Source organism: Cinclus cinclus, chromosome 6, assembly GCF_963662255.1.
Source record: "Cinclus cinclus chromosome 6, bCinCin1.1, whole genome shotgun sequence".
In the NCBI taxonomy this organism is placed as follows: Eukaryota; Metazoa; Chordata; class Aves; order Passeriformes; family Cinclidae; genus Cinclus; species Cinclus cinclus.
The window spans coordinates 54267297-54396002 of NC_085051.1; the positions used below are offsets into that span (position 1 = coordinate 54267297).

Here is a 128706-nt window from a genome sequence, read left to right on the forward strand (position 1 = left end):
AGTTTCTAAAGGAAATTATTGGAAAAGGGGACATCGAACCCATTTCCTGAGTATTTAGTCCACTGATTTTTAGTACTGTATGATCTCCAGAAAAGATAACATGCCTTCAGTGATCTCTACTTGCTTATATTAGGCACTGGAATAAGTAACATCTCCAACTTTGCCAGAAGAACTGAAGTTGGAATAAAATGGCAGGAAGCTCCTGTGCTGGGTGCTGGACCTGGCCTGAAGAACAACTCATGCCTGGGACAAACTGGGTGGGGGCTTTGAATTTTGAAGGGCTAGGAGGAAGGTCAGGCTACTCTTCTTCATTAGTCAATCAGTTATTCAATGTCAGTATCTAAGTTTTATATCGGAACCAGTTACAGTGGTGATACATTTGTATTTAGGTAGCCCCTCCTACAGCTTTGACAGTGATAATGGATCAGTGTTAGATACAGAGGAAATACTGTATACCTTCACCGACAATCTGGGGATCTTCTAAATCTTGCAAACAGGAAAAAAAAAAAGAAGGACAAAATTGTGTCATACCAATGTCTCCTCTGAAATCCTCATGCAGAGAAAAACCCCAAAATATATTAAGGTATATACATTATAAGAAGCTACTGAGCATAAATACATAGAATAAGTAATAATAGATTCTAATATACATGGAAAAGAAGTCAAGTGAAATAAATAGAAGTTAGCTAGTTAAGGCATTACAAATAGGATAAGGCATTTTGTCTATGAGAGATTGATTTGCTCCACGCTGTGTAATTAAAACACTAAAGCTGGTACTGATGAAAGTCTGAGCCCTATCCAAAATGCACTGATGATTTCCATACAGACGAAAAATGCCAGCAGCACAAAAACGTCACATTCTATTAATTGGCACCCTGTATGGTAGGCCTAGGATTGAGCATTACTTTTACAGCTTATACCACACCACTCCTGCAAACTGCTCAGCAGAGAGCAAAAAGAATGAGTGTCTTCAAGACTTCCCTGCATAAATGGATTTCATCTGCAAAAGCTGTGCCCAGGAAATTTCCACATTAGTGCTTGTGATGTTCTCTGTAGCTGTGGCATGTTATCCTGGCAATGTTCAGGGAATTGCCTTGACTCCGTGCAGCTTCTTTTCTCTGCACAGACATCTTCTCTATGCAGGGTTGACAACACAGCCACACATATTTAAAATAAGCACACTTTGTGAGCTGCTGCTGGGGATGGTTTGTTAGACATGGTGAGTGCAGAGCAGGGTTCTCGGCCAGCCTGCACTGACACAGCCCCTTTGAGCTGAGCAGATGCACTGAGTTATTCCAGATGAGTGGCTGCTCTGGGGAACGCAGAGAGGAGAGCATACAAGGAACAACATATAAAGCTGTCTCAAAGCAAGGATTCACTTCCACAACAAAATAATAAGAGCAGGGCTGGATGCAGCTGCAACATGGAGGGAGGAAGGTATTGCCCATCCCTTCCCAAGCCATGTGTGGGAGAGGATGTTTGTACTGCGCAGCAATAGTGGAAGGACAGAGCCTCAGAGCCTCTCCCACGTAAATCCACACTGAATAGTGCATAGCACTATTTGGACAAAGATTTAAAGAATTCTTAGGACAACCACCTAGTATTAAATCAAAAACATTGTTGCCTGCAGAGAGAGAAAACAGAACACTTGGCACGATGTTAGGTCAGTGACAGCCGTTCTCACTGTCAGAGTTCATATTCCTTTTTTCATGACAGGTTAAAATAATCTGGAAGGAAGCAAACTGAACAAAAACAGTGCAACAGAAATAAAAGCAGATTATGGAACAGCCAGGAACAACAACCATAAAAAAAACAGGTAAAGCAGCCCTTTTGTAAACCCCTGTCGGCAGAACAATAACGTCTTTGTAACAGCAAAAATAATTTATAGTTTTGAGGGTGCCCTCTAGTGAGTGGGACCCTCAGGTGCTCTGATCTGCCGAGCAGCACTAGTGCATCTCAGGGGTGGCAGGAATGAAACTCAGCCATGCTGTGCTAATTTAAGAGCAAGCACTGGCTGGGATGACAAGATGGCAGAGCCTTCTCTTTACAGCAGCATGTCTCAAAAACCAGCCCTTAATCCCATATATCACCATCTTATCAAATATGTTTTGGATGCATGAACCTCATCAAGAGCACATCAAGATGAGGGCACAAACCCTGTGCTAGCAAGTTCTCATGAAACAATATGCTCTTGTGAACAGAGAACAGATAATGTCTGAACCAGGTGCAGCCCTCTGATCCCAGCTCTAAAGATGTTGTCTGTTAAGACTGATGTACTAAGAAAAGTACACAGAAGAAAGAAAACGTCCCCTAGACCTTTCAGTAAAAGCAGTTTTATGCAAGGAGGGGGGTTTTTTATCTTCAGATCCATATTGCAGAGCAGAGAAAGGACAGTGCAGTGGGACTAAGCACGTGGGGCGTGGTGCTTTACCCTAGGCCCAGCAGGGCATGTGTGCCCATCCCGATAGTCCATCCCACATAACACAGACTGCATGCTGGCACATGGCCAACTGTATCAGCTGCTATCACATAATCTCCATTCAAAAGAACTTCCAGATTATTTCTTTAACTGTATCAGCATGACAACATTAAAGAAGAACCAGTGAGCTGGCCAAAAGCCACTCATTTTATACCAATTCAACTAAGGAAACTCCCTATTTAAAGAGGTGTAGGAGGCAGAGTCCCACCTCTGTGATGTGCTTTGATATCTTTCTAAATGGCCTAGTAATGATACCAAAAAAACCCAAAAAACCAAAAAAAACCTGGGAAGTTTTACTACAAGCACATGGAGAGGAGGGGTTTGGGATAAGTGAAGCTGAAGGAATAGATAAAATATTTTAAGGCCTGGATCACTATTTATCTGCCACCTATTTCTGAAATGGAACACTTTGACATTTTGCAGTAAGTTTCCTGCAAAACATGGCATATTCAGTAAGGCTGATAAATATTTAGATTCACAAAGCCAAATCAGCTATCCTGTGTATTTTCCCTGAACTTGCTGAAAACAGAAGGCAGAATTTTCCTCAGTTTGCTGAGCTTGTAAGTTCTTTTCCTTTTAAGAAAGCTTTCAGTATTGAAAATTGCAATGTCTGTGACTTACACTGTGATTTTTATCTGGCTGCTTATTTCTAATTATATTTTGGGGTAATTGGAAGCATTGAGTGACAGGTAAACATTTGTTATGATTTTCTCACAGATGGATCAGATGAATCAGAAACAACAAAAAAAATCTTTAAATCTGTAATTGCTTACTGGAGTATACAAATCTAAATCTATATGTTTTGTGGGTAGTCTACGGTAGCTCAGGTCAGAATGTGATATACAGGTCAGAATGTGATATACTTAATTAAACTGGTCCCAGTGCAAAATGAATGTGAAGACAACTGCTACAAAGGGATAACTGTGATACCAAGGACAGTATATCAGTAAAACTGAGAAAGCTTCTGCCCATTCAGTGTATTCCTAAGTACTCTGAAGAAAGGACACAAGCAGTGATGTATCAGAGAGGTGTCTGTGCAGAGCTCTTGGGGTACCCAGGGCTTTCTCCTTTCCCAAACAGTTTTCCATGCCATGAACTTGGATGTGGTACAGGACACATTGCAGAGGAGTGCTTCAATATGAACAAAATATTTCAGCTTGAATAAAAAGTGAAGAAGGATGATAGACATCTTTATATTTACTGATGTTATTCAGAGAATCAATAGGGAATAGTTATTCACAGTTTTTTGTAAAATCTGACATAGGGGACACCCAGAGTTCTGTGTCTGACCTGAACTTCTTGAAGCACTGGTAGAAATAGAATACAGAAAAGACAGGCTTAACAACAACAGTTCATTTTGTGCCTTAAACTACCTTACTGGAAATGGAAACTGCTGAAAATACATGAAGTGCCATTTTTCTTTGTGCTGTAAGTGACCAAACTATCAACCAGGTAATTTGCCTGCAATATTCACACAGGCACAGGAGAAGCAAAGTAGCAAGAAAAGGACTGTCATTTTTATTCTCTGTTTTTTGTTTTTGTGGGATTTTTTTGTTTTGTTTTGTTTTTGTTTGTTTGCTTTTGTTAGTTAGTTTGTTTGTTTGTTTTGTATTTTGGGGGGAGGAGAGGATATTTCACAAAAAGGTTTTCAAGGATAAACCAAAATCATGGTATTTCACAGTTACCTTCACTGATTTGGGATGTGCTTTGGTTGCTCTTCCACATTCAGAATCTCATTAATTAACCTGAAAAATCTCCAGCATTAATTTTCAGGAGCACTCAATGCCAACAAGCTTTGCCAGGTCAGGTCTCATCTTTTCTGCTACTTCTAAATCACCAGTGGATCTTCTTCAAGGCTCACTACTCTGCAACTAATAAAACACTCAGCACCATTCTGCTGGGTAAGAATTCAGAAGACAGGCAGGTGAACCAATTCCCTCCCTGCAGGGTGCTCAGGCCTGCTGGTACAGAGCAGACAGAATTATTTTGCCTTCATAGTTTGTAAAGAGAGGAGAGATGGTCAGTAGCAGATGTTGGTGAAGGTGAGTCTTACAAAGCAATTAAGAGATGTCATCACCTGAGTCTGACTCAGAGCGCTGCAACAGAAGATTCCTGCAGTGGGGTAGTGGTGGCAATGTGTCAAATGTAAGCAGCCCTCAGTAAAAGCTGGACTAGTTGATCCTTGTGATTCCCTTCCAACTCAGAATATCCTGTGAATCTGCAAAAGTAAATTTAAATTTAAATTTAAATTTACTCTTCAGTGACAGCACCAGCAGAACTGTTCCAGCATGAGCTGCTCCCCTTCAAATCTACTTCATATTTGAGATCAGTGTTTTAGAGCACTCTTTCTCCAAAATTGGATTAGTGTTTTTAGTTCTTTCTTTGTGTTTCATCCAGTTCTCAGACAGCCAACTTCCATCCATGTTTATCCCATGCCACATTAATGAAACATGCATGATCAACTCTCCTCTATCCTGACAGAGCTCTTTCCAACTGGAATTCATTCAAATTAACCAATATTCCCCAGAGAACTTCAGGAACATCAGAGTGTCTCGCTAGTGAATATTTACAAAGTATTTCCTTAAACAGAAAGAAAAGGCCCTGGCTATTCAATATGCAGTTGCAAAAGTCTTCTGAACATCCTTAAGAATGCATTTGCAAGTATGTGCAGAAAAAGCCAAAGTAGAAGTCCTTATAGATAAAGAAAGGGTGTCAGGAGTAAGATTTTGGAGGTCAGAAGGAATTTTTGGGAATTGCTGCGAATTACAACCATGGCTTCTCCTGTGAAACCACAGTGATTGTACCTGCAAACTATTAGCAGTTCAACAACTCACTCCCATCATTTGGGAGTTTGAACAATGCTCTCAGGCATTGGTGTGATTTTTAGGGCTGTCCTGGGCAGAGCTAGGATGCAGAGCTTGATGGTCCTTGTGGGTCCCTTCCAAGTCAGGATAGCCTGTGATTGTACAGCCATAGTTAGGCACTGCGTTCAGTACGACTGGTCTTGGGGTTTCAGTAATTTTGGAAGAACTCGAGTAATGAAACCAGAGCAAAGTTAGTCCATTAGGTATTGTGGCCCATTTTCAGCACACTATGTTGCTGTATGTCTCGCATAATTGCGTTTTCATATAAGTGCCATTCTAAATCTTGTGCTAGTATTGAAAATGTACACTGATGTTTTTATGAGCTTCTGAATGGAAGAAAGCCGTTTAAAACCACTGATTTTGTCACTACTTTTTGAGGGGGTTGTTATTGTTTGGTTTTGGTGTTTAGAGTTTTTGTTTGTTTCTTTTTTTTTTTTTTTTTTTTTTTTTGAGGAAGAAACTTAAGTCTTTATTTGATAACTTGTTTTTTGACCAGAACAAAAAGAAACCAGGAACAAGTCCTTCACTCTTAGCAGACTGAAAGTTCATTCATGGAAAAATTGCTTCTGTACTTGGTTGTGATTCTCTCCACAGTACATACAGGGGAAGTTTTGAATTCAGAGACCTCTGGAAGAAATAAAACTGTCTGGAAGAAATACAACTGTCTTGACAGATCACCTTCAAGTGACACAAAAGGTAGCACCTAAACTCTCACACCAGTTTTAAACTTGTTTGCCATGAGGAAAACAATGTATTTTCAAAATATACATAGTACCCAGATTGGCTGCTGATTGGAATGGCATCTGAGACTTTTAACCCATGAAACCACACCTGGGGTGCTATGAAGGCAATCTGTAAATAGCAAATCTCAGTAATTCCCTTTCATAGCAGAAGGTCTTGGAAAACTCCAGATTTAGCTGAAACTGGGTGTCAGTCCCCAAAAATTCATTTTGCCCACAAGTGGCCAACCCATTCCTGATGTTGGCTGTTGCTGAGGAGCCCACCAGAGCCCCCTAGCCAAACAGGGATATTCCAGCCTCCTTTATGGTTTCAAAAAGGAAATTCTCAGGCTTGTACACACTTTTGTTGGTTCCACAGCATTCAGGCAGCCCAAACCTGGGCAGGGAGTTTTAGGCTGCTCAACGAGCTCCATGGACCCAGCATAATGTGAGGGCCCGCCAAGAAGGGAAAAGAGGGTTCATAAACAAGTGGATGAAGGACTGGAAAGGATACTGAGTAAGTTAACAGATAAAACAGAACTGGGAGGAGCTGTTGATTCCCTGGAAGGCAGAGACCTTCCAGACAGACCTCAACAAATTAGAGGGCTGGGCAATCAACTGCATGAAGTTTGAAAAGGACAAGTTCCAGTTTCTGCATCTGGAACAGGGTAACCCTGAATGTAGAGACAGACTGGGGCACTAGGAAAGGGACCTGGGGATCCTGGCTGATGGGAAGTTGGATATGAGCCAGCCGTGCCCTGGCAGCCAGGAGGGATAATCCTGTCCTGGGGGGCATCAGGAACAGCATCGCCAGCCGGGGAAGGGAGGGATTGTCCTGCTCTGCTCTGCTCTGCTCTGCTCTGCTCTGCTCTGCTCTTCTCTGCTCTGGGACAGCCTCACCTCGAGTGCTGGGGGCAGTTCTGGGTGCCACAAAAAAAAAAAAAAAAAAAAAAAAAAAAAAAAAAAAAAAAAAAAAAAAAAAAAAATTAAAGCTATGAGAGACCTTCCAAAGGAGGGCCACGAGAATGGTGAAGGATCTGGTGGGGAAGGTGTAAGAGGAGTAGATGAGGGCCCTCGGTCTGTTCAGCCTGGAGGATACTGAGGGGAGAGCTCCCTGCAGTTACAACTTGGTGAGGGGCAGAGGAGGGGCAGACATTGATCTCTTCTCCCGGTGACCAGCGACAGGACGTGAGGGACGAGGCGGAAGCTGTGTCAGGATAGGTTTAGAAAAGGTTCTGCACCCAGAGGTGGTCGGGTAGTGGAACAGGCTCCCCAGGGAAGCGGTCACAACCCCAACCCCGACAGAGCTCAAGAAGCGCTTGGACGATGCTCTCAGGCGCACAGTGCGAGTCTTAGGGTGTCCTGTGCAGGGCTAAGAGTTGGACTCGATGATCCTCGTGGGTCCTTTCCAACTCCGCATATTCCATGAGTCTGAGTTTATTGACAAACGCGAGTCCAGAGCTGGTTTGGCCTCGCCGCTCCGGGCGCACGGAGGTGACGCCTGAGGGGCGATGGCAGCGGGCGGGGCCGGGCCGGTGCCTCTGCCGGCCCCGCCGGGCGCTCGGGAAGTGGCGGGAGGAGAAATTTTGCGCTGGGGACGAAGCTTTCGCTTTCCCCCGCGGAAAGAACGGAGCGGGCGCGGTTCCCGAGCGCCCGGGCCGCGGCGTGAGGGAGGCGGTGGCGCGGCCGTGACGCGGCGCGGGGCGGGGCGGGTCGGTCCGGCCATGCCGAAGCGCTCCTGCCCCTTCGGGGACGCGGCCCCGCTCCAGCTGAAGACCCGCGTGGGGCTGCGGGAGCTGAGCCGCGGCGTGCGGGGCGAGGAATACCGGCGGGAGGTGTTCGGTGAGCGGGGCGAGGAGAGGGGAGCGCCGGGCCGGCCGCCCCGGGCAGGGGGATGTGCCGGCTCGCCGCTCCCCTGGCCCGCGGCCATGCGTGGGGAGCCCGCCGCTAACTCTGCTCTCCTCTCCCGCCGGCAGAGAGGACCCGGCGGCTGCTTTTCAGGGGTGCCCAGGCGTACATGGAGGGCTCGGCAGCCGCCGCCCGTCCGGCGGAGCCGGGGCCGGCCGGGGAGGCGCAGGGCGAGGGGCCCCGCTGGAGCGGGCAGCTCCTCATCGGCCACGACGGGAAACTGCGGCGGCGGCCCGCGGAGAGGGGTGAGTGCCCGGGGCGTGCCACAGACCCGCGCGGTACCCTGAGCTGGAAGGGACCCACCGGAGCGCAGCTCCTGTCCCGCCCGTCGGGAACCCCCCGACCTTCCCACCGGGAGCGTGAGAGAGATGCCGGAATGATCCTTAGACTCTGGCAGGTTTGGGGCCGCGACCGCTTCTCTGGGGAGCCTGTTGCAGTGCCAGACCACCCTCTAATTTTCCTAGTACCCAGCCTAACCCTGACACAGCTTGAGGCCATTCCCTCTGTTCCTGTCCCTGCCCACTACAGAGACCAGTGCTGCCCCTTGGCTTCGCCTCCCAAGGAGGTCTGTACTTTGACGAGTGCTTCGTGTTGTGTAGTTCCTTCTTTATTGACTTTCCTTAAAGGAAATGTTCGACTTGAGCTGACGGATTTCGGCTCTGCCGCGTGTATGTTCTGCTGTAGCATCCCTTAGCGCTGAGCTTGCCACTGAGCGTCGAAATGCCCGAGAAAGTTCCGAGCGGCGCTGCCTGTCCCTTGGAATGCCCGAGCGTCCCGCGAGGTGCTGCCGCCTGTAGCTCTGCAGCTCCTGCGACTTCCAGCTGCTTTCTCTGCCTTACCTGTAAAGCTCATCTTGCCTTACCTGTCTTTGCCAAGCAGTTCCGCCGGTGGGAGCGTCCAGAGCCTGCTCGTCGTGTGTGAGAACGGCCGATGTGAAGGACGCGTGTGCTCACTGTGACCGGTTCGTCTGCCAGAGCTGCAGCAGGCTCTGCAGCTGCTGTAACACGGTTACCTGCTCTTTGTGCTCCGCTGTTAAGTAAGTACCTTTCGAGTTCAGAAGCTTATTTTAATTACATATGCCCTAATAGTTGTATGCTGCAGATATCTAGCTCATACGCATAAAGGAGTTAAACTCTTTCCATGCTTAAGCAGCAGTAAAAATGAAACATGCAAACCAAGATGCCTGCGTGAAGCACTCTAATCGACCGTAGTGCAAGTCTAGTTCAGCTTCTTATTTAACTGTTATAACAGGCAAAAATTTCTCTTACTTTCCCACCAGCAATATAGCATGCTGACCAGAGCTGAATGTATGCACTTCCAATGAATAATCTTATTTTTTTTTCCTCATTGTTAACAGTTCTGTGTCATAAAGAAATACTGAGTGTGCTGTGTGGGAGTCCCGTGGTCGCAGTTGATAATGGAATAGTATTCCATTGTTATGTTCCAGAAACAGGCTGACTGTTGTTTATTCTGGCTTTTTTTTGTTGTTTTTTTTCCCCTAGTTATGGTGATATGGGAGAGCAAGTTCTCTGCAATGGTTGTTCAGTATTTCAAGTCTGAAACTCGATGAAATAACCCTTGTGGCTAAAACGTCCATGAATTTCATGAAGTCTTCTTACAGCTGACCAACTAATCCTTTTAGCATGTGAATTAGTTATGGAGTTTCTAAGTTTTATATCTTTATATTGTACTTTTAAATACTGTAGCTGAATAAACATTTATATTTTAAAGCTTTTTAGATTATTTTGAGTCGGCTTTCTCCTTTTCCCTAGTTGTGATATGCCTGTCTGGAAGGGACCACTGTGCTCTCACCTGGTGTTCCTGATGTGATGCAGGATTCAGAATATTCTCTCCACATGTTGGTCATGTTAGGACACGCTTTTGTGGGATCAGAATAGAAATCAGTTGCTCCTTCTGTTCTTTCAGGTGAGTGTGAGTCCATTCTGGACACACAATATTTTCTTTGTGAGCTAACTAGGAAAATCAGCCAAGCCTGAAGGCTTTTCCAAATGAGAGAATTTGCTGATTCTGGTTAAGTTTTTTTAAGCTATCACAGACAGCTTGTAATTATTGACAGCTTGAATGGTTTTAATCTTTCTGTGATAACTTTGATAGAAAGAGCAATAGCACACCCTTTGATAGAAGGAGCAATAGCACACCAGGCTTGGAGCAGAAAATTTTTTATCATTAGTAAATTTTCCTGTACCTTCACTGAGAAGTCTTTCTTGGAAAGCAACTTATCTGTATGAGTTGATCACCTACACTGTAAACTTCATATTGTCCTGAATACCCACTCAGAAATAGCTCATGAAGTGGTCTGAAAAGTGGTCAGCACTCAGGGTTACCTCTCCATAAAACAGCTCATTCCTCATTTTCTTTTCAAATCACTGCAGAGGCTTATTATTGTTTGTGCTGTAAGAGTGAAGTAAAGTACTACTGGACAACCCCTCAAAGTAGTTTTCTTTTACTGATTTTGCTATGTTTCATTCAAAAAAGGCTTTTCATCTGGCAAACCGACTGTGTCTAAGAGAAAACTACAGTGGTCTTTACCTCAGGAAAATGTTGATTTGAGTGGCTGATTTCAGATTAAAAAAAGGAACAGATTTTGACACACACAAGGAAAGAAATCCTTGTGGTACAGCTAATGGTCTGTTTCTTTTTTTTTTTTTGCCCCGAATTCCTGAAATAAAGCCTGCCAGTCATACTTCCCAGTCTTCTGAGCTGTGATTAGTATGTTTTGGGTGGAGTAACCTTGTTTTACCTGTTTCACTCCACTTCAGCCATTTCTGTTTGAAGAGGTGGAAAGGCCATTGCAATGCAATTTGAGAGCATGACTTCTCCCTCGTGGGGACCCCTTTATCTGACATTCTGTTGGAGGCATTCTGGGTATTTGCCTGTCACAATACTGCAGCTACCCCAAAAGAATGCAAAGGGTGGGGGTGGCTGTTGCTAGAGAGCAGCTCTTCCTCACAGCTGCACTGGCATGGCTTTGGGTGTATTAGCCACAGTGAGGTGCAGGATGACATCCTCTAGCCTGTGTAGCACTTTGTGTAACTATGCAGACACACTTTAAAAACATTTGTACCCTTTAGGGTTTCCTGGGGGGTGTCACTTCACTCTCAACCATCCATGCCAGCCTAGACATGCTGATGGGTCTGGTTAGTTTTCCTGTTCTGCATGTTTTAGAACCAGTTAAAATGGGAGACTTTATTGGTTCTTACTCCAGTAAGTTACACCACTTCATTTTTAGCAACTTGTGAAATGTGTCTTATCTTCATTCCTGTAACAAAAAAAAGAAAAGTCTCAAGTCAGGTGACTTAGTAGTGAAAGAATTAGCTGGAATTCCACAGCATTATTTGTCTTTTCAAAGCACTAATAAATGAAGCAGGATGATGACAGATCTCTGCTGCAGTTCCCAGCTGATATCATGGCAGATAAGAATGTTGCTCCTGTGGCAATCATTTTAAACCACAAAGGTAAGTTTTATGGATGGGAATAACCTGTGATTTACTGTGTTTAGATGTTAGTTTTAGGAAAGAGTTTTAAAACTTGGCTTTGTTTCATTTGAAGCTTTAAGGAGTGAATCAAAGTGGTTTTCAGTCAAGCATATTTTTCAAAATGAAACCTTTAAGGATGTGTCTGCTTTTTCCTACTCTCTCCTGAGGGTGAGAGACTGAAAATAATGTTTTGCTTCTAGTCTCTGGGAGAGATGAGACATGTTGTTTACAAATGATTTGTGTTTCAAACTAGTGATAGAAATGTTTTTTTGGCTCATTTACTCACTACTGTATTTCATAGAAAGCTGTCCTCTGTAAACAATGACATGGATTTCATGGCTTAATGTTCTTATTTGTTATCTTCTAGCTGCTTGAAAGATGGTTGTGCATTAGGATAGATACCCAATGCAGCATGAAGAGCTGAGAGAAGAAAAGCAGGAGGGCTGGAAGAAGGTTAGAGGCTGGGAGGAGAAGGGCAGGAGGAGCACAGAACAGCATGACCAACTCTTGCATAGGGGCGGTGCTCCATACATGTGAGAAATGGGGTTTAGTGGTTACATCTGCTTCTCTGACTTCAGAAGGTGAGAAAACTGCCTGTATCTACCAAAAGACTCGAATATTGTTCAGGAAAGTTCTTTCTGTAGTCCTACAGTTTTCAGATAAACAATAGGAGGTAAGACTTGAGACTGTTTGTAAATCTTTATAATGCCTACAGAAAAAAACCAAACCCTGTGTGAAGGGAAAAACCTTTGTGTGAGAGGACAAAGATTTTTCTCTCTAATTAACTCCTCCTCACAAGGGCTCCGTCGTTGCCACTGATCATTGAGCTGTAAGAGAGTTACAGTGCAACACTTAGAGTACCCCTAGGACTGTGAAGGAGAGCTAGAGAAATTGTCTGGTTTATTAACTGAGCAGGAAATTGGGTTTAATACTGTGCTTTTTTGTTATTATTGTATGTTCTTCCCCTCCTACTCACTGCAAAGTGTCAAAAATCAAAGTTTGCCTGCTGTTCCAAGGGAAGGAGATCCCCTGAGGAGCCAGCATATTGATGGGTAAAAATACCCTGCAGTAATGATTTTACAGATGGGTGAGAAACTTCTGAGGCCTGTGGCATATGTCTCAAAGAGAAGACCTTTATGTCTAAAAGGAAGTAAGCTGATCTGATCAGGAGAAAACTATTTCTTTCAAGACTAATAACTGAGTAAATTCTAGAAATGTGTGGTTTCACAGACACCATATATTTAAGGACAGTCTAAGGTGGTAAATGACTGCAGTAGTCTCCAGTATTTCCAGGCTGTATTAGAACAAACCCACAACACTGTAAAAAAACTCATTGAAAAGAACAAAGACACCTGAGTTGTCTCCTTCAATAGCATTTGTCCTGTGCACATAGTAATTCCCAAATATTTTACCGTTCAGTCCAGAAGTCTGCTTTCTTTCCAAGAGAAACATGAACCATTCTACAGGTGATCAGACAACATGAAAATTTAAAATAAATAAATTTTAACTCTCTAGTCTGTGAGTGATGCGTCTTTGGTTTAATACAGCCGGCACCTCAGCCTCTTCCCCTCCTTTTTGTTTTAATGTCCTACACATTTGGGCCCTGACTTGTAGCCAGTGCATAGGCTTTTTTTGGTATTCCTTTTTGAACAGGCGATAACTAGGTACAGTTGTATTTTATCTCAGGACAGGGCATAAACCCCAAGCAATGAGACAATGTCCTCTGTTTTCTTACAAATACAGATAAGGCATTCATGCTTTGCTTCTGTGCTGTATTTGCTGCCATCAGCTGTGACACTCAGAAGTGACAGAAATAAGCAAATAAATTTTCGGAATCTTACTTTGAAAAGGTGCAGCCAAGAAGAAATGGAAACAGTATCTTTGTCCCCAGGTTTGTTGGGCCTGTTTTCTTTTGAAAACATTCAACTGGCCTCTGGCTGGATTGGCTAGACAAGAGCAAATGCCAGCACCATGCAAGGAGTAAATACTTCTCTCTTTCACTGTGCTTCCTACCAGTCATTGTGTGATGGCTTTGGGTTTTGACAGGATCAAACTGGATTAAAAAATTGAATCCTAGCAAAATTTGCCTGTCATTAAGCTCCCAGGTATGGAGTATGTGTACAAACTTGCATCTACTGCTGCACTGTAACTTTTTGGTTAGGTGTGTTACTGTTTCATCATGGCAAATTCTGCAACTGAAAGCTCTTTGTGCTGCCTCTGCTGTCCGTTTGGATTCCAAGAGCAGTGACTACCCGGACATGGAGCCCTCTGTGCTTGGAGAAGCTCCAGCTGGGACAGAGCATGACAGAGTATCTCCACAGTTTGTTCTGTGTCTGTCAAGCTTTGTCCTCTGCTCCTTGCAGTGGTTTACCATCGATTGTCAGGCTAATCTTAGATCCCAGGCTACTGCAGGAACACGTGGGGTTGCCCAAGCAGAGAAGGGAAAACCTCGACCCACCCAAGAGCAGCACTCAGACATGTGCAGAACAAAACTGCTGCAGCAGCACAAGAACTCCAGAGTCCAACCTTACAGCACAGCCCAGGGCGTGGCAGCTTGGAAAAGGAGAGAGATGTGGGGGGCTCTTCCCAGAGGGCATCCTTCTCCCAGCAGGCTTTGAAATGAGGACAGGTAGGGCTGAAGACACCACCTGTGCCCCCGTGTTGAGTTACCTGGTGCTTTTTCCTCCACTCTCCATAGGGCTTTTCACTACTGAGAAGGGGAAGGTAGCAAGGCTTTGAATGTTTTTAGTGAGGTAAATTGGTTAACCTATTAAAAATAGCCAAGAGGCCTCAGAAAATGTTAACGATTCTTGAACAAATAAGTAGGAGCTATATCATTTAAAGACAAATACTTCTTGTGAGTAGAAAATTGGAAGAAAATTCTTCTAAATTACTTTTTATTTTACATTATTAAAATTGCAATAGGGTGAAAGTGATCACACAGTCTGTTGTATACTTTAAGGCTAATACACATGCACACACATATGTAGTATTTTGGTATAGATATTTTATATTGACAGCCATTGAAATACCATACCTTTTACACCCGATTGTATCTTCAACTGCTACAATTGTAATACAAGCTTTAATATTTGCTGGTGGTGTGTATTTTGGGCTTTTGTTATTTTGTTTTCTTCCTCTGGGAAAAAGCTCAGCTGGAATCAAATTATTATTTCTTTCACTTGTAATTTATTAAAGTTTTTAGTTCTCATGGCTGTGATTTACAATAAAACCCTGTGATAGATGTTAAGTTACTTATCTCTTGCAGAGCTTATTATTGATTGAGTATTTTGTGATTATAGGATTTACTTTAAATTTTAGGATTTATTTAATTGTATTTTCTTACATTGTTTTGCTCAAGTGTAATAGTTTAAATCATGATCCCCTTCTCATTTATTTGTTCTGTAAGATGCAGATGTTCTTCTATTTATTCTTTCCCAGTTGAAGGTTTTGAGGGTAGGTTCTCCTAAGTTCCCCTGGATAAGCTGCACAGCCATGTCAGAACCCCAGTGGTGTCATCAGGTACTGTCCTGATCTGTTCCGTACAATTTCTCTTAAACTTGCACTGAATTCCAACAGCTGCCAGTGGCTCCTTGTGTAGAAGTGCTCTTTAATCTGATTAGAGGTTTAAGATAAAACATAATAATCCCTCCTCCAACCTTTGCAGTACAAGTTTCATGTTCAAGCCACAGGGTGGCAGCACGATGTTGGGTTTATGTTTGTTGTTACCCAAATTCTTGGGTTTTTTTCTCAAGTCCTCACTGCTCAATTGATACTGTAATAATTGGACTGCTAATTTGGGGAGGAAGTGTGTTTTAAAATATTCCCCTAGGAAATCTATTGGTCAAATGTTCCCCCCTTTAAAAAAAAAAATTAGTTTAATCTTAATACAGATATTTTTTTGTATAATTCATAAATTATGGCCTGAAATTCAGAACAGACCATTTTGCTGCCTGCAAAGACAAGAGCAAAACATAAATCAAATGCAAAATCATAGATTGGTCCCATTTTTTTTCTTTGAATTCTAGTGTATCAGTATGACAAATAAGGGGGTTGTTATGCCAACATGTACATTATGTCACACTTTTCTGAAAAAAAAGCCCAACAAGAATGAAAAACACCCCCACCAAAAAAAAAAATCCAAATATTCTCAGTATGCATTTCTTTGCATTTAATTAACATATCCTACTCAAGTTGCTTCTCATAAATATGTGAAGGAGTACAGTGGTGTCCATGCCAAGAGTAGGACTGTGAATCTGGAGCAGGAAATGGACAGTAGGGTGCTAACTGGAAGTGGCATCTGAGGAATGGCCCTGATGGTGTTGGGAAAAAGGTGAGAGTTGTGCCATTCTTTGAGGAGAACAGTTTGGGGAATGGTGGGCTGCTCAGTCTGACCTAAGTCCACAGGAATGTTATGGTGTGGATCATCACAAACGCTGTGTCCAGCCCTACACCCAGGCACAGGAAGGGTGGGAACATAATTGGGAACAGTCACAGATTTATCAGGGGCCTATTACATCTGACCAGCCTCACTGGCTTTTCTGATGAGATGAGCAGCACTGGATAAGAGGAGAGAAATGAAGGTGTCCTTGCCAGAGGAAAGTCAAACCTTGTTGGGCTGCAGGAGCAGGGACAGCACAGACCCCCTGTGCGAAGATCCAGAGCTGCTGCTGCTGCACATGAGGCTTCAGTGGCCCTGGAGACGCTGCAGTGCAGAGAAACAACACGGGAACAAGAAGCCTTTCCAGGTCACACATGGGGCACATCTGTGCTCTTCAGTCTACCAAAGGCTCAAGGATTTAATGAGTTTTTGAGTACTGCAAGGCTGTATATTGAGGTGTGGTGCTTTTGGATACACTTAGGAGTTTATAGTACTGTTGAAACTGTTCAGCACTCTGAGATCTGCTGCTTTCTTCTGTTCTCCTGGGCATTGATTGCTGCTGCCAGAAATGAGGAACTGGTAAAAGGCTATGTGGTCTGAGTATGTCCACTCTTACATCCTGTTTACTCTGCTAGAACTACTGATATGATCAAACTTACTCATATCCTTAGGTGTTTTGGTGGGATGTGCTGTACGAATGCAGCACTTTGCTGAATATTGATTTCTGAACTTAAAGAAATGATTCAACTTTCAACCAAGTAGTTTACATACAGAATTTAATGTACTTTCATGTATTTCATCCCAGCGAATTTCATTTCATTCATTGGAGCTTGATTCTCCCACGCTTTCTTGCACTGAGTAATACCTCCCCAAATGAGTAATCTGATTCTTCTGATTTTGCTTTCCATGATAGCAAGATTATTTACTGCCACAAAATAGATTTTGAAGTATTTTTAAATGCAGTAAAAGCAAGTTTAGAAACCTGCACTGTGATGATTTGGGATGACCAGTATAAGGAGTTAAAGTACAGTAAAATGTAACGTTGAAAATATGTAGTCAATGTGCAGATTTTCATGGTCTCCTCCCAAAAATGTTAAAAGAAGAAAGCCAGCTTGAATATTTCCTTCATAAATTGTTTCCTCTTCTTTTGAGTGGTTTCACTCTAGGTTGTTCTGGAAGTCCTTACTTCTCTAAAAATGAGAACATGTTCTCAATTGGGTGTAGTTGCCTTTACTGCTGCCTTACAGAGCTGGTTTGAAGAAATTGTGTGCTTAGATGGGTCACAGGAATGCAGGAGCTTTCTTGCTCAGCCAGGGCATGGAGTAAAGAAGTATTATAGGAAACCACTTTATTTCTGTGACTTTGGTCAGCCCTGCTGAACACAAACTTCTGTAATACCTCTTGTTCCTCACCTAACTGATAGTGGAGTGTGCTGTCTTGGTGAGACCAAGAACTAGAAGTTATTGAGTTAGAGGGACTTCCTTTCTTCACTGGTACAAGACCTCACTCCATTTACACTGTGTACTCTCCTGTACCCCTATCGTGTTTGGGAACATTGCTAGGACAGCTTTTCTTACATCTTGCACTGACTTTGTCCCTTCTGTGCTGATGCTGCTGATAAGGACACAGTGAGAGCCTGTGCAGTTCTGTTCCTGTTAGCACTAACAAATTTCCCGTTTGCGAACTGCAGTGCTGTCCTTGTTCTGCTGAAGAAATTATCAGTGCTTGTGATGCTGTCCCTTCATTACTGCTGCTGCTTGTAATCTACTGTAAAACAACATGACTTGGGGTTCTTTCATCTTTTCCTTAGTGCCAGGCATTGTGGCAAGTGCAGCTTCATGTGCAGGAGTTGTGTCTCTGAGCTGTACCTAAAATGTCTGTGATATTAATTCCATATGTGGCTGCTTCTGTCAAGTTAAATGAAGACTTCCACCATAACAAGTGCTCCCTTTAAAGTTTAGTGGCATACATCACTTGGACATGAAAACTAGTTCAAACCTCAACACTTGTTCTCTGTATTTTCTCAAGTATTTCACTTCTTGTGAGGCCTTTAACTTAGAATATTTTCTTAGTTTGCTTAACTCCTGCTACCATCTGTTGTTCAGTAACAACTCGGAGCCAAGGCGGCTGATGGAGATCTGAGTTCTCCTAGATCAGCACTTGGCACCACAAGCTTTTTCACAGCCCAACAAGCAGTTCCAACAGCTGCATGCATGAATCACTTAAGTTATAGTACCCTGCAGCACCTTGTAAGAATGGGTTTTGACAATCTGGTCAGATGCCACACAAGCAAAAGTGCGATGAACTGAGCTCCTTGGAAGGTGTAAAATAAATGTAAGATGATTATTTTGATACATATTTTAATGTAACATGCTCCACAGTTTCATTACTGTTCAGAAAGTTTCAGGACTACCTAGATTGCATGTAAGAGTTTATAATTACTGAAAAAATTCAGTGGGCTGGGGTGTGTGTGTGTGTGTGTGTGTGTGTGTGTTTATTTGTTGAAGCAAACTATTCTGACACATTCCCTGTGGCATTTCATATTACTGAGAGACAGTTTGCCCCAGCAGTAGAACAGCTCCTCACGTGCTTTCGAGTCAGTCTATATTTAAACCTGTCCTCAGCAGTATTTTATTTCAGTTGTTTTACTCTGGTTTGCCTAGCTGTGGATGCATTCTTGATTATGATCTGTGTTCATTGAAAATTTGCTGTCAGAGAACCACAGAATCATTTAGGTTGTAAAAATCATCAAATCCAACAATTAACCCAGCACTGCCAAGCCCAGCACTAACTAAACCCTGTTCCCAAGTGCCACATCTACACAGCTTTTAAAAACCCCCAGGATGATGAGTGACTCCTCCATTCCCTGGGCAGCCTGTCCCAGTGTTCACATCCTGCTCTTCCACAACTGCAGAACATCCTTTCATTCAGACTCTGGCACTATAAGGGCACCTCTTAAACCTTTGCAGGAGGATTGTGTGGATTCCTGGTTGGTTTCATAGCAGGCAGCTGACTGCACCAACACTGAGCCCAAGGGACCAGTGCCGATGAGCCTGGTGTCACTGGGCAAACTGGGCTGCACAGCTGAGGCTCTGCCCCTGTGTCTAATTTGTGCTCTGCTCTAGTGGTGTAGATGATAACCATTGTTTAATGATAACCATTGCTTTGGCTGAGTGTTTAACACGAGGCCATTTACAAAGAATTTATGGAGTCCATATGTTTGGATTTCACTTAGCTGCCCAAATAAGCGGGGAGGGAGCAGAATGGAGGTTGATTTTATTTTGGACCTGCATCTGCAGACTGGCTGGAGCCAAGCAGGGTAACTATAGGATGGGATAGTATCATCCAGGAATAGGGTGTTAAAACTTCTTGGGCAACTTCCACAGAGCTGCCTGGCAGGAATCCCCCCTCAGTTCCTCTTAGAAAATGAGATCAGTGGGTACCCAGGGGATAATGTAGGCTGAGTGCCAGAGAGGGGAAGCTTTCTGTGGTTCTGCAGTAGGATGGGAAAAGACATGATTAAGTCTTGAGTTCCAGGAGTTTTATCAACATTGTTAAGTTGGACTGCAGGCCTTTCACATCACTAGATAAGTGAGTAAATTGGTCTCAGGATGTACAGGCAGCAGACTGATGCAGTGAACTTGAGGATGCTGAAGTAGCTTGGGTTTAGTTTCCCACATTTTGAAGAGTTCTTAAGTGTTTGTAAGAGTTTTAAAGAGAAGATGTAAATATTTTCCATCAGCGATTTCCAGTTAGTGTCTTATCAGGTACTTAACTCTACATTTTTAGAGAACTCTAGATAGGTTGAACTTGATAGTTCATACCACAAAGCAAAGCAAAGAGAGATAAAGGGCAGATAATTTTTTTGCTTTGTTTCCCCCAGGTTTTATACATTTATCAGCTAGAAATCCACACAAATTTAGGTATGTCCTGTAAGAGAAATGGATGCCAGACAGTAAGGGGTAACCAAATATTTTTTCAAAGCAATCAATTCTCATCTAACTCTACTAAAGGAGCAAGAGTGTGTGACAAAAGGCACTGGGCACTTACCTCCTCCTCTTATCTGTAGCAGAATTGATATTAAAAATATCAATAGGAATAGGAAATCACTTTAACATTCAGAGGGAGACTTGCTCTTTTCTTTGTTTAGGCCAGTATTTCATGCCAAAATACACCAGTCAAGAGTCTACATTAAACTTGAAGACAGGGGTCTGTACAGACAGTGTAAGTGTTCGTATGGATTGGGGTCAGATGAAGTCTCCACAGTGACTCCAGGAGCATCCAGCATGTGGAAAATAATTATTTAAAATTATATTCTGTTAGTTGATAATACACCCTCTAGAAGGGACTGAAGAAGATGAGAGACAGAGTAAGGCACAAAAAAAGAATGAAAGTGAGGGAGAAGAGGAAGAAGGAATCAGTTGTTTCTTGTCTGCTGGGAATAGATGGGAGAACAATGTCATAAGGCAAAAGGCAAATAAAGAGAACTGGAATTCTGGAAAAAAAAAAAAACTGAAAAAAGGGAAAAGGAACTCAGTAGTGCAGACTGGTCTCTACAGGTACCACCCAGCAATCTGTATCCAACCTCCATGCAGCAGGGAACTGAAAGCCCACCTCCGTGTGCCAGCTTTTTTCCTGCTCCCAGGAGAGGAGATCTGCTCAGTAGAAGACAGATGGCATTGCCATTGCCTGTGCTCCTGTGGGGGCTTTTTCCAGATGGGGAGTTGGAAGCTTCTTTGTGCTGCTCCAGCCTTCTTGTGCAGCAGCCCTCGGGTGCTGGGGGCTCCACCAGCCTGCATGCCCGGATCCAGTGCTGCTCAGAGAAAATTGCAGCTGAACCTGTTAGGAAAAGAAATGGATTTATATCCAGGGTTTTCTTCCTGTTTGAGGTGTCCTCGTTGACTTCTCCTTTCTTGTAAGGAGAGATTATTGAGCGATCTGAAAAGAAAGTTGACACAACTGTTGTGTACAGGGGAACCCCAGACAGCCACTCACACACTGACCTCCAGCCAGACTTTCCTGCATTGCTGGGATGCCTCTCCTACCTCAAGCAAAACACAGCTATGACAGGTTTCTTTCTTAAACTTACCTGAAAAACCACTGGGCAATCCAGGAAACATTGTCCTCATTACAGCTCCCTTTGCTGCTTATGGGAATGAAAAAAAAAATCATTTTAAATACCAAACAGCCACCCCCGATCTCCACTTCCTTCATGCTGAGCAAATCACCACAGAAAGTAAAATTTTGGAGAAGTAACCTGATTCTAAGTTTTACAATCAAGTAAAGGGAGATACTGAGTTTAATCCCTTTATCTTAGTTAAACATTAAATTTATGACCTCACCTGCGTAAAGAAGTACATTTTGTTCTGCTTTCTTCTACTTCCTTTCCTCTACAACTTCCCAGTCTTCAGCTGCTCCAAGAGACTTTGTTGTCTCTGCTTTTTACTCAGTTTCATTCTACACTCATTACTGGATGGGCACCACATATTCCTGTCTTCCTGTTTAGTTTCATTTCTCCCAGTAATATCAGAATAAGGAACAGTCACAGGAGCTAAACACATCATATGGAAAACTTACTATGTGCTGCAACCATCCTGGTAATATCACTCCTTTTTTTGTTCTTGAAGTTCATTGAAGGGCTTATGTTTTGATCTTTCTGCATATCCATGAAGCCTTTAAAAGTCACTGCAGCAATTTATAGACCATGTGAGAAAAGTTCATTAGCTATTTAGAAAAAAAAAATCACTCAAATGCTGTATGAACTCCAGCCTTGTGTGTGGGAGAAGGTGTTATGTTAGAATTGTTCTCTGAAGTCAGATCTGTGCCCCAGTAAATTAAAATAAAATGCCAGTTTCAGAGTAAGGAGCCTCTAAAGTGCAGCAAGTCCTAATGCAGAGCAGGATCACAGAATCACAGAAACAACTGAGTTGGAAAGGGACCCACAAGGACCATCGAGTCCAGCATCAAGTCCGGGAATCCATTTAAGAATGGATTTCACAATCATTTTAATCCAATTTCGATGAAGTCTCAGGCACTCTGCTGAAGATCACAATCACTTTTTTATTTCTTGTTCTAATATAGATTTTTTTCAGTACTACACAGTTTCCTGGCTAGCAGCATCGGTACTGTAAGGACACAGACACTTTATAAAGAACTAGATACAGGGAGTTTACCAATAACTAAAGATCACAGTGTTTGGGGAAGGGCTTGTGTGTCCTCTGTGAGGACTTTTCACTCCAGCATAAAAATAATTCTATCTTCTGAAGGGTTAGTGTATTAATATGTAGAGAATTTCAGAGACCTTCAGAATCCAGAAAATACAGCAAATGTCTGTGTTGCCATTTATCTTCTTGAAACAAACTCAAAGCCCTGATGAAATGCAACATACAAGCAGTTAGAGTAGCATGACAGAAGACATGAAGAAAGTGTGGAAAACATGGTTACATTTAACACAAAAACATTGACCCCCATCTCTGAGGGGAGGCAAAAAAAAACCAGTTACAGACAAAAAAAAACCCCAAAAAACAAAAAACAAAACAAAAAAAAAAATCCAAAACAACAACAACAACAACAAAACAAACATGTGAAGCAGCACTTCAGCAAAGGGGAAACAAAACTGAGCTATGTGCAGGCTGAAAAACCACAGAGGGAAGTAGAATTTTTACATATGAAGACCTTGATTTGGTCCCTAAGAACCCACCACACTCACAAAACCAGGGTGGTGGCCATCAGTTACAGAAATTTTAAGAAGTGTCAAGCAGGAACCACTGTAACAAATTGCATTTGTTTAAATGATTTTGGACAGAGAGCAAGCAGTCATCACCTGATTAGAATGCAGCATATGCTGCAGCAGACAGCGGGCACACGTCTGCACACTCAGCTGCAGGGGGATAATAAGCTCCCACTTGCTATAGGCACCGTGTGTTCCGTGTGTGTTACTCCTCGTGGCAATTAACCTCCCTGTTATTAAAAAAATTGAACTCAAAGTGAAAGACAAACACTCATTTGCAACGCTGAAGAAACAAGATCCTTTGCCTGTTTCTTCAACTGTATTTGTACCTCTGAACTTCTTCTAGATATAGAGAAATAAACCAGACCTGCTAAATTATCATTTCCCAAACTTCTCAGGCAGAAAATCTCTACAACTTGCACAGGCACTTTCCATGTGTGGGCTCCTCTTCTGCACCTCTGTCCCCTTGGAGTGTGCACTCCCACTGTGGGCTGTGACCTCTGATCTGAGACCACCATCCTACAGACAACTACTGGAGATAAAAATCTGGTTTGACATGTGCTCTCTAAGAAGCAAAGGGTATTTTTCTCTGACAAAGATTTGAGAAGGCCCCACAAACATTCAGGAACGTGAGAACACAGTGCTGGTGTACTGAGCACATCAACACATGGGCATAATTCAAAGCAGCAGACAAAATTTCCCACTATTTAAAGCAATAATGAGCCAATTCAAACAATCCAGGCAAGATTTTGCCCTCAAACCTCCAAAAACTATCAAAATTTGTTTCTCAAGTGGAAAACTGAATGAATTAAAAAAGCAGCTAGGACTCAAGGCCAGTATGAGAGCTGGAGAGCAGGTGGAAGAGTGAAGGTGCAGCAAGAAAAATGAAGAAAAAGCTGCCTATTGTACTGGAGGGCGGCGGGGGGGGGAGGGAAGAGATCACAGTTTGTGCAAAGTTTGGAATGCTATGAACCAGAGTTATCCTTGTTCACTTTAAAGGGAGAACAGCCTGTCATACCCTAATGGGACTGTACTGGATGTTTTAGCTACACCAGGGAATATGAAATGGAATTTGCAGAATTACCTGGCTCCAGCCCATGTCTCAGCCCCAAGCAGCACTCAGAGCAATGTATCTGTTTCAACCACTGCCTAGCTGACCTCAATTCCAGACTGCAGTCACAGGCACACAGAGAAGAACTTACTCATGTGCTCTTGCCAAGGGTTTTTTTTCCCCTGTTTTTCTCCAAGTCCAAATTTACAATGAAGTTCCTGGGCTGTAACACAGGTGTTCAGAACCTGGGATGCACAATCTTTGCTGCAATGTGCAACACCAGACAGAGCAAGATAACATTTTTCAGTGCTAGAAGGAAGAATGGGGAAGTTTTGGGTGTAGAGATTGTTAGAAAAGTTCTGAGGTTTCAAATCAAAGAACTAAAGAAACATGCAGGATTTAAGCAGTTTCTGCACATATGGTACAAAAAGAATATGAGGTGAATGACACTCCAGTCATAGGTTTTTGCAATAGGATTTTCGGTGCTTAATCAAAATGTAAAGAACACATTTTGTGTTTGCAGACAGACAGCTGTAGCATAACCATTCAATTATGGACAAGTAAGGTATTTAGGACAATCACTGGCAAAATGAGGGAATGTGTCCTGAAGACCCAGCATTCAGGTGTGAGCCTCAGCTCTTAGTTGCTAACAATACTAAGATTCAGAGATTTTTGGCAGCTTTTTTTTTTTTAATTCCATTTTATATAAGAGAATTAAAACAATCCATTAGGAACAACTGGCAGAAAAATACTGAGACATAATCAGCCTCAACAAAACAACCTGATCCACGCCTGCTCCTGCATTTGACAGAGCAGATTTTCCTGGGGCAGATTATGGTAACCTTTGCTCACTCGTGCTGCCTATACTTGGATGCAAGAAGCTGTTAGTTCAGGACTTGTCAAGACTTGTGAACTTGGAGAAGAGTTTCCTTGAACTTAGTCCCTGGACTGGCTGGAGACACAGATGAAGCTTGGAAGCAAAGGAGAGCAGTTAGATCAGACTTGCTGAATGGGACAGGCTGTCCAGCATCAGTCTCTACAGAGACACAGATCTCCTCTTCCTTCTTCCCTCCTTGCACAAACATGCAGTATATTGTACCGGGAATTACAGTTTCTTCTTTGAACCAAAAAACGTGCTGCATGTTTAATGGCTTACCACGGCTGCAACTCCTGGTGCTTAGCCTGAAGCACACTGTGGTTGTTCCTGGATGTTTGTATCTTGTTCTTTGTATTCTTGCTTGTAAAAATGAAGTTCCAGCCTTCTGTAACCACCTCCCAGCTGTGATGAACATTAGTGCCTGGAGAGTGTAAGAGATTGTGCAGCACATCCTGGCCCCAGTGGTGGAACAGAAATACCTTTGCAGATCAGGGCCTTTTGCTGGCACCAGGAGGGCAGCAAAACAAGGCCAGTCCTCATTCACCTCAAGACAATTTATTCCTGGAAAAGGGTGCATTTCTCTGAACAAGCATTTTCTAAAATTGTCTTTGCATAATGATCAGCACAGTGATGAAACAACTGAGGAGGAACAGAACAACCTGAATCCCTCAGTGATACACATATCAAACTTGAGAAACTGGAGCAGTTGCTGCATTTCTACAAATTCAGAAGGCTCCTACCACAAGAAATAAGAACCTAACTTGTTAAAGCAATTTTATTTAAGTATTTGGAGGGAAACTTTCATATCATGAGTAAAAATACTGTAGTTGAATGTTGTTAAAAAACGTCAAGATGATGGGCTCTCTGTGCAAGCACAGCAGTGTCTGATGGAGAGGGGAAGAGAGGGTTTTCATAATATAAACTTCCTTTCAAATAAAAATATTAAATGCTACTTAACTGGAATACATGTCATCATTTTTTATACAGTTAAGAGAATAAAAAAAGAAAAAAATGAACAATTTAAAGAACGCAACCTACAATGGAATAACTTTATTTGCAGCAGAGACAGAATAAGACTGCTTTTATGAAAATTACAAAGAAACATGATACAACAAAAATAGGGTGTGGGGAATGTCCCACTAAGATTAAAAATGAAAAACAAAAAAAAAAGAAGTTCACTTTTTGAACACCATTATTATTCAAACACATATGAAGTTTCAACCTAGTTTTTTTTATACATGGGAAACACTGTTAAACTGAATCTTCAAGAGTGAGAAGGCACCATGAACTGTTGGTTGATACCTTTAATGCACACTCAAGAAAGAAGAAATGATCTGGCATGATGCAAAAATTCATTAAGTGTTTATATATATTCATATATCTTTTCATAAGAAAAAAAAAAAAGCGGCAACAAGTCATTACTTCAGTGCCAAATGTACTTGTGGCTGGCTGACTCGCTCATGAGGATGATTTCTCACTTAGACCTGCGTGGTATTTCTGTACAGTGGTGGAAGTGGGTGATTTTGTGTTGTTGCCTTTCATATTAGATTGGTAAATCAAGCATTTTCTAGGTTCTGAGAAGCCAATCCTATGAAGTATTCCTAAATTCTATGCAAATGGAATAATTAAAATGCACTGTCTAGAACGAAATACTTATCTGTACGGCGTGGCAATCCCACCGGATTCAGTTTGATATGTAATGTCTTGTAGCAGATGTTATAACAAAAATAACTTTTGCTTTTTGATTTACCTCACTGAGGCCATTAATGCTGTTCCTATAGTTGGTTTTCTGGAGTTGGATGACACTTCACTGCTGTCCAAAATGAGTTTGAACCTTAACCCTCCAGAGTTTGTTCACTTTGTTGCTTATATTATTGCACTAGCTACTAAAGTCTTATATCTTCCTATATAAATCTAATTGTTCAGAGTGCAGATTCTGTATTTAGATAATGAACTGTATGAAATAAATAAAATAAGGGGATTTTCTGGTCAGAGTTGCTGATATGTTGAATACCTTAATTATTTCTAAAGTAAACAGTTTTGGTGTATATTCTTAAAAACCTATGGTCATTCAGCATAAAAGCCTTGACATAATACTTAAAGAATGGATTTGTTCTCCTTCTCAAAAACGCATCAAAGAATTGTTTTAAATACAGAATCTGTGAGGCTTCCTACAAATTCATCTAAGTTGTAATACAAACACAGTTTGTAACTTGATAATATAGAAAGTTCTCTAGTGTCCATTGAAGAAAGGTCCCCAAAATGCAGTCTGTTTTGTTTCTGAATGGCAAAACATTAAGCGGTTCCACTGGCTGAGTAGGAGAACTGAGGAAAATGAGGTCTTCTCTCGTTATCTACACAATCCATGCTGTCATCTGAAAGAGGAAAAAAAAGGACATTAGGTAACGTTTGCTACCTTTTTTTATTTTCAGCAAATCAACAGTAAGATAATGCATGGTGAAGTTATTTCAGAAAAGGGATGTTCAGATGTCCATGTAAATTTGCTAGATGTGCTGCTTAAATCCAAATTCACTGTTCTGAATTTCTGGCAATTGGTATTTGAGAGTATCAAACATGCTCAGTTACCACAAAAATACAGTATTTTGATTGAATATGGACATTAGCCCATGATCAACTGACTGCTTGCATACACACAGTGCATGTGGATATGGACATGAGCAAAACTCATTATTATAACTGACTTCCAGTGGGAATGTACAGATTTGGAAAAGACAACAGTACAAATAATTTCACTCTTTATTAAACAGGTTTTTCATTTCCAAAACTGGAAAGATGTAAGTTTCACATTAATTTACCAACTTCTTGGTCAAAAACATATGGAAAACCCTCCAGTTTTAACTGATGCTTTTTCATATGAGCTGAAGAGACCCATCATAGCAAATTATTTCTGGTGGTGTGGAGAACACAGTGGGAAACATTTGGGAAAACTTTACCTTGGTCAGGAGGAGTGATTGTTATCATCTGTGCTGTAAATTCTTCATCAAAGTATCTTGTATCTGTTTCAGATGTAACTTGTGGCTTGAATGGAGGTACAAGCTAAGGAAAGAAAAAAAACCATGTCCATTTACAGGTTCTTGCAGTGCTGTTTGAAGTAAGTAGAATTTTACGTAGTTATAAGCTACACTGCCTTTTTCTATGTTCCTAAAATGTCTAAAAAATACCAGTTCACAAAGAAGGAAGCATATATAGTAAAAAATACTTACTTAGGTGTGCACTTCCTATTTATGGGGCATTTAAGGCATTTTTTCCCCGAGGATTTAACTGCACAAAGAAAACTTCGAATCCTAAAAGTTCGTCAAGTAATAACATGCTGACCAATGCTTAAAAATAACAACACATACCAGTTCCCCTCAAAATTATATAGGAATTGTCAACCTCATCTAGTCAGATTTATGCTTGAGGAGGATGAAAGTAAGAAAGATGCTTAGTGATAGTGCAAGTTATCAGCTAACCCTGTCTATCACCATAAGGGCTGTAACACTCATCAGGAAGTTTCAGCTACAGCGCTCCTGTGCCCATGAAGCTCACTCTGAAGGTCTGACCAACCCAGCAGAATCTAGGCCAAGGCAGCAGCAACACTAAGCTTTAGTACTCCTGGTCCCCAAAAGCAGTTTGATGTCAACTCCGAACTCGGAAAACCTGGAGTGCTTACAAAAACCTGAGCCCAGTCAGCAGTGAACATCCTCCTCTTGCTACATCAGGAGCTGCACTCGTTGGGGTTTATTCCTGAGACTCGCTTGGGCAGACAGGCTGGAAATCATCCATGAGTACCTAGGCAAGCTCTGGCAAGAGCAGCTCCAGATGGAGCGGAGCTGCCTGGCTGGGGCTGGAGGAGGAGCGCGCCTGGGAAGCGGGATGGGGAGCTGGCCGCGTACAGACGCACACACTTGGAACACGGACAGCTCTGCAGGGACACGGCCGGGATTCAGACCTCGCTCGCCTTCCCCTGCACGGGGCGGCAGACCCGGGATGAGAACAGCGCTCTGAGCCCTGCCGAGCGCAGGGAGCGGCGCCGGGCTCCCGCTCGCCCACCGCTGGGGTGACGCGTGGCCATCTTTTAACAGCACACAGCAGCACCAGGCAGCAATTCAGGAGCGTGACTGAGGAAGTGTCGAGCATCCAATCCAAAGCTGCAGGGAGAGGTTTAGCAAGGTGGATGGGAAAACTGCTCCGACTGGAATTATACAGTGACCCCAAGACATGCACTTCTGCACTTGTACAAACAAGAACGACACTGACACAAATCTCTACCTGGAAAACATCAGCAAATCTCGAATGCGCAAAACACCTCTTCCCCACCCCTGACTTTGCCTCCTGCTTGGATGTGAAGAATCATTTTGTCAAGTTGGCAAAGAAGAAAAACACTGATTTCAAGCTCCCTACGACCAGGATGGTCATTTCTGATCTGTTCTGAGAGCACCTAACCATGTCCAGGTCTTACAAATATCAATCCAATCAAATGTGTTCATTTTCAAGGTAAAGACTGTAAGAAACAATGTATACATATGGAAGCATTCCAACATACAAAGAAGCCTTTACTCTTTAAAATAAATCTTTAAAAATGTAGGGGCATAAAAGCTCTGTTTATTGTAAGAGAGAACAATTCTAGTATATATTCATCATCTTTTTTTCCCAATTACTCACAATTCTCCATGCCCAAGAATGTCTTAAAGGAGCTGGGTACATTACCCTTACCTAGAAAAAATATTAGGTCCTTGGAAACAGTCTTTATGTCCTGAATTTAAGAAGGAAAAGGAAATAGGATTTCCCAAAGTTAGGAGTCACTCTGAGCCTTGCAGTCCCCTGAAGCTAATGAAGAGGGAATGCTTCACATTATAATATTAATAACACTTCTCAATCAAATCACACCAACATATTACATATAAAAGCCCTGTGGAGCATGAAGATCCTTCCTCATGTAACTCCATTCTGTCTCTCCTTGTAGCAGTTTCTGCCTACTTCCCAAAGTAGGTTTGTTTTTGACAGGCTGTGCATGTGTGTCTATCTGTCCTTTTAAGCTAATGGTGGTTTTGGCACTCACAGTGCCCCCAGTTGCTCTGCTTGCTGCGCAGAGCACGGAGTGATTTAGGACTTGGGCACTGCAGCAGACACCTGAACTGAGCATGTTGGAGCCACTTGGAGCAGCAAGCCCAAGCACACATGTGGAATGGGCCAGCGCTGCCTGTATCATTTTCTTTTTTATTTTAGTATCTCTTAAAAGCAATTTGAGACAGATTATGATGCACCCACAAGACATCTTTTCCCCCTAGCTGTCAAATTCTGAGCGCTAAGCTGGAAACAGAGGGGAAGCCGCAGAAAGCTCCAACACTGGCTTTAACAAGCAAATATGTCACTTTACTGAAAAGCTGTCACTGCAATAGCTCTGCAGTTCAACTGGCAGGGAGGTGCCACCTGTAGCCTCCCACGGCTGCAGACCAGCATTGGTACCCACAGCCTCATGCTGGTTTAAGAGGGAACAAGGGCCAGAAAAAAACCCCATGTGATTAAAATCTCTTTGCATATGATTTGCTTGTGAGTGGGCAAAATACTGCAAATTAAGCCGCACCTTTCTCTGCACCAGAGGCAGACTCTTCCAAGTGAGCCTAATAAATACTTTTAAATTTGGGGGACAACCCCAGTTATTCAAAGCTCCTTATAATTTAAAGCAAAGCTATGTTTCCAAAAAGCTTAATTACAAAGCACATGTTCTGGATAACCCAAGCCCATATTCATACACATATCCAGCATTACTGGAGATGATGGGGAAACAGGCTTAGCACACAAACACCTCTTGGCAGCTGACAAAATTCCGCTTTAATCCATGGGACTGCACTTCAGGTAAATGCTGGAGGACCCTCTCTGGACCACCCAGAATGTAGGCAGCAATTACTCACAGGCTCTCCATTTGCACAGCGTGCCTACCTCACATGTAAACACTAATGGGGCAAGAGCAAAGCCAGAATCTAGACTCCTTGGATAGGTCAAGGTCAGGAATAGTCTACATTAGCACATAGTTTTCTCTAAAAGATTGGAATATTTGGAATTTCCTGATAGTTTTCAGAATAATCTGAATCAGTACCACTGTGGGACAATTTATGAAGGCTTTCTCAGTCCTATGGATAAATAAAACATTGTCTTCAGTTTGTGTGATTTCTCTTCTGTTCAGAGAACTGGGACTCCTACCAAATGACAAATAACTTTACTCAAAACATTTGAGCCCCATTGTCAGCTTTTTAGCTTAAAGTGCATAAAACCAGCAAACCCTCAAGCATTCAGCTTGTCAGCTGGGTGAAAATGAAGACAACTTCCTGTTTAGAATACGAATTCAGATCTACTTTTCAAATTATACTGAATAAACTCCATGGAACTCTCTCCTGTCCTCATGACTGCATGCAGTTCTCCCTCAAGGGATACTCTGAAAGGGCTGAGGTCTAACATCTCATCCACACTTTCAAGGCACAAAACCTTGTTTTATCATTTTTCAGTTCCTTTAGCCTCGCAGATCTGTGAGGAAGTGAAAGAAGAGAAGGAAACAGAGCCCTCTCTGTGGCTGCATACAGGCACTGGACAACGCTCCCCCTACAATGTGGGAACTCAGTTTCTGTGAAGTTTCTTACCTGCTCCCACCAACTGGAGGGACAACCACACTGTATTTAGAGATCAAATGAGATCTGATACCACAAGGGACTGCTGAGGGAAGGAGGGAAATCAGGAAAGGCTGAGATTGTGTGAAATCATGTGGCACCAGTAGATGGGAGCCTTAAATCAGCAGACCCACGTTTTAGTTGGCTGCATTTCATGAGTGTTGTGAAAATGTGACTGTTAAGAATTGAACATGAGAGGACAAGAGCACACCACACTTAGAACACAAGGCAGGGCATCTTGGAGGATGTGCTCTGAGAAGGAAGGGGCAGTGAGGCACAGACAAAAGATGAAACACATTCTTACAGGAAGGGCTGGGCTCTTTGACTTCAGTGGCTCCCACTGAAAAGCCAACAAATTCAGTGGGTCTCAAGGAAAACCCATGAGAAATACCATGAAATGCAGACACTTCATAGCAGTCCTTTGCCACACACAAAAAATACTATTGGGCTTGGATTGATGTAAGGGCCTACACTTGTCTGGACTTGTCTTGAATGCTGACATTACACTGAAAGGGAAGGAAAAATGCAATGGAAAAGAAGAGCCCATCTTCTACTGCTTCTAGGAAATTTGGCTTCAGATGCTCAGGAGCCAGCAGTATCTCTAGGCTTGCAATGGACACATCAGTCAACAGAAAGAAATGGCAGCAAGAGTTCAAAGGAAAAGCCATTTTAAAAGCTTATATACTCTCTAAATTTGGAAGCTATTTTGATTACATCCTATTTTCTCAGCCATAAAACCATGTATCTCATTAAGAGATACTCCTATCATTGCAAAATAAAAATCCAGAAGTAATCTGATTACAGTATTTTAAGTTGTTGCTAAAAACAACTACAAATCTTTTCTGTGGAGGGTTTCTGTGTACCTTTAGAGAGCAACAAAATTTGAAACATTTGATTTATCCACAGCTACAGTTCACCTTGGGAGAACAGTTGTATAAATACCTTTTTCTCGTATACATCTTGCCAAACTATGCCAGCAAAGAATTTGTGCTGCATAATCTCCTTGGCATCATCAGGACCACCACCTAACCTGTAGGAGGCAAAATAAGTAATTAAATGTTTGAGTACAGTTATTTTTTTCTAATACAATTTTTACTGCAGTGTACTGAAGAAATTTTGAGTGTATATAATGCATTTGGGAGCAGTTCTAGCATTTACTGTGTGTTTGGTGTTTTGTGCAAGGCTTATTTTAGGCTTCAACACAGTTCCACTAAAAGATTTAAAAACAGGCTAACAAACAGAATTAGAAAAAATGTCTCTCTTAGACAAAGAAAAAAAATAATAACCACAATTCAAAAGACTTGCCCTTCAGAAAAGATGCTGTCCTGGGGACCACAGCAGATCCTGTAAAGTAAAAGGTCTGAGCCACAGATCCTTCTCTCTATATTAACATGCAACTACTCCTTAGAGTTTTCTAGAGCACAGGGATGCCAGCAGTAAAACTGAATTTATAGTGAAAGAGAGACAAGGCTTTTTAAGGCAAACTGATTTATGCAACCTGATTCAAATTTCCATTAAAGAAAACAGTTGACAACTGCAGTGATAATATCACAGCATATGCAAATCTTTCCTCCTCTTTGGCTTCAGGAAAGCACAAAGGGTGTTTTATTGACTTGAGGTATATCAAGATAAAGCACTTTTATTCCAAAATAAAACTGTCCACACAGCTTATAGATGCAATCAGTTTAGCTGCAGTGTTTAGCTAACTGATGCTTAAATTTTGCTGTGGAGGTTAAAATGTTCTCTAAAAGACTGAACCACATCTGCAAGCAAAGGCAGGCATCGAGAAAAGAAAACAGATATTGGGTAATCAGCAGGAGACTCAGGTAACAAGGTTAAAACAATGCTCAGGTGTTACCATGTTCACCCAGGCTGATCTCTAGGATCTGCCTGTTCTCCCATGCCTGGTGCCACTGGCAAACTGAGATACTGAGCCCATTTAAAGAGCGAGAAACAATTCCTCTACCAGACCCAGGCCAGAGTTATACTGCTACAGACATCAGGGACAAGGCCTGTTCTCTGGGCCTGAAGCCAAGACCTGGCCAGGCCTCACCCATTGCTGCACAACATCTGGCCCTGAATGTCCTCTGGGCCATGTATGGTAACCCCATGCCTCACTTCATGATTATCAGGGGATAGAGGGGAGGGGCTTGGTTCAAAATATTAGAGAAAAGATGAAGGCTGTGCTAAAACCCATTGAAGTGGTATTTTTACAGCTTCAGACTGCATGCTCTGGAATGCAGCATGAAAGCACAGTGCTGTTGGGACAGCACTGAATGACAGTTCAGCATGGAAAAGTCAAATACGGCAACACTTTGTTCTCAGTGCTGACTGGGAATGGATCCTGATGCATTCGACCCCTCAGCCATGCCTGAGCACCATCTGCAGAGGAGGCAAACTGGCAGAAGCCACAGCTGTACCAGAGACACCCAGCAGCAGAGGTGCCTGACAGTCCAGAGGCTGTGCTTGCTTCCTTGCCCTCTTCCATCACAGTGCCACAGCCACCTTATCATCCTTTAGGAAATGTGCAGTGGAACAGCCCCCCAGCCTTCCAGTATCTGGGTGACTCTGTCATCCCCAGGTGAGCTCTAAGATCAACCCAAGTCCACCCTAGAGCCCCAGGGGCCAAACCAAGCTGGATGAGGGTTCTCCCATCTGCCTGGCAGCATTTTCTACCGCTGCCGAGCAGACTGGAACAGAGGCAAACTCCAGGGCAGCCTGGGAACAGAAACAAACTCTGTGAGTAATCATTTCTCGGCTGGTTCCTCCCAGGTCTAGTCGCTTTGCCAAGTCTCTACCAGAGTCCTTGTTGCTTCCACACCACAATGATGATGGCTGATGAGGAGGGGGGAGTCAATCCTCCATCCACAGATAGATGGATGTGGAGTCCAACAGACTGCACGGGAGTTCAGCAGTGACTCTGAGCTAAGAAGCACCTGAATGGTGTTCTGCAGAAGCAGGCAGGAAGGCTGGCTGGCTGCAGCCATGTACAAATGCTTTGCAGAATATGTTATCTAATACGAGCCTGTGTTCCATGAAGGGCAAACACATACTCAGGGAAATGCCAAGAAAGACTCCAGATGTTTTACTTACCTTTGAAAAATTACACAAATCCAATCAAACTGAATGGCGAAACAACAGAAACTTCGTATTTTAGATATGGATTTATTCCAAAATACAGTTTTGTTTTCCAGAACTATTATGAAAGGTCCCTCTCAAGGAGAACAAAATTAAATTGGCAACTAACTCAAAAATCATGGTTAAGTAGCAGTGCGAATGTAAAGAGCAGGAGGTTTGTCTTTCACAGAGACATGCAATAAAGAAAAATATAGCAGAAATGAGCTGTGAAGAGATTCCTGGATAATAAAGTTAAATTCTGCACATTTAAATCCTCAGACAGAATCAAAAATAGTATATATATGACCTGAAAAGCAAAAGCTACAGAAATTTACAGTATTCAAAGAAATATAATAGAGAGTACAGAGGCCAAAAACCAATTTAAAGAAGAGAAAACATCCCTCGAACCCTAACCAAACAACTGTGGTTACTCATTCAATTTCTATCTACACTTGAGAGACTTTCTTATTTTACTTAAATCCAAAAGTGAAAATTATTAATAAAGTGCAACATCAATATTAAAATGAAATTATTTTCACATTTTAAATTTTTATGAAACTGTATATTGCTTTTAATGGTGAATGTCTGTGCTCCATAAACTGAGGGCAATCAACCATCATTCCACAGATATATAATGTAGAAATATTTTTTTTAGAATTGCTGTACTGTATTTTTCAACATATGTATATAGTCTATAAACACATAAGATTGCAATTAGTGGATCACATGAAAAATAATGGGTCTCTATTTGCCCATGTAGAAGTAAACAGTGCTCAGCTCCCAGGTCCATTCCCAGCTCTTTGAAAAGAAACCTGCATACTTGCAGTTTTCCAGCCCTGTCTTCACATGATTTCTCTGAATCACCCCTGTCCCCAAAACCTGGCTCTACAATGGCACAAACACCCCCACCAGGCTCAAGAACAACAGCCCAGCAAACACTGTCATTGTTCACCAGCTCCAAGCACAGACTCCCATTTCTCCTTCTCTGATACAGTCAAGATGAACATCAGTAACTTATTTTACTATGGACCTTACTTTCAGAGGCTTCTAATAGCCACAGGAAGGATTTGAGAGCTGTATCCACATCAGGTTCCTGTGATGGGCACTATCAGCACAGTGAAGCTCTGTCTGGCTTTGAGCACAGCATGATCTGAAGACTCTAGATTTGGAAGGAAAAGGCCACATTCTTCCCAAAGCCCTGTACACAGAGTCTTTGGGTGCTTTCCTCCTCAGAGATTAAAACATTTGGAAAGCCTAATGCAGCTAACTCCCAGCTCTTTGCTGAGCTCCCTCACTTCTTCATTAACCACATGCATGTGACACAAACATGGTAGGTCGAAAAAGCACTGAAAAAGCTCCCACTTCACAACACAACTAATCAAGAGGAGTCATGTTTGCGGTTGCTGAAGCTTGTGAAGTCTCTAAAGTAGTGGTTTCTAGAAAGCTGGGAGAAAAAATTATTTAAACTTGCATTTTATGTTTTTCTCAGCTTCAATTTAGATCTCTGTGGGTGAACTGTTTAAGTTTTAGACTGATTTGTCAAAATTGCTGTGGACAGAACTTAGAACAGATTTAGACTAAAATTATCATACACAACAGCTAAATCTCAGCCTGCCTCAAAGCACCTGTGGTGAAACATGAAGACTTAAGCATTTTGCACTTCAGCTGATACACAGGACACCGGAACTGTCTGGAGACAGAAGCACTTTCCTGCTCAAGGCACACACATTTCGGAACAAACACCAGTCACATGTCATGTGTGGCTCCAAAACTGTTCGTGTCCATAAGGCATCCAAGTGTGCTGTCCAAGAGGACCAGCTCTTCAAGGTTATCTCCTCCCACTGGCCACCAGCCAGCTGGGACCACCTCCAGGCCCCTGAAGTTCCCACAAGTGTCATCCATAACTCTCCCGACACCTGCAGTGGCTGTGAGGGCTGCAGACCTCCCTGTGCCTGAGAGCCAAGGGGCTCAAGAGCCATCTGACCTTCCTGTAGCAGAGCAGCATGAGGGACAGACACACAGCTTAAATACAAATCTCTTCCTCTCACTAGGGAAAAAACCAAGGAGTTTGGTTTTCATACATGTAAGGGCTTGATTGACTCTGACATTCCTGAACATCTGTGACCGACGTTTCATGTGGATATGGAAAGAACCATCATGGCTAGTGAAGAATGAAGTACCAGATCTCCATGTGACTGCAAGAACTGACCACTAGGTCCCAGGGAGCATCTTCAGCTCTCCAAAGCCACAACCACAACTCTGTGAAGTCATCAGACCTTTGAACAGGTGTTTTTGAAATTCTGCATCATCTTCCTCTCGCTCTTGCTGAATGGCAAGGTCCAAGAGGCCCACAGAGGCAGGTGAAGCAGCCTGTGACAAATCCCATCTGAGAGAGGCTGAGCAACCCTGGCAGGTTTTATGTTCAGTACGACAGGGACTAAGGCACTAGTGAAATCCCACTATCAAAATTCAGATTAAACCATCCTGAAGTTCTCTCAAGTTAAAAACCTGCCAAGATTCAGAGCTTGCAAGGTACTGATTGCAAACCTACCCACCCATCTAAATTTAGCCCATTTACATGGCACGCTCTGATCCATGCCCACCTTCACAGGCTGCAGGTTCCACAGCCAGAGGAAGAACAACAAAACGTAAAAAAAAGTTGTTTTAGCTATGAAAAAATGCTCAGATTATCCTCTTTCATTCGATTCATGTCACAAAGAAGCAAAGGGGAATTTCAGGTCACATTAACAGGAAATATTTACAGAATAGATTTTTTCCTTCTTAAGAAAATTAGGGCTCACATTACAAGATTAATAAACTTCTATCAATCCCACAAGAAACTTCAAAATTCCTTTTCTATTACAAAATGGATTTCATATGACCAAATCTAGAAAATAACCATGATTAAAACCAGAATGTGATTTATTGTTCTTCACGTTTTCTCCATATGCCTGGGAGCTTGAGACTGAACTGGTATTACTGAACACAGAATGCTAACACTGCTTCTCTAAATCCAGCTCAGGTAACACAGGTCATTTTTCAGATTTAATTCACTGACACAGATCACCATTCCCTAGCTCCTTGATATTTAACTTAAACTATCCTTGGCACTGAGCTTCATTATATGCACCAGTATTGTGGGGTTGGTTGTTTTTTTTTTAATTTTAGGGGAAGTGACAACATCTCCCAGTTTCCTTTTTCTCATGGTTTTGGCTGCCTCCTCCATGTGATCCTCTGAAGTTCATCCAAAGTTATGCTGCCAATTCCGATGCTTTCTGCCACAAACATTACAGTGATACCAACTTCTGTCCACCAGTGGGCTTTTTGAAGAGGGGATTTCTGCTGAAATACACAGTGGCTCCCCAAAGCACCAGACTATCACATATTATATAATTTTTCAGTGAATGTATTTCAGTAGCTCTCTGGCTGTCTTTTTGTCCATATGGCTCCATGAGCTCACTGTGAGTCAACTACTAAGTATGCCAGGCGCCCACCCCAGCACCCAGACCACCCAGAAAAAAGGATATAACACTACAAGGGCAGGATGCAGGACTTCTACCTCTAGTGCTTCCAGATCAGTTCTCCATGCTGCCTGAAATGTCACAAAGTACAGGGGATTTGCTGAACCACAACTTCAGTTAGAAGCTATGGGAACCAGTGACTGGGAAGAAACCAGTATTTAAGAACAGTCCGTGATCCAAAAAAGCTTGGGAAGCACCAGTGTAATTAGGCATAATTACAGTAAGGCATGTGTGCAAGCTTGTCTAGTCAACAGTTATTTCTATCAGCAGCATGAAAATCATCTGTCCACCAGATCAGGGCAGTGCTGCTTCCAAGCCTGCAGAAGATACATGTGAAGAAGTGGCTATCTGTATAAAGTGAGCATATTGTGAAGTAATTATTGGCATTGGGAAAATCTCGTAATTAGAAATGAGTGGGTGTTCTTTATTTGTAAACAAATTGCATTTTGGTTCATCAGAGATGCTCCTTTAAGAACAAACTGCAGCAGATGCTGCTTGCGTTCCCAGTGATTGAAAGGCCCCACCTGAATAAGCCATGAAAGGGTCACAATTGCATTTAACCCAGCACTTTACTGGACAGGAATGCTGTTGGCAGGGGCTGCAGCCGGGCTCCAAGAGCAGAGAGCCTGGGGGCTGCTCATCAATTACAGAGCCTCCTCCTGGAGGTCCTCTCACAGGCGCCGGCTTCAGGAGGGGCTGCAGCTGTTGCCACCTTGCACGGGGCTGGCCACGCTCCGGGCTGCAGCCGTGCCCCGCTCCCCGCAGCACCACCAAGGTGAATCCTCCAATATTACAAACTGTGGATTTGCATTACGAGACCTCCCAGCTGGACTTTCCATCAAAAAATAGTGATGGAAATAGCCTACAGTGATGACAGAAATCCTTGCTACAAGTATCCAGGTAGTGGCAAACCCCCTTTTCCTGCTATGTGCACACACATGCACGGAGACTAAACAAACCAGAAAGCAAACCGGAATTCTCTGCTTGCACCTCACATGAAAGGTTTCCTCTTTGGGGCCCATTAACAGTGGAAAGTTCAGGACAGGAGATCAGGGAAGGAGTCACAATATTATTTGTTTTAAAAATGTCTGGGTTGACAAGATGGCAGATTTTTAAACTGATATTTATCTATGTGTGAAGGTCAACATCCTTTTTGGATCTTGTTCTATCTTCTGTTTGTTAGCTATTAGGGGCTCTTTTTGTTTTGTTTGTGTTTTTTTTTTTTTTTGTTTGTTTTGGTTTGTTTTTTTCAATCAAGGGGGTTTTTTAAAAAATATGGTAACAAAAGAAAAACAAAAACAGAAGAAGGAAATAGGAAAAGTCAATTCAGCATGGTATAAACTCCACCACGAAGATGGTACAAACACCACCCCCTACTGTCCAAAATAGGATGCTAAATCACTGGCACAGATCTAGACAAAAATTCAGGAAAGGGACAGCAGTCTCAACTGCAACAGAAGGTAAAAGCATTTGGTGTAGAGCATCTTACAACTCACAGCAGCCACTGTGATTCATTAATGGATTCATTACGGCCCAAGGTGGGGTTAACGTGCTTTTTCCCAGGCTATAGTTTTGCTTTAATGGCAGCCACCATACTCTGAAGTTCAGCACCAAAGTTGCTTCATGTCACTATTTACACTGTCAGCTTATACAAAAAGTTAAAAACAAATGACTAGATCCACTTGCTGCATCTTGTTGGATAATCGATTTGAATGGATTAAAAATTAAATGACCATTTTCTCTCAAATACCTTAAAAAAATAACAACTATTAAGCAACAGCCTCACCTTTGCTTAGGATCTTTCTTCAGCAAACCTGACAAGAGGGATTTTGCTTCAGGTGACAATGTGCGTGGAAATCTGATCTCCTCCATAAGAATGAGTTCAAAAAGCTTTTCATGGTCCTGATTGTAGAAAGGGAGACGGCCACACATCATTTCATACATCACAACTCCTAAACCCCACCAGTCCACTGCACGGCCGTAGTCGTTATCCTCCAGAACCTGCAGAATGTAAGGAAAAGGAAAACAATCTTTAGAACACACTCCAAAACCAGGCATCAACACACAACTCAAGAAGCAAAATTTACCCCAGCAAGTCCATCTTTCTCAACACAGCCAAATCTACCAGCAGAGTATTTGCAGAAGAACCATGTGAAAAGAACTGGTTCCATCCATGCTCACCATCCTAGGTGACTGGAGGGGAGAAAAGGAGGCAGCACATTTGTTACAGCAGCCTCCTTGTCTTCCTTCTCCCACCCTCCCTCACATTATGGTCATGATAAGCACAACCTTTCAAAGTCCAAAGGCCAAGAACTGATCTCACATTACAGAGCCAGCTGTTAAACTCTCACTTATTTATCACAAACCCTTCCAAATGGGATCCAAGTTTTTAGAAAAACCCCAACCCACCAAGGAGCCAGTACAGAGAGAAAAGGTCATCAACCTGTTCCTTCACATGCAAAAAGCCAAACATATCCATCATCATCTTATCAACCTGCATCCCAGAGGGGTGGCTCTGCACATCTTAAAAGACCACCCACAAGTACTCAATGACTAATCTACATTAAACACTAAGAGCCAAAACACTACTCCTAACATTTGACAGGCTCCAAGGCTCTAAAACAGCAGCCAAATTGTCCGGAAATGTTTCTCCTCCAACCCACTGCCCTGCTCCAAAGGCACTCCTGCCTCTGCTTGGAGGGCTGCAAACACAGGAACAGTCAGTGGGGTTGATTTCTGCCAGGTCTCACAGCAAAAGGAGCCCAGCAGCGCTCTCCACCTCTCCTGCTTGCTCCAGAGAAGCCCTGCCACAGTGCACTTCAGATCTTCTGCACAGTGGGTTGTTGAAGGGAGCAGGAAGAGTTTTGTGGCTTGTGCAGTGGATGTTACAAGGACTTCTCTAGACTTTGTGTCTCCTGTGCAGTTGTCTGCAGCTGACACCAACATCTCATGTTCCAGACCCTGTCCTCAGGTTTTAGTTATCATCTTTACTCCTTGCGCGGGCCTGCACTGAGCTGCTTACTCTTGCTAGGAGCACAAACCACATCTGCACCATCATCTTGTTTTCTTGTTGCACAGTGTCCGTGTGTGAGCCTTCTATTCCTGCGATTCAGAATACTTAACACTCACAATTAAAAAGGTGAAAGAGCCAAAGTCAGCGCAAGTTTAACAAAAGCAAGATCTTAACCTCTTACAAATCTTGATACAAAGGTTTTGCACATAAAACAGAAGAACTGAAGCACAACTGTTTGCACTCTACCTCTCTTTATTCACTAATTATTCCCCTTAATTATCTGAACGAGGGAGAGGGCATGCAGTAAAAATCAAAGGGCTGCCAGGTATCAGATTACCCCACGTCGGTCTATTTACAGCATCCCCGGCCGTGTATGATTCACACCAAACGACAGCTGGCTGTGCAGCTGCCCCCTCCATGCACTCGGCCGGCACAGCTGCCGGCCGGCCGGCATTCCAGGGGCCGGCCCGTCCTTCGTCCTTCCCGAGGCTCCGCAGCCCTGGGCTCACCGAGGTTGTGTGACAATGCAGTTCCCGCTCTGAGTCACCCTGCTCAACCAGCGCTTCCTGTTCACACTCCCCTACACTTGGCTTACCTAAAATAAAACACTCACACGGCCTCCGATCTGTATTTTTATTTTTTAAAACGCTGCAAGAGATGCAATAGGAAAGATTGAAAGAAAAAGAAAACCACAGAGGCCTCTGCTGTGCACGTAGTTAATGTTACAGGTGCTTTTGAAATGCAGTGAACACTTCAGATGCTACTTGAAAAAGTGCATTAGTACTCTGTATTACAAGATAGATTACTAACTACAACGATCTCCTCCACCTCCATTGATTTAAAACAGAAAATAAAATGCTTATTTCTTCAAAGTTATTTAGTACAATGAGCATATCATCATATTAGTGACTGCACAGAAGGGAGCAATGGTATGAGTATCAAAACTGCACCTTAAAAAAATAGATATTGCACCCATCCATGATTTATTGCAACACACGGGATAGCCGGGGGGAGCAGTAAAGGAACAAGGTCATTTCATTCAAATTAAGGGATCATCACTTTCTAAGGAGCAGCTCTAGACTGTTGTGAGATGGAATTCGAAAGAGAAGGCAGAACAGCTGTAAACATCACAGCCATTGATGAATCTGACACATCAAAGTTGACATGGTTCAGTCACTGTCATCCATGCATGAGATTCCAGTATGAACCTAAAAACAACGATGCAACAACTGTACAGACACACTGTGTGCTGGACTCGAGTTACAAACAGGAGCAGACAGGAGCATCGACACCCCTGCTTCTAAGGATGTATGACCTTAAACCCATGGAAGATCACTTGCACACAATTTCCAGATTTTTTTTATGCTATCAGCCAGATGACAACCAAAATTTAACACTCCAACTCACAGATGGGATTTGCAAGTAAGGGAGAGCACTAAGTTAATCAAAAGGATTTGTCCTTCAGGGTTTCTGGATGAGCCAACTCATCATAAATATTAAAAAATAAAAATAAAAAAAGATAACAGCAAGTAACAGAACAAAAAGAGCAGCCCAACTGCCTGCCCAGGGAATCCCCACATTCCAAGTTAGGAAAAACCAAAACAATAAATATTTTCAGTGTCCTCATAAAATCCTTGATGAGAAACTGAAGTTCAGCAATTGATTTTAAGAGAGAAGCTAAAATAAAAGCCATGTTTATGAATAATAAACACTCCAGCATACTGCTAATTACTCTCTGCATCAGTAAATCTCAAATTGTGGTGCATGGACCCCCATTTAGATTCACTGAAGACTTCTGGTGATCCATGGAAAAGCTGGCAGGCATCATGAGACGGGCTCCGCCTCTTTGCTGCAAGCTACTTCGACAGGTGCCCATGTTCTTCATTATTACAAAGGACTGGAGGCCCTTGAAAGCAGCTGGGAGTTTAAAAAAAAACAACCAAACAAAAACCAAACAAAACCCAAGAGCATGCTGTCACCACTATGAAAGCAGGGAGCACAAAAGCGCTGATCAGCAAAGACATCAGCTCCCAGCAGAAATATTCCTCCTCCACACTGGTTTCCCATCCTTTGTTACTTTTGCACAGTTCAATTCAAGGCAGGTTTGCAATACTCAAGTCTCCCAACTCAAAGGAAAGCTGTGCCAACAATCTATAACCTACCAGCAGCCCAAGGCCTGCTTCTGCTTGAGCTATGAGCTGATGGAAATGTGTAAATGCCATGGGAAGCAAGCCCCACTACAAGGGAAGCAGCCCTTGTGCAAGGCACACCACACTGGCTCAGGCTCCATGCCCTGGAGTCCAGGAGTTTGCTTCCACTCAGCTCGGAGTGTGGGCAGAGCAACCAGGGCCTGCCTGTGGAGCACCAAGTGAACATGCATCCCCTACAACCTGACTCCACTTCTCATCTGCCTCTAACTCACTCCCAGCTGTAACATCACTTCTGTTGCACAACTCACAGTGTTTCCAGGGAACAAACCTGCAAACGCACATTCGCATTTTGCACTCACAAAGGGAAAAAGAAAAATTTTGCACAAAAAAAATTCCCCTAAACATACTATTTGGGAACTAAGATCCCTGCCTGGAGTTACTTCCTCCAAAACTGGAGTGCTCAAATCAACACTGAGAAACATCTTGTGCTTTTATAGTCATAAAACAGTCAGCATTTTTAATGCATGCCATGCTAAATAATAAGCTTGGTCTGTCCTGTTTCTGAAAGCATGTCACCTTTTACAGTCTTCAAATAGTAAAAGAATTGGACAATACTTTTGGTTCTTAAATGAAGTCCTATTGATACCTTTCAAATAGGATAACACATAACAAGCTGAAAAAAATCAACTATCATTGAATACTTTAAGTGATTAAAAAAGGTTTGTTTTTTTTAATTATCCAGCTGATACAAGAAACAAGCACTGCTCCAGTAAAATGTATATATTCTGTCAAGTGGAAGAAAGTACCCTGCCAAAAAATTATCACGTATCATTATGCTAAAGATGTGTTCCAGATCATGATGAATAAAGGAGTCTCAGGATGTGTAATTATATAACAGCAGTTAGTGCATGAGCACATCATGGCACAGGAATTATTCTGTACTCCTACTGCTACCATGGGAAGCACGTAAGAAGGCAATTTAACACAACAGCCAACATAAACATACCTCTGGTGCAAGATACTCTGGAGTGCCACAGAAAGTCTTCATTGTTGCTCCATCCTTGATGCCTTCTTTACAAAGTCCAAAGTCTGTTATTTTTATGTGTCCATCTTTATCCAGCATAAGATTTTCCAACTGGGAAGAAAAGCCAAATTAAAAGACACAATTAACTGTAACATACACTGGCTCTGAGCAGGATAATCAAAGACATGAATTTTGCAGAACAGTTTTGAACCTCATCCTCACTGGGGTCAGAGCCACAGCAACTGCCAGAGCATGTAAAATGTAAATACACACTTGCAACATTTTCCTCAATTCTTTAGGGAACATTAAGTAACTAATTTGTAGTCTTGGGGTAACCAACCATAAATACAGAAAGAACGCTGAACATGAACATTGTATTTATGCTTCTACAACACCATCACCAATAGAACACCAGTTCTTTAGAAAGTATATTATGTATTCCCCCTTACACAACTTCATCCCTGCTCTTACTCTTGATTTCATGAAATAATCAGAAATAGCTTATATAATAGAAATCAATCAGTAATATCATAAAGTAAATAAACCAGAAATCGTATGCATTAAGATTAAGGAACCACTTCCAAAGAGACCCTTTAAGTGAGATCCCTTCTATACACTTACTCAGCACATGGTATTCATCCCACCCTGAGCCCCTAATTTTTGAGAAAGTCACCCAGGTTTTAGGACATTTTTGTTAGTGTATCAATAAAGTGTGTTACAGGGGAATCACTGTGATATGAGAGAGAAAATCCCAGCAGGGATCCCAAAATCACTCTGACATAGTCTGAAAACATTACAGAGCATGCCTCATTCCAGACTGCCGCTAAATAAACCACCAGGATCCCTTCATCCTGTCTTGAAAACTCTTCTCAGGAAGAAAGAATGCTATTGTTGCATTTTCCTCAAGAATTTCTCAAGTTTGTTTGCCCTGAGATACCTTGTTTGGGTGGGGTTTCTCTTCCCTTTCTGTGCTCCCCAAATAAATTAATAACTTGAAGCTTAGGGAGTTTTCTAACAGCAAGCTGCTACTATGAAGATGATGTGAGCACACTGCTAGGAAGCACAACATCCATGCAGAGTTGATTTCCATCCCTCTGTTAAGACCAGAATAATGTTCCACCGTGCAGAAGCACCAGCAAAGTTTCTCCCAGAACACAAGCAGACAAGTGAAAATGAAACCCCTGCAGCCCAGTAACCCTTCACGTTCACTGAAATGCTGCCAGAGTCACAATAAATGCCTTTTACAGCTTCTTGGACTATCAAAGGGTTTAGACATCCTGTAAAGTCTAGCCCAACAGCTGCAACAACAGTTTGGATAAAGTTCAGTCAGGAAAGGATTTCTTAATAGTTCAGGATCATTTGCTTTTTTTAACAACAAACAAAAAGCCAAACCCCAAAAGCCTGACAGCTATTTTTCTACATACCTTCAAATCTCTATAAACCACATTCTTCTCTGAATGCAGGTAATCCAGCGCTGAAACAATCTCAGCCCCATAAAACCGAGCTCGGTCTTCAGAGAAGACACGCTCTCTTGATAGATGGAAAAACAACTACAAGAACAATAATTTGTTAACTTCCAATGCCTCTGAACTACGTCTTGCAGTTCACAAGCCATCCTGTTCAGAAGGTGCTATTACCTAAGAGAAAACCCCTTCCCACCTTCACCCAGCTGTGTTCCCAAATGTGTTAAAAAGCATCATAAATTAAATTATTAGATAATTATGTCTCATATTCACAGATGCATACTGATAACCAGTCTTACAGGTTCAGAAAATTATGAAACTATTTCTGACTGAACTACAATTACAATTATTAAAACTACAGCCTAATGCATGATTTAGAGAAATGTTAATATTTCAACTTTTCCTTCCTGACTCTAATAGTAGTTTGCAGTTTCTAGTTCTCCCTCCAAATATGCTCACAGTATTAATTTAAGTGTTAAAACTTGTCTGGCAACTAGAGCAACTAGAAAGCAACCTTGCCTTCTTGAACTTCTAAATGTCAGATCACAATATACTGCTGTCATGTAAAATATGAAACTATGCCCAAAACCTCTGTATTCTAAAAACGGAGTTGAAAGAATTAAGAGTCTTACTTCTTCATGTTAGTTAAATCTGTGAACAGCTCTGTTTAATTGGGACAACCTGGATTAATTACAATTGCAAAAATGGACCTTAGCTAAATAATGTCAAGCAAAATTAGCAGTAGAACAGGAAAATCCTAAAGTATTAAACATGATTGTATTTCCCTTACCTCCCCTCCATTAGCATACTCCATAACAAAACACAAGCGATCATGTGTCTGAAAAGAATACTTTAAAGCCTGAAACAGATTTAAACCAAAACTTAGAAGACAGATCATAGTGACAGTTACAAAAGCATTTTTAATAGATTTTTAGAAGCAGAGATGAAATTTTCTATTTTAGTGATGTTTTTGTCCTTAAATCTTATATAATACTTGTATTTTCCTGTTGCAGCTGAGGACTGATTCACTGCCAACTTATTTAATTAAATAATTTTAATAAAACATTAAACAAATTCCTTGCAGAAGCTATTATCACCTAAAATGCTGTGAAACAAAGTCCTGGCCCATTAACAGGGACTCAAGGTGTACTGACAGTGACTGTGAAGTTTCCTCCTCTAGCCACAGGTTCAACTGCCAGGTAAGAGGCCACAGCCAAACCCTGGAACACAATGTTTCACCACATTGGCTACAAGGCCTCTTATACAAAACACACAAGTATTTTCACACACCAGCCCCCTGGCTTCTGCCCTGCTCCCTGCTGACAGCCTGCCAGGGGACTGGACAACCAACTGGCAACACCAATTTGTGAGCAATTCACAAAAAACCAGACCAGATGGGGGCTGTGATGGAGAGTCAGTCACAAGGTGCCTGTGCATAGTCTTGTCACATGTATTCCTGTGGCAAGAGTAACATCAACTTGTTCGCCACAGTATTAAGATTTTTCATCAAAGAATATGCTGAGCTGGAAGGGACCCACAAGGATCATCAAGTCCAACTTCTGGCCCTGCACAAGACCATCCCAAGAATGCCACCATGGGCCTCAGAGTGCTGCCCAAATGCTTCTTGAACTCTGTCAGGCTGGTGCTGCAACCACTTCCCTGGGGAGCCTATTCCAGAGCCCCACTACTCTCTGGGTAAGAATCTTTTCCTAGTGCCCAAGCTAAAGCCAGTCTTGTAACTAACATCTCAAGACAGCCTTTGTTCTGGATATCTGGGTTTATAAAAGCATTAAAAAAAAATACTGCATATGATACTGCTGTCTTCATTACAAAGGGTGACACTTTTAAATCAATCATATTTTTTCCAGAAAAATGAAGGACCAGGTTTTAGACAGGACCAGGTTTTAGACATGTCAGCATTATTGACTTAACTTAATACAGGCAATATTTACCTCCAGAGGTCATGCTTAAAAGGTCTGAGTTCCAGCTAAGCCCTTGTACCTGGCCAAATGAAACAACCAGGACACTACACAGTCTCTCAGAGGCTTTAAGCAGTTGTAAACAATTCTGAGACAACTTGTAATAAATATTAGAAACAAAATCTTGATATAGAGCTTGGATATCTGAACTCAGCCCAGAGAGACTGCTGGCACTGGAGGTATAAAATGAGAGTATGGATTGACTTCACAATTCAAAAGGAAAGCAGCAGATAAAGCACAGTCCTGCTCTTCCCTCATTCCTCATGCTCCCACCACTATCCTTTGGCTGGCATTACCAGTGCTCTGGTTCCACAGTGAGCTGTTTCTGGGAGCTTAAAAAAACAACAAAGGAAAAAAATCAAATATTTTTCTCCCTCGTGTATCTTCCTGAATTTGTTTGTCACAAGATCAGAGTCACCCTGATCTCCGCTACAATGAGGAGACCAAACATTTGAAGGGTGAGGAAAGCAGATACTTCTCTCAGAGACAGCAAGTCATTAAATGGGAGAACCCTAATGTCAAACCACACCCTGAAACACGTCTTCAAGAGGTGCTGAGGGGACCTCCCCTGCAAGAATCAGAAAACTTGAAAAAGTATTTGTGCATCCCTAAAATGGAAGGGTACAAAACTACACAGCCACTCTGTAAATACAGATCTCAGATGCATTTTGGAAGCAACAAAAAATAAGGAAAGCCTTGGTGGTGGTGATGTCAAGTTACACTGTGTAGAGGCAGAAATGCTTACTGTTAGGAATGGGTGCCGAGAGTTCTGTAAAACCCGGTTTTCTGTCAGCGTGTGCGCTACTTCATCCTGAAACACAAGCAGAAGGAAATCAGCAAAGTGACTCCCCAGATCAGGGGTCCATTTCAAACACTAACAGAGCAATCATATACAACTACTCTGAGAATCCTTCCCATGATTTTGTCAAAGACTGTAGCAAGGGTGAACCACAACCTTAAGTTTCCCATCCACTCACCTTTGCTACAATAACTTCCTTCTTCAGAATTTTCATAGCGTAATACCGTCCAGTCGCTTTTTCTTTAACTAAAATGACCTTTCCAAAAGTGCCTTTTCCCAGTAGCTTAAGGTATTCAAACTCATTCATGGTCTGTTAACGATACAGATAAAAAAAGAACTGAATTACATGATCTAACAAGAAGCGCATTATTCTCAGACCAGAATTACTCATTCACGTGAGAACACATCGCGTATGTTGCACGTGTGGCCTTTTTAATCCTTTTGTTTAGTAGAATTCAGGAGCAGAAATTATTCTTCCACAAAAATGAATGCCAGTGCACTCCCAAAGATAATCAATCAAACTATTCACAGAAAACCATAAGCTTTGAATTAACTCAACGCTCTTTTGCATGACTCAACACTCAACTGTACAAGTAACACGGAACATATTAATCCATAGCCATTCCGACCTCTTGGCCAGGGCATATATTCATTAAAGAACAGAGAGAATTACAAGAAAAAGAAAGACAGAAAATATATAGAAAAGCACATGCACAGCTATCAGCTACCGGAGTGCAGCTGTGTTCAGACAAAAACTCCAAGAAGTGGGTCCAGACAAGGTGATGACCTCGTGTTTGGCCCTAAATATCCCTTGGCCTTCATGGGCCCTTGCCCCAGGTGGGACTTGTGGTCATTTGGCTGCTCAGGGTTAGGGGAGAATGGAGCACTGGCAGCTCTGCCAGGCTGGGATACAGGCTCTAAGGGGCTCTGGGGCAGTTCACTGTCTCACCACAGCAAGGCCTGACTGTCCCCTTTCCCCCCCACACACATGCATCCCAAAATTTCTTCAAAAAGAGGAAGCATGTACTTTTGTGTAGTGCTTTTGGCAATCTTTTTGTCTTTTCTCTCTGCTAGAGAAAGTTCCACTGAATAATTAACATTGAACAATTTCATTGTTTCATTGAATAATTTCATAAGTTTCATTGAATAATTAACCTTAGAACATATCAAAAATGCAACCATCACTAATAAAAGTTAAGTTATCTAGTACCTTAACAATAATGATGAGCCTTCTTAGCACCATGTAGGCCAACTTGAGTTAAGAGTAGCAAGACTTCCTTTTGACACCTTTTCACTTTAGACAGAACAGTTTTCATTGGGTCTACATATTCTGTTACAAGCAATTTTGCAGATTTGGACTGCAGTCCAAAAGCTAACCCATAATATATATTTATTCCATATGTATGATGTTAAAGTGGTCCCTAGGGAAAAGGACTCCACTCCTTTCTTTCTTGCTCACCCCTTTGAAACCATACTTGCTACTACAACTGTTAGGATGGTTGACTAATCCAGGAGCAAAAAACTGTGCTGGCATACTGGGGACACTGTTCTGAAAATACAAAATTATAAACCATTTAACATATTTCATTTTAGATTTCAGATTTAATTGCAGCTGTATCTCCAACAGATTTACTGTTTACTATATTGTCCAATACAGTCTCTCTGTGCTCCTCTTTGTCCAGAGCTGACTTTATTCACATAATTTAGATGTCTCCAGCTGCAGATCTCACAGCTGTGTGTACACTTAAAGTCCTTTCCACTTCTGCTTAACCAGCTCTTTATTCCACTTCCAGACGTACACCCAGCCTTCTGGCTGGTCAGGATATACTTGAACATTCAGACTTATTACCAAGACTAAAATAACAAACTTGCACAATGATAAAATTATTTTTTCCCCAAGAGGTTTTGGATTCTGCAGCAGTTCCACCTCTGGCTTCCAGTGGCAGGCAAGGCTCAATACCAACTGCTGCCAGGAGGAGATAGAGTAGGAGGAGTTTGCAAAGCTTCATAGCAAATAACAGGGAAACTTTGAGGATATTTGAATTCACCACCTACTCCCATATTTGGAGCTGGCGCAGAGAGTTTTTTGTCTTGGTCTCCATCCTTAAATTTTGCAATAAATAACAGTAACATTGGAGAAGGTCAACAGGGCACACCAGTTGTTTCCCATGCATGGGTTGGAAGCCCACTGCCTGCCACACTCTCCCAGTAATTCTACCACACGCTGGAGTGGGGAGAGGGATGAGTTCTTTCCCCCTCCAACAGGTTTAAACTTCTCACACAATAGGTCGCTCCCTCCTCAGAAAGCTTTGCTTCACTCCCCATCAGTGACATTTTCAAAACATTCTCAATTTTATTTTCTTCAGGGCGATTGCTAATTTTCCCTTGCAAACTGACCAATTCTGTTGCAGACTGTGGTATCACCATCAGCTCTGCTTCTTGACAGAAGGGCTTGGGTTGGGGGGCAGTGGGTATTGGCTTTGCTGAGTCAAACTCCTCCTCCAAGGAGTGGAGGGAGGTAACACCATGCTCAGGGAGTCCCACCTCCTCATTTTCTACCGATGGGCGGAATTTATGGTTTGGGGAGGGGCTTGGCTTTGTTGCATCAAACTCCTCCGAAGAGCTGAGATAGTTGAAACCTCCTCCAGGGAGGCCCAACTCCTCCCCCAGGCTGGAAGACCCTGGTTCATCCTCCACACCTTCCTCAACGGTGTTAATTTGCAACTCTAAAGCTCTTAGGTTCTGCACAAAGTTGTTTAACAGGTTTCTCAGGTTTGGAACTAGTTGCTTTTGGGCTGTTAATTCTCACTCCATCCTGAGGCTAGCTATTGTTTCAGCCTTCAAGGCAACTTGCAACCTCATCAGCTCTTTCTCTGGCCCTTCCAACACATGCTTCTTTATCTTTCTGGACAACCATTAAAGACTTGGAAGTGGAACCCTTACCAGGTGGTTTTTTCCCCTTCTTTTGACAAAGTTCCAATATTCTCTGCAAGTACCTGTGTTTTCTGCCAGTTTTTCTCTGACCACATGTCTGTATATGATCAAGCTTCTATACCCAGGATTCCATGACCTTTTTGCCAGAAAACACTGGTTTTGACTGAAAAGTACTTTCTCCTTATTCTGAGTTGGACACATGGGAGAAATACCAACCAGATATTCTCATGAGATCAAAAAAACACATAAGTTGACTGGCAAACTTTAGAAAAAAATCAGGAAACTCTGGCTAAAGGTATACTACAACATCCAGTCAACATAAAATACTTCTCACAGCATTAACTTGGACTATTCACCTTAGCAAACTTTAAATCCATTCAATGGTAAATTACTCAAAATATTCCAACGAGAGAATTACAAGAAAAAGAAAGACAGAAAATATATAGAAAAGCACATGCACAGCTATCAGCTACCGGAGTGCAGCTGTGTTCAGACAAAAACTCCAAGAAGTGGGTCCAGACAAGGTGATGACCTCGTGTTTGGCCCTAAATATCCCTTGGCCTTCATGGGCCCTTGCCCCAGGTGGGACTTGTGGTCATTTGGCTGCTCAGGGTTAGGGGAGAATGGAGCACTGCCTCTGGTGTGTCAGTGACTGGCAGCTCTGCCAGGCTGGGATACAGGCTCTAAGGGGCTCTGGGGCAGTTCACTGTCTCACCACAGCAAGGTCTGACCTGTCCTTTACCCCAGACACATGCACCCCAAAATGTCTCAGGACATCACATCTTTCCATTCCCTGACACTGCCTCACAGATCAGCCATTCACTTACTTGTTTCACTGTGAGGAAAAGCACTGGAGGAATCAGAATGTGTTGGAGGCTGAGCAGAGCCTCTGTACCATCAGATCAATGACCACTGTCAACGTGGCCACAATAAGACACATACAAAAAAAGGCTGCTGCAGCCTTTGCTGGAAAAAATTTTAAGATGCCCCCAACACTAGATATTCTTCCACATTCTTCCCTGGAGCTGTCTGAGGAGATTTTCTGCTAAACTGCTCAATACAGTTGATGCCAGGACCCCAGTAATCATTTTGGTTATCCTCATTAACCTGTCCAGGAAGAGCAGTCACTGTTTCAGGAGACTGTATCCATTTGATGAATGAGCTGATTCTTGCATTTCTATGACAGACTGCTCAGCAAGAGCAGGATCTGTTCAGCCAAAAACCCAGAAACCTACTGGCAAGCTCTGACTTAGTGGCATGGAAGTAGCCACCCACATCACTCTGAAAGCACTGACATGACACAAGGGTAACACACAAGCTTGAAGTGAAGGCGCTGGTGGATGGCTATCTTTTTATAGAAAAACTTCATCAGCTTTCCCAAAACTGAAACGAACTTATAGAACTGGGTGAGGATGACAGTGGTGAGATGAAGACACAAGGAAGTGCCCACCTAAAATCTACAGATAATGTATTCACATGGGGAAAGGTTCTATCAATTCCCTCCTGCAGGAACAGGTGGGAACTTTTGAAAACAGAAATACGAAGAGAAGGACAACAGAGTAAAAAGAAATAAAAGGGAAGTTGAAGACAGATGCCTAAAAAAGCTCAACAGGGCAAAGATCTCCTCTGGCACATACTCATGTCATGGAAAGCCATTCCTTAGCTGGTCCCCTTCAGACTGTGTAGTGCCTAATGCAAAACCCCAAACTGTAGGAGCACTAAGGACAGACACTGCAGCAGCTGGCTGGAGTTAGCCTAAACCCCTAATCCAGAGCGATTAAATCCACAGATCCATCCCAAATCCTGCAAATCCACCAGAGCACCTTTGCACCAGCCTGCAAGTTTACAGAGTCACAAGGTCCAGCAGGTGCTTTGGTTTCAGGCTCTGTAACACAGAAAAATAGGCAAACCAAACCCAGACCTGAGCTGGCCTTGAAAGCCATCCAACATGTGAACTCAGAACTCTGGCAGACCCAGACAGGCTCTGCTCATATATGAAACCACTGTTTCCTCCAGAGGCTGGATCTATAGACAGTCATGTAATTGGCAGGGGAACAGACATGGCTTGATGGCCATTTCTTGTCTATATTTGAGGAGACCTAAAAAAGTCACTCCTGCTATACCCACTTACCACTTTGTGTTTTGGCTTTGTCATAGAAACTTCCATTTCTTCAGCACCTGAATTATCACTGGGAGAGCCAGATCTAAAATCCATCATCTCTTCCTCCTGTTTCTTGAGGCTGTCTGCTACTGTTTGGATGGCTTTTGTCCATTCTTCCCTGGCAAAATATAGGCAAAGACATTAATTACTTGTGGCTTTAGACTACCATCTGCCATGGCAAGGGTCACCAAGGAATACAGAGCCACTAATACTCTAATGAATCAGTGGAAGATACAATGAATTATGTGCATTTTCAAGCACTTTTAAAATTAGTTTTTAAAATCTTTATTATTCGTACTAGAAACAAGAGACAACTGAAGTCCTCCCAGTCTGGACATAATACAAGGCTTTTCAGATAACAGAATTTCTAATGGACATTCAGTCAACACCTCAGGATATGACCTGGTGAATTATATAACCAAGACTTGCCAAAACCAAAAAGCAAAAGGCTTACATGAAGCACAAAACAGTTAAAGACAGCTTCTACATTTCTATGGTGCACTGAAACACACATTCAACTCCTGGGAACACTATATCACCTCTTCACACATGTATCCCAAATTTTAGTGGCTGTAGTGGCAAGGGATGTTCTTGGAGAAGGTATTAAAGCTCAGGACATTTAGGTTATTCTTCTGTTGTAAAGATGATGACATTATTACAGCAATTGCTGTGTAAACTTTAGCAGAATGTCAGCAAAAGCAGTGACATTTCATCTTAGGCACAGGTCTTGGTTATGATAAAGTTTCCACAGCTGTTTCAGCAACCAATGCTCTAACAGTGACCCCTTCAACTCCCATGGAGACCACTTCCACTCCAGTGTCCTTTGGGAGATTTCACACCTTTGGAAGCTACTGAAGTGAAAGTTCTTGGCCTTTACTTGATTTCACTGCAAATTTATTGAACATAAAGAATACAACGCACAAGGGTGTCCAGGATCTCAGGACAGGCTTTAAAGATACACACAGGGACTGAAGCCACATCCAGTGGACTATCTGAACTTAATATATTTACTGTCTTTTGTATATGCAGGGAACAGGATGTGGTGGTTTAGTTGGTGTTTTTTAGGGACTAGTTAAATTCTTCTCCTAAGGACATCCCAGATAAAGTATTTTGTTACTACAGCAGGATCAGCAGCAGCCAATGCTGAACAACTCTGTGCACAATCTGCAGTGCAGCTGTGCCATCCTCTTCAATGTCCAATTCTTCACTGGTCCTATGAAGTTGTTTTTTTTTTTAATCATAACTGAACATGTGAGTTTCTGTTTATAATGGATGCAACAGGCAGATCATTCCCCAGAGGAAGCAAAGTCCATGGGAAAAAGTATCCAATAGAAGATTTTAATAACAAGTGCACCATGGAAGGTGTTTCCTGCCTTGTATATTTTTTATTTTGTATTTTGCCTGAATTGTGCACCATTCATCCAGCCCTGTCTGGGGCAGCAAGGTAATGTCAAACATTCAGAACATTCTCCCTGTACTCCCAGCACAGACTTCTCTATTCATCATCACTAACACATTCCCTTAGTTACTAGTCATATTTTTATATTCAAAATTATTACAAAAAGAACTACTTCTTCTGCACTTTTCTCTCTCCATTTCTCTCAAAAAAGCAAACATCAGTTCTAAAGGCATATAGAAAGCTAAAGGCATATTGACCTTCATATCTCTCTTGTTACTAACTTGGTTGAGATCTCAGCACTCCTGAAGTGAGTATCTTTGATTTCTGGGAGAACAGAATTTCACCCTCGGCTTTTACGTCTCAAGAGTACACAACAGAGGTGACTAATACTCTGAGCCCTGAAGTGTCACAAAGCTGACTTAATTGGCTAGGAGGGAACAAAACAAGACTGAAACACAATCTTCCCCTAAGTGGAAACTGCTATTCACTCCCTTTAGGGTCACTGACCACGAAGTTCCTAAAAGAAACAAGGACCAGTTTCTTTTTCTTTGCTTTTAATTTGACTTAACCTTCTTCTGATCATTGTAACAGAATCAAAAGCAATAATAATGAGCATGCGAAGTGCATGCAAAGGCTATGAAAGAAATAAGTGAGTAATACTGTGTAGAATTTGCTGGTCTTCAAAATAAACATGTGCTAGTACCATATCTAAGGAGGACCAGGATTTTAAGATATCCACCCCCTTAGGGCAATGCCACTGGAATAATTTACATTCAGTTTCTGAAGAGCAAGTAAATATTTAAATACTCAGTAGCTGTATTATAGCTGTGCTGGAAAACTGTTCTCTCTGGAGGTAAGAGATCAATTCTCCAACGATGAGAGCACAGGATGTAGCTCTTAGCTTTGGTTCCTAAAAGATGAAACAGAAATCTGCACCTGCAGCAGATAACTATCACCTTTATTATCTAATTTGCATAAAACATTAGCAATCAGCAATGATACAACTAACTTTTCCTTTAGAAATACCATGTCTAAATAGACTTTAAGAGGTCACTATTTGGATACAATTTAACTCTACTTCAATCTCTGTTTCACTTGTGTTCATCCTTGCAGAAACTCCCAGGTCAGAAACCCTCCATTTTACATACCACAACATTTCCAGTGAGAAATGAACCTTACATTTCCAGAAATAACTACCTGTGTGCTGGTACACACCTGCACCTCTCCATTTTGGATACTCAACCTAGCAACAATTCACATACAAACACTGCTCAAAATCCATTCTCTGAAACCTGCCTTTAGGGCTGCTTTTATACTGGAAAACACACTAAAACTGAGGCACTCAAAATTATTTGTCACTTTTCAGTCCAGACGTACATCATCTGATAAATAAGAGCTTCAGCAGAGGATCCACTATTAATGCTGAACACTTGCATCTGCTTTTGCAAGGAGTTTATGCATTAAATATGAATGAAACATACCGCTCCTCTGGAGTCTCCACATGAAATGTTCTTTCAATTACTGTGGTCCACTGGAGGCATCTAATGATAAATGTGTTTGGTTTAGGTCGCTCTGTCTTCATCAGCTGGCACTCTACCACAATCAAGGAAGAAAGAGTCATGGTACATAAGCAGGTTTAAATAATCATTTGTCTTTATTCTTATCTAGCAAACTGTTGCAATTAATCAGCCATAGAAATCTCCGTAAGTACTTCTTTAGGAGACTTGAGACAATTTACTGTGTTGATGAAACCAATAAATACCTTGGGAGATAGCCATCTAAGCAGCTCTGAAATCAAATTCTGCTTTGAAAGGATCCACATTTGGTGTGCCCACAGAGGTAAGCAGAAATGTGATGTGATAACACAGAAGCCATTCAGACTCAGGTCCTATACTCTAAAGGTCATCCAGAGCACAGCACATGGCCAAAGTCATTTGATAATGCAGCAATTACATATACTGAAACTAAAGTCAAGCCCCCACCTTTCCTCCTATTGGCTTTCCCACATCAAAGCCCATCCAGGGGTTCCAGGGAGCTGCAAGAGAACATCTGATCATTTTGCAGTGACCTGATGAAGATCAGACTCAGCATTTCCAGTTCTCAAACACTAGAGGGAACATCAAACTGCAAAGGCACCCCCTGAGAGGACCCCGTTCCAAAAGCCTTCAGGAGAGCTGCTGCAGTCGGATGCTGCACGGACACGCAGCGAGCAGCTTCCATCACTGCTAGGGTTTCAGCACAGCCTAAAAAGGCTACAAAAGTACAGCTACATGCTAAGCCACCACTTCCTTCATCAAAATATTCTGTTGAGAGCTGAGTGTAATTTTTTTACATTTTTAAATCACATCTACTACTTTAAGCTTCTTAGAATACAAGTGTTTTTCAAGTTACAAATCTTTATCCTTCAAATTTGGGCCAGAAAATGTTCCTGATAAAGGGTACACTTCAGCTATGCTAACAAACATCTGAAAAATGAAAGAAAATCAATGAAATATCAACAGGAGCCAAACCACCATATTTTTTAGATAAAGATTAATAGAAAAGCTAATTAATTTAACAGATCCTGCTAGAGGAAAGTCGTATTAAGAAACCATGTGAGCAGGGGGAAAAGTATAGTTGTGGGAGTTTTTTTCTTGCATTGAACTATTTTCCTTGCAGTTAATGAAACCACAAGCTTGCTTTTATTTGGCCTCCAGTTCCTAAATCGACTTCTAAATAAATAAAAAGGCACTATGAAGAGAGGAAGAAATTTCTGTTTACTGCTAGAGCTATCAACTTCCTCCACCATCAGCAATGTGCAAGTGGAGGACAGAATCCACCAGAATAACATTATGCATTACTAAGGCTACACTGGTACCATTAGGTTAATTTTATTATTGTGTAAATTTAGAATGCTCAGTTTTAAGTTCAAGCTCTTAATTAGCACCAAGATAAAATATTTACTGCCAGTGTTTTCGGGCGCTGTATTTTTGGCAATATATTTCATGCCTCATTTGCTGTTGGAATTATAAGCTTTTCAATTAGTATCTCTGCATTTTTCATGACAAGAAAATATAATTTTTCTTTAATAGCACGCTGAGGTTATACTGCATCCTGCTAAAGCACTTCAATTAGATAAGAGAAAGTTTATTAATGAGTCACGCAAAGGGTTTAGTGCAATAAAGGGCACTCCTTCATTCAAATTAAACAACTTCCACGCAGCGCTGCAGCCGCACTGGACCTGGCCTTCCAGCCACCTCCAACCTCTCACAGAACAGCAACAAAAGCCAAACACAGCTGCCCAGGCTGGTGCAGCCCCGTGAGCCTGGTGCTGATAAATTCTGCTCCAAAGGTGGCACTCCTGCTCCCAGACCTCCCACCTCCCTTTAGCTGCCCGTCTTTTTTTGTTGTTTGTTTGTTCTGCCTCCCATTTTTATCTGCTTAACGTGATTAGATTAAGGCTGGGGTTGTCCCCTAGGAGGCTGCACAATGCAGCCCTAAGACACTGAATGTGGCTGAAGACTTGAAGAACAACATCAGGCTATTTCCTAACCTTGCACTAATCCAGAGCTGTTCTCCCATACTTTTCCTGAAGTACAACATAATAAAGAAATAAACAGAGACGTCTTGCTTAGATTTGAAAACCACTTTAGATTCATATTCTGAAGTAGCTGCAGAGATATTTAAACTAGCCATGAGCTCTTGATTTAACCATTTGATTTCAGCACAATAAACCACAAACACAAGGTTTTTTCTGTCACAGATAGGGACCAATTACATATCACTCTTCCCCTAAATCAGCACTGTCCATTGATATTTGTTAAGCTTGCTGATCCAGCAATCTTTAAGGCATACAGCAAGATGAATAATAGAGATTTGTCAGTTAATAACCACTATAATTCAAGAATGTCACCCAGAATTGTTTTGTTTAGTGAACAATATGCTGTCTAATTACGCTGCTCAATCATAACAGCACATATCAAGAAATACAGAAGGGTTTATTTTTAAATTGCTTTACCAAAGTGCTGTACCACACAGGTTCTACAAATTTTGAAACTACCACTTATTTCTCACCATATATGATAATCACATGAATTTTATCAATTAAATTAATAAAGTGTAGTTTTTTATTACTTTTAAACACAACTGTGTGCTCTTCACTGTAGTTAAAGTTAGAGAGGCACCAAGTCCACCTTCTCTAATCATCAATATAATACTGCAACGTGCACCACTCCAGCAGAGCATGGACAGATGCTGTGTAGTGTTAGGTCTGATTTACAGCATTTTTGAGGATTCTGCTATAAAACTTTCAATTTCAAATAGGGGCTGAGGGTCACTACCCACCTTCAAGGAAGTTTTTCCTGTGAAACAGGCACATGTAAGTATTCCCCGTTTGCAACAGGGTCAGTACTATAAACAGCAGCCTGTTAAAAAATATTTAAATTTCTCTAAAGAACCTTTTGATTCTTTCCTGGCGTTTGGTCTTTTAAAGTAAGTAGGACAGATAAATTGTTCCTAACAGGAATAGACACCAAGGCATTCAAATGTAAATTACCATTTTGTATTTGAAAGACACTTAGTATTATCCCAGTGACTTTCTAAAATGTCATAATATTTGCTTTCCCAGCACTTAAGCTAAAAGGCAGACTACTTTCGATGAAAGTGTCAAACTCCGCTCCCTATATAATGACATCACACTTAAAAAAATAATGTCAAGGAAGAATCCTAATACTACTTTGGCTTCTTTAAATAAGGGTATAAAGAAACAAAAAAAAAAAAGAAGACAGAAAAAAAATAGGGAAAAGACAAATTAGGAAAGGAGAATGATGAAGAAATAAAACATTTTGAAGAGAAATGAGAATATTATGTTGAAGTGTTTGTTTCCTGCTAGCACCACCAGATAGATTCAACTCTGTTGAACTGCTCAGCATAGCAAAAGTGAGGGGCCAGGAGCACCAAGCTGCAGACCCACACAAAGGTGGCTCTTAGTAACAGCAAACAAAAAATCCAACCACTAATGTGGCCATCCTGTGCCCTCTGAAAAATGCTTGACTGCAGACACACAGTCCTGTCCCAAAAGGAGCTCTCGTATTGTTGAGCAATTATGTTTTCAGCAGCACAACAAAACCACCACAGTCCGTCTTCCTTTTTGACAGCCGGGAGAAATAATCCCTTTCTAACAGGAACAGCCTCTCTCTCCATGTGGTTTTTCACAATATACTGCTTTTCTCAGCTATATGGTTTTAAAGGCTTATAACCTAATAGGGAGACATACATGATAATCCGAGATTACAATTGGTATGAAGGCTACTTATCTCACAGATTTACAACTCAGGCTCTACTGGTTATTCATCTGCAGGAGCTCTGGAGCAGAACTTTTAGGTACAGACTTTTTATTCCTTCTACCCTATTAGTAATAAAGTACAGAACACAAATACAAATAAGATTCAAAAAGCTCAGTTAAACACTCAGGCACCATGTTTCACAAGTGTTACTTTGGGTTCTTTCGTATTTATTTTTTGTTTGGTTATTGCTATTGTTTGGGTGTTTTTAAGAAATAATCAATAGGTTAATTCCAGAGAAAATAAACTCCTTAAACACAGCAAACATTGGTATATGGCTATTTTAAAAGGAAAATTAGATGGAGAAAAAGTTGTTTAAAATAAATAGTAAGCCTCTCTTTAGCTAGAGGGGCTTAGAAACAAGATTTCAAAAATGTATGATCAAAGCCCACACAGACCAAAAGGAAAAGGCTAGTGTAGGAGAAGGAAGAGACTGTCAAGCACGTGGAAATCACACACTATTTATTGCTAAAACTTTCTTCATACCTGTTAAATGAAAAGACAGGTGACCATTAGTTATCTTCTGTCACAGCTGTCTCATGAATTATTTCCCACTTCTCATGTGCTGACAAAATCACTCATGAATTTTACACTGTAAGTAATAAAATTCCCCTTTAAAAATACTCCTCCTTTTACTTGCAAAGATAAAAAAGCCTACATTTTTGTACAGCAGAAGAGGGTAACGATTTTAATCAGAAACATGGGACCACTTCCAAAGAACAGACTGACAGAGACAGCCTGCCATCTCATTAAAAAAAAAAAAATCTGGTTCACTAATTAACAAAAAAAGTCAGGGCTATCACTGTCTCTTGGAGGAAAAGAAACCGAAGGATTAATTTTTACAAAATATTTAATCTAAATTCTCCCCACTTTTCAATGGCAGGAAGCTTCTACAGGCCTGTGCTCTGGCCTGAGCCTTCCTCCAGAGACAGCTCGAATTCATTCACACTAACACGACACATTAACCTAAATGAAAGGATCAGGCAAGCAGGCTCAAAGGGAAAGTCTGCGGTGCAAAACACATCCAAACAGTGAACCCTGAGATGAGCTCAGCTGGTTAGAGCCTGGTGCTAGTAACACCAAGTTTTTGGGTTCAATCCCCATATGGGCCATTTCTTTGAAGAGCTGGACTCGATGATCCTTGTGAGTCCTGTCCAACTCAGAATATTCTGTCAAGCTGTGAAAGTGTAGAGAGCACCCAGAAGGGACAGAAGTGCTGGCAGCACTGCCTGCTACTGCCTACGTGAGAAATTAAATCCTGGTGGGGAAACTGGCTTCTGTGGACCCAAATCCACAATAATGACTTCTAGCAAGGAAGCCCCACTCCACTCATCAACGCCTTCCTGACCTGCCACCAGGGAAGAGCCTGGCAAGAGCCTGCCTGCTCACCAGGCAAGAGCCACTGCTAGAAACATCCTCCCACCCACCGCCCAGCCCACGATGCCTCTTACAGGGACTACAGGCATGTGCTGTGTCTTCTCTGACAATGTTCTGATGCCATGGTAACAAACCAGTTTATCTATAAATGCTGAGACTGATGGGCTCAATCTGCCAAAAAAGCACCATATTCCTGTTGTGAAAACTGATTTAAGTTAACCCATTTTAAAGGCAACTCAGACAAAGAAAAGGCAATGAGCACCATTTTTACTCCTTAGCACTGAGCTGCCCAAGTAATGCAGTTAGCAGCAAGAGGATGGAAGTGTCCCCCAGAAAGTGCATTTGTTAAAAGCCTCTGGCTATACACCAACTACTGAATTAATTTATGAATTAATGGCTTTCTGCTGCTTTGCTTTACCTTCTTGATCTGTAAGAAGATACCAGTCTAAAGAGGAAAGTACTATGTCATTACCGGAATGAAAATACTACGACAATTTTGCCTCTCAGTCAAAGACAAAAAGCCCCAGAGCACTCTTATAATCCTGCACAGAGGTACCAGGCAACAGCATGTCCATTATTTATTCCCATCATCACTCAGAACAGGTATATGCTGCTACTGGAAGAAAAATAATGAACAATCCCATTAATTCCTACTGCTGCCCAGCCCTCTTCCAGAAGCAGGGTGTTTTAAAATAAATACCTGCTTAATGATCAGCTTTGAAGATGAACCCCCTGTATTTTGAGCTACCTTGTAATGAAGAGGGAAAGCCCCTATCCTTCTCTCTGCAGAGCTTTGCTTTCAGAAGTCACCAGGAACATGGAACACATCATTGTTACTAACAGGTGCCACAACGATCTATTTTTAAGTGGTGGAACGAGACACAGGCAGATCATGACACAGGAAAGATTAAGAACAGGAGAAAATAAAAGCTGGAAGTATACAGCGCAAGGTTTAAAAACATGAGCAAGAAAAGGAAATTATCTTCAGAGTCTTCTATCACATCCTGTGCTGCAGCACCTGAGCAAAGTCGGAAATGTTTGCATAGTAGAGAGCACAGAGGTTAGGAGATGTCATTATTTCCAAACCCTATTGTTGGCTTTGACAGAAGAACTATGGGTATGTGTTCAAAATTAAGAAAATCCAAGGGTGCTACATTAAAACGTGTGCCCACTCTGCATTCTCTTATGCTAACAATTAAATAACTCTGACCTACATCAATACTGCTGGAATTCTGATCTGGTGGCAGAAATGCTTCTGCTGTATCTACCTGCCAACTACATGCACCTGGGTGAATTTTCACTTTAAAGCAATTTGCCGACTAACATACATACAAAATATTAACAAATAGACCCATTTTACTCAATAACCAGAAATAGTAAATTACTAGAACACCTTAAAAAATAAAAATAAGCATAGAATCAAACCTCCACATTACAATAATTCCTGAGAAACACAGTGGGATTTATCAGCTCAAATAAACACAGTTATTGTGCAGGTACATTGCTCTGGGCAGATCTGAATGTAATGTTACTGATGTAGCTTACCAGCTATGTTACAAGAAGACATCAACCCCCAAACTGGACGAGGGAACAGCTACAAAAACTTACGAGCTACTGAGAAGTTATTTAAGGGTGATTCCCGCTGGTCAACATCCTGTGGCCGCTCCTTGTAGCCGATGAAAGTGCCATCGTTCTTCAACAGAAAATACCGTGGCCTCCATGTTTTGATGTATTCTCCTGGAAAGAGAGGATGGGCAAAGGGAAACAACATCAGAAAACACCCCAAAATTCTGACACACCAATAATTTCTGTTAATATTGGGACTATATGTCATCCTGACAGCAGCAGTTTTAAGAACACTTAATTCAGTCTGATACAAACAGTGGAAAAATACAGGCACTGAGTCACATACTGATAGCAATGTTAGCCATAAAAATGGGACTTCATGAAAGGTAAACAGCTATGTTTTGTTCTTCCATCTACTTTGATTTTCATTCAAATTCTGTAACATCTGCCTTAATGCATTTTAAATTTTAAAAAAATCAGAGCAGATGTCCTATGTATTATTTTTGCTATTGTCATTTTTCATACTGACAAGTGGAGAAATTTTTTTCATTTACATTTTGCAGCGCAAGTATTTTAAACAACAATGGGTAATTTACTAATTAGTCAACTGCTTTATCAAACCAACAGTCACTTTCAGACCATAAGAAGATAATTCTCTGCTTATGTTACGTAACATCACTCACTTCTCTCACAACATCTCAAGCATGAAACACATGATATATCACAATATGAAGGGGAAAACACTGGTTGATGTATAGTCACCACAAAGTCGAAAATAAACATCTACTCTGAAAGATATGCCACCTCTCTTTGTCTGAGGAAACACCCATTGCTCACACCATGCTACTGCTCATCTGAGTAACTTGCACAGGTGACACTTGTGTGACTGTGTTGCAACCACATTCAAAATGTTCAGCAGCAGAATAAGAAGAAAAGAGTTAATCAAAACCTCAGTTATTTACTAGATTTATTAAGCTGGTCTTCAGGGAAGGAAAACAAAAGTCTCACCAGTGGCTCTCCTGGATGACTGCCAGCATGCCTCAGTTTTTTGCTTATTGACCAGATAATTGTTTTCTGAGGCAGTCTCTCAAGAACCTCAAATAGCTTTTCATGGTGCCAAACTGCCCCTCTAGTCCTACAAGGTACTGCAGTAATGTTTCTACTCAACTGAGTCGCAAAAATCTCATTCAAGGTGTTATTCTAAACACAGTACTGGCCATACTTTCCAATTCTGCTCAACCAGCAACTGATTCAAAAATTTTTAAAGCAAATGGTCAACTACAAAGCACCCACAGCCATGCATCAACCATACCCTCCTCCCTTCTGTATGGTTTCTCACTGGTTTGTTTAACAGTGAGGAGATGAGGGAGCACGCTAGGAGCTGAACTCCTTTCCAGCCTGCCACAGCAGGACCACACCTATGCATCCCAGAACGCTGCCCTGCAGTGGCTGGTGCCCAGTGCCTACAGGTTCACCTGCTGGCAAGCTCTTCAACCAACCAAAAACAGTGAGAGGAGAAAGCTCGCCAGATTTACTGGCTCTGGCAACCTGCTGCTCTCCTGTTCTCCCAGGCTCCTCTCACACTCTCCTGCTGCTCAGCTTTCCTCTGCTGGTGATTTCTCTCCCAGCAAAATGCACCCTGCCCCAGGAACTCCCTTGCAGCTGCTTTGTCTCCTTCCTCTCCCCACAGACCTCCTCTCCATCTGTGGTGCAGTTTCAACCTGCTTCGGGCAGCAGCTGTGCCACTTCTCAGTTCACACTCATCCTTCTCCCTCCTGCATACAGAAGCAGAAGCAACCCTGACACCCACACAACACAGACACGGGTGTGCACAGCTCCCACCAGCTTCTTTCACCTCTTTAGTCCTCACTGGGATTTCAATTTTCTAATCTAAAGCAAAAAACTAAGAGCTACTGAACTGTTAGAGGGAGTCACACAAGGCCACCTTTGCAGTGGCCATATCTGAAGAAAACATCCTTTTAAACTGATGAAACTGAAGTATGGGGCAAGAAAGAGGAGAGCAAAAGGAGCACAAACCCTCTCATTGTTTCTTTTAGAGACGGCTGTTACTGCTCTAAGTATTACACCAAGCTATAAGGTGTTTACGAAAGTGTCATCATCACTCCAGGAATTTCAGAAGAACTCATCTGTCATAGTTTAACATTTATAGGCAAGGAGGTAAATGTAGAAGGTTCTGTTGTCATCATCTTTTTAATTCTGACCTTAATTAAATGCTGAAAACTTTCTGGGATCAGCAGGAGATTATGAAGCCTTTCACATTTAAATTATCAGTCCAACTCGGCCCAGATCAGTGAGATTACTCCAGTGTCATTACTATTACACCACAGATGTGACTACAGGGATGAGAAGATTTGTGGCACACTCAGCCCAACTCCTGAGTAGAGGTTTGCCAGGTAAGCAGGCTGGGGACGCAGCTGCCCAGACTATCAGGATTTTGGAACATGCTGTTACCTACCTGACTTGTTGCTATTCTTTTGCATGAAGTGCATCCAGGAGACCAAATGACCACCATATATCCCTAACCATATCCACACTTAGGACTAAATCCAGACTGGATGGGCCAAAAATTATCTGAACACAGACAACACTGAGAGTTTCTATTTCCCTTACTCCCTAATTTATGCTGCACATCCTCCCCACTTTACAGACGAGACATTTACAGAGGGGACATTAATTTTTTGCAGATTCTGAAATCATTATCTGGTTATTTCAGTGAAGTATACATAATTTTAAACAGAATTACACTGTACTTCACAGAAGACTTTCTCTGAGATTAGATGCTTATGTTTGGCTCACATATTTTCTTACAGCTTTATCCCACCGATCTGCTTCTCTGTTAGAAACACATCCTCTAACAGGATTAATCACACAGTTTTTAAAATGGTGCATTCCATACATATATAGCATCCTCCTCCACACTCACTGCTTCTGTATGAAAAATCAAGGATTTCATTACCACCAGTCTTTCTGCAGGGATCATTCTACTTGGATCTTTCTTTAAGCATTACTGCAGCTGGTTATGGTTCCTGATCCACCTTTTTAATTTGCAGATAAGTATTATGATTTTATTTAAAATTTTTTCCACATGTCTGAAGCTTCATGAATACAGTAATACGGCAATCAAACATATTATAGATTATTGTTCTTGACAAGAAGAGTATGAGGCACAGTGCAGCATCTGTGGTACAAATTTTTATTATATAACACAGTGAAGTTGTACTTTGGCATCCTGCAAAAAAGTGGCAAGACACTGCCTGGTGTGTGACTTCTCAAAGAGATGATCTCCAAATATAACTTTTATAATTCAAGCCTGAGCAAGCTGTAATTCTTCTGCAGAAGCCTGGACACACAGATTCACCCACAGTCATCAAAAAGATGTACAAAGTGCATATTCTTAAGAAACAAGTTTATATTTTTATGATTAGCTAGAAGACTATAAATGGCCTACAGCCCATGTGAACCACATCAAAAGGTGACTGTAAATCTGAGTACTGGAGGCAGAAAAGGAGTTTGTCAATACAGACAAAAAAATAATTATGTGGAACTGCTGGGACAAAGCTGTCTGAAAAACATTAACACCTTTTCCTTCCTCCGATATACTCAGCAAGCTGTCATGCCTCAAGAGTGAACTGAGCCGTTTCAATTTTTGCTCTGTGTTCTTTGTTCCTGTTGCGGTTTTGTTTTTAAGAATCACAAGAAGAAGTTACTTGAAGTCACTAATATTAGCAGTTGTGTAGTCACACTAGAAAGAATTGTACCAAGTACAGTGAATGCAAGCATGTGTGGCAAATTCTATCAGACAACACTAAAAAAAAAAAAAATTATCCACCATGGAAAAGTGAACAATTTACAAAGCAAAACATTTTTTCCTCTGTGATTCATTGCTTGTGTAATGCCCTGGCAGAGCCTTCTTTGTTTTCAGTAACAGAATGCTAACACTGCAGAGACAGGAAAGCAAAAGCATGGGTTATAAATCCTACATGCAAAATCCTGGAACTAAAGAGACTCCTCTGTAGCTTGCTAGCTTTATTATTTAAAATCTTTATGTACCATTCTGTTTACTCCAAGCAATTTCCAAATTGCAAAGATTCCCAAACTGTATATATCTGGAAACATACACAAAGATTGTTATAGACTGATTTCCCTTTATTGCCTTGTGTCTGCCCCCACACACTGCACATTAAAATACTTAACACACACTCAGAATGTAAACCCATCTCATGCCAGAAAAGCTTTCTCGTTGTTACACATACTGCAAAAGCACACTTATGCCTGAATATTTCAGAAAAACTTGAACACAAAACTCCTTTGGTTCATGAAAAGTTAATTCTACTGAGGATTTACAATAATGCAGGGTTAGATTATTTTCCTCTCCTCCCCACAACAGTATCTCACCGAATCTGGAGCTGTCTACCACTGATAGAGTGTCTAACATCAGAAACAGCTGCCACTCCCTGGGAAGCTCACGGGGTAAGTGGAGAATAATGAGCAGCAAGCACCAGCAGAACAAAAGAAAATCCATCTTTATTTACCAACTGCTGCATGCTTGTTGCTGCATCAAGCTCATTCAAAGCCAACACCACACCCTTTAATTCAGAACAGACTATATTTAAGAAGCCTCTGCTTTTGTTTTAATCAACTCATACATACCAATGGTAGAAAAAAAAAATTCATTAGGTTAACCAAGTCAGCATCCAATGCTACCCTTAATATTTACAAAAGCACCCGAACGACTATTAACTTTCTTATGGCCCAAAGTAACCAAGTAACAAGCCCAGAAGCACTGACTGAAAACAAAGTCTCAGTTACATGAAATGCAGTCAAGTGGCTACCACAAATCTACCAATAAATAATGCATTAAACTTTGTACTCTGAGCATCGCAAGTAGCACCTTTAATTGCATTTAAGCATAACACTAAAAAAATGAGAGCTTTTGAGTTATGCAAGCCTTCTCTACATTCCCACACGCTCTGATGATGTAGGGCACTCCCTGCTTGTACAGCCCCAGTTCCTGTGCGAGGGAACATGAAAGTTATGCCAATCGCAGCGCTAATGTGCCACCCATCAAAGGCCCAGTGACTCATTTCTGAGCCTCAATGGCCATGAGAAGTGGTCTGCATCCTGTCGGCCTAATAAGGGCTCGGAAAACAGATGCCAATTTCCTTAAAAACGTGAAGCTTTCAGGAGCTGCCATCTCGTTCCTTCTGAGGAGTTGGATGGGGATTTACGGTTAATTCTTACTGCTTCAGTAAATTGAGTAAGTGTCCACTTGCTTCAAAACTAGCTGAAATCAAAACAGTTCTGGAAAAAGAAAGCAGGACTTGAAAACTTGCCTTTGCATTTCTAAAGAACACAGAAGCAAACTCTTTCCAAGTGCAGAGAGCTAATTCTGGATCTTAACGACCTGACACCAAACAATTAAGTCTAGGGTGACCCGAATGAAAACTTTCAGCAAAAATATGTTTTATTTTTTATAAAAATAGCTGCACAGACACCCACCAGGCTGGTGCAGCACTCTTTGCTCCCTTTTGCACACTGTCAGAACAAGATATTTAAACAAAGATTTCAGTAGCTTGGGGAAATCAAAAAAGAAAGGTGAAAAAAAAGAGATTAATGTCTTTCCCAACACGCTGGCGCTTGGCGGAGAGAGGAGGACCTCTGGTTTGTCTGCCTATTCAGAGGCGCACCGAAGGGGCCGGGGCCGGTTCTTTGATGGATTTTTTTTGGGCCCCACTCTGGATGCCTCCTCGGCCACGGCCTCCAGCGTACAGCTGCAGAGGCGCTCCCTGTGCCTGGAATCTCAATGAGGTGGCTGGGCTTGCCGACAGGGCTGCTCCCTGCTGGGGAGGTCACCCACAGCCCACGGCCCCAGCGCCAGGCCAGCAGCTCGGCTGTTCCGTGTGCCCGGCCAGCACCGCACAGCCCGGCTGCTCCGTGTGCCCGGCCAGCACCGCACAGCCCGGCTCCTCCGTGTGCCCGGCCAGCACCGCACAGCCCGGCTCCTCCGTGTGCCCGGCCAGCACCGCACAGCCCGGCTCCTCCGGCCATGGCCAGCACCGCACAGCCCGGCTCCTCCAGGCACGGCCAGCACCGCACAGCCCGGCTCCTCCAGGCACGGCCAGCACCGCACAGCCCGGCTCCTCCGTGTGCCCGGCCAGCACCGCACAGCCCGGCTCCTCCGTGTGCCCGGCCAGCACCGCACAGCCCGGCTCCTCCGTGTGCCCGGCCAGCACCGCACAGCCCGGCTCCTCCGGCCATGGCCAGCACCGCACAGCCCGGCTCCTCCAGGCACGGCCAGCACCGCACAGCCCGGCTCCTCCAGGCACGGCCAGCACCGCACAGCCCGGCTCCTCCGTGTGCCCGGCCAGCACCGCACAGCCCGGCTCCTCCGTGTGCCCGGCCAGCACCGCACAGCCCGGCTCCTCCGGCCATGGCCAGCACCGCACAGCCCGGCTCCTCCAGGCACGGCCAGCACCGCACAGCCCGGCTCCTCCCGGCACGGCCCGCACTGCACAGCCCGGCTCCTCCCGGCACGGCCCGCACTGCACAGCCCGGCTCCTCCAGGCACGGCCAACACCGCACAGCCCGGCTCCTCCGTGTGCCCGGCCAGCACCGCACAGCCCGGCTCCTCCGTGTGCCCGGCCAGCACCGCACAGCCCGGCTCCTCCGGCCATGGCCAGCACCGCACAGCCCGGCTCCTCCCGGCACGGCCCGCACTGCACAGCCCGGCTCCTCCCGGCACGGCCCGCACTGCACAGCCCGGCTCCTCCAGGCACGGCCAACACCGCACAGCCCGGCTCCTCCGTGTGCCCGGCCAGCACCGCACAGCCCGGCTGCTCCGTGTGCCCGGCCAGCACCGCACAGCCCGGCTCCTCCGGCCATGGCCAGCACCGCACAGCCCGGCTCCTCCAGGCACGGCCAGCACCGCACAGCCCGGCTCCTCCGTGTGCCCGGCCAGCACCGCACAGCCCGGCTCCTCCGTGTGCCCGGCCAGCACCGCACAGCCCGGCTCCTCCGTGTGCCCGGCCAGCACCGCACAGCCCGGCTCCTCCGTGTGCCCGGCCAGCACCGCACAGCCCGGCTCCTCCGGCCATGGCCAGCACCGCACAGCCCGGCTCCTCCAGGCACGGCCAGCACCGCACAGCCCGGCTCCTCCAGGCACGGCCAGCACCGCACAGCCCGGCTCCTCCGTGTGCCCGGCCAGCACCGCACAGCCCGGCTCCTCCGTGTGCCCGGCCAGCACCGCACAGCCCGGCTCCTCCGGCCATGGCCAGCACCGCACAGCCCGGCTCCTCCAGGCACGGCCAGCACCGCACAGCCCGGCTCCTCCCGGCACGGCCCGCACTGCACAGCCCGGCTCCTCCCGGCACGGCCCGCACTGCACAGCCCGGCTCCTCCAGGCACGGCCAACACCGCACAGCCCGGCTCCTCCGTGTGCCCGGCCAGCACCGCACAGCCCGGCTCCTCCGGCCATGGCCAGCACCGCACAGCCCGGCTCCTCCCGGCACGGCCCGCACTGCACAGCCCGGCTCCTCCCGGCACGGCCCGCACTGCACAGCCCGGCTCCTCCAGGCACGGCCAACACCGCACAGCCCGGCTCCTCCGTGTGCCCGGCCAGCACCGCACAGCCCGGCTCCTCCCGGCACGGCCCGCACTGCACAGCCCGGCTCCTCCAGGCACGGCCAACACCGCACAGCCCGGCTCCTCCGTGCCTGGCATGGCCCTAACGTGGGCTCCCACAGTCCCAATGGGCTGATTTAGGGCACAACAATGCATTCCCCCCACCTTCCCCCACGGGCAGTGCGATGGCTGTGGGGTGCATGGCCGTGACTGACGTGACCACCGACAGGTTCAGGAGCAGTGCCGCCTCCTCCTCCGTGGTATCAGCTTTTCTAAACCTCCCGCCGTTTCTCAAGCTCAGGGCAAGCTGCAATACAGGGCCCCTGCTCCGTTATCATATCTTGGAGGAATACGGGGGGGAAGGGAGGTGGGCATGGAGCTGGGGCAAAGGCTGATGGATGAGCCATCTGGCCTTCCAGTGACAAAGGGAGCTGTGGAAGGACAAATCCTGGTCACCTAGCACCCCACATCTGCAAATTAACTTCAGAAAGTAGCACATACCTTTGACTAAGGGCTTCCCACAAAGCTATGTATAAAAGCAAATGTACTAGAAGCTGCCCCTGTCTTCAGTTACACAACAGCACAGGTGGGAAACACCTAAGGAAGGCAACGGGTGTTCTGATTCACAAAGCTGGCCATGGGAGAGATGAGAAGCCGGATTACAGAGAAAGAAAAACAGATTCTCACCCAATACTTTCTCTCTGCAGGGGATGGACAACTACCACGTTCTCAGATTCTATCTGTGCCAAAGGGTTTGAGATCACCAGCCAACACCACCACTGCAGAAGATGACACCTCTGTATTTTTTACCACTATACTTCAACTGTATAGTTATGTAAAACTGAAATATGGAGGCTTTTTTTTGTTTTGCTGAATTTCAGTTTAGAAGGTCAAAAATGTTGCCATATTGCTTACAGCAATCAATTTAAGCAATACCAGATATTCCCAAAGGAGTAAAAGAGAATTAATCAGCATGTAAAAAACTCCTTACTCCTACCTTTGGCACAGCTTAGTCAGGCTAGTCCTAACCTACAGCTGTCTCCAGTGGGAGAAGATGTAAATGAAATTTCATTAAAAACAGCAGTTTTAAGGATAGCTACATAAATTACAAGAAAATACAAAGTGATTTCTTAAGCTATACTGAAAACAATCTCAGAGTGCATTGCATCTTCACTACCTCATGGTGAAAACAAAAGGACCTAAAATTACTGAGGTGTCCAACACGATTAGAAAAATCTTTTCTGCAATAAACTTGCAAGCATCTACAGGATTTTAACAAAATAAAAGATTCCTGTAACAGAAAGCGCCATCATGTATTTCTCTGCTTTTGACAGGTGCCCAACTCTCCCATTTTTATAAATAAATAAAAATGACAGAGGAGGTGTCAGATTCACTGAACTGAATTAAGCATACTTAGAACAATTATTTCTCCCCAAGTAATTTTTACCTTGACACTATGATGGAAAATAGCACAAGCAGCTAACAAGGTACTTAAGCTAATAAGCTTCTGCAAGTTTTTAAATCTCTTCTGTTAGAGGAAGGAGGTAACTACAACTGTTCCTCAAGCTCAGTCTGAATACTGTATTCAACACTTCTGCAAATCAAGCTCTTAAATACACCCTATGTACTTATAAAAACAGTGTGACTTAGTCTTCCAAAGATTTTATGTCTACTACAAATACAAAGAAAAATAAAAACGAAACCAGAAACACCAAACACACCACACCCTGGTGTATTTGAACAAGGATGGGCTTTTCTAGACAACATCTGAAAGTTCATTCAATTATTTTACCTTTACACCTAAGGATCCTTAGGCATGACTCTTGTGCTTATCTGAACACATGCCTGATTTGAATGTCACAAACTCAGTAATGTTCTTCAGTAAATCCCATCTAGAGATTGGCAGAGTGTCTGAGGGGACAAAGCAAAAAACACACACAAACCAAAGATCTTCCAGAACAAATTAAGACTGAAATCACAGGTTTTTAACTTTTATTCCTCAAGCAACCTAAACATAGGGGACATTCAGGAAAAGCATCATTAATTGATTAAAAATTATTTTAGGTCCCTTCCCTCACTCTGCCCCATTAAAAAAAGATTAGGTGAGTCAAGAACTTGGGCAAGAGTGTTTTTCATGTTGCATTTATTTGCTTCATGAACATTAAACGTGGAAAGTACTCAGCAGAGGCATCTCATGAAAATCCCAAAGTTGGTGAGGCTGAGAGATGACCTGGCAGGCTGGGGGGTGGGAGTCCATGGGAAAGCAAGAGCAGAAGAGGGAAAAAGCAGGACACAGCCACAAAGAGAACAGAAAACGTCCACATTGAGGATGTTTTCATCCACCACTCCTTGAGTCTCTGGCTTGCTCTTCTAGGCTCCCATTACCACATCTTTGTATCATTCACAAAGTGAATCAAAACCTCAGGGAATTTTAAAGAAATGGAGGGGAAAAATAGGCTAAAGGACATTAGGGAAGATTTATGGAAACATCAGCATCTCTAAAATACACATGAACCAACATCGGAGGCAGTTTGAAGGGGGGGGGAAAGCTCTCTCTGTAGAAACTAAGCTACAGAACATGGATTTTAATAAGTAAGCAATTTATGGAAAAGAAAGATATCAACACTTTGTATTGTTATCCTTTAGCTTCTGGGTTTGAGTACTGATTTTCAACATAAATGCACAGAGATGTCTTCAGTCACTTACAATAAAAGCTCTACCAGTAATTGTGTGATCATGCTGTGTATCAGGAAATTTCTTAAAAGTGCCGAGAAAATAAAATCTATGTAGAATTTTAAACATGTTTATACAAACGGATAAATATTTTGTAGAAATATGAATGAAAGCTAAGTTAAGCAAACATTTCAATGGAAAAAATAAGAAGCAACATTAAAAGAGGTGGTGTCCTTATAAGGCTGGGGCTACTTTGGATTTCCCTTCTTCATTTTGTCACTAGCAAGTCAACAAAATCCTGGAGGAACACAAGGAGACCATGTTAGTTCTAATAAAAAGTTTCATTTATCTTGAGGCATTTAATGGCCATCAATGGAAAAATTAGGAGCACTTCCCAGAAAGCAAATCCTAATATTTGTTATCATGGCAACCTCCTGGTTACACCTCCAAATTTAGTATTCCGCAGATAAGTTTTACTGAGTCACTACCCCAAACTCAGCAATGAAAATCTCCTCCAGATAACAGGAGTGCTGCCTCACTTCAGAGGAATTTTGCAAAGTAACTTAATTGCATGCTGAGAATTTATTAAAGCAACTTCACCACTGAGTAGCTTAAAAGCAGAACAGCCACTTTGGTGCTAAGCTTAGCTGAGTAACACAGGCATAAGAAACTCTGCCAAGGATTTCTTTGCCTTGGACTGAGGTGTATCATCACTGTAAAGCAGAGCACAATCCACACTGCTGCCTTAACAGGGTCACAAGCTCAGTCAGACACACTATTACAACTATTTTTATAATAGACAGTAAAAATGTTGAGTCTTCATATAATCAAACAGCAAAATTCCTGCTGGATTTCAGCAGTACCACAATTTAGCCCTGTGACATTGAAACATGTCTAAAATACAACTAAAACCACAACATATAATCACAACTGTTTTTTTAACCCCAAAGTTATCTGTTATATTAAGTTCATTATACTTCTCCATAACAGCTGAAAGCTCCAGGAGAGATGCATTTCAGTGACATGAATATCTGTTTCTTACACAAGGACGAATGAAATAAAGACCAACCTGAAAAAAGACACATTAAAGACCCACCTACCTTGACACTGATACCATAAATAAATTTCCTTGGTGCCAACAGCATCTTGCTACACTAAAGTCACTTTTCATTTTAAAAATAGCATTAAAAATGAACAGTATATCCCACACAGAAGTGGGAAGCAGATCGACACAGAAGATGGGAGCTTGAATTACAGTTTATAGTCTGTGGTGCCTCTTACTTTTGTTTTGGGAAAACATGGCAAAAATTCCAATCTTTTCTATTCAATCTGCTCCCCTATAAGCAGTGGGAAAACAAACGTCACCCCCAGCCTGCCCTAAACTTGGAGCAGTTTCTGTGGGCATCAAATCTGGCACTTGCCTCACTGGATCTTCTGAGGTCAGGGACTGCTGCATCGGCCCCACCTTTCCTCCACACCTGGTTTTCCAACCACAGCACAGCACACAACTGCTCCTCACCACACATTCCTTCATCCACCCAAATCCTGAAAACCCCATCCCATAACTGAGCAGAGTCACTCTCTGTAGTTCCATCTTCCCACTCTCACTAGGCTGTCCTCAAAGAACAGAAGCAAAACAAACTCCAAAACACATCCCTTGCCTAACCACATTACAGCTACCCCATCAGGTGTAGAACTTGCAACAGCTACAATAGCTGTCCAGGAAAGTCAGATTGCCACATTTCATGAACACCAGAAAACCATAAATAAAGCTTTAAACTCGTATGACAGCTTTTTGTTTCTTCTTGTTTATAATTTTTCTTTTTTTAAAGGAGAGAGATAAAGCCCTACAGGTCACCCGGGGTAACCTTCCTGAAGGCCATCTGGGGCTACACTCGTTCCTTAGGGACTTCTGGCAAGGAAGGTACAGACACAGGCACAGAAAAGTCTGCATGCAAGCACTGCTCGATGCTTAGCACACATTTCCTGTCACTGCTCCCTGAGCCAATGCTTCCAGCTCAGGTGGCAGCTGCTGGTGCTCCTCTGCCACTCCAGGGGTCAAGCCAAGCAAGGCCACCCTGCAAACCCTGCTGCTGCCAGTAAGGTGGGAAGGGAGCAGGAGGAGAAAAGGGGAGGGACAGAGGCACCTTTGAGAGGCAGAAAACTGTGCCAGACACGAGTCAAGATGTGGCTACAATTCTAGCTGAGCAGTGTTGACAAAGGGACAAGCTGGGTCTCTGAGGGGCAGAAAGGAAGGGCAGGGAGAGGCCACAGCCCGACCCGCACCCCAGGCCATGCCACTTGTGCCTGTGGCTGTCACCAGTCCTCTCCTGCTCCTGTCCCAGCACCAGTGCAGGCAGCTGGAAGCACAGCTTGTGCCCAGTCTGTGGGGAGAGAGTTTTGCTCCCCACTCAGGACCTCATTGGTGATAGGCAGCCAAATCCAGCAAGATGAAATCTCCAAGCTATATCCTTTAGATACACACAGACACACAGGTCTGTTCCACAGAGTTAACGTGGAGCCTGGCTGAGAGCACAGGATCCTGCACTGACCCTGCTCCTCCACAGGCACAGCCAACACTCATGGGAAAATCTTCCAGTGTCACACTGGCCACCAGGACTGTACCACCCTCTGGTCTGGGCAAGCTGTAAGGTTTAGATTATTTCCCTGTTACTGCTTTTGCACATTTATTTCCCCATCCCCTGTGAGAAAATCTTTTAAACTTCAGGATTACACCCTGAGTACCAAACTAAGAGACAAAAATGTTTCCAAAAAGCAGTCACTGAACACTTATAATTTTCATTTATCTACAACATACTAAATGAACCTTGGTTGTGGGCAGACTTATTGCAAATTATGGTTTTCTAAAACACATTTGGCTATAGAAATTAAACAATACAGGTTAACACTCTCTTTTTTTAAAAAGAAAAAAAGAGAGAACAAAGGAGACAAATGAAAATTACTGTCCTGGTATTTTATTTGGTGGTAAAATTGCAGCTCAACTACAAGATAAACTAAGCCCAAGTCCACTACTGGGTCACTATCACCGGTTAGAGAAAATGTTTTTTTCTACACACTTTTCTTCCCCTCATCAGAGAATCCAAATTTTCTAGTTTAAGCATTTTCCTGATTTCAAAATAAATGGAAGCCTTTTCAAGTAATGAAGATATCTAGTTATTTAATCACAGATGCAGTACAAGATTAAAATGGCTTCAAAAATTAATCTTTTATGATAAAGTTTCCCAGTGAACATTAAATCAACAGGTTCCAAATTTCAGGTATAAAATCTGATTGGAACTGCTGCTCTGCAAAACTACCACATGCTTCTTTCTGTTCTTACTGAAAATGCAGTCTAAATTGCTACCTTCATAAAGAAATATAACCAATATTAACAGGCGTCTATGAAAAATTCTGGATTGCCTGCAAGGATTGTTGTACTTAACCCAAAGATAACATTTACAGTAATTTACCAAACAGAAATCAACTGCTCTGCAGATATGCATACAAGCAGGTTCTTGTTTCATGCTGCAGTTACAATTTCTACCAAATTTTTGGTGGTGGCAATTGAACAGCTTCATTTGCACTCCTCTAATTTTTGCACCTAATTCATGACAGCACACAGGATGGAGAAAAAGGTGCGTATGGTATCATGAGGTATTCTTTGATGTCTTAATTCTTAAAAAGGAAACTGTCAACAGTAAGCTGGAAAAAGGATGATGATGAAAATGCAGAAAGACAGAGGTGAGGGAAATAAAAGGAATTTTTTTAAAAATGGAATTTAGGACTATAAACATCAATGCCTTTTAGAAAGAGATTCATCCATATCCCCCCTTTATTTGTACTGAAGTTCAATAACATTCTCTCGAAGTTACCAATTTTGAGAAAATCCTGGATAAACACTTGTGTTAACCCAGCTACATGGCTCAGTGCCAAATGTAATGCCAAACTTCCCAGTTGCAAAACGAGCTGTTTTTACACACCAAAGTAACCACGCAGCAGGCCTGCCGAGCCTGAAGACAGCTGACAGAGATGACTGTTGCTGTCCCCCCATTGCACCGACATCCATCCAAATACCAACATCTGCTGTGCTACAATTTACTTTTTACACAACATTTAGCAAAACAGTGCCTCTGACTGCAGCATCATTAAGGAAGTAACAACAAATAAATCGCAAAGTCCCATCAGACAATTGTAAAATTAAAGCATAGTTGGCTTTGCATACAGCGAGCTTTAGTTCAGCCTGCTGGACTTCAGAAATAATAAGCATTAGAAAGCATTTTCTTTTATTAAACACACAACACACAATTCTGTAAACTGTGACAAGTGTAATCCATCATTACAGTGTAAATGACAGTTCTGAGGATACTGACTTGACTCCATCGGCAGAGAAGCAGACGCCTCTGAGGCAGCACTGCCTGCCTGGGAGCATCGCAGCAGCCCAGACTCCTAACAGGATTACACCGTGCCTGGGAGTGTAAGCTCTAAATTCAGGGCCCACTCCTTTCTAAACACTCAGAGCATGTATTTGCACTTGCAAAGTAAGGAATTAACATTCCTAGAAACTCAAGTGCTCTTTGCTTTAAAAGCAGGACTGAGCACGGGGTCCAAGGCAATCGAACACCATGGCACAGAGGCAAGGTGGGCTCTGGTAGTGAGCTCTGCTACAAATGCACAGCGTAGAGGTTCAAACCAGGATTTTGGCTCCTGAGTGCAAGCCAGGTGTGGGGAGTGGTTCCACTGTACTGCCCAACACAGTTCACACAACAGAAGACCCTACACGATCAGGGTCCTCCAATCAGTTGTCCTTCAACCCTTCACACTCGCATCACTCAGGCTGCACTGCCATCCTGACACTGCTGCATGGCTCAGGATTTTATTGGAACACAGGCAAAAGAGGAGGAAGAACAAAGAATTTTAATCCTTAAAATTGCAACCGATTTTCAAAACCAAATCTTTCTTCATTCTGTCCTACAGCAATTCTATGAATGCAAAAATAAGCAAAGAAAAAAAAACCAAAACCAAAAAACCTCCTCACTTTCTTTTGAAAAGAAGATACTGAAATGAAAAATTTCATGAAAGAACACCTTGAATTTTATTAGGCATCAATTAAAGGGTTTTCCCCTCAATCTTTCTGCTCCACATCACCCTCTAACATATTTAATTAAAAAAAATACCTGAATTACAAACAGCAACATTTTTTTTTGCCAGAAGAATCAGTCCCCCTACATCTCCAGACAATGTGTCTGTCAGGAACAACAACATACCAACATTCAGCTCAAGAAAGAAGAACTTGGCATGCTGTATTTCAAAGCAGTTTCACCAAAACAATACTGTTTCCCTTAAATCCCTATCAGCTTAATAGTGGAAGACAATAATATTTCAGATAACATACACAGCAAGCATTTTGGTAAATTCAGTGGACATTCTTTAACCAATCCAAAAATACCCAATGTCCATAGAAATCTTAATTCATGCTAAAGGCAAGGGGTTAAGGCTTAAATACTTCTGGGGGTTTTGGCCAGTGTTGATCTGTTAGACTATGTACATATGCACACACACACAGATAGATATATATATATTTATATGCCCATTATGGAACACAGGAGAAGCCATGCAAAAGACAGCCTATGCCCAGATCCTCTCCCAGGCAGGGTGTTGTTGGAGGACAGACTTCTCTGTGTTAGCTACTACATGTTTGCACAACACAAGTCAAGGTCCAATTTGGAAACTTATCTGAAGAGCTGCTCTGCGCAAACTTTAAGTTCTGAGCCTCTGAGTTCAGAACTGAAACACTATTTGTTTGTCCATTTATCCCCTGGCACAGTTGGCTTTTTGTCAGACAGATGTATGCCACATGTAAGTCATTTCCCAACCTCTCTGCTCCACCTCCCTCCACACACACTGCACACACTCTGACCCCTCAGCAAATGTTGTAAGAGAGGAGGAAGTGTTTCTGACAGTTTGTATACTCTTCACAACAATTTTATGCCAGTGTATAAATGTCTTCTCCTGCCCTCCAACCCTACTTGTAAGGAAACAAAGCAAAACAAACACCACTTCCGAAACAACTGAATGCCCTAAACCTAGCAGCAGGAAAGGAAAGGGGAGGGAAGGGGTGGAGAGGAAAGGACGGAGAGGATGGATTACACTGAAGCTATTTTTGTCCTCTTCAAGTGGATGGGCAGAGACAACTAAATATAGAATTTATCAAGGCAGGTGAACAAGAAATATGACATGAGCCCCATGTTCCAAGGAGTAAGCAATAAATGAAGTACACTTCTACCTCCCAGCCCAAAGAGCTTCCAAAACCAAACTTACTTGCATGAGCAAGATTCAGTTGAACAAATACTCAACTCACTGCCTCCTTCCCCTCAGACATGTCACAACGTACATATTAAGCAGATAGGTTTCCTGTCTCTTACCTGCTTGTACTATATATAAACAAGACTACAAAGTTCACATTAAAATGGAAAGAGCTTCACTCTGGTGACTCTGGACAGAAATTCTTTAGAAGAAAGTATGCTTGCACGTACAGCTGGGTAATAAAGCTTTGCTTGAAATCAAACATTAAGGAATGTTATGTTGTCAGTGGCAACACAAAGGATGTGGTTTCTACGAAATTTAACCAGTTATGTGAGGGACAATTGTTTTATTCTGGTCACGCTGCAGTCCAGGGCTTGCTCAGAGTAACTGCTACAGTAGTCTGGATTTCGTAAGTGAAAATCCGTTTATACATATTTTTAACTCCTTCCAGGGTGTGAGCTAGTGTGTGAAATGTCCTGGGTGGCTGGTGCCAGAAGCACACACTCCATTCAGTAACTCTGAGCAAGCCAGGCTGGAAAACAGACAGCAAGACTCACTCAGGCTCTTGGGCTCACAGAGCCTGCAGCCAAGGACCCAGACAATCACATTCAGGATGTTAAGGGCTTTCCCTGTCAGCACACAGAAGTGAGCAAGGAAATCTTTGAAGGGAAGACATGGCACCCACCAGTCAAGCCATGACTCCAGTGGAAGTCACACTCACATCAGTGCCATTATCTGGACTCAAAGAACAGAAAGCTTTTATGTGGAACATTTCCCTTCTTCCATCTGTGCTCCCAGTTACCACAGCATCCAAGAGTCCCACAGCTTGAGCTGCATTTGTCCTCACAACATCCCCATGAAGTAAGGAAGTGCTGTTATCACCACTTTACAGAGAGGGAACTGGGGCACAGAGAAGAGAAAAATAACCCTGTCCTAGGTGACTGTATAAGGAGGAAGTTTGCGGCAGACCAGGGGAAGACTGGCTTCAATTCTCAGTTCCAGGACGGTACCCTCATGCACCCGACACCTCTTCAGCTCCTAGATGCTCTGCCTTCAGTTTGACTGACCTACCAAGCTCCTCTGGGCCACAAGGAATGGGTAATGGATATGCCTTTTAGCAATAGCATTTCCAGCCCCAGAAAGATGGAAGAGGGTACCAGACATAAGGGCTGTTTGCATTCAGTCCAAACCTGAGCAAGGAAAACAATTTCCAAAATAACTATCACTATCCTGGTATTGTGGGAAAAGGAAGGAAGATGCATGAAGTTTTCAAAGCAGAAAATTAAAAACATCCACGGCAGATTCTAAGTATAATTTTAAAATAATTAGTGAAAGTTTAACAGGAAGCTGGCATTAGACATGCATCCTTCAACAATCTCCCTGTTCTAGGGAGTTTAGGTTATACAACAATAAGAATAAAAAGAAGTCCCTTTGGTATTACAGCTATCTCATTTCATACACAGACCCAAACACAGGTCTAATGTAGTTTCATAGGGAGACCTTGGCTCCAGACTTCACACAACAATATTGTCTCAGATAAAACAAATTCCACAGGCTGCACGCTGCTCAAGGTTTCCCATTGCTTGGCTGAGCCAGGCTTCAACCCTGCCCTCAAAGGCTCTCTTTTCTACATGAAACAGCACATCAGATCCAAAATTTACTCTAGTTGCAACCATCCAGAGAACCTGTTATGAAATAATCTACAACTCAGGGGCATTCATAAAGCAGTATTTAATGCCAACTGTCTGAGGTGACTATTACCCTGGAACAAACAGCAGAGATCTATCACACTATGGATCACCAAGTTGATTGAATCTGACTCCAAAAGGTGACTGCTCATCTCAGTGGCCAAAAAATGACAAGACTGCTACTAAACCATCATGAACAGGCCTTGATGAATGACAGTCACTGCACTGACTGGGTCAAAGGAAGAAATTTTTGAGTTGGTGGTAGCTGAGGACACCAGATCAGCTATGGTGAACTTCCAGGTCACCTCTGCATGGACTACTCTGGCAACTGCTGCTAAGCTGGACCTCGTGGCCCAGGCCTGGACTTTTACAACAGGCTATTGCTGTAAACTCCAGCCACCAGTAACAAAATGTGCATCTAAAGCACACCTCCTCTGCTACAGAGCCTGAAGGAGCTGTAGCCAACCAGCTTCTTCTGAAGGCAGCACCATCAGACACCTAATTCAACTTCTATCAATGATAAAATAGAAGCCAGGCTTGAAGGTGACCAGAAAGAACAGAGCTAGTTCTACCACACATCCTGCTACCCCCAAATTTCTCCCCTTTCTTTTATATCCTATAAAAAAGTGAAGGAGAAATGTTTCTAACCTCATCCCAGCCTTTCTGACAGCAAGTGTCACAGCAACAAGAGCCAAATAAACAAATGAAAGCAAAATTTCCAGCAGCTTCACAGTTTACTCATGTCTTAGTAAACTAGACATTCTAGCAATTAAAGCATAAACTTCTGGGTTCAGACCCAGAACACTTACAAAAAGTAGTAAATAAGCACAGTTTGTTTATTATTCCGAGTTTTGACCCCTGCCCTTGAAAAAGCCCAACTTCTGTATTTGAACAGACCAGCCAACACTGAAAAATGAAAAGGCCTGCTGACAACTGAAGAACTGCTATTTATTTTCTGTTTGACGGCCATCACGAGGAATATGAAAAATAATGCCAAACACCTCTACAAATGGGATTGTTAGTCTCCTTCAAAATCAAGGTGGGCTTTGCATGAGATTCCCAATACCACAGTATTAAACTGGTCAAGAATCACAGAATACATTAGGTTAAAAAGTGCCATTTGAGGTAACCTGGTCTGATCACCCTTCCCGAAGTGGGGCCACTCAGAAAGCTGTAAGAGAATTCCTAAGAATAATAGTGCATGACGGTAATTCAAAATTTAAAAACATACAAACACAAGAAATAGAACAAATGCAATTTTATCAAATTGAAATTTACAAATCAAATTTGAGGAATAAAATCTCAAGCCTGCTTGGCCATGTACCCTCATTTTTTTCTCCTTACCCCCAATAACTGGTCTGAGCATTTTAAGAGTCAACAGAAAGATGAGTATCAATACATTCTCTGTGTGCTCTGGGCATAAAAAGGAGAAATGAATCCACTGCTCCTTCATGGTTTATTTCACCACATGAATGATGAGAGAAAAAGAACAGGATTGTACATGGTCACAAAGGTATGCATGGCCCCTGAAGCGTGAACATATATCTACAACCACACATCCTGTTGTGTGTCATTCCATTTCTAAAATAATGCCTGAAAGAGGAAAGTCTCCAGAAACATGAGGTTTTGCCATAAGCACATCCTATTCACAGGAATAAACAAACCTCTCCAAGAAACCAACAAGAGCTGTTGTAAAGTAGTCCATTCCTAGCAGCTCCTGAGAAGAAAGCTTTCCTCTGGCCAAAGGTTTCTTAAAATGTGAAGAAAACTTCATATATATCCATTTTTTTTGCATAATCCTACCAGTAACATGTCAGATGATTAATAAAAAAAAACACACCCAAACCCCAACCCTTAAAAGTGCATAAAGCGTATTACAGTGTATCTGAATTCTTTCCCCTATTTTAGATGCAGCTTTTCTGTACCATAATGATTTGTCTTACTGCAGTACACAGCAACTTCACACACACATCTGGATCTGAGCCACCTGCTGTACACATGGAACAACGAGGCAGTCCCTGTTCTGCAGAGTTGACTGTCACAGGACAGGGACAATGGAAAGCCAGACACTGACACACACAAAAAGGGGGACTGATACTGGGCATCGATGGGAACAGCAGTCTCAGTACACACACATTACAAGTTCATTGGGGCCTTTTATAAGCAACACAAGGAGCCAAAGCTTTTGAAGAGGACAATAAAGCAGCACTGCAGCTGTTTACAGGGACCATTTCCCAAGTGTGAAAGGGTATAGCACGAGAGAAAGCACTTAAGTGCTTGCCTGCTTCTACGTTGTAATCACAGTATAGACCCATGCTAGGCTAACGGGAGGCAGAAGTTAACATCTTAATAGCAAATTAGAGATGGTAAAAATAGGTATGAAAAGCAAAAGCAGCTGGTTTTGTAGCTCAATGCAACAGAGGAACTAGCGGTAGGGACAAAGCAGCAGCTTAGAGAACGAACAGCACTCTGAATAGGACATGGTTACATGCCAAGCATACAAAGATGCGAGATGATGCAAACCTTAGAAAAGTATATTCCCCTCCTCCATGTTTTGCTTTTGTTTTCCACTTTCAAGAATAACAGTACAGTCCAACAACTACAGGAACTTTGAAAAACTCAACTTGAAGATTAAAAAAGTCTCTGCAGCTGATCTGCTTAGAGCTGCTGTACAGCTGAGACAAGTCACTATTTTTCAGAAAGAAATCTGGCCACCTGCTGCTCTAAGCAGAGAAAGCGGGATAGATGTAAAATCATACTTCCTCTGAAATTACAACTGATATTACCCAGGAAACACAGACTAGACTGGGAAAAATATGTATTAATTTCATACGGTGCAATGTGCTGAACTGAACTGTACATGGCTTCATTCTGTTCTGACAGGTTTGCTCATCTTAAAATCATTTTATATTATTCCCAATGAACAATCTTCTACAGACACTTTAGACCTGTGGCTTCTGTTCAAGTCAGATCATAGATATTGGTAAGACTGGGGCATCACAAAACCTCAGGCATTAACAAAAAACAAAGTTACATGAGTTATTATGGAAGGATGAAACACCTACAGAACAAAATGCTCCTACTGCAGCAAGAACAGCACATTCTAACCCAATAAAAGCAATCACCAAGTCTAGTCACAGAGCACACTAGAAATCAGATCAGTCTATGCCAATTACAAGGTGTAAGTTTTAAGCAACTGCTTCTAATGCAGCTGAGCCACCATGGCTGAAGGGAAGACAAGGCTCCACTGCATCTGTCTTTAACATGGCTGTCCCACTGTGTTCAAAATGTGAGGTCACATTTGGCTGCCTCATCTTTACAGCCCCGCTGCATAAAGGGTGAGAATTAACCCAGCTTGTAAAAGCAACAGTCTGGAGGAAAAATGCTTAATTTTACCTGAATGTGCTGAATCTGGCAAGAGCTGACAGGGAACACACAGAACCCTTTTAAAAATACACAGCATCGTTTATTACACTGGACAGTACTTTGTGTTGCATAATCCAAGCTTTTGTTTCAAGCAAGAAAATGTTTTCTAAATATTTTGTCACCATGACAGTCTAGCCTTGGACTATAATTCTGCCCTTGGTTACTCCAGAAAACCCCTGTGAAGTCAACTGTGTTGCCCAGATCGTCACTGCATCCCAGGCTGCTGGGAAGGCTCACCTGGCAGTGCAGCCACCAGCATCCTCCTGGGCCTGTGTGCTCTGCACAGCTCTTTCAGCCTGAGCTCTTTTTTTGCCTGCCACAAACTAAGATCTGCGTGAAGAAACAACATCATACCTAGGAGGAAGAGAGGTTTGCAACTATGAAGCACCAAACATCTTCCCAATAGGTTCAGCTTTAACCAAGACAAAACCTACTCCCAAGATAGCAGAATGAAAAATTTTAAACACAGAGAAAATGAGGCATTAAAAAACACCCCAACTTTGAGGCCCTGTTCCAAGTAAAAACATGTCTTTCAGGACATCAGTCTGGAAACTAGATCTGAGCAGATACAGCCCAAGTCCACAGCACAGCCCGAAGAAGAGCAGAGGAGCATTTCCGTATGACTCAGGAAGCCCAACAAACACTTCTGCAGAACGAGATCAACAGGGTGTTTATATACAGCAGCAGCGTCATGTGAACGGGTGGCTTAGTCTGTGAAATGAATGTTTGCATTGTCATTAAAAAAAAAAAAAAGCCCAAACCAAAAAACACCCTCTATTCCACACTTACAAGTTTCCAACATAAAAACATAGCAGGGGAAGGAAGTACTTCAGCAGCCAAAATTTACAAATTCTTACCATAACTTTGGCACAGTAAACTTCTCCAGTGTCACAAAGGCCTATTCTTCAGGGGGCTTGGTTGCCTTTTTTTTCAGAAGGACTAATCCACATGTGAAGGCTATTAAACAACACACAAAATGCCAACAGAAGCATAAACATGCACATTTTGTGTGTGTCTGTCTTCCAAGTTGTATCTGTTTTTCCTTTCACAGATACCTAAGAACAGTCTGGAGGCAGGTATTCTTGCTTTCTCACTTTTTTTTATGAAGCTCAGTGAGCTTTTTCCTTTCCCAAAGTGACAATGCTGCTTTATTTTAATTCATTCAAATTAGTGAGAGAGATTCACCCTCTTGAGCTGCACTCAAGCAGTCAGGCTTCAGGAATTTAACAAAGAATGAAGATTTTAATACAGAGAGGTTTTGCTTATTAGTTTGACTACAAAAGAAATTCCTCACAGTACCCTTTCAATTGTTTGAGAGGCACCTTACTAGAACCTCAGAGAAAATTCTAAGTTACACTTGGAATTTCTGCACAGCAAAACCAATTCAAGCTCTGAAAGTCAGCATTTTTTTTCCTCTTATTATCTGAAACGACGTAAAAGCCCTAACATAGATTTGAAAGAAATATAACAGAAAATTCTGCCTGATCTAAGTACATAGAGCTAAATTTATCCTTTAGTTTCCAAAACACCACTTTGAGATTGGGCATTTAGAGTTCTATTCACTGGCTAGAAAAAAGCCAAATGGTACATTTTAAAAAAGTGACTTTGAAATATTGTTATGAGAACAGGGACAAGCTATGTAAACCCTAAAATTCTGTGGGTCTTTGTATTCACAATTATTGTCACAAACTAAAAGGCTCATATTCCCTACTAAGCAAACATTTACAATTAAATCCATTCTGCACAAAGCATTTGCATTTTGAGATAGAACAGTCAGTTGTTCAGCTGCTGTGATTTAGATGGATTGGTTCATTATTGCTGCAGTTTGTTTTCTGCTACACTGTATAACAAAGGGGTGCCAATGTGGTCCTGAATGGCTTTAAAGCTAAGTATGCTGCTATTCTTCCATGATGATGTAATTTAACCATCTTCCCATCTCTCAGATCAAGATATCTTGACTTTACAGGCTAAACTTCATCAGAAACAACAGAAACAAGCTGTCACAGAAGTGTTCAATAGGCATTATAAGTCAGCTGGAGGTTGTTGCTGGCAAGTTTGCAGTGGTTTTCCACAAATGAAAATGCAGTTCTCCCCTAATTCTTATTTAGAATAAATGCTTTTCTTATCATGCAAGAGATAAGGCAACTTTGACTTCTACATCAGGAGATCCATCAGTTATATACCTTTCAAACGTTCCTGCTATAGTAAAAACATACCTACATCAGAAAAGAAGACCAGATTTACAACTATCCCTGCTGCAAAGAGAATTTCAAATTGAAAAAGTCAAATAGTATCCTACTCTTTCACTGTCTAAAAATAACACCAAAGACAGTATTAAAGTCACCGATTTCATTCTTTAAGAGAGATTAAAGTGAGAGCGATTTCTTACACATGCAGACAGTGAGAGGACAACAGAGAATGGCTTCAAAATAAAAGATTTAGATTAGATTAGGTTAGAAATTCCTTAGGCTGAGGGTGGTGAGGTGCAAGAACAAGCTGCCCAGAGAGGCTGTGAATGTCCCATCCCTAGAAGTGTTCAAGACCAGTTTGGATGGGGCTTTGAGCAATCTGGTCTAGTAGAAGATGTCCCTGTCCATGGCAGGGGGGCTGAACTAAATGATCTCTACGGTCCATTCCAACTCAATCCATTCTATGATTATAGCAGATGAACCATTTTTCAGTAACAACCATGTAAAAAGGTAGGATTTACTTTTTTTTTAAAATTATGGATAAAAGCCCATGATGATCTAAAGTGTGGTCTTCTCAATATATTGCCCCAGCAGCATGAAGAGAACTTCACATAGAATGACTTGATCAGTGAATTTATAGTGGCACAGGACTCCTATCCTCTGCTCAGAAATCAAGGTTCACCTAGAAAACAACTTCCAAATCCTATAACCAGCACTTTCACCACAGATAATCTCAACTGGATCCCAGCCTGCTCCATGCATAAACTTCCAGTAGAATAATAAACATTTAATACAGCTAAATCTATGCAAGTACGTATTTGAGTCTTGGTGGTTGCAAATTTTCATTCTACTTAATAAGCATAGGAAGGCAAGGAGACTGCAAGATGAAAAGTTAAAAATAATAAAACAAGACAAAGAAAAATCTACATCACAAAGAAAACACTTTCAGTTGGTTAAATGATTACTATTTATAGATGGTGTATTGACCACAGACAGGCAAAGGGATACATACAACGTGTAAAAACACCAGTCCAGACAATCCATGCCTGGAAGCCCCTGAAAAGCAACCAGCAAATAAAAGGCTGTATTCCCACTCTGCAGAGGCCTGGCAATGGATTTTGAGCTGCTTAACAGGTTGTTCAAGGGTGTAACTATTTACTAATACTTCAACTGAGAAGCCCTAACGTAGGCATAAAACCAAAAACATACACAATTGTGTGTAGCCATGTAATTCTGGGCATAAATCCTACTCAGTGCAAATATTTTCCACACCAGTTTAACTACATCATTCTGCACAAAGCAGCAGCAATATGTTGTCATTTGTAATATGGCACATACAAAGGCTTGTACAGGAAGACGTGGCAAAAATTTTAACTAAGTATTTTGTCTCAAGATTTATTTCAAGGGAATTTGATAAATAAAAAACCAGTTCAAATACAGCTTCATTTCTATGTTTCTATTAATGATCATACCCATCAAGCATCTTGCAGATAATCAGAAATTTATTTTTTCATACTGCCTGCTTTCTGAAGTGCAATCAGGATGTGTTCTGTGATCCCCAGACCCTCTGACACAATTGCAGAAATAGCAGGGTACGAATACTGCTAAGGCTAGGAGGCCAGAAAAACAAAAACACACACTGCAAACTATTTCAAATCCTCTATTTTTTGAGCTTTTTTGTGACAAGTAATTAAACAGCCTTTTTTTTCTGCTTAGTCTAAACCATGAAGCAAGCACTCAGGTTATTTTTTCCAATTTTTCTCAACATCACAAGGACTAGCAACCTTCCCTGCCTCAGGAAGAAGAACAGGCAAAACTTTCAAAATTGTGACTTCTACAGGTGGGAACTGATTTATAAAGCCAACATAAACGTACGGGCTGCACTCCAAATTTGAAAACTAGCAGCAATTGCTGTAAGCAGCCTGACCTCCATCAGCACCTGAAGTTTACCTCAAGGCACACCAGTGTCAACCTTTTGAGTCTCCATCAGCAAATAATGCTTGTCTTGAAGATCTCTTCTACCGAGACAGGCTGAGAGAATTTGGGGCCTTTCAGCCTGAAAAGAGGTGTCTGGAGACACCTTATTGCTCACTTTTTACACATAATGAAGGCTTTAAAGGAGGACTGAGAGGGGCTTTTTATTCACAGCCTGTTGTGACAGGTTGTGGTTTTAAAATATAGGAGAGCAGATTTAGACTACATAATATTTATGGAAGAAATTCTTCACTCTGAAGGCAGTGAGGCACTGGCACAGGTGGCCCAGTGAAGTTGTGGATGTCCCATGCCTAGAACTGCCCGAGGCCAGGTTGGATAGGGCTTTGATAGCACGGTCTAGTTAGTGCAAGGTGTGCCTGCCTATGACACAGGAGTTGGTCTAGATGATCTTTAAAGGTCTCTTCTGACTCCAACCATTTTAAGGCTGGAGCTCCCTCCCAAAACAGGTATCGCCTGTGAAGGCTGTGGTTCACCACCAACACAAAGCCCACTTCTCTGGCATGCTCATCCTGTGGCTCTCATTAGGAGTCCATTAGTAAAGACAGGCAGAGGACACTGATTTGACAGCCCCATGAATGACTCAGATGCTGCACTCAGTCTCGATATGAGCATGAAATACCATTGCAACTATGCACAGAACCACTGTCTCCAAAGTGTATTTCTACATGCAGTTCACCAAAGGCCTGGGTTTGGACAGCACTTCAAAACATGCTCTCCCAACTTACCCAAGAGACTCGGGGAAACAGTAACTGACTTGCCCACAGTCTGTGATAGTTGTTTACCTCAGCTGTCCTCAAATATGACCATGCACTTTTGAATAAACTGACAAATTTCACAATGTTAGTTGACCAGCTATCTTTTTCTCATTTTTGGCTCAACTTGAAGAGATGGGAGAATAGTCCCAAAGGTCTGTAGCATGCTTACCAACTGCACTCAAAGTCAGCCTTCATTTTTTCCCCCTTCCAGCTGCACTAAATATTTCTCACAAAAACACACTACTTCACACCTAATATGGTGCTTTTCTTTCTCCATTCTTTTTCTTCCTCTTTCCTCACATAGTTTCCTGGTTTTTGTTCCCCCTTTAAGAAGCACATTGTACCTACAACATAATGCATCTGAAAATAATAATCCCTCCTCTGTCTTCCCCCATGAGAGATGACTTTTAAATAAGACTTAACTGATTTTTTTTCTTAGTAAATCAGCTAGTCCAATATGTAAAAGGGGGAAAACCCCACACAGCTGACAGGTACTTGGTTTTTACAATGCTCTCTCTTTTAAAATATATTAAAATTAAATGTTGAGATATTAAGCAAATCCTTTTTTTTCCCCAACAGATACCAAGGTTGGTTTCCCATATGAATCTGACATCAACCACGACCCAAATTTTTAAGAGAATTATTAGTAACACAATGTATGAAAGGAGGGACACTACATGTCATCATGTACTGCTCTAAGAGCATCGAAGTCCTCACCAGCTTTTTCAGATGGCAAAGTCACAGGCTACGAGGGATAACCAGGAGCAAGTCTGGGCAGGGAAAGCCTCAGGCACAGACAAGGAATGCAACTGAACACAGTGGCAGCAGCACCAGCTGGAAGGGAAGGAACCTTCTGGCATCCACACAGGGGCTGCAGGGGAAGACATTTCCAAGCAAGGACAAGGCGCCAAATCTTAAATGCATGGCACAGCACCTTGCCTAAAACCACCCCTGCAAGAACGAGCAAGCTTTATTCTCTTGCTCTCTCTTTACCTCAAAATAGCATACTCAGTACTTCTTTCTTCCTACATCCAAACCTGATGACTTCTCAATATGCCTACTGAGACTAAATGAGAACAGAAAACATGGACAGCTTTTTTTTTTTTTTTCCCAGAGGCCTACCTTTCCCTTTTTGCAAAGGAAGGAATCATGAAAAAGAAAATCAAAGCCAATAAAGTACTTTCCGCATGATCCACTGTATCAAGCATTCCCAGGCTCGCTTTTACAGAGCTTGCAATGTCCTAGATCCCTCATTCTCAAATCCCTTTTAATAACAAGTAACATTAATTTATGATGCTACCCCACTTTTAGAGATAAAATTGAGACCTAGTTTGTTTTGCTTCTGATGTGCAATAAAACAGAATACGAAAGTAAACTTCCAGGACTGACATAAATAGTGTGGGCATCAACATCCCAGCTCTTCCTCTTTGCCATTCAAAGTGAGAGTGCTCAGTGTCACTTGCATGCAAGTTCCTGTCAGTTTACAATCAATGAGAAACACATCTAATTCAGCATCACTTCCCTAAAGAACTGTAAATATTTTGTGAAAATGTTGGAATAAAGACTTTTGAAAGTAATTTTTACTGAAAAAAAGAAACATTTGGATGCCACCCTTCAAAAATTTGAAGCCATGGATTAAAGTTTAATGAAAAAATGTTCTGGAAGAAATTTTCTGAAAGGATGCTGAAAAGTAACAAAAACACTCAAAGACAAGTAGTCTTCTCAGTGAAAGGTAGATGAGCCATTTCTAGGCTACACCAGCTCTTTCAAAGATGAAGGACAGTACAGTTACACCGCACCAGCTGATTCTCAGTTTCTGACTTCCCCTGTCATCCAAAGCAAACTTTTTACAGTACACTGGATCCGGCCTGTTTCCTATGATCTCGCCACAAATAATTCCATCAAATGAGATTACCCTCCAAAAGCCTAGCTGACTAGCCATTATCAGCTCATATTTCTCCAGATGTTTTGTGATCTCATCCTTTCTTAATGTTTCTAGCATCTCGCCTACCACCAAGGTCAGATTTACTGGTTGACAATTTCCTGGTTCCTCCCAAGTCCCCTTTTCCCAGAACAGGACAAGCAAAATGAAAGCAACCAAGAGCTAGAATTGCAAAACTATTGCCCCTTGTGTTGAAAAAGAGACACACAAGGAAAACCACAAACTGACACAGCTTATCTTTTGTTTCCAACAAGAAGAGCAACAGATTTCCCTACAAACCCAACCCTTCAGCTCTAGAAACAGCATCGGTTTCTTTCCCTCTGTCACAACTTCCTCACTCCAGTCTTCATTCAGTCCCACTCTATTTTTTTGTTCAGCCCCTATCTTGTTTCTTACCTTTCCATTCCCCCCAGCTTTTCCTCTGAAGCAGCTGTGCCCTCTATAGCTGGCATCTTCAGAGTTCAGATGGCTCTCAGGATCCTTTGCATCAAGTGCCACAGCCATTCTTTGAAATACCATGAAAGCCAGACGATCCTTGAACTAATCTGAACCTCAAAGGTTCTGACTACACAGGCCACCAAGACAGTGTATCACTACATCCCAGGGACAGACAGAAGCCAAGGTAAGAACAAAACAACACCCCAAAATAAAACACGCACACACACAGAAAAAGAGGTAGGGAACATGGTGAGAACAGAAAAGAGAGAAGAAAGAAGAGGTGAAGAAAAACATCAACACCAGAGACTCCCAGGCTCAAAAATGTATCTGGTCATACCTTGTAAAATCCTCTTTTGATTCACACTAACAGAATACTGAAAGTATGAACTTGTGCTCAAAATAACAAAGCTAAAGTTCACCATCTGTGCCATTCTGCTAGAGAAAGTTAAAAGAGCAACAATCAGCATTTTAGTCCTGGTTTGTATTTTACATATGGATCTTACATCCACTTCATGCAATGAAGTTATAGCAAGACAAATCACAATGGGCCACTTGTTATTTATTAGGTTGTCTGTATCACTCCATTCATTACAGAAATAATTCTTTAACCAAAATTTAAAAATGGTATTATATCCAGAAGTGCAGTAGGTCTCTTATGTATTATTTCTCATTTAAGGGTCTCTATTAGTTTTGATCAGCTTGTAAGCCAGAGATTCCATCAGCCAAACAGTTTTACCTGCCTGAAGTCCATAAAAATTGACATTTGGAGAATATGTGGTGGTTTTCATCGTTAAAATTACTATGTGGTGTTAATATACCATTTAAAAACAAAATAGCTCTGCATTTCCTGCTAAATATTAATAGATGAATATACAGGTCTCTCCAGCTCCTTATAATTGCTTCCGATTTCTCAGACTGTGAAATAGAGATTTTCAATTCCTTTTTCAAATGTCAGTGTATATTCTTCCCTCCCCCTCTTTCCCTGCCTCCAAAAGACTCCTTTTTTTCATAAAACTTTATGCCCTAATAAGAAAACCGGACATACTAGGGAGGACAGAGATGACAGAGTATCAAAACGCACAATCCCCTCTTTGTTAGCCATGCAGAAAGACTTTAGGGGAGAAAAAAAAAAAAACAAACAGGATGAACACTGAAAACAATAGAAAAACCTTTATAAACACGGACCAGAGCAGAAAGATGCAAGAAATCCAATGAAATCTTTAAAATGGATCAGTAAAGCAAGTAAAATACACTTGAGCACACCTCTGTTCTCCAAAAAGTTCCCCACACGCAACCAAAATTAAGGATCCTCATGATATACATTCAGAAAACCCATAATCTCAGAGCTCAACAAGCAGCAATTTGGGCAGATGATTTTCTCCTTCTCCCCTCATATTCAATCACAATTATAGCACCTCTGCGTCGAACCATTTCCCCATCCTCTCCCACTAAACAGAACCTTCAGCGTCACACAACCGGCTCTGCACAGGCTGGATGTACACACAGAGTGCACCAACCCCAAGCCTGAGCTCCTCCACACCTCCAGCCTGCTGCTGGAGCAGTCCAGCCAAGTTATACAAAGAGTGGTCACAAGAGTCTGTCCTTGCTGGGATTTGAATAACAGCACCAAGCACTGCCAATGGGGAAAGGGATGGGGAGGGGAAAGTTCATTCATGAATTCTTCTATTTCTGCCTGGTTGAGGTTAGACATGCCATGGACATGACTGGCCCCTGCACAAACAAACATCTGCACTACTGGAAGTAGAGCTTCCTTTAGTGACTGACTTAGAGAACTGCCAAGAGCTCTCGGTCAGGCAGCAATGCTTAATTTCATTTCTCCATTTGTATTTTTAATCTTGGAAACAAAAACATAAACGTAAACCATGCTGACAGAAGAAAACAGCTCCACGGTTCCAGAAAGCCCTGCTACTTCCCTGCCAGGCCGAAACACCTGCTCCTGCTAATGATGGCTTTATGCTTACTTACACCTGCCATCCAGAAGGGCTCCAGAGCACTTTGCAGCCTGATTTATACATACACAAATCACTAAATCCACAAAAATTAAGCCACTTCGGGGGTGAAATGTAGCAACTGCTCAACTGCATTCAGCCATGCTGTTCAACTGCTCAGGACAGGAACTGTAAAAGACACCAAACCCAACCCGAGCTATGGGGAATGTTAGGTTGAGAGAACATCATTGTCCAGTCTGGATTTTGACCAGTCACTACCTAAAATATTTGTGTGTGGAAAGCCCTAGGATCTTTAAAGAACACATGCAGTGCAGCCTTTGGTTTTATAAATGATCTAAAAGACAAACTATACATATATATATATGTACATATATATATACACATATATATACATATATGTTTCATATCTGAAATCCCCCCTTTAGCAGTCCCTCCCTGCACTAATTATTGTTTATGCCTTGACTTCAGAAGCTCACTGTATCAGACATCAGTTTTGGAAACATCCTGTGGTTGAAGTACTTGATCTAGCAGAGCCAGCAAACTGATAGTGTCTGGCAATAAATGTAGATTATTAAAAAGATGCTGAACAAAACACACACACACAGAGTGGATAAGTTACTCCCCAGCGAAGACAGAGCCAAATGAACTGAATTTGTCAACCTATCCCTCCCTGAACAGCTAGAAACACCAAGAGATTCCCAGGACTGACACCAGCAGGCTGAAGAGAAGATAGATCATTGCTTTCTAAAAACCTCCTCATGAGGACAACGCCGAATTAACAGCTGCAAAGGCAATGGAGTGGAATGAAATAGGTGTCACCACACATACCAAGAGGGCAAAAAGGCACTGGGAAACAGGTTAAAAAGATTAGGAGCGCCTTGGCATCCAAAAAATGCCAAAATATGTTTAACAGTTTAGGAGTTTGGGCACAAATTTGCAGCATCACATATGCTGAACATGCAGAGTAACATTTTGAAAATGGGAATGTGTTCAGTACATAATCTAATCATAATATTATCAGCAAACCATCAGAGATAATAATCTGTTTCTCTAAGGCAATTTTAAAACAACATAAAAATCAGATCAGGAGATCCGGGCATCTTTTACTACCTCCTCCAGAGGTCTCCTTACTTGAAAGTAGCTTTATCGTAATCCTAAAAACAACAAAAATTCAGTTCCCAAAAGTCAACAGACAAACCTGAAATACAACATGATTATTTAAAAGTTTCAGACACATGTGCCTCTGAATCATCCTGACAATGCCTTTTCCATACTGTTTAAAATAAATGCTTCTCCCTCAGATTTTTGTGCAGTGCTCCTCAAAATAACAGAATTTTTATTAAAATTACAGGTAAGTATGGGAAGAATTGCTACAACAGATGGTTAAAAAACATCTGAAAACATTGTTTAAAACTAAAAAGAAAAAAAAGGCTGATTTGAAGAGTTCCTAGATAAATGCAAAGTATAATTCTGTGTTTCTTTCTTCAGTTTAATCCGAACACAGAATAGTTCTCAAATACTTTTGTCAGAACAAAGCAGCCTGGGTACACCAGAATTACTGAATGAGCTAATTAAGCTAGTAAGTGCAAAGATGTTTCCAACTGAAATAAACCAGAACAAAAAAAAAAAAAAACCCCACTCACCCCCTAAAAAATCTCAAACAAAACATTTGTACATCAAGCATCAATATGCTACACTACAATGCACATCCAACTATTAGAAATATACACTTCCATCCTTTTAAAATACACATTATCAACATGTTCTCTAAATTCCTAGAAATTTCTTATTGCTGCCAAAAGACCGCCAGCCTTTACCAAGGTTATGATAACGCATTTCAAATTTCTTCTGTAAATAATTACACTACACCTTTACACCTTCAGGCAAATGGTTGCAAACCCTCTAGAAAAATCCTGAGTCTGCAGAACCACATAAGCTTCCCTACTGCTGGAAGACACAGATTCTGGTTTTGGTCCAAAAAATGACACTATCATGGAAAGTACCTAACACCGCTCTCTCCTTTCCAAGAAACAATAGTAGAATACAAAGAAACAGGTAAGTGAAATACCCTATAGGATCAGCCTATAGGCTGTGGTACTTGAAAATCAACACCTCCCCAAAAAAGAACAAACCCACGCTTTTAGGAAGAAAACATGTAAGAAGGCAAAAAGCCTAACAATACATGTTGGCTGTCTTTTCAGTTTTGCCACTCAGTCAAGAATAAAGAGATTTTATTAAAAAAATCAAATGCCATTGGTGGTACAACCAAAATGCACAGAGTACACAAACTCAAGGCTATTCTTCCTGTCCAGAACATTGGTACTCAGAGCAGCTCAGACACAAACAGGATAGCACATTTTCTAGCAAGTCTCTGCAAGAGCACAGCATTACTCGTAAAATACAGGGATATTTTTCGCTGTTTAAAAATATTCATCTCAATTCTACCTTCTACCACAAAAAGGAAAGCTACAGATCTATATAAAAACCAAAATTACTTACTACAGTTTAACCTCTAACACTCTACATAGCATCTCCTTCACTTGCTATCTTTATCATAATTTTCCACGCAGCTGACACCAATTCTTGGTGAACACATACACACACACACACAAGAAAACCCCTAACACATGCACTTTCTAAAGCTTGATAAAAAAGCCAAGCATGCTCCCTATGTGCTGTTTCCCACTAGGATGAACAGGAAAATAATGGATTATTTGAGGACATGCTGCTAAATACCAGATTAGAGAGGAATGGAGTTAATTTACTGTCCAGAAGGGAAGAGCCACTTACCTCGTTTGTGAAGCCAGCCTTCCTTCACTATCGCTACTTCATTCATAATGGCAGGAATGTCTCTTGAAAAACCAGTTTATGGCAAAAGATCACTCTTCTGAAATTCTTGAACTCCAGCAGAAGGCTCCACAAGAGGGACGAGGTTTTTTCTCTGTTTTCCTCTTTCCCAGCTATTTCTAAAAGGATCAAAAGAGGAGTACACCATTATCTCAAAGCATGTCACGGATGTACAACAAGGGATATAACAGGGAGTAGTTTTCATTGCTGCATTGTTGGTCTGGGATTTTTCTGTTCTATTATTATTACAAATCTTTAACAAGGGCTTAGCTCTCCACAAGAATTTATCTTGGCAGGTGGAGGTGCCAAAATACAGGCTTGCTAAAGTCCTGCTTCTTCATTGAGTAGGCTGATCATGGGCAGACTCACAATACTACCAGGTGCTGTCTGAATTACAGGTGGATTCAAGACCTTACCTACTAGACCTCCATGTTTGCTACACCATCTCATTCTCTGCAAAAATAAAAATTCTGAAATATCACAAGAAACAGTTTTCAATGCTTCCTGGTAAGGAAGACTTTGAGAACATTTCCTGGAAGGTTTCTTTACAGCCTGATAATAATGTATTAACCAGCATACAGTGTGTCTTAGAGATAAACCTCTGACAGTAAATATTCGTACCCTGCTTCAGATTTTCCTACCTTCAGCATCGTCCCCTTAATCCCACTCAGATCTCATTGACTCCCCAAAAAGTATCTTCTCTACCTTTGGTATTTCTAACTTTTACTTCTCCTAGAGGTATACAAGCAACCATAGATAAGCTCACGTACCTTGCTGTTATCCCAAATCAGCCCTTACAGCACCCTGATCAATTTTACTCCTCTTCCTTAACCACACTGCAGTTTGCTGCTGCCTTTGTAACAATTAAATATACCCAAGCACAACTTGGGATTTTTACCCCTCTGCTTTATGAGACAAAACCCTCTCTAAATAGCTTAAGACTGCCATTTCTTATTGAGAATGTGCCTTGCTCATGGCTGACTACCACAGAAACATTCTGCATTTCTCTCCCTTACTGAATGTAATCTCTTCCCAAATGCATTAGCTTTTATTATTTTTCTAAATTGAATCTTATTATTTTTCTGCTTGTGGTACAAATATTCCCTGATTTTCCTTTAATTCCTCTGTGCCCTCCGAAGTGTCCATGCTGCCATTCAATTTGGTATTACTTGAGTGATCAAAAAAGCCTAATTGGTGACAAATTCCCAGCAGTAACCAATAAGTTTAATAAAACAAAACCCAGGAGCATTTGTAAACTGCCACTGAAGAGATGGCTTTTACTGGAGTCTCTCACCTACCACAGAGGCATTCCATTCCCACCTGACAAATATATACCATCTCTGCATGCATTTGGCACGTCTGCATCAATTACCTCTGAGCATGCAGGTGATAGCCATCCATCAGAAACTAGATTAAAAAGCAACTAATTCCCCATAACTCACTAAGACACAACACTGGATGGAAGAAAACAGGTGGTCAAAATGAATCCAACCTAGAACTGAAACCTCAGCAGGGGCAGAGGGCTCTGATGAGGGTACCACATCAGTGATCTGAAACAGGCAGCATTCAAAGCACAAAACTCAAATTTGAACAAGTTCCATCACTACCACCAGAAATGGATGGAGAAAGAAGATCACTCCCCTGACACTCTGCCTACAGACCTACACTTTGTCACTGCTCCTCAGCTTTTCCAGTTAACAGTTTATGCAAAAGTTCTCACCAGAAACAAGGTGAGTTTGGTTTTTTTTTTCCAAATTACAATCTGCCGATCTCACTACTTAGTATCGTCAACTTCACAAAACAGATGTTTGCCTGAACGAGGGAAGACACACAAAACTTACATTGGAACAAGTGACATGTAAGAATTACTAATTTCATAAATAAAATGAGAACACCGTATGCTGCAGAATAGAGACCAGTAATCCACAGCTGCCAGAGGTACCCTGGAACAAACTCTTTGAGCTTGAGAACAATTAGGACCTGACAAACATAGCAGGCCTTTTCCTTTCAAAATGGCCACGTAGAATGCACAATAACCATGCAAGCTATACTTCTTGCTGATGTCAAGAGGAGACTAGAGGCTTGAGCAAATTGCAAAGTGTTGAACAAAACCCCCAAGATTATCACAGCTTGAGTATGGAAATACAACAACCAGGTGCGAAAGTTAACACCTCTAACTTTGTGTCATACAGGGTGCAGGGACTGTGCAATCCTACCTCTGCATCCTGAATTCAACCATTTAGAGGCATTGAGCAATCAATATCCTTTCCAATAAAAAAGGAAGATACAAAACAAACTAGGCTGTAGAAAGGGCAATACTATTATTAAAAACATAAAAAAGCACAAAGGACCAGAATTCTCCAATCTGCAGCTAACTTACTCCAGGTTTTCCTGCATTAACACTTGCCAGGATTACCACTTGGCAGCTTCCTGCCTGTCATCAGCTAAACTGTCATTCAATAATCCAAATCTGAATGACAACAGAGCCAAAAAAAAAGCAGATCAACAAAGAAATACAAAGTTCAGAGGGACTAATTTTTCTGCTCTCTGTGGTGTCCAAGCAGCTTGGACTGCTTTTTCCGTACCCTTTCTCCTCGAGAAACATTTCCCACTTGCTGTTGTAGCCGTACTCTCAAGGATGTGCCTTTACCTGTCCACCTCTTCTCAGGGGAGAGGGGTGCTGAAGGAGGTGGAGAGTTTTATAAAGAAGCTATGGCACAACAAAGTGAAAAAACATTAAACATTTCCTGACACCAACCTGCAGCATAGGTCCTACCTCAGTCCTTCAACCAGCCATGTCAGAGCACTTACCTCACACGGAGAAAGTAAAGCTATTTTTAATTTGCAATGGAAAAGCTGGGTATCCCCCCTCACTGTCTAACATGATGTCCATAGACACAGTTCCAGCAGCAGCAAACATGCTCTATCTGCTGTATTTTAAAACACACATTCAAGCTGTGCCTAATACATCTATTTTAGTAAGAGATGTTATTAAAGACAGTGGCAGCAAGCAAGAGTAATTTCTCGGAATAGAAGAGCAAGTTAACTATATGTCAATGTACTACTGAAGATGTGTAAACCAGAAAAAGTTCCTTTTCCATAAAATCCTTAGAGGGGAAAAAGAAAAAAAAAAAGAATTATTACAGTCCTCATTTATGGCCATCTAGGAATGGTTCCCAGTGAGGAGAGGGCATCTGAGGTAAGTATGACCTGGCTGCTCCAGTCTGTGTCTGCACAGGACTGAATACTGTCAAAAGCTAAACAACTTGGTCTTTCTCTTAGTCTTCTCTTTGCTTGTTTTTCAATATGCAGTTCTGTAATACTTTTAATTTAAAACACTGAAATAGTCCTCACACAGCTAAAGTGCTGTAAATTATGAATGACATGACATCAGCATTGTATCATGGTGACACCGGTTTTGCATACTTATTAATTCCTTAAAGGTTATTAACTTCTTCATAAATAATGAGATAACTCACTTCCCTAGGCACTGCAGCAGTGAAACCTGCTTTAAGGAGTCAGTCCAAGCAACCATCCAACAGAAGGTGGAGCAGAACCATCTTTTCTGTGTTCGGGAGAGTCACATTAGAGCTCCTTCTCTCGATCTCTTTTATACATTATCCTCACCTTCTTTTTTCTCTAAGAAAGTAGAAATATTAATCTGCACTTCTGGTCCTCTTTCCAATGTGAAGTTTTAAATGTTTCCACTGACACCCTAGAGCAGATCAGGAAGAAAAGGAAGTCTTCCATACTGCTGAAGCTTAAGCTTATGGGATGCAGGAGCACTTATGGTAATAACCTCATCTTCACGAGGGAGAGTAAGCAAGGGACTAAAGGGAGACTGACCCACCAGCCTCAGTCCTGGCATGTCAGACTGTGTCCAGGCTGCACTCATTAGCCCAGATCAGAAAGCAGCTTACAAAAAAAGCATTCTCCTGTGCTAACACTTTGCCCCTGTCACATCACCAGTTACCACTGCCCAATGCCCTGGTGTGGCACATTCCTGATTCTCCCAGGACACCCTGAGCCCTGCACATCCTTCTACGTTCTCATAACGCACAGCAGCAGGACCAGGCAAAACAGGATCCAGATGCCCAAGTTTGCCTACTGTGGCCACATGACACTGTCATGAGAGCAGACGAGGCACACGGGAACTGGACTGGGCCAGGGCAGCGCGTCCAGGCCCGTTACACGGGATGCCATGAGCAACCCACACTCTCTTCCCATACAAGCTCCCAGCTGACAGCCAACTGCACCTAAACAGCACAGACACAACAAAGTTGGACTCCAGCCAACATTTCAAGTGGGGCATACAGATAGATGTTCCCACCAGGCTTTGACCAGTGAAGTACATCTCCTGCGTTACGCAAATCCTGCCCTGGCTGTTGCACGGCAGCAGCAGCGATTCCGACGTGCTCAAGGCCCTCTGAGCCTGCAGCAGCTTCACACCATGACCCAGTTACCAAGTCTGGGCAGACAGCTTTTAAGGAAGCTTAGAAGGACCAGGTTGTTCCACCATCTTCGCTTCCCCCACAAAAAGGTGTCGTGGGCCTCGACTTAGGTGCGGTCACCAGTACCTGCTACTATGAGTTCAATGACACCACATCTAAACTGGAATTTCATGGCAGCAAGTGCAGCTGATGACATGGTTCACAAAGGATTCTCAGATACTAAGTTATGGGGAAAATGGTAACTAAACTGTAAAACTATATCCCCTCCCCTCCCAATCTGTTAGCCTAATCTAAGTTTACAAAACCGTAATTTGAAATATTTGTGCTCTGCTGCCTTTGCTAATCAATAGACAGGAGGTTATGTTAATGCTGTTCAGGTGAGGGGCCGCAGTTACGACATCCAACTGTCCGTGCTGCAAACACAACAGTTTGATAGGACAAACTAAGCTACCTATTTCAAAACTGATGCCAGAAAAGTGACTTCTTCATAACGCCTTCTGCAACCCAGACAAAATCTTCTTTATGTTCCCAAGCAAGAGCCAGTCCTTTTAGAGTTTATGCTCATGTAATTTAAGAACTGTGCTGCTTGGAACTTTGGATATATTTAATACCTGAGATATATTTAATCAAATTCCATTTTAAAGTATTTGTAACAGGAGTTTTGTTCAGTCCCCAAAGAAATCAAGATAGTTGTGAAAGTATTTAATTGTTAATGTAATCACTTACAGGACATTTTTATAAGACTGGAAGTGAATACTAGAGCTGAAAGTAACTTGTGGACACTGGATCAATTCTTAAATTTGATTTACCACTGCTGCACACCAAAAACAGTTCTATAAACACCACACACAACACAAACCCTGCTATTTAAAAAAAGTCAAAGGTAGTTCCACAGTGTCCTTAAATCTGCTAACTCAGAAAAATGTTGTGGTTGTCACCATGAAACTAACTACTATATGAATGTAATTACTAGTCATGCAGTATGTCAAATTTATTTACCTGCAAACAAATATTCTTCAGCATTAAGTGTTAGTAACTCCCTTTAATAACTGTATTTTTAAATGTGCACCCCTCCTGTGGTATAAATATATGTATTTGCTTCTTAACTGATAGAGGTGGTAGGAAAACAAAGCGAAAGAGTTAAATATTTCCCACAGGGGTGGCCGGGGGGGAGGACACACACCACCGATAAGGTGCAAGCTGTATCTGCATCAGTAGTGTCCCGTCAGTAAAACATATTAAAAGTACCAGAATGTGTATATGCTTATGTGTCTTACAAAGAAGCAGACACAAGTCCTACAAGTCTCTAAGAACATTTTGGCAACTGCAGAATTTCACCTGGGGGGGTGGGGGGACATCTGCAGACAGCTCCCTACACCTCTGCAAAACACGACTGCAAAATGAAAAAAAAAAAAAAAACCAATCAAGTCCACAAGCGCTGCACAGCCACCTACACACGCCAAATGCCCACGGAGAGAATCACACCCCCGTCGGCAAACACCCAGTGGTCCGCAAAGCGGAGCTGGGCTGAACAACGCGGCCGCAGAAGACAAGGGGAGAAAATGGGGGCCGGGGAGGTGGGAAAATGGGGGGGTCCTCGACTATTTCGCTCGCCGCTGTTTCAGAAATATCACAAACCACCCCCTAGCCGCCCCCACCGCCGTTTCCCCGGGGGATGCTCGCGCAGGGGCCGGGGCGGGGGCAGGCCCGAGGGAAGACCCCCGCCCCGCCGCCCGCTCACCCACCGCATCCCCGGGGAGCCAACAGCTTCCTGTCCGCTCCGGGCCCGCCGGCAGGACGGACCGCCCGGCCGGGGCCGCCTAAGCCCGGGCCTCTTCACCCCCCAGTCCTCCCGGCCGTGCTCGGGGGCCGGCGGGGCAGCCCACGCCCGGGAAAGGCGAAGGGAGAGCGGCCGCCCCCTTTCCCGTCCCTTCCCTTCCCTCCCGGCCCCGCACAATGCGGCCGCGCCGAGCAGGCCCCGGCCCCGGCGCTTCCTTCCCCCAGCCCTTCCCAGCCGGGGAGCGGGTCACTTACATGGCTGGAGCCCGGGGAGGAGGCGGCGGCGGCAGGGGAAGGGAGCCGGGGAGGGAGTCAGGGGAAGGGGAGGGAAGGGGGGAGCGAGCCAGCGAGCGAGCGGGGGAAAGGGGCGGCCGGCGAGGCGGGCGGGCTCTGCGGCGGGCGCCGAGCGAAGGCCTCACTGGGCTCCCGGCAGCCGCCGCCTCCTCCTCACCATCCCCGGGCGGCGGGGCGGCTCCTCCTCCCCCTCTCGCAGGCGGCTCGGCCCGTGGGGTTCGCACGCCCGCTCCCGCTGTCGGCTCGCCTTCCCCGCCGCTCCGCCCTGCGAGGCCGCCCCTCGCCTCGCTCCGCCGCCGCCTCCCCCCCAGCCCCGGGCCGCGCTCCCGCCGCCCGGGCCCGGCTCGTCCCGCACGCGTCTCCGCGGCTCTCGCTCACAACCTCCGCGGAGCGGCCGCCGAGTCCCGCCGCCGCCTCCCCGTCCGTGCCGAGGGGCCGCTCCGCTCCCCGCACGGGGTTCGTGGCCTCGCCACCCTCCGAGCTCCCACAGCGCGGCGGAGCAGCGCCCGCCGGCCCGGCCCCCTCCGCCCACCCGCCGGTCCGGCCCCAGGGCCCGGGGGCGGCGTTTCCTGGCCCCGGGCGGCCCGGTGTTCCCCCTTCCCCTGGTACCGGCCCGGCCCTGCACCGGGGCGCTGTGCCCCGGGAGGGATGGGGCCCCTCCTGACTCGGCCTATGAACCGGCTGCCTGGAGCATGGACAATTTTACAGAATCAATTAGGTTGGAAAAGACAGGTCATCGAGTCCAACCTATGACCAAACACCACCAGGGCACTGAGAGCCACATCCAGTCTTTCCTAAAACACCTCCAGGGATAGGGAGTCCACCACCTCCCATTGAAATGGGCAGCCCATTCCAATATCAAAACACCCTTCCTGTGAAGAATTTCTTGCTAATGTCCAACGTAAACCTTTCCCTGTGCAATATAAAATACTATGTTCTCTGGTCCTGTCACTGACTGCCTGGGAAAAGAGACCCAGCTCCACCTGGCTACACCCTCCTGTCAGGCAGTTCTAGAGAATGATAAGGTTCCCCCTTGAGGTTCCTTTTTTCCAGGCTAAACACCCTCAGCTCCTTCAGCTGTTCCTATAAGACTTGTCTCCAGACCCTTCAACAGATTAGTTGCCCTTCTCTGGACAAAGGGCAACCCCAAAAAAAGAGGGACCTAACTCCACATAGGTGAAGGGCCCAGGTAGCCCCAGCATTTCAGGCTCCAGGAAGGGCCAGGTTCCTTTAAACCTCTTGGGGTGCTTCCAGCAAGCTCCCCCAAAAGCATGGGGTACCAGTGCTACTTATCTGCTCTCAGAGCTTTCCCTTACACTCCCATAAAATACCAGATGAATAAATTATGAGGTACCACAGTACCTTGGAGGATGCTCCAATATCCCTTTCCACAATGGACAGGTTGCATCAAGGAATCGCCTGTGGAAGGGCCAGGATAATGATTCTGGATGTTGCACTTGGCACCATCCTGCTCTCACAGCAGGAATGGCTCAAAACATCACAAATTGTTTCAACTATTGCTTACAGCATGGCAATATTTTTGGTAAGGTTTTTGAGAGCCATTCTGCTCTAAAAAACAATGTTGTGGGAACACCTATGACAGATTAACATTTGTCTGCCCTTCCACAATCAAAATTTGTCTTCTTTGCTCATTAAGGGATTTTGCTTATTCTCAAATTGACAGTGCCATAAATGTTAACTGGGTTGTAAGAACTGATTGCATTTCTTCAGAAACATACTATCACTGATGATCACATTTCTGCAATTGGAAGCTGGCTGGAATTTAGGAGACAGCACATCTTCCCACAGCTTTGCACTGTTGGCAACATAAAATTGCATAAAATGCATTTACAGCAGTAAAGCTGGGGAATACAGCTCTGCTTTTACAAACCTATTGGATATGATAAGAGGCTTTTTGCCACATCATTTTGATGAAATTCACTTTCTTCTTCCATTTTAATCAGCTAGGTCTGACTGATCGTATCTGTCATCAGGGTTCCTGAGCGTCAAATGGATTCCTGGATTTTGGGTACACCAGTGTGCTACAAGAGCCAATGATAAAGCAGAGGAGAAAATGCTTCACTCTTCTTCCTGGAGGGTGAAGAAAGAGTAATGCCTCCTTTCCCACCAACATACAGAGCGGTTCCTGCTGGCAGAGCAGCTAAACCAGTGTGGGATTTTCTGTGCATCACCTTTAGGTTTGCTGGGGCATATTTCAGCACAGTTTTAAATATGTACCATTCAGGCACTTCAGCAGAGTAAGCAGGCCCCATGGTACTGGCCCAGTTACCCAGGGAAGAATGGAATGGCTGTGGGAACTCTTGATGATGTAAAGATAATAGAAAGGAAAAATATGGGTTTGTGATCACATTTGGACCTATCAATCATTACTTACAAAATACTTAGTGCATAATAAAATGTAGGTAGTCTTTAAATAATGTATTTAAAATTAAATTCATCATCAGTGTGCAAAACCTGCAGGCAGCTTAGAGGACATGTATTTTACTTAACAAAATCAAGGACAAAATTAATTTATCAACTAATTTTGAGCCTTCGGACTGTAGTTACATCTAGAAGTAAAGAGTGCATGTAAGTGTAGGAGTTCACTGGCTGTGAGATACTTCTGTCCAGGCAGGGGGATCTCTGGTAATAGATCTGATTTCAGGAGAGCTTTCTCACCTTTCTGACAAACCCTCTTCTGATTGATAAGCTCCCAGGCTGCATGGTGAGCAAGGCTGTTAGGACTTCCCCCTGCAAATGAAGCAGCAGTTTAAAAAATAAGATCATAGAGTAAACAGTTTTCTGTCCTGAAGAGAAGAAAATAAGCGTCCGTTGTTTGCTAGAAAGGAAGTACAATTAAAAAAAACCCCTCCAGATTTCAACATGAACATATTGTTTAGATTTGTCGACTGTTGATTTACTATGATGAAAGACAGGCCCAAACTAGAAAGTTTGGATCCTGATCTGGATATGACATTCCCCAAATCTGAGAGGGAAGTGTGATTCAGAGTCTGGAGTAAGGGCTTATCTTTCAAACACAGCAAAGTAGTGTGGATAAAAATACCCAGGTAAAGTAGGAAGTGCCTGGTCTGCAACAACAAGAGTGACATTGTATCAACAATGAACAAAAGCAGCTTTTTTTTTTCTTTGAGAACAATGAAATCACTCAAGAATTGTTATAAATACAAACAATGTGGGTTTTATCACTCAGCTATCATCAGTGGGATTATAGTCTATAAACCCTAATTTTCAGGGAAGTCCCTAGATTTCCCTGAGCGCTTCCTCAGATTTCACATCTGTTAACTCTAGTTTATTAAGTGCTTCAGGATAAGGTGCATCAGCTGAGCCTTGGTATTACATTACCCGAAAATACTGAATGTGGGAGTTAGTGGCAAAGAATGGATGATTTCCAGACAGTGTATTCATACCATGCCAGGAGCAGCAGGCACTCCTGTTCCCACCCATTTTTAACACATATATAGGTAACAATTCAGTGTCACTTTAAAAAGTTATTTCTAAATGTTTAAATTGTGAAGCTTTGGATAAAATTATCCACTCAGGCATAAGAAGAAAGACTGGGATGGTAAGATGAAGTGGAATTACGGAGTTAACCCCCAGCAGAACAAGCTCTGTTCCATGATTTCAAGTAATGACAGCACCTCTGTGGGCAAACAGTGAATTTGTTCCTCCCTTTTTAAAAGGTGGGCTGTACTCAGACATACTCAGAGGAAAAAACTATATGACATCTTATTAGAATTACAGAGCTGGTATCTCAGTCTAGGCATTAATAGCTTGTAAACAAACAACTCAGTTTTGGTCTCAGAGAAAAATCCAGCTCAATAAAAATAGAAATTAGAAGTTCTTTTCACAGTGCTAAATATAATAAACATAGTTTTGCTTCTAAAACAGAACTAATCCAATGTTTTAAGGTGTATTTCTCAATAGCAAAACAATAGCAGGCTCTCTGGAAAAAATAATTAATATAGTCATGCTGAAACATTGTGTGTTTGCTTTTTAGAAATTCATCTTGAGACCAAATAGATGTATGAGTTCATTTATACTTCTCTGATGAATTTCCTACAAAACTGAGTGTCAGCAGAACTGGTAACGTGGAGAGCAGCACTGAATGAGGCTTTGCTGCTCTTCCTCATGGCTTGCTAGAAGTCCCGGAATAGGCTGGACAGGAGACTTAGCTTTTGTTTCCTGATTCTGTTCCTGGGATGCTAAAGCTAGCCCTGGGATGGCAGGCAGTTACCAATGCTGTTAACTCCAAAGTGAGAGCAGTACAGTCCTCTTCACCAGGAAGCTATAATGATAGCCATGACAAGGGGCAAATATGCTATGGGGAGTTTGATAGATAAGCAGGAACTGAATTGGTTTGCATAGAAAATGCACTAACTAAAACATACAAAAATAGCAAGTGTATAATTTCTGTGCCATACCCCACTGCAGTCACTTTTGTTGTTACAATTATAATCACAAGTCTCAGTCTGGACTAGGCAAACCTCTGCTTTTCCCCTTTCCTTGTAAAGTGACACGTCATGAATTCTTAGATGAGGAAAGACACTCAAAAAAGCTAAACTCCAATGATCTGTGTGAGAGAACATCACGATCTTAACTATAGTCAGATAGGCATATCCTCTGAGACTGAGATACGGACATTACAGACACATACTAAAAGAAAAGTAAAAACTTTCAGGTTCCTGTTGCATTCCCAGCCCTCACACACCCAGTGCTGATTATGTTCTTCACCTAAAATAACAAAGCTAAGCTATGGTGTGGGCATATTAACTTGGGTTAGTTATCCCTGCAGATGCCCACATGCAGATCTCTGTGAAAGGAGCAGCAGCCGCTCTGCTGGATGAGGGCACAGGCACAGCAGTGGGTTCTTGGAGCACTGGTTCTGGCCACATGGATCTCCTGGTGACAGCCAGCACAAGAGCAGCTCAGTCTTCCTCCTAACATTTGCAGTTTCCTAAAAAGCAAGAATTGCAATCAAGATTTTAAGCTTTTAAGCATTACAGTGATTTCCCATATCCTGTAAAGTGTATATACCTGTGAGATTTACCCAGTGGACTGATGGACTGACAAGTGTTTTTATTTGCATATTAATGCTAGAAGAGAGAAGAATGCTTGTAAATTCTTCAGTGTGTTTTTAACGGCATCTCAGTGCATGCAAAAATCTTCTATGCTTTGAATCACCTGCTCAAATTTATAACGTTTGGAAACTTAAGGGCAGAAGTGACTGTTTCAGCATTATTCTGGTCTGACATTCTGGCTACTACAGCTGCAAAATTGTGCTTACTGATGTCTCCATTCATATTCAGATTCTGCTTTATTTGTGATACAAGAAGCGGTCCTCTTAGATGTGCTTACAGACAGGCTCAAGGCTGCTGTGCTCTGTGGCCAGAGTGAGTTATGTCCATCCTGCTCTGAGGGGGCTGGGCTCTTCTCCAAGCCCAAATCCTCTTCTTCTGCCCTCCACCTGAAGTTCCCTGAGAGCAACCAGCTGCAATGTACTTGGTCTGTGTGAGCAGTAGTGGCCCTGGAGGAGTGGTTTTCTGGAGTGATTCTGTGGATGCTGAGGACCCCATCTCCAAGCCAAAGGTGTTTCAGGGAAGTGGGGGTTCTTCAGGCTAGCTTTAATGGGGTCCCATGGACTATATACCCAGTTACGGCAAGAGTTCTTGGGAACCGCTCTGGAGGATTACCCTGCTTTAGGTTCACTGGAAGGCACTCAGTTCATGCACTCCCAGACTGGTCTGTGATACAAACCTAACTGCAATAAATCAATGTGATCTGGAGGTCTGCCTCAACAACACAGTTCTGATTCAAGCACACTAGCAGAGAGTAAGGTATTGAAACCAGAAGTTAAGTAGATGTTCGGGAGAAGTTCAAGAAGATATTGGGAGTAAGTACCAGACACATGCACTGCAAAATTAAGGCTCAAAATCCCTGCACACGTGCTGATGTAACAAATGCCTATTTGGTTGCCCACCCCACCCCTCAGCATACTTGGCGCACAGCATCAGTTTTCTTGGATCTCGAGTCGTCAGACATTGCCTGCCCGCTGAGCTTCCCATCCCAGCCTTGAACAGAAGGGCTCAAGCATTGGCTGGATCCAAGAGGAGCCTGTGTAAGTCAGGACAGGACTATCCCTCCAGGGCTGTGTGGGACAGGACCCACCTCTCCACATGTCCACGTCCTGTGCTGAGCACCATCGCTGCCGGAGCTTCTTGGTGCTCATCTAACATACTAACTTCTAAAATAATAAAGGCAAGCATGAAAGAAATCGGTCTGTTGACTGGCCTTGCGGTCTTCACTGCCCTCAGCCTTGTCATCTGCATTCAGCTGGAGGAGCGACTGCTCCTCAGCCATTTATTCCCTGCCAGCCCAGAGGGAATCAAGCCCGCTGTGTTCCTCCGCCGCATCCAGCCTGGCTCTCACACAGCGTTCCCGCTGCAGCCCCGGAGCCTGCCAGGACAGGCTGGCAGTTGTAGGGAATGATGTCACCGAATGGGCAGGGCTTCTTTGCCACCGATAACATCTTAGCAGATGTCCTCCGAACGTGCTCACAGTTCTCTCGTTATAGCGTCTTTATTTTCCATCTACCTTTCGCAGTCTCACATTTTAAACTAGCGAAGCGGTTACTCTTTGCTAAAGACTGTGTCAAAAACTGGCAAAGAGCTTTGCCAAAGTTGTTTTTAAGTGTTTTTGATTTATTCCTAGGCAGCAAAACTTTACATTTCAGTAAAACACCACTACTGTGATACTTCAAAGCATATAGGTACCAGACTAACACTGAAAACGTTTATGATTTTCTCTCATTCATTTTCCCTCTTCTAAAATAAAACAAGGGATCAAAGAAGTTGCTACCCATTGCCTATAATGGTATGTTCCTAAACATACCATAAATCCTGCAGGTTTTACGCCCACGTACTGTGCTTCATCCCTATTTAGAAAATCAGATCTACCCCAGGGTATCCTTCTGGACGTGTAGAGTTCCACTGAAATCAGCAGGGATCTGTTTAAGGACATGCCTGCAGAGAGTATCTGTTATTCTATATTTACACAGTACCCAGCATAATAAGACATGAAACCTGATTAAAGCCTCCAAACACTACTGCCATGGAAATCAGTCTTGTTATTGACTGATGACTCAACATGTCTGGATTTAGATGGAAGAGGGCTACTTTCAATTCCCAATTCTTTTATAGACTCTCTGAATAACCTAGCCAAGTCACTGAATCTCCGTACCTCAGACAGTCCTGTATTTAATGCAGAGAAAGTCAATCATTGATTAATTCCCTTCTCCCAGCCCATTCTGCGGTTTTTGATTGTAAGTTCCTTGGGGCAGGTATTGCCTCTTGTGAAGTGTGGGGACAGCACACAGCACCAGGGAGCTCTGTCAAGCCTATAAATGATAAAATAACAATCATGTGCAGTAGCATGGAAGCAGCTGTGATTGTCTTAATATTTGTCCTCACGGAGTCATTTTTAAATTGAAAGCACACCTGGGATAATTCTGTTCCAGAAGAGGCTTGACCTGATCCAGGGATGATGACAACCTCTGAGTAACCTGAGCTACAGCATTACCTTTAACAAAATAAGAAAAGGTAAAATAAAGAAGAATAATAGTTTTGTGGGTTTTTTGCAAAACGTGAAGAAATATGGGATGGATTCAAACCTTAAATAAAACATCAGCAGCCACACAGCTTTCCCTCTTCATGCGAACAGATGTGGAAAGCCGTTATTATAATTTGCAAATAATGTTACCCCCTTATGTGTATCATTGGAGCTTTTTTTATGGCATGGATTCAGCTAGAGAGTTTCTTACGTAACACTGTTATCCTGTTTTCACTTCAGAGGTAGTTATCAGGTGGTGGTTTCCCATGTAAAGGTTCTATTAATAAATAGCTATCAGTTATACAGCTATTTAGCTCTCAAAAATCAGTATTCTGAAATTGTGAAGGTATTTCCTAGGCTGGAATATTTGCCAAAATTTAAGCCCACGAGCAAGGACAGATTCTTGCAGGTAAGCCACACAACTTGCAAAGACAACCATTATTAATACAAATCACGTCAATTAAAATTGTCATGTGAGCTAATTAATAGGATGTTGATTGATAAACAAGAGCTTGCTCATTTTACCCAGGCATTTGTTAATTACCTGCCCAATGCTGCAGCTGACTGGTGAAGACACACTCCTGCTCTAAGGAATGTTGTGGGGTTTGTGTACATTCCAGTTTATCAGGGATTGGCTATACCCAAAAAAAAAAAAAAAGCAGTATTTTTTTAGCCATGCAATATTAAGTTTTGTGTCTGCCTGGCAATACAGTATGTGTCAGTTCACACACAGTAAGGGAAATAATGCCTGCCATGTGATGCTACAGTAATTTTTCCCATTATTTGCTGACCATACATATATTTTTTTCTTCTCTATTCCTCTCCCCCCCAATTCCTGAGTGCACTGGCAGCCTCCACAGCACTCTGTAGCAGTGAATACACTGCGACACTGTTGCAGGGGTTCCCTACAGCAGAGCCTTCCCAGTGCCATTGATCAAGCCACAAGCACTAGTTAAGTAATGCAAGGTTGCTCTAATTCCCTGACTCATCTCCTGCTCCCCCTGGAAATCCTAAACGTGGTGCTGAAAATCAAACTGCAGTCCTCTGCAGCAGGATGAAGTAACTTTAATTGCTGAGTCACCACGCTGACCCACACTGCACAAATGTATAGTTAGCAATAGCCAAAAATGCTCATTGAAATGTTACCACAGATGAGGTACTAACTGCATTTTCCCTTGAAATGCATACAGCCTGCCTTTCAGCTCGGGGCTCAGATTCCCCACATCACTATTTGCGTAGTGTTTACAAAAACACATTCCATTTTAAGTAGACTTGAATTATTATATTCCTGGGGTCCTTTTTTTCATGCATATGTCATCTTAAGGCTAATCAGCATTCTGCTCTTGCATTTGCAACTGCTGAGAAAGTCAGATCTTAAAAAGCCATAACTCCTTGACAATTTCTGCCCGTTGATAGCTTGTACAAGCTGTTTGGGTGTAGAGAGTAATGTGGAGGAAAATTGAAGATCAAATTATTCGCAGGTATGAATTAAATCTATTGCTTTGTAGCCACCGACACATCTCCTTGCTGTGCGTGGTGAAATTCTCATCATTATGTACCACACACTTTTACAAACACTGCTGTCCTCCTGAGCATGATATATGTTTCTCCGATAGAAATCTGTGTTTTGCCACAGTGCCATCACTGTGGAGCACTTCTGACAATGTTAGTTGTGAGTCCCACTGTTTTAGCACCAAACCTTTTCTTCTGGTCCGCGACATGACGTGGAATGTGTTTGATGTGAGCCTGACTGCAGAGGCAGATGGAAGAGTAGCAGCACTTGCATGCTACAGTTTGTTTCTAAAATTGATCTTGACCAGTCAGCATGAAATGCATCATGTCAAAGCAATTGCCATGATGCTCTTTCGTTAGGAGAAGCGATTCCTCTTGGACACAGGGCAAGCAGGAGTTGAGGGGGATGCCTCTGCTGCCCCTTCAAACTGGCTCACAGAGAAAAGTCTGCTTGCAATTCAAAGTAAATTATGAAAACAGATTAGTCCAAATAAAGATAAAGGAAGACGGGACTCACATCAGAGAAGACACAAATGAAAAAGCATGTGACCAGTTTAAAATACGAATGAGCTTCTGTTAAAAGAGCTCTCTTCAGTGACCTTCTTTCCTGCCATGTGACCAAATTCTTCAATCAGGCACTGTAAAGGAATGCTAAAATTGTCTTTATTTTCATTTCAGTTCTGGCCACATTAGTCTATACTTGGTGTATTCATTTATTGCCTGAATAATCTCACTTTCTGCTGAAGTCAAAGGGTATTTTCCTTGAAACCCCTCTCCTGGGTCTTCTCTGGGCTTCAGCGATGGTGCCTGCAAGCTTTCAGAATCCCAAGGACCTGGGGACACCAGCTCCATCTTAGCCCATCTGGGAAGGCTGCAAGCAATTTTAAAGACAGCAAATATCTATGGAAGGAAGCTGATCTCTGTGCAAGGTCCTGGGCTGAAGGGCAAACTTCTCTGGAAACAGCCAGCCCCAGCATGAGCAGAGGGTCCCTCTCTTTGGAGTTTATATTTAACCAAGACAAATGTCCTAAAAACAGGCACAGAGAGGTAGCAAAGTGGGTAACTTTACCTATGCAGCTTCTCAAAATCCCTGCTGAATCCCAGACCCAGACCTGGAGACAGTATTCACTTGGTTGCACCAGGTGCCAAATGCAGCAATATGGCAACACCTTCTTCTCCACTCCCCCCCAACTTAGACTTCCAAGGATCACAGAAGAATTTCTGACATGCTCCAACATTGAACAAAGCAATCTCTGATCTTAAGGAGAAAAAAAAAAAGAATAAGAAGAAAAGAAGGGTTCAGTTTAATACAGGCAACTGGCAGAGATTCAAACTGCATCTTATTTTAGCCAAAGCTGTTCACCAATCCTGAGGAGAGATGTGAATTTTCATCTCCAGTAAGATGCCTAATTATTCCTTTCTCCTTATCTTGCTTTTAAGATCTTGCCAAGGCTGCACCCATCCCTCTATCTCCAGGCATTTGAATATCACTCAAGAAACATCTGAACTCTGTGACATTCGTTTTCCCATCACCATGTAACCTCTCAGGAACCCCTGCAGATGACAGTGTCTGACAAAGAGCACCTCGTGCTGGAAAAATGCTGCCTCTTACCTGTAGAGGTACCATTCAATCTAGAATTCTCTGGGGCTGTCAGCCTGCTCTCATGAGACAGGAGCATGCCTTTTGCTACGGGGTGTTTAAGCAGAGCTACTGTGTGACAAATAATAGCATCCATTTTGCTCTAGGCAGGACCCAAGATTGAATCCACAGTCTGTTATTGACTACACAGTAGGGGCTTCCTCAGATTGCTGAGTCTAAATGACAGGGAATGGCAAAGAGGGTAAAACATGCAGGTTGTGCAGCACAGAATTATTTTTTTTAAAAATTCCAGTATTGTTTTCTTTTCCACCCAACTTTCTCATCTTCCATTTCCTTCCCACCCAAGTTTTCTGCAAAGGTCCCTTTCAGAGACACACCACACACTTGTTTTCTTCAGAGCTTGATTTCAGTCACACCAAAGTCTGTGTCAGTCCTGAAGAAGGATGTGAGATGATCACATCTGAGCCCCAGAGAAGGGACACTTTGGCTTCTGGCAGGGCATCAATTATAGAGTCAGAACAGATTATTTTAATGTGTCAGTTACAATTAGAGGAGTGACCTGAGTGATGGATAACTCTTGTGCAGCTTTGCACGGAGGCCAGGTTCACCCAAGTAAGGGTTAGCTCCACTAGGAGAGACTGATGGCATTTTATATTGCCTGGGAGACATGCTGTACATGCCAAAGGACTAGTTTCTTAACATATCATGTAAGAGGATGCTGTGGTTTCCTATATCACCTTCCACTTTTAGATCTGCTTATACTGTATCAGTTATAAAAGTGATTATTGTTTATTACCTTTGGCTTCAAAAATGGCCACCTGCCATTTTAGAGTACAGGACACGCTGAGAAACAAATTCATTCCGGTTCCCTCTCATTTATTAGCAGCTTTGTGTTTGGGCTTCAGGTTTGGGTAAGGAAACATTAAACTAAATTCAGATTGCCTAATGCAGAACCGAAGTCTTTTTTTTAACCTTACAGACCTTTCTAAAACACATCAGCTTGATGTGATCCCTGGAGAGCATGTGACACCAAAGCCCCACTCTGAAGAGCTTGAGTGTGTTTCTCATGCTTTAGACAGAGCAGGCATCAGTGACATTGATACATAATTTAGTCACCACCTTGAGGGTACATTAAATTAGCAAATTCCCTAATTTGTGAGAATTCACATAGATGAATTGATGATTAAATAGCTGATTGAACTGAAGAACCCAAATGGAGCAGTTTGTTGCTAATTTAAATGCTCTCTATGTCTAGACCACTCTCCTTGTTACATTCTAATTGACCTAATTATTTCCAAAAACACCCTTTTAGTAATTTCTTTTGCATTTAGATCGTTCCATATGGGGGCTGGATGTGGGAGGAAGGCTGTTCTGGCATATTCCAACAGCAGAAAGTATTTTAAGCATTTACTTTGGAGCAGCAGTGACTTCTTGTGAAGCTGTAGAACTTCACGTAGACGTAGGGAGAAGATTGTGGGCTTCCTGTTTGAACTGTGCCACTGCACAGCCACAATTCACTTTTAAGATGTCTGAAGAATGACCACATCTCTGGAGAGGTCTCAACCAAGTTTCTGCCATCTGACAAGCTACTGCTTGTCAGCCCAGCCCGGTGGGTGACTGCTGTGACCACGGGCCCTCTTTGCCTCCCGTAAAGGCAGCAGAATGGCTCTTGCTTGTGGGGAAAGCAGGGCTGAGACAGCACACTACAGTTGCTGTAGGGAGCTATTGTTATTGCTTGTAGGAGCAAGCACCCACAGAGTTGCCACATCTCAGCTGACGTGAGGTAGCTTGTTCGCTCGCAGCGGCTGGATCGTGCATCTGAACCCCATGGAGACCTGGGCTTCCCTCACATCATAGTATGAGCTGTAATTTAAAGTAGTGAGGACAACAGCTGTTGGGTACAGGAAAGCTAAATGATAAAACACATTTCTAGTCCTCTAGATCCTCTACCTTTAATGTCAGGGAAAAAGCTAGGCAGCCTGTAAATACTCTGCATAGAGAATCCAGCATGGTTTCTGGGAAGCTGTTGCAGTAGTTCATCATTTGTCCTGAAAACATTCTTTTTTACAGTCAGGCTAAACTGCAAGTGTTTCACTTTCCAGCTCCTGATCCTGTTTTACCTTTGGTTGGTAGATGTTCACCAAAAGTTACATGCAATCATCAGTGGAGCCAGAATGGCTGTAATTATGTTTAATTCTTCTAGAATGCACTGGCAGATATCAACTTGTGTGACCAAAGCAGCCTTTTGTTTCCCTCATTTAGAGAGAGAAACTGAGGTGAGGGAAAGAAAAATTACTATGCCACGTCCTACACAAAATCAGTGTTGGTACAAATGGGGAAATTTGGATGGCTTGGTTCAAGAGATTGTCTCATCAGGTGGGAACATGTTAACCAAAACTCATACCATCTTTAGCCTGTCCTTCACTGACCTCAGCTGAGTTACTCCCAGCTCACTCCTGGTGGCTGAGAGAAGAGAATGAGGCTTAAGATGCATAAAAGTGCATTTTGTTATCCCTGACAGCTGCTTTGGTTTTTATCAGCTTTCTGTAGCTGGATATGTGTCAGTCAGATGTTGTGCCAGATGTTTCCCCCAAACGGTCACATAAATGAAATAGCTGGAGCAAGGTAGGAACATACCTGATTGCCAACTGCCTGCCAGTGCCTGCTGACTGTGCTTGGCAACCTATGGCTCTGCTCTTATTCCAGTCAGCTTCAGAGGACTGGCCCAACCAAGGACCCAGAGCAGGTGGTGATGGCCACAACAACTCTGAGCAGACAATTACAGTGGCCACCCTAGTCTAGGCTGCCCTTTCCCTCACTCTCATTTCAGAAGGTCAGAACCTTGGCAGGGGCTGGTTGGTGTAGACTCATTTAGTGGCAATGCTGGACACCTGGACAGAAGGGCAGTTGCACAACCATGGACAAGAAGCAGCATAAAACTTGTTGGCATGAATGATCCTGCTTCAAACAGCCTTTCAACAACTTTCCTGTAAAGTTTCTTTTCCAAATCCAGAGTGCCAGGTGGGTGTTTCCTGGATCTGGGGCTTTATGGGAGGTTTTCAGCTTACAAAGCACTGGATGTTTTCTGTCGCGTCAGGCCATGAGAAAATTCTGTCGTGCACTCATTTCTCAAATTAAGTGCATAAAAAGATGGTGCAGGCAGCCAAGTCTCACACAGATCCGCCTGTGTACTGCCAAACCTTTACACGCTGCCACTGACCGATGCAACTGGCAGCCAAAAGTGGCTGCTAAATGCTGCAGCCTCCTCCGGACCTGGTGCATGATGTGCAGATGCAGAACCTCCCTCCTCTCCACGTACCACCAGCCACAGGCTCCCCAGCCTGGCCCCTAATTTCCTGATCCTCATCCCCCCATGCTACAGTGGCAGCAGTGAACTCGGTTTTCCCTTTTCCTCGAGACAGTCTCTCCCTTCCCACCCTTGGATGCCCCAATTCTTGTGGATTCCTTAGAGAAAATTAACTTTCTTTCAGGGAATTCAGCGATAAAAATCAGAGTAGCAGCAGCTCTGTCCTTCCAGTGCTTTGTGCACTATTATTCACCACATCTTTGGATGTATCTTAGAAAGATTGTTATTTAGGGAAATCAACCATCACCTGGATCAATATCCTGCATAAACCCTCTGATTGCATCAGTGATCTCTGCCCATCACAGACTTCACCTCCCTCTTTTGGTTCTTCAGGGAGATCTTTGATCTTTTCCAGGTTTTCTGTGTCAGTCCTCTGTTCATTTGTTATGATTGAATTCCAGTTAAATCCTTAAGATATTGCAGATAACTTTTTTTCTTCTTCTTTTTTTTTGTTGTCACTTATGAGTTTTCACTTATGATTTTCTCAAAACTTCAGAACTAAAATTCTTTTTATGTGTGCATAGTACTTTTCTCTGAACAATATTTCTGCATGCAATTAAAAACCCCTGATTCTGTACATTTTATAAATAAAGCCTCTAGACTTATATTTAGATTACAATGATCTCTTGGGCATGAACTGTCTTTCCAGTCTCTATTTATGAAGCACACAACACTACAGTAACAATAAAAGCAATGTCATCTGGTTGCATTCAGACAGCAAAGATCTATCATCAGCTATATCTGGATATCCTCCTTTCACCAGCAGCATGTAAAAAAAAACTTACATGAAAATTTCTCACTTGAAAAAAAAATTATATTCCCAACAAAGAGAAATATTCTTGGGAAATTTTAGTTTTATTTGTTTTTTGTTTTCACTGGAAAACTGGGCACCTCAAACACCGCACAAGAAGTTCAGTGCAAACAAAACACAGGGATTTGGCTTGTTAAGGTAAAAAAAACATTCTCTTTGGTTTCAGGCCAGAACTACCAACAACAGAGGATGTTTTTTAATTAAAAATCAAAATTTCCTCTAGGTATTCTTTTGTTTTTCAGTAAAAATGCTGAACAACATTTTCTTGCCAACTCTAGCACAAATAACCTCTCTTCTGGTTTTGACAACTTCCTTGGGATTATGTTGCTCTATTTCAAGTTCTTCCTTGTTTTCTTTCCTCTACCTTAATGCCAGCGTTGGCACTGAAGCTTCCCTTAATGATGACATATGTTCCTCACTCATTCAGAATATGATCTAACTCTTTATATAGAGCATCTGTTTATTTATCTGTGGGACATGTGGCTAGAACATAAACTTGAATGAGCTGTGGGAAAGGCCAATTTTAAATATGAAAATAGACTAACATTGGTGTAGTTACAGACACTTGCAGCTCCCAAATTTGATTACTGGTAACAGAAAATGCTTAGACATTCTCATAACAATTAGTATAAATATTATTCTTTCCATTGGAGAAAAATATTACCATAGCTGGACAAATAAACTGACCCAACTTAGAAATGAATGTCATTTCATTGCCTTTGAAGGCATAAATCAGTAGTGGTGCTTAATATTCTCAGCTGTCATCAACCATGCAGTAATTAGTTTCAGTTCTAATGAATATTTATTTATATGAACAAGGTATAAGCATTGCAAATATCATATGTATTTGACCACAGTTTGTGATGATGATATTGTATGATTGCATGTATGTATTTGTTATTATTACATGAATATTTCATAGATCAGTGTGAAATGTAATTACACCCCAGTATGTTTGCTTAATGTCAGAGTCAACAGTTTGATCGAGATTAGCATAAGACCAAGTGATTTTCTCAATGCAGATCCAAGTTTCACATCTCTGATTTTGGGGAACATAAATAACAGTGAGATGGTCAGCTTTTCCACAGCTTGAATCGCTTGATAGAAAACTCTTCTTCAGCTCAAAGACAGACATATGAGAAGGGACAAAAATCATGTTTAGTTTCCTTAAATGCTTAACCCTAGAAGAAGAATCAAAGATACAGAGCTATCAGAGTTATGGAGTGTGCTGTGAAAATCTGCAGTCCATACAAATCCATTTATCCATTGCTCTTGCTCAGTTCAGGAAGAGTCCTAAATACAAACAAGCTTTGTATCCTGCTGTCAGTAAGAATAAGATATTGTTTCATCGCATGCTAACACCTAAACTCTCTATTACCTCAGTTGTTTAAAAATTTCCCATTTGCCTGAAATGTTGGAAGTTCTCTGTAATCACAAATATCCCCTAAAAATGAAAGATCAGAGAGAAAATATAGCACTGCTTTCTATTTTCGTTGGTGTTTACTTTATCCCCTTGTTCACATGTCATGCACAAAACCATTTCAGTTTCCTCTGTTGAGACGGTTTCTCTTGCAGTTTCAATGTCCTTCTCACAGAGCAAGACAGCAGAGAAAACATGTTTTAAAAATAGGAAAATGTGATTGTAAAACCACAAACTTGTGTTTTGTACAGAGAATAGGTGAAGATGGTCAGAGAGCTACTGCAGAGAAATCCCTTTAATCTAAGTTTTGAATTGACAAAGTCTTACTAAAGATGAAACTCTTCACTTTTATACTCATATCAGTCTTGGTATCAGAACCTGTGTACATTTGCATGTAGGAGATGATTTCTCAATATTATTCAGCTGCATAATTTCCTTTTTTCTTTGGATTCCCCAGCTTAAGCATCTTTCATTTGCAGTACCGCTGACCCAAATTGCCCATCCTTTCTGAAATACTTCTTCGGAGATCCTAAATCATGAAGATTTCACTGGATTAGTCCATCAGTGCTGCAATGCCACAGCAGCTCTGTGGGACTCCGCTCAAGTCCATTGCTGGTTTAGCCTGTTTCAATGCTGCTCTGTGTTTGGGGGGAACTTGTAATGCTGATGGAAGTGAGTGCAAGGTGGGAAAAAACCCTCTCAAGGGCAGGGCCACAGCCAACTCATTTTTGTGATCCTCTGAGCTGTCAAGCATGTACTGACATTTTCTACTGGTTGCTCTTGACAATCTCTGAATGATGTGCACAGGTTTTTAGGACTTGACGTTTCCTTGCCCTCCTGTGTATAAGGCAGAACCCCATGTGTCTGCAAGGGGCATATTCTCACCAACAAAAGCTGCAAGTGCTGCTCCCAGTCCCATTCCCCCAAGCATTATAGACCCAGACAACACATGGATTTCATGAGAGGTAGGTTACAGAGGCTTAGGAAGGGCTTCTGTGGTTTGAAGTGTAGAGGAATCCCATGGTGGGAGTCATCTGATGGTTGGAAACCTCTTTTGAGGTTGTTAGTGGTGTGCTGTCTTGGAAGAGCTGATGGATTTTTTTTATTTTTTTTGCTGCTTTTAGGAAATGATTTGGTATGGAACAGCTCTGGAAAAGGAGACAGGATTTGTCTTTGCCTAAAGTCTTCTAAGTCATGCTGGTTTATGACGTTGAGATGGTTCCCAGGTGTTTGGACTGAAAACACCAACCAAGGTGATAATATGCACAGTTTGTCACAACATAACGTGCATAGTGCCTGGCACAGGCTTTGTGACAAACTGAGGTATGGTAAGAGAGTGCCCAGACACAGTGTCTCTGAGACTTCTCTTTAAAGGGCCACCAGCTACCAATGCCTTGAAGGATGTTTGGCAGAGGGGTGGCAAGAGCCACAGGCTTTCCAGGCACTGCTGATTTTGGGAATGTGTAGAACTCTATTTTTCTCAGTGTATCAGGCTGATTTCAGCAGTTTGCTACCTTGACTCTATCAGCCATATCCATAACTGCTGCATAGCCAGCACTGTTGTAATTTCATCTGCTAAACCCTTGGCTCTTCTTGGTTTTAATCTTCGTATCCATTTTCCTGTTTCAAATCGGTCCACCCTCATGAAGAACAGTCCTTTCCTCTTTGTGCTACTGCTTGTTCTGCAGCTGAATCTTTCCTTGATCCTTCCCTGGTGCTTTGTGTCTAAGGCACAACACAGAGACATGCAATGCAATGTGCTCCCTCCTTATTAATATAGATTGATGTTGAAAGGAGTGCTGGATGTAAGATTTTAATCAAGAAACTGCACTAACTTTATGAGCATTATATATCTCTCTTAATTTGGCCAGCAATGAAAACATGGTTGGCAGGAGGAAAAAAGAAAACTCCTTCTCTCTCTCTCTCTCTCACCAATGTACTTTCCAACATGAAAAAAAAAAGAAGGATTTTGAATAAAGTGGCAATATGGATGCATTTGAAACTGCGAAATGTGATTCTTAATTGCTCGTGATTGTCTCTCCAACAACTGGTAGGTTAACCACGGCAGGCTGACAGCCTGCACTAACTGACAATCAATATTGTTGAAGCACAGAACCTTTGCCTGCAAGACACAAAAACATTTCATTTTCAAACACTACAGGACATCTGCTTCTGGAGAGAAAAAGTTGCTTCTTCTCGGCAATATGCACCAACTTGTAACTTATTTTTTCTCCTTGCTCAGAGGAAACAAAAGTCTTCTTTATACCATATCCTTTCCACTAATCTGGCTGCTATCCAGTGTGGGTTTAAACAGATGTTCTGGAAAAAAATATGGCATATACAAATGAGATGGAATCCAGCAATTCAGTCATGGATTATTACAGATATAAAATGTGAAGGGCTAAATTCTTCCCAGATTCACATTCTGTATAATATTTGGCACTAGATATAAGAACAGCACACAAACAAATCATTAATACTCTCATTATAATAATTATTATATATTTAGCACAAAGACCCTAGGCTGGCTGAAACCCTACATGTTAAATACTGTACAGATGCATGTTCAGGCTGAGGAGTTTATTCAAATGGCTGCTTGCACCAAAGACTTAGATATGTAAGTAACTTTCTTTGTGCATGTTTACAGGATTAAGCCCCACATGTGATTATATTATTGGCAACAATGGGCATTTATTACTTTCCATGCTGCAGTCTTTGAATAAATCACGCAATAACAAACAATTTGATGTTAAAGGGAAAGAATTTGATTCTTGCTGCATCTGAGGCTACTAAGGGCTGCCACAGGGTTGAAAATTTAGTGGTAGAAATTGTATGGACACACTGTTTATAAACATATACACATTCATGTTCACAAGGCAATGAAACTGATAAATTTATCTTTGTAAGTGCTGAAATGCATCATAGAGTCACCTGATGTGAAGGACAACCACCTAAGCCCTGAGCTCTGGCAATCTGTGAAAGCATCAGGGAAGGAGCGCTTGTACCACAGGACAGATGATGGCTGGAACTGAGGGATGCTGGCAACTTTGGGAAAGCCACAAAGTTGCTTTCAGCTTTTACTGCTATTGTAGAGCCAATATGGTCTGATGGACAGAATGCCTAAGAGCAAGTGAATCCTTATGGCCTGCGCAGATCTCAGGGTTCTGATGCTTCTGGGGGAATCCTTGTCTCCCATGTTCAGCCTGAACTCCTGGTGACTGGGACTATGCCTGCAATAAACTGCTTTTGTTTTTAGCTTTTTCATTTCCAAGTGTTGAGCAATGAAGCCAAATGCTTATGGCAATAAACTAAAAAAACAGTTACCTTTTTGAGTATTCACAAAGGACACTTGATAACTTGATAAAAAAGTCTGTTTCCTATTATTGTTATTGCTGAACAAAATTAAATGAAAGATGTTGGGGTGATGCCAGGCTGATGAGTAGAAGGGATTCACTTGTCCCCGTTTTTCTGGTTGCTTTTACTTTGCAGTCTCTAACTTCTCATCATTTCATGAACTTCAAAAAAGTTTCAGGGAAATGAAAATACAGCAAACTAGCTTTTCTACCCCTGTATATTTTGAAATGAGAGCTCACTTGATGGGTTGCAGTGGAAGAATAATGAAAAAATGTAAATGAGGAAAACAAAGAACTGGGCAGGTTATTCCCCTGCAGACAGGATGAAACACTAAACATCAGACCTTTGTGAAATCCAAAGATATCCATAAAACGCCATCTAGGAAACATCCCAAATGCAACTGTAAAAGCCTCTGCATGGGAAACACCATGAAAGAAAAGCAACCTGCATTTTCCTTGCAGGAGTGTAACGAGTCTGTTCTTCCCTTTCCCCACTGCTGCCTGTTGCTGTGAGAGCAATTGCAAGAGCAGCACTGCTTGATGCCAGTGGCCTGTGCCAGGGGCAGATGTTCTGGCACTTTTCCAGATGTTCTGGGAAAGCAGAGGTGCTGGCAGTGCCTGGCCAGCCCTCGTCGCTGCACACACCCTCCCCCCCCAACACAACCCTCCAGATCCTCGTGTACTTGATGTCTCTGCAGAAATGCTGGTGAACAGCCACATGGAGATAGCTTCAGTGCACACTCTTGGGCAATTTTAATAAATTTAGCTACAGAAGAAGGAGCTGAATTGAACATGCTGCAAACTGCCTGGTTCTGGTTACAAGCTCAAGAAATCGAGTGAAGTAGCATGCAAAGCTTAGCATAAATAAGCCAGTGAGCAAGTCAGGCTTAGTGTGTTATTTGATGATATTTGATTCTCCTCCTATATGAATACCATCTGCAAATATGCTGAGTCTCTTTGGAAATGGTTTTGGTTTAAAATAATTTTTTTATTTAGAGTATTTCAATCAGTCATTCCCTGCCTTGCTGTTTTGGCTGGTCACAGTGTCACGTTTGAGCCTTCCCATCCCCTGCCTCAAGACACATCATCCTCATTATAATCAGGTGTTATGGAAGCCTCCAAAGACAACGGGACAGAGCACTGGTGCTATAAGCCCACTGCTGAGGGCTAGAAATGAGGATGATGCTAAAGCAGGGAAAAAAAGACAAAATTAAATAATGAAAAAATCCGATTTCCAAATCTCAGCTACATTTAAATGTCTCAGCAGCAGCCAGCTCAGTATTAGGCTCCTTCACATGTACACCCTGCCTTCTGTCAGTGCACCCACATTGCTGCTGTGGCAAGGCCAGGGACGCTGGCAGTGTTAAGCCTCCCAGACATTCCAAAGACTGTTCCTGAACAGTGATTCCTGGTCTTTCTAGGAAGGAGCTCAGGCAGAACTGTTTGTCTTTTTCACTCCAATCAAGTCACAGGTGGATGACGCTAGAAAAATTAGTGGCCATCACACTTTGCCTCCATCAGCTCACACCTTACCTCTATCATTTCCATCAGACACCTAGAGGGCTTCTACAGCTGCCATCCATAGCAGAGAGACAGCAAGTTTTCTCCTCTGTCTCAGGATAATAATGTAGAAAGGCCATCCTGGGATGGACCAGAGGTACATCAAGTCAAGTGTCTTCTCTCCAAAATAGAACAGCAGTGATGTGGTCAGATGAACGTAAGAACAGAGTAAGCAATCAGTGATGCTACCCCAGAATACTCTTTACACTGTCAGCACCATGTGGCTTTATCAGCCCAAATCTGTGCATTGCATTTAACAGCTTTTGATGAATTCATTAACAGTGAAAGTCTCTCATGGTCCTCCAAACCTGTGCAGTCTTGATACCCTGGAGGTGCTGTATCAAGGAGATGCACACCTTAACTACAATCCCATAATCACTTCCTTTAATTCATCCTGAACCCACAGTCTTGCTGAGCTTGCCTGCTTTTCCTGGTTCTTATCCTGGAAGAAAGAGGGAAGGCTTGATCTCCCCATAAGGATCTGATCCTGCAGCCTCCTGTCACTGCACCCTGAGTCACCTCTCACCGAGGCTGCAAGAGCTGTCTCGGTTTGGGATTGGGAATGATCTAAACACAAACTCAAAGTGAGTCTCCTGACTGGTAAGAACTTAAGCCTGATCCAGGCAGTGGGGCTTAATTCATCAGTACCTACAAGGAGTGCAGGTAGGCAAGTACCAGGCACGAGAGCCAGCAGCATGGCACCAGGTGGAGCAGACAGTACCCCGGCCTCTGTTTAGATGGACAGCAATGTTTTGCAAACACAAATTTTCCACAATTTGCCCAACCTTACCACCTCTTTCTTTCTAGACTTTAAGGTAAGCAACCTTAAAAGCAGCTCCAGAAGTGGGCAAGGACTAAAGAAAACAGTCCCAAAAAAAGCATCTGGGCAGGGAGAGGTGGGAGGGAGGCACATGCCCATACCCACCGTCACCAGGCTGCCTGAAAAGAGAACTAATATCATTTGTGTGGGATTTTCCTCCCCCTCCCACAGATCAAAAGGACAGCAGCAATGCAATCTGCTGTTTGTGTAGGAAATGTGTCAGAAGAAGGAAGGAGGGGATACACATGGGAACATCTGCTCTAAGAAGCCACTTGAAAATTAACCATTTAGGTCCTGATCCAGGGAGCACCTGCCTAGAGTTAAGGTTCAATGACACCAGGGTATGTTCATGTGAAATCCTTGAGGACAGTAAGGGTGATGAGCAGCTCTTCCTCAGGGCTAATGTTGGCAGAGTGGAGCCCTTCGTGGTGCTGCTGGGCAGGTACATGCAGGCTCACTCTGATGGCTCTGCTGAAGATGTTTGGGAAGAGCTGTGGCTGGACAGAGTTCTGCGTCTCCACTGAGGCACACCTGGACAAGGTTTGCAATGTGGTTCCCTGAGTCACTGGTGCCAGGGAAGACAGGACTTTTTATCTCATTTGTCTGTCAGTCTTTAAGCACCAAACTCCTCCCTTCTACTGCTCTACTTGTTCTCTCCCTCTTTCTGCATCAGCTGGGCCTGACAGCCCACAGAAGAAGCAGAAAATTAAAGGTGGGAGCAGCGCATCTGTCTGTGACTAGTACAAGTTCCCTGATCATTCACAGCCACCCCTTGTGACCTTTGCACAAAAAACTTGTCACTGGAATAAAGAATTTGCTGACCTGGCCTTGTAATACTGCCACATATAAAGATAAGTACAGTGGGGAAACAGAAAAGTCAAAAAAAAAAAAAGGAAAAAGGAAAAAAAGAAAAGGTTGAATTCTTTCTTCTTTCTCCATAGAAAATTAAAAATCTCACATTGTCCCAGTGCAACAGAGTTGAGCACAAAAGGGAAAAAACAGCCCCGTGTTGTTCTAGGCCAGGTGCCAGAACAACTTTTGTGAGTTTGTGCTGGCAGCCGTGTCCTCCGGCCGAGGGTCCGCGCTCGCCGCCGCACGGAGCCGACACCACCGACCCTTCCTCCCAGGCCCCTGAGTCACCTTCCTGACAGCCCCCCGCCACCCTGAACCTCCCAGGCACTTCGGCAGAGGTTGCTTTTTGTTTGTTTGTTTGTTTGTTTGTTCGTTTGTCTGGTGTGTCCTGTAAGACGTGTCCCATGACTGTCATTTACTGCCCAGCGTGGCATACGAAAGACGGCCCCCTCTGTGAAAACGTCAACCTTAACCCGGTTTTGGACACAGTCCAACAAATCCTTACCCAGAAAAACACTTTTACACAAGTATTTAACTCAACAGGAATCCTTGCATGAATAAAGGATTGTGGGATTTAGCCTTTACCCATCTTATTTTTCCAGTAAGTAAAATCTACTTTTTTTGCCATATTTATCCTTTCATTGTTCCTTGGTGTTTGCTTATTTCCCCAGAGTTCCCTGTGATTCCAAACATCATTAACCTTGCAATTCCTTTCTTTCTCATCTCTGCTCTATATAAATTTTGCTACATTTGCTCACCTGACCTATATACATGAATCAAATGGCCAATCTGATCTCCAAATGAGGAGAGAGAAATTGTTTGAATTTCAGTTTCTGTATCAGAGCTAATTGTCTCAGTATTGACTCCACATCAAATGCAGTGCTGGAAGAGCTGGGGGAATTCAGGTAACTCTCAATAACCAAATAAAAAAAAAAAAGTCCTCTTTAATTGAATTTTTGTTAGAACTGATCTTAAAAAGACCTCTGCTTTCCCTTTCTGTTCCTGCCTTCTTAGGAGTCTGGTCTAAATGTATGTAGTCACAAATCCTCTCCCATATTCATCACTAAGATGCAGCAGAGAGCCTGAGAGTATCCTGATTACAAAGGTGTAGTTTGAACGTTGCTCTGGACTAGAGCTGGAAGCTATCTCTAACTTCACTCGACTGAAAATAAGTACTTAGCCTTTTGGACTATGGAATTAAAGGCAGGCATGAGCAGCAAGAAGCACATCACACCATGTACACTGCTGGCTACAAAAACCTTGGGTCCTACAGTCACCCCAGCCCAATGGACCCCCTAGGCACATCATCAAGTCTGGGTCATGAAGGTCAGACAAAAAAGGGAGACATAAAAACCACAGGGTTTTGACCCACTGTTACTTCTTCTGCAACACTCCCAGTCCATTTAGTTTTACTTTTAGTTTGGCTCCTTCTTTGTCTTCTGCAAAGGAGCCTTTCATTGTTGTGCCAGCTTCTACAAAACCCCTTTGTCTACGAACAGTCACCAGCACCATTTCCAGGACAGTGCTCCATTCATCCCGCTCTGCTGTGACCAGGTGACATCCTACCAGCGACACCCACAGGTCCCCGGCAGGTGATCACCGTTCCAGGTTGTTCCTTTCACTTATTAACCGATATGGGCTGGCCTCCAGGCTAAGTGTGGTGCTGAGTGTCTTTTGCTCTTTAGCAAGTGTCACCAGGTTCACCAGATCGACTGACACCTTGCAAAAGCATCGGGAGTACAGCTCAATGAGCCCGTATTTTTTCTTTCCAAAGGCTTTGTACATTTTCTGACATTCCTCTTTATTTCCAGGAGTAAACTACTGAAATCATTCTCCTCACTGGGTGCAGGTGGAGCTCAGGCTGGTCACTCAGGCTTGTGTTGCAAGAGGAACTCGATGATGTGATAGCCTGGATCTCAGAATGCAGCCTGAACTTCCTAATGCAGTGAAGTCTGTTGCTTTGTTGTGAAGCCAAGATGCAGGAGCAAAGTGTTGAGTGCACAAGAACAGGCTCTGAAATCAAAACTCTTCCATAGGCAGGGGGTCTACCTGCAGCTAAATTCAAACTTACTCAGGTTTCAGGGAGTTTATTCCCCCTCACTGCACCTTCACCTCCATACTACGTGCTCGTCCTCCCACAGACCCAGTCGGGTGACCAGCTTCAGGTATCCAACTCTGCAGCCACATTCTGCTTAATGTTATTCACATCTTTTGGTGATTCATTAAAGCAGGACTTACACAGAAAGTCTAATTAAGACTGAAGTCCCACATTCATTTCCAGAGCAATAAAAGGCAAGTTATGTAAACTCACAGCAAGTAATTCTTCTTTTACCAGAAGGGCAACATAAGAGCATAAAACGCATCCATAGGCAAAACAGTAAAAGAGGGAGTGAAGGTTC

The 128706-nt window shown here is 42.6% G+C and overlaps 2 protein-coding genes across 2 annotated transcripts; one reads left to right on the forward strand and one right to left on the reverse strand.

Moving 5' to 3' along the window:
• The first annotated feature begins 7786 nt into the window (after positions 1-7786).
• On the forward strand, positions 7787-11376 carry SIVA1 (SIVA1 apoptosis inducing factor). The gene is made up of 5 exons (XM_062494781.1): positions 7787-7904; positions 8039-8215; positions 8850-9006; positions 9473-9896; positions 11341-11376. The coding sequence occupies exons 1-4, from the start codon at positions 7787-7789 to the stop codon at positions 9528-9530; spliced, it is 510 nt and encodes a 169-aa protein (XP_062350765.1). The 3' UTR covers positions 9531-9896; positions 11341-11376.
• A 13821-nt stretch (positions 11377-25197) lies between these two features.
• On the reverse strand, positions 25198-96915 carry AKT1 (AKT serine/threonine kinase 1). The gene is made up of 13 exons (XM_062494780.1): positions 96806-96915; positions 63038-63166; positions 56213-56324; positions 53303-53450; positions 48416-48547; positions 48184-48249; positions 46250-46318; positions 45421-45546; positions 43979-44107; positions 39596-39810; positions 32114-32201; positions 27461-27563; positions 25198-26881 (listed from the first exon to the last, which is right to left on the reverse strand). The coding sequence occupies exons 1-13, from the start codon at positions 96849-96851 to the stop codon at positions 26802-26804; spliced, it is 1443 nt and encodes a 480-aa protein (XP_062350764.1). The 5' UTR covers positions 96852-96915; the 3' UTR covers positions 25198-26801.
• Positions 96916-128706: the final 31791 nt, after the last annotated feature.

What these genes read in the sequence shown, in the direction of transcription:
- SIVA1 (XM_062494781.1), top strand. Translation starts at nt 7,787, where the DNA reads ATGCCGAAGCGCTCCTGCCCCTTCGGGGACGCGGCCCCGCTCCAGCTG. An exon ending in GCGGCGGCCCGCGGAGAGGG is followed by an intron (nt 8,216 to 8,849) that starts GTGAGTGCCCGG and finishes TTTGCCAAGCAG; the next exon opens with TTCCGCCGGTGGGAGCGTCC. An exon ending in TCTTTGTGCTCCGCTGTTAA is followed by an intron (nt 9,007 to 9,472) that starts GTAAGTACCTTT and finishes TTTTTCCCCTAG; the next exon opens with TTATGGTGATATGGGAGAGC.
- AKT1 (XM_062494780.1), bottom strand. Translation starts at nt 96,851, where the DNA reads ATGAATGAAGTAGCGATAGTGAAGGAAGGCTGGCTTCACAAACGAG. An exon ending in AGGAAGTTATTGTAGCAAAG is followed by an intron (nt 48,250 to 48,415) that starts GTGAGTGGATGG and finishes CTTGTGTTTCAG; the next exon opens with GATGAAGTAGCGCACACGCT. An exon ending in AATCACTCCTCCTGACCAAG is followed by an intron (nt 26,882 to 27,460) that starts GTAAAGTTTTCC and finishes TTCCTCTTTCAG; the next exon opens with ATGACAGCATGGATTGTGTA.